The 122,089-nt window shown below is 32.9% G+C and overlaps 6 protein-coding genes and 1 long non-coding RNA gene across 9 annotated transcripts; 2 read left to right on the top strand and 5 right to left on the bottom strand.

Moving 5' to 3' along the window:
- Positions 1–13,236: 13,236 nt before the first annotated feature.
- LOC132726736 (guanine nucleotide exchange factor DBS-like) lies at positions 13,237–21,647 on the bottom strand. The gene is made up of 9 exons (XM_060712094.1): positions 21,596–21,647; positions 20,946–21,154; positions 19,191–19,433; positions 17,015–17,166; positions 16,187–16,433; positions 15,512–15,634; positions 14,651–14,842; positions 13,772–14,133; positions 13,237–13,390 (listed from the first exon to the last, which is right to left on the bottom strand). Exons 1-9 carry the CDS (start codon positions 21,645–21,647, stop codon positions 13,258–13,260), a joined length of 1,713 nt encoding a protein of 570 aa, XP_060568077.1. The 3' UTR covers positions 13,237–13,257.
- A 1,053-nt stretch (positions 21,648–22,700) lies between these two features.
- Positions 22,701–37,423, top strand: LOC132726739 (CD151 antigen-like). Its single transcript, XM_060712096.1, has 7 exons — positions 22,701–22,737; positions 26,484–26,627; positions 27,506–27,697; positions 28,399–28,473; positions 29,007–29,105; positions 30,237–30,392; positions 31,471–37,423. Exons 2-7 carry the CDS (start codon positions 26,505–26,507, stop codon positions 31,618–31,620), a joined length of 795 nt encoding a protein of 264 aa, XP_060568079.1. The 5' UTR covers positions 22,701–22,737; positions 26,484–26,504; the 3' UTR covers positions 31,621–37,423.
- Positions 37,424–44,103: 6,680 nt separating this feature from the next.
- Positions 44,104–64,347, top strand: LOC132726735 (uncharacterized). The gene is made up of 4 exons (XM_060712093.1): positions 44,104–44,198; positions 62,612–62,782; positions 63,590–63,718; positions 64,082–64,347. Exons 1-4 carry the CDS (start codon positions 44,111–44,113, stop codon positions 64,345–64,347), a joined length of 654 nt encoding a protein of 217 aa, XP_060568076.1. The 5' UTR covers positions 44,104–44,110.
- A 13,510-nt stretch (positions 64,348–77,857) lies between these two features.
- LOC132726733 (uncharacterized) lies at positions 77,858–103,807 on the bottom strand. The gene is made up of 4 exons (XM_060712088.1): positions 103,556–103,807; positions 90,251–90,469; positions 87,992–88,241; positions 77,858–82,686 (listed from the first exon to the last, which is right to left on the bottom strand). The coding sequence occupies exons 1-4, from the start codon at positions 103,739–103,741 to the stop codon at positions 82,001–82,003; spliced, it is 1,341 nt and encodes a 446-aa protein (XP_060568071.1). The 5' UTR covers positions 103,742–103,807; the 3' UTR covers positions 77,858–82,000.
- Positions 103,808–112,276: 8,469 nt separating this feature from the next.
- Positions 112,277–114,677, bottom strand: LOC132726738 (uncharacterized). The gene is made up of 3 exons (XR_009625244.1): positions 114,085–114,677; positions 112,954–113,056; positions 112,277–112,693 (listed from the first exon to the last, which is right to left on the bottom strand). It is a non-coding gene; the product is annotated as an uncharacterized LOC132726738 (long non-coding RNA).
- Positions 114,678–115,159: 482 nt separating this feature from the next.
- On the bottom strand, positions 115,160–119,903 carry LOC132726734 (2-amino-1-hydroxyethylphosphonate dioxygenase (glycine-forming)-like). 3 transcript variants are annotated; one of them, XM_060712091.1, is made up of 4 exons: positions 119,752–119,903; positions 117,346–117,506; positions 115,755–115,980; positions 115,160–115,462 (listed from the first exon to the last, which is right to left on the bottom strand). In XM_060712091.1, exons 2-4 carry the CDS (start codon positions 117,487–117,489, stop codon positions 115,251–115,253), a joined length of 582 nt encoding a protein of 193 aa, XP_060568074.1. In that variant the 5' UTR covers positions 117,490–117,506; positions 119,752–119,903; the 3' UTR covers positions 115,160–115,250. The 3 variants fall into 3 exon arrangements, with proteins under 3 accessions (XP_060568074.1, XP_060568075.1, XP_060568073.1); XM_060712092.1 differs by lacking the exon at positions 119,752–119,903 and adding an exon at positions 119,448–119,535; XM_060712090.1 differs by lacking the exon at positions 119,752–119,903 and adding an exon at positions 118,234–118,613.
- Positions 119,904–120,780: 877 nt separating this feature from the next.
- On the bottom strand, positions 120,781–122,081 carry LOC132726742 (tigger transposable element-derived protein 4-like). The gene is made up of 2 exons (XM_060712097.1): positions 121,938–122,081; positions 120,781–121,346 (listed from the first exon to the last, which is right to left on the bottom strand). Exons 1-2 carry the CDS (start codon positions 122,047–122,049, stop codon positions 121,018–121,020), a joined length of 441 nt encoding a protein of 146 aa, XP_060568080.1. The 5' UTR covers positions 122,050–122,081; the 3' UTR covers positions 120,781–121,017.
- Positions 122,082–122,089: the final 8 nt, after the last annotated feature.

Below are 122,089 nucleotides of genomic sequence, written 5' to 3'. Positions count from 1 at the left end.
TATCCGAAGACTGACGGAAAAGGCCGAGTAGTTGCGATTGTTCATAAGTCTAGCATCTTTATTTCAAGAGTTATCTCCTCTTTAGTTTAAGAATTTTGCTTTTTTTTTTTTTTGAAAATGTTTTATACTCAATCTGGTTACAAACAGGGATGTTATAAGATTTACTCTCAGTGTCTTTCAGTCTGTCTTTCTTAAAAGCCTGTTTCCTGAGATCGCTTTTAAAGAACAACTTAAATAAAGTTTCCTTTTAAAAGGAAAGGCTTGCACAGTTGTGCCTTCATCCCAACATATTTACAAATGTAGTTGTTTTTATTTTTGTAAAAACGAATATTTTGTCAAAACGATTTGAAATCTATTCACTAATAAAGAAAATAATCAATCGTAAAAATACTAACGTGGAGATCTATCTATCATACTGAAAGGAAACAAGTGTGCACATTTCATTTCCACTTTTTTCGCAGAGAAATCATTCGTTTTGGCAGTATATAGCTTTATAGACAAGTAAATGCGCTAAAATACTTCGTTACGTGGTACCAATTAATAAGCATGTTCACAGATACGATGCGCTATCTATAAATCATCACGTGGTAAGGTTAATGATATGCATGGGCTATTTTTAGATTACCTCACCAAGTTCAGTAGATCTAAATATAACTCGATCATGCGCTAATATTCTGTGTGATTTGGACCACCCTTAGAAGACGGAATACTACTACATGTACAGTCAACAACTCTATTGTATAAAACTAATACAGACAAAAAACAATTATAAAAGAAACTAACTTTTGCGTCTTGAAAAAGAATTGAAACGAAACAATTTCGTTTATAATTTATTACGGTTTAAATCAATAAATCATCCTATTTATATAAACAAACTGGGATTACCGAAGTAACTAAAATAGCTTAGATTTCCGTAATATTACTTCGTCTGATTCCGCAGTATGACGGAATCGCCCGAATTGTCACGATTGCAATCGGAAGTACATCGGCTATTATCATTAATCCGAAGAGTGATGGAAAAGGCCGAAAAGTTGCGATTGGCACGATTTCAGCTGGTTTCCCGTTCAATCATGCACTTACAAATGTAAGCAGAAAACCACCTCACCGGAACAAGTTTTCCAAATGAAATGGCTTGCAGCCGTGGCTGCAAGCCAAAAAGAGAAAAAGTTGAAACATTAGTTATACATATTCTGAGAAAATCAATTCTTTTCATTATCTTATTGTATTAACATAATTTCCTTACTAGACAGTGAAACTTAACATATTACTTTAATACAGACAAATAAGAACTCAAAAGATTTAAGTTCATTAATTAATTCATTCATTCATTCAATGGCCCTTAAGAATGTTGCTAGGGTTCTAACTGGTTGGGGACTTATGAATTGCTTGCAATACTATGATAATTGCTTGTTAACTTTTGTACTATTTCAGGTGCACATATCAATGTTATTAGTTGGGTTTATTGCATTTTATATGCCTTTCATTCATTGCTAACAATATAAATTAAGAGCCTAAATAATCAGGTAAGCGACATAAGGGCCATCATGGCTCTCTTGTTTGAAAAATTGTTAGTAATGAATCTGGGCTGGGGGCATTTGTGTTTACTAAACATGTTCTTGTTTATTTCTAATATGTTATTGACTATTTCATTGTTTATAGATCATTCTGAACTGATAAAAAGAGAAGAGAAGGAAAGTGAAGCTGTCATTGCCATAGGGCGCGTTGATTGGTCACTACTCCCGCACCCCCCCCCCCCCCTCACCCCCACACCCACTCTAACAGCCCTCCTACCTCTCAAAACCATTTAAAATACAGTATTTTCCATTTGAAACATGTTTTAATATTTGGTTTATGCTTTTAATTCAATAACCTTCATTTCCTACAAAAAATAAAAAATTGATACATATATATTTAGTAAAGGTATGCAACTCGCCGCTCAATTTTCAGCACTCATCTTAATATGAACTCCATAACTTCAACATTTTTTCACCAATTTTCAATATTTTGGTACCAAATAGTAGGGAATTGATTACTCTTAAAGGAATTAAAGTTGTCATTACAATCATTTCAAGTTATAAGAAGATATGTAATCTCGAAGTCACCGCAAGTGTAACTCGACAGTGATCTGACCGCTGGGTTTTCTTCAAAATTACCCGACTAAACGGCAGTTTATTCGAAATGAATGCATATTTCATTGTATTGCGCATATAAGTATGATCAAATTATATTATTATTTGTAATAACTGTTCAATCAAAACATCTTATAAAACTATAACAAACCTTTTTTCCTATATGTTAAATTCCAAATTATAATGCAAGTAATAGTTCTACAGAGTGCTCTCCTCTTCATTTTTTGTACCGAGTATTTTCATTGGTCTTGTTAACACTAGTGGCTGCAGTTTTGATCCAAATATCCTGAATATTGGTCAGTAAGGTTGTTTTGATGATTTTTAGGTCAAGTTTGAAAATTGGTCATCTCCGGGTCAAAAACTAGGTCACAGCAGCTAAAAATAGAAAAATCATGTTAACACTCTAGTGGCTGCAGTTTTGATCTAAATATTCTTGAAATTTGTCAGGTAGGTTGTTTTGATGATTTCTAGGTAAAGTTTCAAGTTGGGTCAACTCGGGTCAAAAACTAGGTCACAGGGGCTAAAAATAGAAAAAGCTTGTAAATTAACACTCTAGTGGCTGCAGTTTTGATCCAAATATCCTGAAAATTGGTCAGGAAGGTTGTTTTGATGATTTGTAGGTCAAGTTCGAATATGGGTCATCTCCGGTCAAAAACTAAGTCACAGGAGCTCAAAATATTGAAATCTTGTTAACACTCTATTGGCTGCAGTTTTGTTCTAAACATTCTGGATATTTTTCAGGAAGGTTGTTTTGATGATTTTTAGGTCAAGGGTGAATATGGGTCATCTCCAGTCACAAACTAGGTCACAGGAGCTAGAAATAGATAAAAGCTTGTTAACACTCTAGTGGCTGCATTTTTGATCCAAATTTCCTTGGAATCGGTCAGGAAGTTTGTTTTGATGTTTTTAGGTCACGTTCATATATGGGTCATCTCTGGTCAAAAACTAGGTCACAGGAGCTAAAAATAGAAAAATCTTGTTCACACTCTAGTGGCTGCAGTTTTGATCCAAATTTTCTGGAAATTCGTTGTTTTGATGTTTTCAAGTCTGAATATGGGTCACCTTGGGTCAAAAGCTAGGTCACACTGCCCTTATAAGGAAAAAACCTTGTTAACACACTAGAGTTCACATTTTTGACTCCATTGTCATCAAACTTGGTCACCGTCAGGATGCAGACATTGCTCAGATATGGTTGATGGGTAAGGAGAGCGATCTAGGGCCATTGCTTAAGGAATTGAGTGTGGTCACTGAGGAAGGATTTACATGTACGTCAATCTCATAAAAGTTGATGAACTAAGAATGTAGGTTAGCCTATGCAAACATTTTATGATAAGTTGTTTTGATACAGAAACATACACCTAAAATCAGAGTGTAATACATGAAACCCTTACTAAGTTTGTTCGAATAAGTAGTTAATTCCTATTCTTAATTTTCCTGTTTAGGTGTACAGGATGGATGGCATGGAAAAGTTGACATACTTATCAGGAGTAAGGATGAGGAAGAAATTCCTGTATTTATCGGAGAGTCAACTGAAGACGATATTTCAGTGTCCTCAATTGAAGTAAAGTCAGATGAACAAATTGTGGGTGATCCATGTTCACAGATGGTTGCAGAAACAATTGTTTTTTTCTTTTTTACAGCATTTAAGCAGAACTTTGGAAAATTACGAAATTATTTGATTCCTGGTATAGGAATCAAAAACAGGAAGTTAGTTGTCTTTATGTATGATTGTGAATATGATGTTCTTCTTGGAAGTCAAGCACTGGCCCTGTATGAAAAGAATATTATTGTCCAGCACATAATGTTTCTCTGGTTAGTTTTGAATTACAAGTTGTTAAGCACTGGATTGATTGATGATTTTAAAAATTATCGAGCAAATTTTCACAGATTACTTGGTAATGATAATCTTGAGCGATACAAATCTGAAGTTACTATGCCTTTTCACAAAAAACACAGCCATAACAGAACTTTTGACCCAGAAACATATAAAACTTCTCAATTGCTCAGAAGGAAAGTAGATACTAGTAGCTACCCCTTTAAAACGAAGAAATTGTACCAAAAGTGACTTCAGTATTTAGAAATAACAGTTATAACTACATCTTATGAATAAATGATTATTACATTCTTGTTTTAAAAAGTTAAGATTTTATGATGACATTGTGTACGTCATCCGTCATTATTCATAATTTCTTTAACATCTCCTCCTAAACATGATTGTGGATTTTGAATAAACTTTCAAAGGAATGATTCTTAGATGACCCTGATATCTAATGTTAATGCATAATTAGGTCACAAGAGCCAAAAATAGACTTAATAAATCAAATCTTTAAAAATCTATGAAACTACAATGGATGCATCTCAGATATTTGGCATGTAGCATCACAGAATAGACTTATATGGGAAAAAAATTTAAAAAATTTATTGTGAAGCTACTATGCCCTGAGCTATTTTGCATGAATAATTACCTTGTAGATGTCTATGAAGACATAGATTATGGCTACTGGGTTGAAAATGACCAGGGTACACTAATTTTTATACAAGACTTATATAGTAAATATGTCTTAAAAATCTTTTCACCTAAAAATACAATGCCTGGAGCATAGGTTTTATGCATGAAGCTTGATCAAGTGGTCCTTTAAGAAAATTTTGTAAATCATATCCCTGAGGTCCCAGGATCATATAGTTATATTGACTTATATAGGAAAAAACTTCAGTCTTTTCCTAAACCATAATGCCCGGGGCTTAGATTATGCATGTAGAATTGCCTTGTGCATTGTAACTCAATGGTCATGGTTCATTTACTTGGCCCAGCTTCAGAGGGTGTTTTTCTGTTTTAAATTCTTTTGTATATAAACAAAATTTTTACACCAATATTACAGCCTCAATTGTATATAAAATGTACGCTGTATTTATATGTTAATCTAAAGGGAATGAATTGTTCAATTGTCTATAAAATTTACATTGTGTTTATATGTTCATCTAAATGAATTTACATTTTTAACCAGGTTTTTCTAAAAGACAATTGGCGTATGCCCAGGGAGTTGCCGATATAAACAATTTCTTTTGAGTTGAGCACAGCTGCACAACCCCTACATTTCTCAAAAGTTTGCAACTGAACTATCACAGAATAAGTGTCTTGAAATGCCTTGGCACATGTTGTTGTTGTTTTTGTTGAGCTTTTAAATATAATTAACTTAGAAAGACTTGAACTGCATGATAGTCTGTAAGGTGAAACATACCATCATATCATTGGACATTTTCCACATGGATTCACAATTACTCTGATAAATAAAAGTGTTAATAATACCTTGTAACATAGTTGTTACAGGAATAATTATTTGTCAGTTATTAACGAAATTTCTGTGTACGTTGAAAACCTTGTTTATACGTTAAATCTATAAAAAAAAATCTTTTCTATACGATATTTAATAAGCAGGATATGAAAAATATAAAAATATTAAGTTGAAAATATCACATATTTCATTGTTCCTTTCATAAAATATGCAATGCATTAAATTGGCAGTGAAGTATAATTTTATGACAGTGCCTTTTTTTATCTCTTCTCAATTAATTCGCTGTGTGACACAATATATTTTTTGCAAGACTAAGACTTTTTTTATTGGCAAAAACATTTTAAAGTGTCCATCGCCATTATTTATAAAAAGAAATTCAAAAATAAAAACATTTTTTTTAAAATCGTGAAGTTCTTCCGGTGTATATAATCCTTAATAAACAACATGATTGTCCATGACAATTGTTAATTAGCAGATATAACTCAGCAATTTGACATAGTATTTTTCATACCTTTTAACTTAAATAAGCTTGTATTTTTTGTTTAACAATAATGTACACCATTATGGTCACGATAAACTTTGATTTTCCTACTTAGATATAAGCTGAGATCCCGGTAAATCGCATTAAGAAAAGCCGGGATCGTATCAGATATTTAGAGATCCCGGGAAATTGACCACCTGTCATACAAAGTAAGTAAATTGTTTATTAAAGTGACATGTGTTATTTACAATATAATCATATACAAATATTTTAATAAAGGTATTTAAAACACCCGGCCTCATGGGCCTATTAGTCACTGTTGACATTTAATACAGTATCTATGTATAGTTCTCAAATATTAAACATAATAGTACAAGTTCAATTTCAAATATATGGACGATGTACATAGAATAGTATATTTTCACTTTCATTATTATCAAGTAAATTAAGAAATTAGATATATGAGTAATTGATGGAATGAAATATAAGTGATACACATATACATGTCAGAAGGCTTTTTATGTAATCAATTATGTTAAGTATATCTTATGATCTTTTCTATGATATTATAATGATATTTAAATACATGTACCTAAACTAAAGCATAATTTTGTATTAACAAAAACTTTGATTTTTCCAATTAGGCATATATATAGATATTGTGATTTCCGCATTTCAAGTTTGTTAATAAATAGCTCTAAATATCTTTAAATCTTAAGTTAAATCGGTCATTACATACAATATAAAATAAAAAGTTAACGTTATATCGCCCTTCAGTACGACAATAATCAACACAAATATAGTTTATTAGTTTTCCCTATCCGGGATCCCCCCCCCCCCCCCGAGAGTGCTTTTTCTTACGGGACTGGAAACCGTCGCTTGGGGGTCAGATCCTGCCCCAACATGATACGCCCCTATAAACACTATCAAAAATATTTTAATATATAAACACGAATGGGACATCTGTTACAAAGATTAAAGTGGTTTTCAAACAATTTTTACAATGAAAAATTACCGTATACCATCAAGTCTCGGTATTTTTTTCATTTATGTAAAAATTGTTTGAAAACCAGTTTTATCGTTGTAACAGATTTCCCATTCGTGTTTAAATATTAAAATATTTTTGATTAGAGTGTTTACAGGGGCAAGATCTGGCCCCCAAACATCTGTGATTTTGATCATTTGAATCGGGTAATTTAGACGGGATGTCCCCGCGGTATAGGTGTACGTATTTGGCAAGAGATTCCTGACCTCATTTATTATTTGACTCACTAGGATAATGTCGGAATAGATGATTTGCTGCATGGCGACACTAAACTTCACTTTCAACAAACAGACAATTTTCATTCATAGATTTTGAGTACTTCATTAGTCGGTGCCATGGGGGCGTGGACGGTAGCTTGCACTTAATACCATCGTCTAAGATCAGGCCCAATCAAACCGAGCCTGCAACATCTACAGTTCATCAGCATCAGTGGCAAACAACATCCTGCTGCTGATTTAAGATGTCCTATTTTTGATCGTTATATACATAGTCATTACAATGCAATGTGTTAGGGAAAATTCTCTGAGAGGGTGATATCCAAGTGTCCCAAAGTGACACAAAATGTATCAGAAATATCTCCCAGGGAAAGTTCTCTATAAGGGTTGATCATAACACATTAGTTATAAGTCTTTTGAAATTTTACGCTGGGTACGAGAATGTATTTTACTACACATGTCTGCAAAGTGCTTTGAATCCTGTCTTTGTGAACTGTAATATTCTGTTCCGTCGGTATAAAGATCTATATATATATATATAACAACATCGAAGATGTGACTACAAGAAAGTATGTGATGCCTTTTACTCGACTGAAATATATCTGAACTAATCTGAAGGAACATGGACGAATGTATCAGTTCTTATCATAACTGGTAGTTTCAAAAGTTAGGAGGACTTTTTTTTAAAAGATGTGTTTATCTGCACAATCAAAATTATGCGGGAACTATGGGGTTGTTTATAAACTGAGATTTCCGTGATTAACTATTACTCATTTCAGGCTGTAATACTTCAACATACAGGATCTTTAAGAAATCTTGATTGCTATTCAAGACATGCCTACCAGCTGATTTATGCTCACATTCGAAAATATTTGTGTCTGCCTAGTATCCACGTTGTGATCTTCAGGTTTTATGCATGTATACATACATTTTCCATGCTTAATTTGGGCATTGGTGTTTGTTTAAAAGATGCACAGTGTTATAACATTGAATTTAATATAGGTGACGCCTTGGAGATTGTAAGTTGTAACATATGTTTAAGAGATCAAGTTAATATCGGAGAATAAATAATTGGTGCAAGTTTACTTCTTGAAGTTATTCTCAGTACTTTTACCTATACATGTCTGGGCAGAACTCGCTAATTCAGTCGTTCAATTTAACAACAGGTTAAGCAAATCCGAACCTTCAACATATTCAATTTTACCGCCAATATCGTTCTAAGAGTTATCATCACCACCAACACAAACACCACCACCACCATCATCATCATCATCATTTCTATTGTAATGAAATTTTGAATTTAGATTCATTCGGCGGTGATCACTGTAACTTCAATGTGACAGTCACACTATCGTGCATTATCCATGAAAAGCGACGTATGTTTGCCAAGTAGAAACATACATGTGCACTAAACAAAGGAATCAATAGTTTGAACTTATTAAATGTAATTTTAAATGCTACATATCACAAGCAGTTGTTGAAGAAGACCTTAGATTCATTTTATTTACACTGTCTCGTTTATAGGAACAGGGTGGGGCTAAGAGCGAGGTTTGGTGCATATTAACCGGTTTAAACTCCCCAGCAGTCATTATTATGCTGCTGACCGTTCCAAGGCGGCGCCCCACTGTGTTCCTCAGATGTATGTCTATGTTGTTTCATACTGTTTTGGTGACACTTTTGCTTGTGTCCCTTGTTGTTGTTTTCTCGTCTACGGTAAGTATCTTCCCCATTGCCTCTAGTTTTTGTTTCTTTGATTAACCCCCGCCCCCCTTCCCCCGGTCTCCTGTCCCCTTCCCCTTTGTGGGCCTATTATTCTTTTCTTTGAATTCCTAATCAGTTACAAATTATTTATCATTTAATGATTAACCTGTCCGTGCTCTGTCTTTGCCCTGTCCTGTTTTTGTTTGGGGTCCGCCTGGACTCCTTGCCTTTGGTTCTTGTTGCTGGGTCATATGGGGGCTGCGTTCATTGAACGCCGCCTTTCCTTGTTGATCTTGTTTATCATATTTTCTAAAAACAGGTAACATATCCTCAGAGTGATTAAAAACTAGTTAAACTTCCTATAAAGATAAAGAGCTATATCATTAAACCTACATGTATAAATTTGTCTTGTAATTTTGTACAAAATTATTTATATTGGTATAACCTATGTCATATATAGAAATTAAGATATTTTCTCACGATATATATATATATAAGTATTATTACAACCAGAATAAATCGGAAATTCTTCACTCGTGAAATGACCAAAAAGATAAGGATTGATGGTCAGCTAATCGTTATATTTCGGACGGACAGCAACAGTGTTACAATGATACAACTGTATATCCTAACATTCTTTCTAACATCACGATTAATTGCAGGTATGTTCTGTTTGTTTGTTTGTTTGATTGGGTTTTACGTCATACCGAAACGGTATAGGTCATTTGGCGACGTTCCAGCTTTGCCGGTGGAGGAAGACCTCAGGTGCCCTTCCGTGCATTATTTCAGGCACGAACGGGCACCTGAGTAGATCAACGACGTTCCGTTATCTAGCTGGATAGCTTCCTCACATGAAAGAATTCAAAGTTCTTGTCGAGATTCGAAACCACAGTGATGAGGGTCAAGTGGTTTGAAGTCAACGACCTTAACCACTCGGCCACGGACGCCCCACAATTGCAGGTATGTTCTGAAAAAATCAGTCAGTATAACTACATTGTATTTTATTGATGAAATAAAATTAATTCCAGTATTGTACTAATATTGACATATATTTTTATTGCACGTACATTGCAAATCAATATATATTTAAAAAGGATATGGGAATAGTCCCTGTTAAGTAGATTTATACCCGATGGAGGAAGGAGACAGTAAAGATTAATAGTCTACTGTTTCTTTTTATCTATGATAATACTTGCTGTGACGCTTAGGTCGTTGATAGAGGCGTGAGAAATGTGGCTCATTTCATTATTTCTAATAGACAGACTCATTCAAACCTAGTCTACAATTTTTAGCTTTTTTAAAAGCTCACCAGTCACAAAAAGTGACATGTTGAGCTTTTGTAATCGCTTTTCGCTAGGCCAATTTCATCCAACATTCACATGAATGTTCCGTTGGTAGTCAACTTTAAAAATTGTTCAAATAATTTAATATCATGCAGAACGTACACTGGTTGCCAAGCAAACGAAAGAAAACACTTAAAAAATCTTCTATTAAAAACCAAAAAGAGCTAGAGCTTAAATATTTGGCTTGAATATCGTCTAGTCAGTGTCTACCAAGTTTGTTCAAATAAAATCCCTGGGGTCAAAATTGGCCACATCTTTTGGAACTGTTGGTTTCCCTTAGCTATATGCAACCAATAATGTTTTTACACATACACTATTTTAGATACAAGTATGAACTTTGTGATTTAGGTTTTATATCTACTTTTGTTTATATTTTACAATATTACTTGTTCCTTGTCATGGAGAGCTTTTATATACAGCGAATTCAGGGCCATCATGGCCCTCTTGTTTGTTTTATTACTCCCCGGGCCTATTTTCCGGATATTTTGCTGAGACAGGCCCCTATAAGACCTCTACATGTATTCAACGCCGTGATTTAACATTAAATTGCCTTGATTTATCTCAACGTTATTGAGATATCATTTTTAAAATGTAGAATTTTTTATTACAATATTTTTCATGTAAAAGTTTTTCAGAGACGAATAGATCTACATGAACAAGTATTATAATAAAATCTAGTTACATGTATTTTACGTTCAAACTAAAAGATCAGTTTTTGATCTTATATAGGTAGTGCAATACCAACGAGTACCAGATGCAAAGATGTTTATATTTGGGCTTTTGATGGTTCTGTAGACTGCGATAAATTGGTTAAAGAATCAGTCTGGGGAATGCACAAGAATCCCGAGTACTGGTGTAATAAGTATGTGCTTACAGATTGTTGTGCCACGTGCTCAGCACTAAGAGAGGTAAATGTTATATATTATTTGTTTGTTAGTGTTGCAGGTTCTTAAGTCAAGCCGACACTGTAATGGTCATATGGCGACTCTCCAGCTTTACTGGTGGAGGAAGGCTTTACTCACATTTCCGTGCATTATTACAAGCACGAGTTAAACCACCGACGTTCTGTAAAGTTGCTTCTTTACATAAAGAATTCAAAGTCCATAACGGAAACCACAGTATTGAGGGGCAAGTGCTTTAAATCCATGACTAAATGTGTTCTATATGAAATCAAACTTCATGTACTAGGATTAATTGGAAATTACACGGACAGCATGCTGTTCATGAGCGTGCCGGACTTTGATGTCATATTTAAATTACAAATTTATTTGTATCCTTCTTGCATGGAATGGTTCGTTCACGAATGAGTCCAAAATTATCGCAAAAGTCGGAACCAAGAGAGACGGCAACATAAGTTTATTGTATGTTTTATAATTATATTCAAATATTTTACAAGTGACACTAATAATAGCACGTTTCTTAACTTGGTTGAATATTAAACAATATTTTACAATGATAAAAGGGCGTCCGTGGCCGAGTGGTTAAGGTCGTTGACTTCTAACCACTTGCCCCTCACCGCTGTGGGTTCGAATCCCGTCAGGGACTTTTGATTCTTACCTGTGAGGAAGCTATCCAGCTAGCTTAGGGAACGTCGGTGGTTCTACTCAGATGCTCGTTAGTGCCTGAAATAATTCACAGAAGGGCACCTGAGGTCTTCCTCCACCAGTAAAGCTGGAACGTCGCAAGAGCCGGAACGTTATCATGTGTCGGTGTGACGTAAAATCCAATCAAACAAAAACCAAACAAACACTGATAACATACTCGTTTAAACATCTGCTAACTTTATCATAATGCAAGTTTTATGCAACAGCTATATCCTCAAGCAAACCTAATTTACATAAATGCAGTTCCAGGAGACTTTCTATTACAAATTTACTCTAGTATACTGTCTTATTTCTATTTCAGGCAAATGTCATCACCGGATGAAGCTGTAAATATCATATAATTAAATTAGAAATAAAATTAGTTGAATATTCACTTGATAATGTTTTCATTCTTTAACATAATACTCGTATCTTGATTGTAGGACATTTTACCCATGTACAAGTACATTCTTTTTATCATTTTCTTAAAGCAGCAAGCCTCCAGATTCATGTTGATTTTCATGAAAATTTTGGAAATGTATTTAAAAGTTAAATATTGTGAGGTGTACAAATAAAGTAATTTATATATTGCAATCGGCACTTACAATCCACAAAAATTACCAAAAAGTGGTCAACATATGCAAAAACAGCCCTTACTGCGTTAGTAACGCAGTATAGAAATATGGTGATAAATACTAAAAAATCAGTCTTAAACCGCACGTGCATTCTAAATATAACTTGAATCTTAATTGAATGTTTTTTTTAACTTTCATAAAAATTTTAGTACTTTTTTCTCAATATTTACTTTCTTGAAATAGTTTGCCTCATCTGGAGGCGTGCAGCTTTAAAGCACCGACTTAATTGACACAACATGAGCCAACATTTCTGCTGAATTTATTTGGTTATGGATTTGTCGAGATTTGTAATGGTACAGTCCAATGCGAAGTTAAAGGAATTAAAATATGAGTATCAACGGTAGAGAGCCTTGTAATGTAATAAATATCGCATAGTACTCACCAATGTATCTATATGTTAAAAGACACAATTTCGGTGATACATTACATGTACATATACTCTTGTTATATAAATCTAGTATCAAATATATCAAAGGTCCATTATGTCTCAGAAATGCTTTTATTTCTTAAAAGCTTTTTTTTTTAAATTTTGGTTTACTTTTTTATAACATCAAAAAGTTATTCACTGACCAATTACCTGAACCATTTTTCATCTGTTGCTTTTTGGCAAAGTTAAGGAATGGTCAGCATGTCAGTCTGTTGAGTGAACTATGTATAAATTGTGTTTACTGTTTTGAATGTGTGTAAGGGATTTTGCCATTTTTTTATTTTAAGTTACAAGCATCTCTAGAACATTTATTTTAAACCATCATTTGGCATAAAATACATTTAAAAAGAATATGATTAAAAACACCAACAAAACAACTGTAATGTTATCATGTATTCATTAAAATCACACAAGTGTCACCATATATCTAGAACTGTCGAGATGACTTGTTTTGCTTTTATAAGACCAAGTTTGTATCAGTTGAATATCTTCCGGTTTGAATTCATTCCTATTTAACATCTGAAGTATGAACAAAACTCTGAAACGATACAAATATATAGTGCCTTGTGATCTCAACAATATAAATTTCTGCTCTATAATTACAAATCTTCGATTTTAACTGTCCAAATTCAGTTAACAATTCATTTCCAAGGAGCTTTCATTGTCAGACTTTGTTACTTCCTAAATTCTATGTTTAATAATGGTTTACCTGCTTGTATACATATATAAGATTATGCTGTGGACACATAGAATTTATTCTTAACTGATGATATTAACAACATCAGTGTTCCTTTCTAAAATGTCATGAAACCTATTATATAAAGACCTTTTGATTGCTCTAGTGTAGATCCATTTGTGTGAAAACTTGTATATATAGTTACATAATCGTTTCTATGAATAAAACCTAAACGTACGCTACCTTTCAGCCAGAACTTCAGCTTCCAGCTTTTGCCTCTCTTGGATATATTTTGGTACAAATTTATTCAGCAGTCTCACGTGTTTCTTCTCCGGTGGTGGATGTTTTTTGTAAAACGTTGTTAGTAAAATTTGCCAGTTCTTGGGAGCGGCTATTCTATTACACTTATTTGGTGTATCATTTTTATCAGGTAATAACAGTTTGTCTAAATCTAAATGCAAGTCACTACTTCTCTTCAACTTGTTTTCATTTTCATCGAGTACTTCTATATTCTCATTTGTACTTGAATTATTTGATCTGTCCTTTTGTTCCTGTAGGGTAAGTTTTGTCAAAAAGAGTGTTGCCTTTTGCTTCCACCGCTCAATCTGTTGAAATATTAAAAAAGTATTGAAATATCCACCATTGTTAATATGAATAACAATAAGGGAGCAGCTATTTTTGAAGTAACTTAAAAACGAAATCGTCGACAATTTTTTATTTCGCCGAAAACGTTTCCGTGAACATACTCCAATTCCATGTAAAATTTTAATAAAACATTAGCAATACTTTTCTTTATGTCTATATAAAAACAGTGTAGCGACATTGACTATAATTAATACAGAAGTAGGTAAAATGGAGTATCAAATGTCGCTAAACACTGCAAAATTAAAATGTCGTGGAGCATGTTCATGGTGGGCATTCATTTGTTAATGGAAGATAACATCTTCCTCTGTCACAATCTTAACCATTATTTAACACGTAAACATGAAAATGTTTAAGTCAATAATTTAAGAGGTCTGACATGGCCCATATGTATAGTAAACCCCCTAATATATTGTATGTTGTGGTTGTACAAGTCACCTGTATATCACCGTTTCTTTATACATTTTTTTGTACTTATACCTTATCTGAAATGACGTGAAATAAATGAATCCGAATGTATGCTTCATTTATTTCATTTAAATGTTTTGTAAATGGTTGAAGACCCTCTGTTAGTCTCTTTGCAATATTGATAGACATTGCATAGGTCGTCTGTGTGGTGTTTTTCCCGCATTCGAGATCTTGTAGAATAGATGATGCACATGAAACAATATCCTGGGAAAGATAAAAATGAAGACTAAAGCATATACATGTATATAAAGCATATACAAGGATGATCGAAGAGTACGGGAAAATGTAAGTTCAAAATTAAGTGCAGCTTGCCTTAGAAACAACTGCTGATATGTGATAAGAACACATTTATTAATTGTTCAAGTGTTCTTTGAGACGCAGGTCATTTCTATTTGTCGTAGAGTCAATTTTCATTCATTTTCACATATTTATTTTTGTGTACCTTTCATTTAAGAAAAACAGCATTCACTACTGTTACAACTGACGAGATTTAAAAAAAACCCCCAAGCATTCGCTAGAGTTTTCGAAACCTCTCACCAAATACTGAACCTTTCACATTTTGATTCTTCTTTGTCAGCAAATCATTTAATTAGATTAAAAAATCAGTTAGATCGAGTTTTATATTATAATTACTATTGCATGTAGTCAGGTCTCTTATAAATCGTATAATGTGCAGCATGGCGCTAAACAAAAGAAAATTTAAATGCCCTCTTTGTGTGAACTTTGTTCTCCTTTGAACTAATAGTTATCAGGGGCCTGCAATAAACAATACCCAGTCTTGCACTGACAGTCTAACTTTATCTTTTAAATTATCATTGCCCTTAGCGCTCTAAAAGATATTACATTTGTACATGTACTGGAAGTATGACTTACCTTAGATGGTGTCAGAACAGATTCTACGAATTTATCTCTGTAGCTCTTTGCTTCTTCAACATTTGTACCAACCCACGGTAAACCTTGAACACGTTGTAACATTAACTCAATAGTTTCTTCTACCTGAACATAATATTCATGAAACCATAAACTACGTACATGTCGTTCATTTTCACCAGGATGGAAATGTTAAGTTTAGTTTTTCTCTAAAAACGAAAAGTAATCCTAAATATTCAACATGAATACTTAATAATATAATTTCATTTTGACCCAATCATTTAAATTAACAGTAGTGATGCAATATATGTCCACGCCGGTTTAATCAGAGTATAACATTCATTATGCACAATGGTTGATCGAGTGATTAACGCGCCGGACTATTAGGATTGCTGACCGCGTGGGTTCAAACCCTGTTAGGGGCAAGCCTTTGAATTGTTTCCTTTCGCAAGAAACTTTACATTCATTGCTTAGTAATGGTTGGTTCCAGGAACGAATTCAAAAGGGTTTCAATAGGCTTATTTAGCTTCCAACACAATCGAACAGAAATAAATTTGTATAAACTAATGAAATGATTGTTTATTTCAAGGAGGACAGAATTCTATTTCCATCAACTTCATACACCGTAATAGAACATCTTTGAAAACTATGAAGTATGTGCTGCTAGTATACCGGTACCTCAGTTGTATGGTCTTCACATTCTTCTAGTTTCACGATCAAGGCGTGTTCAGCGTCCGACCTCATCATGACAGCGTCCATTGTCGCCAATTCCGTCGTTATTTTAAAATGAATTTCTTTCAACTTGTTTGTTGTATCAAGTAGTACTGCTGCATGAGTCTGCATCAGGTTAGGGTCGCATTCTGGGTGCTCTAATCTCTCTATAGCGTCTTCACAACTTTTGATAGTTTCTCGAACTTTGTATTGGCTGTTATAAATGAATAAAAAATATTCCGTGAAAATACATGTATAGTTGCGGACTTTGAACCTGAGGCTTTCTCCTTAATCGGATCACCTCGACTTTAGTTAGCATTCAGAGTTACAAGCACATCCGAGATCTAGCAAATCGTTTTTACATAAACATAACTTGCAAACTCGTTTATGTTATTCAAAAGAAAGGACGCTTTAAATAGGAACAGAGAGCATAAGATTAGCGTATTGTTCAGTGTAATCATATTTTAATGTTTGACCCAAAATAGCCATGGAATATATTTTAACATGAGTGAATTAATTGTTATCCGTAAATGGTAAGTATATTTAACAAAATTGAATTAAAGATCCGAAATACAGTCATGAACCAAGTAAGAATATAAATCACATAAACAAAACAATGATAAAAAGTGACAAAGAAAATGCAATGAAAGGAATATAAACGGAATAAGGCCACATTCGTACCCAACAACGTGTATAGTGTACTTTAGAAGAAAATACGAGATTGAACATCCACAAAAGAGAACAATGTTCACCGAACGCAACCAAAATTTATGTATTATCAATTTCATTACTTACTTGATAAGATTTTGGTACTTGTAACCTTCCTTGCCTTGAGATATCTGAGAAGATTTTGTCAGTGGTTGATATTTCAGTCTATTAATTTCATTTCTAATATAAGCCAGTGCAACCAGAGCTTCTCTTCCAGCTGTTATGATAGGTATGTATGTCTAAAGTTTGTAAAACAATGTATTATGTTTAAATTCTCATTTGTTTATGTCATTATCACTTATTGCTTAGGTTGAAGCATATGAAAGATGCAAGTGATGAATGTGTACAGTTACACAAAAAGACATATAGAAGTAACATTTTCAAGATCATTGCAATAACTTTGCATTAATTATCGAGCATATTAGAATATACGTGTTGGTCCGGTGATGCTGAAAATTTCAATACATGCGATTCAGATACATGATATGATGTTCCATTTATTTGATTTCATATCAAATGCAAATTAAATACACGTGTCCAATTAAAGTGACGGTCCGTTAAAAGTCATTGTAGCAAAATAATTACAATGTGTTTGCATTTGAGTTTATTTATACTCGCCACCGGTTGCCCATATGGGCGAGGCCTCCAGAAGAGTATTAGTCATTTTAGATTTTGGAGGATAGTGTAAGATACAGAAACAGAAAGATGTTCCAATTCCAGAAGCTTCCCCTGGTTCTTTAACGTAACAAGTGTTTAAGCAATCATACTCGGAACCTCGATTTAAGGTCTCATCCAAAAGACTAAAAGTAATTTTAGTTGGCCGGCCCGGAATCGAACCCACAATGGCGAGATTACAAGTCTCGCGCTCTAACTGATTGAGCTATGCGGGCCGGCAAAATACAATGTAATGTATATGTAATAATAAAATCGATAATTATTCTTATATCTATTTCTACTATGACTGTTGATCACAATCTGGCAGCGTCGACGTATACACGTAGATGTTCAACGTTATATCTAATCCATATCACGAAGCTACTAGGTGGACATATTGTTTTATTAGAATAAATATCATAGATGTCATCATTTTGTGACATTTTCTTTTCACGCCCCATAACATGTGTATTCAATGTAATGAAGTAAATGGAATATCATTTCATGTCCTTCAACTACACTCAGAGGCACTTATAACCCGACACTTACATTTTCCGGTATAACTTGGTTATTTGTGAACAGATTTTGTTCAGTCTTTGAACATACAAAACTCAACATATCATACTTATTTGCTATAATTTTACTTTCAATTCATTAACAAGAATATAGAGAAAATAACAAAATAAATATGTTACTGCAAAATGAAAAAATCACAAAATGACTGTAAATATCGTAACACAATGAAAAGTCTCTAAATCCAACTGATTATGTATAATAACCAGTTCTTATACTTTCTGTGTCATCCCATGGCTTTAACATAGTGTAAACACCTTTCTCATGGTTATGACGTAGTGAAGGCTTTGGGAATATTTCTCCATTCCGGAATAAGGGCTTCCTCGAGTTCCAGCAACTTCTGCATTCAAAGTCATAGATCTAAACATCACACTTGTCGGCTGAATTGAACAGGTGTGTGAGAAAGCGGCCAAAAGCTCGTCGCAATTTGCTGGAACAAGAGCAAGCCCTTATTTTTCATTTAGAACTATGATGCAGAGGTGTTTACTTCGTTATAGCCAATTGGGAGGACATACAAATTGTAAGAACTGGTAAACATACAGATTTAATGGGATTCAGAGACTGTTCATTTTGTTACGATTTTTACAGTGATTTTGCGATTTTTCATTTTAAAGTAGCCTATTTGTTTTGCTATTTTATCTATTTTCTTATTAATGAATTGTAAATATAATTCCAAGTACTAAGTATGATATGTTGAATTTTGTAAAGTCAAAATTTGATCAAAATCTGTTCACAAATAATCTATTTATACAGAAAAATGTCAGTGTTGGGTTATAAGTGCCTCTGAGTGTATATATTTATTGTCAATTCCAGCATTTTAGGGTTTGTATATTGACCCACATATATATTATAAAATATTTATATATGCACACATACAGGATTTCTTACGGTTTTTGTATAAAATATTAAATAATTTACCGTAATTAAATATTAGTGTGCTATAAACTAGAATGGAGTTCACACTTAATTGATCGGAACTAAAAAAAAGAACACTTTCATAGAGCAGAATTGATAAATATTAGTATCTTGTACGAACCCGTTGAAAATCAACCCAGGCTATGTGGTTGTATTGCATCGTCCCACCATAGTCCGTGGACAGCTGAGATTTGTCTATAAATTCGTAAAGATCTCTGACATGGTTAAGATATTCTGTATCATACAAAGGTATGATCTTTCTATTCTCCCTTGTATTTGAGTTATTCCTGATTAGGAGTCTTTTCGTTGTTTTCACAAACGGTTTCACGAAATATGCTTTCTTTATACAACGTTTTCTTGTATCCTGTTTAATGATAAAGAACACTGCATGGCCATTTGCATGGTATAGCAAAAGAAAGTCTTTTGAATATCTTTTTATAGAACTCTGCTAAAACTATCCAGGCATTACAATTAAATGACATATGTGACTCTGCAATAAACTTTATCTCGATTTTAGTTTTATATATTCTAAAAAGTTATATATGGTACTATAAAAGGCATTATTATGTATGTAATAACCCTAACCAATCGACAATCTGCATTTGTACCTCGTGACCGTCCAATATATTCCCGTATTGGATCCAAAAATTATATTATTTTCATATTGGACGCACTAAACGACCGTGCATATATTTTGACATGACGTCTTTTGCGTTCAGACGCGGTAAATGTTATACTATTGTCAATGTGATAATAGAGATAAGGGGTGTCAATGTAATATTTTTCTTATTTACTGTTATATAATTATGATGTTTATTAAAATGTAAGTTGTTCCAATATATAATTTGTTCAGGCAATTTTCTTGAACTCAAGTAAATGATATATTAATAAAATTTACTGTAACGTCTAAAAAGTATTCAATAAATTGTACTAGTCAAATCCTGAAACTTATATGTATGTATACAACAAAACCATTCATGAATTATTACCTATTTTAATAACATTTTGACAGGGGTCACAGTGATATTTATCATATTATTGATGTTAATGGTAGTGGTTGTGGTTTTGGTTGTTATATTGATGGTGTTGTTGATAGTGGTTTTGTTGTTGATAATGGTGGTGGTGTGGATGATGATATTGGTGGTGTTTTAGTTGGGTGTGATGATCGATGATGATGATATTTCAAATTAAAAGAAAGATATATAATAAAAAGGCTCGTCCAATATGACTTTTCAAGCTGTGTACGAGTCCAAATACATTCCCATATTGTACAGTAAAATGTTTTATAACCTATATTTATGCTCATAGAAATTACTCATTTTCGTTACTTTCTCTATATATAGATAACTACAACATATACGGAAAGCAAAGAATTCAGACGACGACCTAATCCACGGTAAGAGTTTATGATATCAGCATATTGCTCATTTGCAAATACCCTTGTATAAATGCCCTAGTAAACATGAAATTTAAATCAAGTTATTCCCGAAAATTAAAGTAATTTGCCAGTGACCACGCTTATTTAATTTTGAAAATTAAAGATGTTATAATAAATTATATTGATATATTATTTAGTTCTGTAACAGTTTGATACAAGTCAACTAAACATTACCTGGATATGTCATCCGTGCACACACTATAGTTACTATGAGCGCACGCGATAGTTACTACGTGCGCACGTAGTAGTTACCACGTACGCGTGTGGAGCTATAGCGTGCGCACATAGTAGCTATCGCGTTCGCACGTGGTAGATAAAATATTTCTGATGGCCCCTAAATGCCGGCGTAACCATAACTGTAAAACATAACACTAGCCATATGAAGACTTAAAATGACAATTGTTTCGCATGCATGTAGCTATAAGAATAGAAACATACCTGTAATTCATTCAGTAGGTATGTTAATTTGTCAGTAATAGCCTCTGTCCATCCTTCCTGTAGGTCAGCAACAACGGTCACTTGTCCGCCAGACAAATCAACGAAAGCTTGCATCAGACGTAAAATATCTTTACACGAATATATATCTAGAAGGTCTGCCGAGTCAACCGGAAATGTAACGATCGGCGTTCCATCTTTATCAACTCCGCCTTCAAAAAAAATAATTCACGTCTGAATTATAACTCGCATTATGATTTATTCAACTTGTATTATTTGTTCATTACTTTTTCATCGATTTTAAAATGACAACATCAATTCAAAGTGGACTTCAAAGGTGTTTACTGTGTGATATCTGATGAATGGCGGCAAAATATTTTTTCATCTACCGCTAATATATTCTAATATATTCTAATACAATAAATATTGATTTCATAAAATGATCTCTTGTAAAACTTCTGTAGGCACACTCATGTAATTAAATTAAAAGTTTTAAAAAATGTTGAATCTATGATAAAAGCATGTTTCGTTGAATGAATGATTAAATTAATAAAAACAATAAATAAAAAAATAAATGAAATGAAAAATAAAGAAACTTAAATTAAAATTAGAAATCAGGAAAAAGAAAGAAGAAATATTAATAAATCAATTACCACCAAGGATAACAACAGCCGACTCCAATACAATTTCATTAACTTTATCCATTTCTGATTGTCTCCATATCACATAAAAATTATCACAAAATTATCGCTTTTTTATTAACGGCAATACAATAAATGGGACACATAGTATTATTGTAACTCTAAGATCTAATTCGTAATTTCTTTCGTTTTTATTTAGCAATCAACATATATTAACATTCAAAATTTATAACCATACTTCCCATTTTTAATCCGGATTAATCGAAATTTTAATTCTCTTATCAGCCTTTCCATAATTTCCTTAATTCAAAAGGTCATAAATCAAACGGGGATTAATTTAATGCTTCGGTGATTTGAAGATTTATAAGTACTTTCTGTACTGTACTGTATATTTATCACAAACGTGCTTGCATTATACACATATAATCACATTATCCCAATTTGTAGTCTTGTGGCAGACAAGAAGAAAATGTTCACTTTTAATATCCTATCTCGTTAGATTGATCTTAGTAATTCACGGACCATCATTTAGTTATGTGATCGGCTCCTGTGGCCAGACAATTTCGATTTTAAAATTGGTTGAAAATACAAAATAATGAATATCTAACCCTGGTTCAAATGATTTCTTGGGCAGCGTCCACGATAATTTTGCACAAAAAAAAAAAAAAAAATAAAAAAAAATTGCCCAACCTTTTAGCATGTACATTTGATTATGTCAGAAACCTACCTTGATAATGTATATAAAATGTACACAAAACAGTATAAATAAAGTGTATTTTCCACACTAGAATATTATAAAAATTAAAGTGATTTACATTTTAGAAGTTTTTTAATGTTAGTGCATTTATTTGTTTTGGAGGGGTGTGAATATACTGCAGAGCTGGTGAGTGGTAGAATTACAGTTTTCCTGATGATTTTGGAGGAAAAAATGTTAAAAAAAAAACAACAGCAAAAGTTAAGTCTGCGGAGACCACCACCAACAAGCATTCTAGTTTAGCAGTCTAAGGAAGATAGATTATTCTTACCGGAAATTATACGTACTTCACCGTACACCAACTTGTCAAAAACTTGACCTGACCGTACCTTCCACATGTACCAGTATACCATATTGTTATTTAATTTCCTGACACCTGTGAATTTTTATTGTTTTTATTGTAAGTGTTCGTGCATATATATATGCTTTATAAACATATAAATTGTGCTATGTATAAGTGATTATTATTGTACATGTATTTGAGAATCAAATTTAATAATTGTGAAATCTGTTATCATAATTTAATTAGTTTACTCCTTGACACCGTCATTATTTACCAAATTATTAGGGGGCAGGGGACCTAAAAATGAAAAATTTTGTATTTCAGTGTGACCAGAAACACAATTCCAAATATTTCAAAATCTGTTTCACATGCAGATAACCAGTTGCACAGCATTATTCAATGATATATGACATACATTGAAGAAAATAATAGTTTGCATGCATTGCTCCTTCAAAAAATGACTGACAGCAATTTATATTTACCCCCACCCAGCCAAAAATCACACCTAAAATATACCAATATGGGCAATCTTCATGGAAGTGCAGCATACTCAAGAATCCGCCCGATTCCTTTAAAAATATCTGTAACACGCAGTGCAAGCTATGGCATTTTCAGAAATGACAAATAAAGTGTCTGTCATACGTTTAGATTTTTCACAAAATTTATCTGAAATTTCTTACTTGTTTGGCGCCAACTGTCAAAGCTTGATTTTTAACTTTTTCACCTCCATTCGGAGAGTCAGAAATACATACAAAGCTACCAAAATGCTTAGTTTCGGGTAAAAACCCAAAAATACTTCTCATTTCCTACACACAAACAAGAAAGAATTACAATGACAGAGAAATATCAGAAGTTATCAGTACCTTCAAAACACCATGTCTGAGTTATTAAAAAATTTGACCGGGGCCATCATTCGAATATGTCCCCTGCCCCCTTAAGATTTTTTATGTGATCTGCATTAAAGCGTTTCCTTTTATTTTCTTAAAATATGGATTATTTCGCATTAAACGTTAACTTCGAAAAGTGTGTTCTGCGGTTACTTTGTATTTAATCAAAGATTTAAAAAAGACCCTATTTCAGGGGAAGTAACTAGTACAATGACCATGCCTGTTATATGATTTACTTAATATCAAGTGCCAGGAACCTGTGAGATGGTTACTTTTCTGTATTCCACCTTCATTTTAATACCATAAAGTATTTTCAAAGTATTTAAAGTCTTTTGGAAGGAGATAATAGCATGAAAAACAATATTACAGCCACATTTAATGTCCCAAAATGAATTTTACAGCAAACTAGACCCCATTTACACCTAAAAGTGCAGTAAAGATACCACTGTTGACTTATATGACATTATATACATTTGTAACAATTGAAAGTGCTCAATTATGCATTATTATGTCAATTTGCACAATATAAAACTGTTTAATCTGGATAAATGTGCATATTCTGTGAAGTACAGTGTTTGCCAAAATTCCAAATTTTTATTACCTCCCTTGACTTGACAGTCTACTTACTCTACATAACTTGATAAATCCTACCAGTCACTTCAAATTTTGACTAACAAATGTAGAAGGAATGTTTATGGGCACATTTGGGTCAATTCCAACACATTTTATAAATTTGAAAATTTCCTTAAGGGGGCAGGGGACCTAAAAATGAAAAATTTTGTATTTCAGTGTGACCAGAAACACAATTCCAAATATTTCAAAATCTGTTTCACATGCAGATAACCAGTTGCACAGCATTATTCAATGATATATGACATACATTGAAGAAAATAATAGTTTGCATGCATTGCTCCTTCAAAAAATGACTGACAGCAATTTATATTTACCCCCACCCAGCCAAAATCACACCTAAAATATACCAATATGGGCAATCTTCATGGAAGTGCAGCATACTCAAGAATCCGCCCGATTCCTTTAAAAATATCTGTAACACGCAGTGCAAGCTATGGCATTTTCAGAAATGACAAATAAAGTGTCTGTCATACGTTTAGATTTTTCACAAAATTTATCTGAAATTTCTTACTTGTTTGGCGCCAACTGTCAAAGCTTGATTTTTAACTTTTTCACCTCCATTCGGAGAGTCAGAAATACATACAAAGCTACCAAAATGCTTAGTTTCGGGTAAAAACCCAAAAATACTTCTCATTTCCTACACACAAACAAGAAAGAATTACAATGACAGAGAAATATCAGAAGTTATCAGTACCTTCAAAACACCATGTCTGAGTTATTAAAAAATTTGACCGGGGCCATCATTCGAATATGTCCCCTGCCCCCTTATTAATTAGCTTTACTAAGGCTGCAGGTGTCCTAAAACAGTGATTTTTTTGCAATTTTCATAACAACCTGTGGCTTTCTGAAGGGGAAAATATAGCGCGATAAATCAGTAAGGGGAATTCAAATACCAACAACTGAGTATGTAATTTACCCAACATTTGATAAAATTTTCAATTTCATTTCACTTTTACATGCATGGTACATAGCAGAGGATATCTATAGGAACAGCTTTATCTTCTAGCTGATATTAGTCAGATGCTTTTAAGTCATGGTTCTGGTAAAGAATGTGCACAGGGCATTTTCGGGGAAAATATAAGCATTTTTATGGGAAAATATACCTATTTTTGGCTAGGGGAAACAGCCTTTATTGGGCTGTAAAATACACGAAAAAAAATCACTGTAAAAATGCATACATGTGAACTTTTTTTTGATGATCAAGTGGGAGATTCTACTTCAAAAAGAGGGAGATTTCAGAATTTGCAATAAACAAAGAAGGAAGTTCTGACATCAAAAATAGGAAGATATTTTTAATTTGTGAAAAAAATTATAACGCTTATTCAGTGTTATTTTAAGAAAAATCTTTGAAAGTTAGAAGTGGCTAGCCGTATGGCTAGCCAAAAGTTCTAGTCGTACCTGAGTCACGTATGACTAGCAAGGACACTCTGTCATTGGCTAGCCGTACTGCATTTTCAAAATTATATGGAAGTTGAAAATGCATATGTTAGGATGGTCCCCTATGGTACCACTGTTCTTATTATTTCCAGCAAATTGTATAAATAAAAAGAACTTGAATTTACTATTTTATCAAATTGTGTTTAAATGTCGCATCTTGACTTTAAAATACACATGTCATTCATAGAATAACTCAATGATTTAAATTAGAATCATCTACGCTTAGTCCGCCATGTTTTGAATGGGAGCTTAAATGGAGAGCACTATGGTACCGTGGTATGTAAATTGATGGCCCTTTTTGGCTTTAGTATAATTTCTTTCAACAGAATATGACCTCACTACAGTTTCAGCAGACGACCTTTACTTGTCGGAACATGAAATTATCAGTTTAACTGATAAATATGGGGTAAAATAAAGAAGTATTTTCAACACATGCGGGCAGCTTTGGATTTTTCTATCAATGACAGAATTTATTTGAAATGAAAATATTTTTAACAATTTCTATCCAAATTAAAAAAGGAACACTTCCAGTTTCACTTTCATGGTGGAAAGAGTATTTGGTGGCGTTCAGTGGGTAAAGAAACTAATTTTCTGCTTACACCGGAATAGGAAAAGACGCGGTAACCGCGGGGAGTACTATATTGACTTTAAACGAGGATTTTAACCAAGAAACAGTAATTGTCTTCGTACATGTATGTTTACTTTTTGGAGATTAATCGTCTTGTTGGCTACAGTAAAAAAAAGTACGAATATGGATCTTTGTAAAAAAAATTGATAAATAAATTGGTTGTGGAATGGGCATGGACCCTACAAATGAGAAAGAGAGCAAGTAAAATGGTTTAACCTTGTTACAATTTAGCTTACTGTGAGCTGATGAAACATTTACAGAGACATTATATCTTTCAGGGATTTAGAGAGGTTACAACCATGCAGCAACACAATGGAAGTCAACCTCCAAGCAGTCCAGCTAAGAATAGGAGGAAAAATCCTGATTATTGTGGAAAGACATTCCTTAGGAATGTTCTCTATGTGTTTAATCTGGTCTTCTTTGTAAGTAACGTTTTATTCTGTCTAATGTCTGGTATTTTATTAATCATAATGTTACATTTACAATAAAAAGCAAGTGTATCTATTTCCTTGTTATTAGGTCTTTCTGAGCTCTTATAAGTTAAATTTAAATTCAGGTTTCAAGCTAGCCATGACACAACAGTGAAAGAATATCAAACAACTTCTCTCTTCAGACAAAATAGATTATTTGAACATTACATAGAAATGGATTTTAACTTGTATCAGTATTATCAAATGTGAATTGACTTCTTAACAATATATCAATATCGCAACATTCAATGACATCCCTAAACATTTTACTGTGATATTCAAGAACGTTTACGCTCATTTGACATTATGCTACTAGGTTTACATACTGATTGAGCTATTTTTCAGCCCCTTATATTTTATATGTGCACCTTTAATATTTATATTTTTATTATTCTTTTAATGTGGTCTAGATTTTGTTTTGATTATTACAAATTCATGAGAATATGCAGGCACTTGTACATCATCCTGTGTAAACATGATAGAAAAAAATTTACAAAGCATTTCTATGAGTTTTGGTAAGATTTACTGAAAGAATTACTGTTTATCTAAGTGTTCTGAATTGCAACAATACCTAAAAATGATTTTTTTTTATTAAAACATGTATGCAAACATGTTAAGCATTGTTGTGTAATTATAAAGAAGTGCAATGTTAAAGAAGTTTTACTTACTTTACAATAACAAGAAAAAGATGTCCGATGATAACTTTTGTGAGGCTGAATGTTAGGAAATTTTCTTGAAACATATATAGAAATAATAAAATTATAGGTAAATGTTCATAAAAGTCAATAAAAAAATGTTATTATCTTTATATACATTTGTCATGTTTTCAGTTTTCTGGCGCTGCCTTTTTAGCAGTGGGTCTGTACATTTTGTTAAGTAGACACTCTTTTGTAAGTCTGCTTGGTGGAGCAATGTTTCCTGTGACAACCTACCTTATTGTGGCAACAGGTGTCCTTATTATTGTCATTGGCTGTGTAGGATGTTTCGGAGCTTGCCAGGAGAACAGATGTCTCCTCTTTACTGTAAGTGAATCACTTTTTAATTTGAGCCGCGCCATGACAAAACGTTTGCGACCAGCATGGATCCAGACCAGCCTACACATCCGCACAGTCTGATCAGGATCCATGCTGTTTGCTTACAACACCCTATTACAAGTAGAGAAACTGATAGCAAACAGCATGGATCCTGATCAGACTGCACGGATGCACAGGCTGGTCTGGATTCATGCTGGTCCCAAATGCATTATGTTGGTTTTGTCATGACGTGGCTCATTTGTCTGGCATTAACATAGGTCTTCTTCTCTGAAACTACTGGTCAGGTTAACTTCGAATTTGGTGTAACATCTGTGTCACAGTGTGATATTCAAACTTCAGTTTGCTTGTGATTTACCAAATTGGACCTTATTATGGGCCAACAGAAAATTATTAAATAAACCTTTTAAACATCTCCAACTGAATCAATGGCTGGTTGATCACCAAAGTTTGCCTGTAGGATCCTTCAAATTTGGTGTGCAGCGAGTCTTTGGTTTAGACATGTTTTGTTTGTGACATACATTGTAAGAACATATTTACATACATGACATTTACAATTAATACAATAAAGGATGTGACTGGAAGCAACCTAATGCTTACTGAAATATTTGCTCAATCTTTATGATAGTCACACTACAATTTTAAATTTTCTTTAACTAAAAAGTATTATATGACATTCTTTTATTTTTCAGTATGCATCTTTTCTATTGGTTATATTTCTACTTGAGGCAGTAGCCGGAGTACTGGCATACATGTATAATGGTGTGGTAAGTTTATTTGTTGTTGTTTTATCAACTTTATTCTGGTTTTGTCAGCAGAAACTTATCTTAATTATTCAATGTTAAAGTATTTGGTCATGAAATATTTTTTTCTATAGGTTTAGATTATTCATCTCACACTTGTGAGAATATATTTTTTTTTTCATTTTGTTAAGTGAGATATGATAATAAATAAATATATATAAAAAACAAAAAACAACAAATTCCATGTTGCATATAATTGTATGTATTATTGTTTGTAAAAACAGGTTTCTTATTATGTACATGTAAATATGTTCATGAGAATGCAATATAAAAAATTCTTTACATAAATCAATTATAATTTTATATTTTGGTAATTTAGTTTGTAGAATATATGATTGGTAATTTTTCATAAATGCAAAATTGCACCACTTCTAAGCTATAATAATTATTAATTTTGCTTGGTACAATTGTTTTATAAAGCCTTAAATTATATGATATAAAATCTTTTATATATAATACATGATACAAAACCTTTTATTATATGATAATTCTTATAGATAAGTGAAGAGTTAACAAGAAATTTGAATGAAACAATGATGGAGAAATACAACTTTGATGTCAAAGTTACAAAAGCAATAGATGATATGCAGCAAGAGGTAAATTTTTCACAATATATAAATTGTAAATCTTGGATTGTTAGTGACAAGAATGGCAGATTTTTGCCAGCAGTATAGATAAAGTTATAAGACCCAATTTCATTTCACAATTTCTTATCCTGCTAAATTTGTGACAGACTTACTTGGTTGGTTTTCTTTGGAATTGTTTTCTTTTGATATTTCTCACAGTTTGCTCTTTTACTATACAGATAAAAGTCAAATTGCTCAAAATAACCAGCTTTAGATGTAGGAATGTCAGTTTTGCAAGCTTCCACTGAATTTAGCAATAATTATACTATAAAGAAACATGTCATGACTTTTGGAAAATTGAAGGTATTTAATTCTGAGAACTCAGTGATGATGTTGAAAGTGGTAGGCATTGTAGTAGCATGACTGTATTAACTTCAGACTTATTTTAGCAGTATAACCTCAATTTAACCCTGTAAAAAGTTGTATTTATCATTGATTCATGGCCTTGTTGTGTTATGTCATCCTATGCTGCATTCTTTCTGAAGTGGGACAACCCTGGTTTAAAGTTCTAGCTTTTTACTAAAGGATTTTAGATTATATAGAATTATAAAACAGAGAATTACATGATGATGAGGTGTAACAAGGTTTGCTTTCAGGGCGTAATTTACCTTCTCAAAATGTATAATGGGCTTAGCCCAGCATTAATTTTGGATTGTAAGTTTCAAATATAAACTTAAGGATTTAAATACTGACATACAATGAACAAGAATTGAATTGCCACCAGTGTAGAGCTGACTGACCTGGCAAAGGCTAATCACTTTTGATTCCAGCAATAAAAGGGTGTCCGTGATTTTTATGTCTTTTACATAAAGCCAATAGAGTAATATGATCTGTATATAGGGGTGTCCATGGTCAACATAATTCTCACAGAGCTCTGTATTTTACATTTATGTGTTTATCATATGTTAGTGTACATACTATTAAAATTTTTACTTTTAATATTGTTTGAAAATAAAACTTATCTTAATATGTCTTTTTAAAGGGAGTTGTTCAAAACAGTTTTAGTACGAATGAAAATAATTGTTGATATGTTTAATTCTAGTTTTAAGAATGGATTTTCTTCCCTCTTGTATTGTAAAACCTTTCTTTTTTTGTCTCCAGTTTTTCTGCTGTGGATCAAATTCATTTGAAGACTGGAAATATTCTAAATGGTTGAAGGAAAACAAAGATGAACAGCACAAGACACCTGACAGTTGTTGTAAGTCTGAAGATCAACTATGTGCTATCAGGGACCATCCATCCAATATAAACTATTTGGTAAGTCATCTTGTTTAGTAATTGTTTTAGTACAAGAAGACTACAGAATTTAGTATTTGTTTTAGTAGAAGTCTAAAGAATACTGGAAAGATAAAGAATTAATGAAGCCATCTAGTCAGGATATATCTTTAGCAATGATTGTTTAAATCTTTTCTTTTGTAAGTTATATCATCTAGCTATGAAATGGTTAGTAAGTGTTTCTAATAATGCCCTTTCTATTGTGTACAAGAATGCAGGTAGGGAAATCATTGGGCCTATAAAGGGTTGATTCTCTCCATATGATTGTTTATGTGGTTTAGTCTACACAATATCAAAAATAATAATGTTTAGAATTAGATTTCTCAAGGTTTACTAAGTTTCTGTAATTTTCATTCTCACAACAGCAGCTGTGAAAAGCTAGTTATTGCTTTATCCCAGTTTTGTTATATTTTTCTGGTCCTTTGGGATCATTGACTTTTACTGGTGCGAGACAGATGTTATGTTTATGATTGAATAACCCCTCAATCTATGCTAGGGTTGCAAGAAAAATATTGTGTTTGTTGTCAGGGGTGCGAGAATGATGTTGTGTTTATGATTGAATAATGCTTCGGTCTATGCCATGGGTGTTAGAGAGATCATGTTATATGTACTTTATATTATCTCTCTAAAGAGACTCATTAAAATCAGAGAGTGCCTATATGTATGTTTAATATATTTGGCTTCTTCCCTTATCAGAATTCTGATAGTTTTGATGATATCATTTATATATATTAACAAATCAGCGCTGAGTGAGACTAAAAAAAGGATTGGAGCACCACACTAAATACTGTATTCCGGTATATACCGGACAAGGCGCTTGAATGATAATATGCTAAAACCTTGCCTTTTTACCCAACGGAATGAACTTTAAAAGGTCTAATTCATCTTTTCACACTGATTTATGTATGATAATGAATGAAAAATGTAAAAATCGGCTAAAAAAAAAGATATTTGTCTATTTTGTGATCATGATTTCTGCAAGCGTCTAGAGGTACTGCTCCAATCCTGTATTGAGTCCATCAGTGCTATATTGATGTATAAACAATATTGTATATTTCAGGGTTGCAGTAGAAGGTTAGAACAGGTTACGAAGGAATCTCTCATTCTTATTGGTGGAATTGCTCTCGGATTTTGTTTTATACAAGTATTTGGTATCATCTTCTCTTGTTGTCTCATCCGAAAGATCAAAGAAGCCAAGTATCGTTACTGACAACGAGACAGAGTCAAGCTTAGAGTACAGTTCAGACCTAGATCTGCTTTCAATAACTGATGACTAATAAAAGCTGCTTTTAGTAGCAATTAATACAGTTCATGTTCCCTTTAGGAATAACAAAATAAAGTATTAGGAAATGAGAGCATCAAAAAATGGCTTTTAACTATATTTTATTATTATTTTTATGCAAAGAAAAAAAATTCTGACATTACAGAAGATTTCAATCTGAAGGTAATATGCATGTTTTGTGTACATTATGTCAACACAGTGTAGTCAGATATTTAACATATTTTTCTGTTGGTGATTATCTGATACACAAATTTATAGGTAATGAATTACTTTTGTAGCATAATTAAATGATAAAGATATGATTTGGTAAAAAATCTGCAGAATATATAGGTGTCAAGATAAGTTGCCAAATTATTGCCAATAAATTGTTTGCCAATGAATTAATGTACTTTCAGATATATTATAATGATATTAATGAATATAGAATTATTTAATGTGATTTTAATCACTGTGTAGACAAGTTTCAGATAAAGAATATTCATGTATTAAAAGACGTGGTGGCACATTGATTTAGATTAGTAAACATCATTTTCCTTGACTGAATTAGAATATTCTGGATATGGACTATAAATGTACTGTTGAGATTTGTGTTTAAGGTGACTCATTCATTATTAGATATTGAACTTTAGTCATACTGCTATTGTTTTAAAGGGGTGTCCGTGTCCGTGGCTGAGTGGTTAAGGTCATTGGCTAAAAACCAATTGTCCCTCACTGCTGTGTGTTCAAATTCCGACATGTGAGGAAGCTATTGAGCCAGCTAATGGATCGTCAGTGGTTCTACTCAGGTGCCTGTTAGTGCCGGAAATAATGCACGGAAGGGCACCTTAGGTCTTCCTCCACCAGTAAAGCTTGAACATTGCCATATGACCTATACTGTGTTGGTGTGTTGTAAAACCCAAACAAACAATCTTTTCGAAGTCAAACACAGGGTCAAGAGTCAAGTGATATCTCGTCAACACTCTACCTTATGACATGATAAATTTGACAAATCTTAGATGACTAAATTGGTATTAAGAATTGTACAATGATGTATGTGTCACCCTAAACTGTTTATTTTTGCATAATCAGACAAAAAAATGGATGATGTATGTGTCACCTTAAATTGTTGCTTTTTACATAAACAGACAAAAAAATGCATAGTAGCTAGATAAGTTGTTAGCAAAAATTATTCATGGATTTTGTTATTTCCAGATTTTATGTTTTTTGTATTGCTGTAGCTAGGTTAAGATGTGTTGTTTTGGTTACAATTGCGGAGAAAGATTGAATTCTAGATTGATGCCAACGTCAAATTTTACCCCACTACTTTGTCTACATTGAAGACAAAATTATTGATTTTTGCTGACAAATATTTGATTATGATAATATTATTGCACATTTGTTTTTCAAATATCTGTAAAAGGTTGAATTCTGAGCTGTATTCTAGTTTGACTTTGATGATAATTATACATATAGTTATAAGGTTTATGCAAACCTTTTGAAGTTCAACATTCTACAATACTTAGTTATCTAAGTTTTAGGATTTTTTTCATGAATTTGATACAATTATGGACAAAGTACTTATTTCGTTCAAGGTATATTGTATATTGTTCTTTTAGTCCACACAAAACTTACAGAGCGAGCATTTCCTGGTTTAAATTAGCAAGAATAGAATGTTATGGGCTTTATAATAATATGAAATTGAACAACCAATAGTATGGAGTTAAATCAACATTGACTGGTCCAGCTGTGAAGATGTGCTGTCTTGTTGCCATATTTATAATACATAGAGGATATTCAAGTTTTTTCTATTTAAGCGGTATGAAAATAAATATTTCATGAGTGGAGGTAGCCACAAATGAAATATGATAATTTGCATATCACAAGATGAAAGTAAGTCGTGTATTTATAAAAAAAACTTGAATTTTCTTTTTGTTATATACATTTTTCACTTTTTAGACATTACAATTTGAAAAACTTCCACTTGATTTTTGTGTATTTGCTGAATTTAGAAAAAAGAAGTCCGGCAAGACACCTGTGAAAATTTGAAAAATATGTTTCACTGCAGTGACAACTGAATTTTTACTGTGAAAGACAGAAAATGAAAATACGCATTTTATTTCATCAATATTTCTCAATATTTCATTTGAAAGTTTATAATAAAGTGAAAAATTTGAAAGATTCATTTGAAAAAAAGAATTTATGTTCCATTTGGTAAAAATTTGTAAGATGTGGCTTAATAAAACCGTCAGTAAATATAGTGGATTAAACTTTAACCTATAATTAAAAAACGTACAGTCTTATATATGCAAGTCACGAGTTGTTTTTTACTCTTAATAATTCAGAAACTATTTTTATGGAAATCAGAAACTATTTTTATAGAATTACCTTGATAACAGTACTTATTTCTTAGTAACATATGAACTATAAAACAGACAATTGAGAGAGATTATGTTGAAATTTTGTGTTCATTATTTGTTCTGTAGATTTACGCAATACTTTTTAGGAAAATGACCAGTTAGAGTTTAAACCTTAACTAGTCTTTTTCTCTTTGTAATAATCCTTGTTTATATAAAAAACGAACTTGAAAAGACTTGAAGCTTATTAAATTATTTGCCACTTTAGCATTGAAAGTTAAAATGAAAAAAGTATGAGATGTATAATGATAATATATTAATTGTAGACATTCAAATATATAAGTATTCGGTTGATAGTTCAACAAATAATTGCCAGTAATTTAATATGTGTTATACTGATTATTATTTTTTACCTTTCTTTTTTCTTTTTGGTTGAAATTATGTTTATTTTTATATGTGTACATGTATGTCACAGTAAATTAATAAATATATTATTATCATCATTATTATTATAAGCTTTAAGCCGTAATCTCATACAGTTTGACAAAATTTTGATAAGTTTCAAATATGGATATTCATACGAATGATATGATTATATTTCAATTAACCTGTCAAAATTCAAAAATCATTATAAAATATGCTTTCAAAACCAATATTTTGTCAATTATTCATGTTTAGAGTTAATATTTATTTTATAAACCAATAAAATAAGCAAATAACTGTTATTAAAAACCAATTAACAAACTTGATAGTGCCAAAGCTTTTTATAGTAAGCAATATTAACCTTATATTGTGTATATAGTGTATCATACAATAATAAATTTGTTTGTATAACATATAATGTATATATTTAAATCTGCCGTTAACTACTTTTTTCTCTATGCAAATGAGTATTAGTATATTTTATACAATTCTTCGGGTTATTTTTGTAGACTATGAATATATCCTTCCTTACTTTCTAACAAATCTGTTGAATAATAATAACTCACTCCTGATTAAACAGTCTACCATATGTTTAACACGTATAATATTTCAATTAATTATTTTTAATTATTTTTTTTTTCAAATATTCATAACTGAGAAAAAATGTCAGTCGATTCATTTATTGTGCACAAACTAATGTATGTAGTGTATGTCTTTGTTAAGAACCTTGTGTAGTGCGTTCTTAAAAAATTTACAGACTCATAGACTTATAGTTACTCTGTTTATTGTTAATTGAACACGTCAGAATTGCATTGTTTATTGTAAATTGAACTGCACTTATTGAATTATTTTTTTAATAAGGAAAGGAAAATTATGTTGTTAATTGGGCTTAAATGGCTGCGGGTTTATCACAATAGATGTAAGAATAATTTTCTCTTTTCTTGCCATATTCCCATTTGTTTATGTCAGTCTTACATCTCATAGATAAGATTTGATAATGTTACCATAAGTGTATGACATTAGTTTTTGTATTATCGCATAACCCTGATCAAAGTTTAAAGCAGCACGCCTTCAGATTCATGCTAATTTCATGATTTTTTTATTTTTTTGAAGTAAAATATTGTGAAGTGAAAACAGAAAAGTCATTTTCACATTGCAAACAGCACTCAATCCATTTAAATTATCAATAAGAGGTCAATATATGCAAAAAAACTTTTACTGCATTAGTCATGCATTAGCAATATGGTGGTCAATACTGCAAAATCAGTCATTAGTCACATGTAAATTATGTAATGTAAATTATTTATTGAATCTTGATTCTTTATACTTTTCTTAAAATGTTAGAACATTTTCCTTAAGTTTGACATATCTTGAAATATTTTGGCTCATCTGGAGGCATGTAGCTTTAAATAGCTTCAAACATTCCAATATGCTAAAACAGTTCCAGCCTCCTGCTTTAGCGTGATTCATACAAAATGTACCTGATGTTAATATGTAAATCAAATGTGATAATGATATATGATTTATTCATTACATCTGTTAGCTTTTAGGATTTTGTTGGAGTTTTTTGTGTGTAAATTAGTTTGTAATTTGTTTTCAAAGGTGTCATGGATTATTTTTTGCCCTCTTGAACAATGTTTTATTTGATATTATTTAGAATTTTGTTAATAAACGGTTGTGAAATGATGTGATAGATACAAAATAAAAGGAAAAAAAGTATCAAGTAGATGTACTAAACAAAATTGCTAGTGCTCTGATTTCAAACTTGCAAGGAATAACTATATACCCAAATGTTTTCCAAATCATTACTTTATATTTTCTTACCAGGTTTCTCATGGCACTTTCATTTCTTGACCATTGTCTAAGATATTTAGATGCATTGCATAGATGTCTACTCTTGAAAAGGGTTTGAGGTTGATATAGACTAGGTCACTGGGGCTAGACAATTCATAATATTGCATAAAAGTTTGTTCAACATAGAAACCAGGTCTCTGGGTATTGAGAGTATACCTCAGGTCTCCCTCCACTAGTTAATCTTAGGTTTCTTAACACTTAATCATTTAGAAAAGATGCCATATGTTTGTCATCCACAGTGAACATTTGACTTTTACACTGAAAAGTCAGCCTTCCACAACCAGTCAGATACTGACGAAAGAGCAACTGTGTACAAGTATTGTAAGCTGGTGGACGGTGTTCTTTGTCAGTATTAATAGAATCTCAAGTTTGTTTTCAGAAGCTTTTAAAGTTTGTTTTCAGAAGCTTTTATTAAAAGAAAATGCATATGTTTGTATTTGAGCAAAAATGTTTTTTTTTATGACATTTAATTTTGCTTCCTATAACTATTAGTGCACACTAAAGAATACATTTGAGTAAACAATACAAAAATAAATATTAGATTATAGGAAAAAAAACTGGTAAATTTTTTAAGGAGTCCACCTCTGAATGCTAGCTTTTCAGTGGAAATTAGATAAAATACATTTTCTATGAAATATTAAGTGTAATTTCTTTTGTTTTATGTTCTTAGATTAAATTTAAATTTGTTTACATTCAAGGAAAGATGATATGATGTAGATATAGTTATTTCTAAATCTTAATTGAATACTCTGTGAATATATGTCCTCAATGTTTACTTCTATCAATGTTTAATTTAAGACTTCAAATTCCCGAAAGTCTAATGTATTTCTCAAACATCTGTGCCTTTAAGATAAAATATGCATAAATATGTACAGAAGTAGCAAAAAATGTCAAGTTTTAAATACATTTTTTTCTTTGGGAAATGTTGTTATCGTTTCCAACATTACCTGAAATTACAAATTGGATCATTAATTGAAATGTAAATGAGGACGACTGATCACAACATGGCTAGCAAGGATTTTATTTATTTAGCAGTTAATATCGAGATATATGCATGTTATTTTGTATAACTTGTATTAAATTTGTATCATTTTTTTTGTTTAATAAATTTATAAGAATAACATGATTTCAGTTTTGTTTATGTGAAATGTATGTATAATGTACTAAGCACATGATCTGACCTGAGCACAAATAGTCAAACATGTCTTTGTGAGGTCCTGAGTCATTACTTATACATTTGGTAGATTTTGACCAAACTTCACAATAATGATCCTACTCTGGCCTCTGAAAGTGTTATACAAAAGATACCAGTTTGATGCACAAGTAAGTCATAGGAGCTGAAAATAGACATAGTTACTCAGCTACACATGCTGATCTTGAACATGAAGTTATTCTAGCATGTCGGAATCTACATCATGATCATGTAGTCTATGAACAAATTTTGATCCGGCTCCGGGACTTGTTAGTAAACATTATCCAGACAAAGCGAGGTCGCGGGCGAAAACACGAATGGCACAAAGCAGCCACCATAAGTTACAGATGTTCTAATGAAATTAAACAGTTGATTATACTAATTTATCAGTGAACAAAAAACCTAGTTTGAAAAAAAGATGCTTCGCCTGTGGATGTCTCGATGTGCATGTCGGACTCTGACCACATAGACCCATCTGTTGGAAATCATTGTCTTAAACTTTAATACAACAGCTATCTTTCAGATTACAGAATGATTATCTTGACTTTCTCGGCAAAGTAGTTTGCATGCGCCCAGGCTCGGCCATGTTATGTTTGTGAAATAATTTTTATGACGCCTGTGAGATATTCTAATTTTTCTAAGCGATTCTCTCCTAATAATAGATGTAAAGTAAAAATACATTAACCGTTACTGTAAATTACACTATTTACCTATTTTTGTTAAGATTTTTATGCAGTCTTCGATCGAGATATTCTTTCTGCCGTGGGTTCAGCAATTCCTTTATTTTGAGACCAATCTCAGGAAATGTTTCAATGAGGATTGTTTGAATGTTAAGCATCGTTCGGTGGTAAGATTTAGTGAAAACTGTATTTGGAGTCCGTTTAGCGACATTTTCTTCATACTCATTGCATATTTTGGGCACACCAGAACCCAAATCTGAACTCTCCGCATTTAGATATTAAAGTTTGCAGTAAAAGAGTTCCTTCCCGGCATTTGAAATCGTCTGTGTAAATAAACATGTTTGTTTAAAACCCAAACTGTATCGTCAATAATACAAACAAAGTAAACAAAGTCGTGGTAAAAACGCATGGCGTCATTGCATGTATGAACGGTAGACCTAATGTACTTCGCGCTTAGATCATGTAATCAACAGTTTGTGACAATAAAAATCCCGTTGACCTATAGTGCACACAGAAATCATATGTCATTGAAATTTTGTTAATTGTATGTAAAAAAGCAGTTTTTTCTTAGACTGAATGTTCTTGATAGAATTGACGATGAATTTGAGTGATTTGGGATCCTTAGATATAAGTTAAAGTTTAGTTAAAATTAAGATTGCCTATATCGGAGGAATTGTCAGTTTGAGCCTATGGAATTGATTGATATTTTAAGTTCATTCATTTCTAAGAAGTTGTGAGAGATGTTTCTCTTTCAAAAATTGAGGATATCTATCTTCAAATTTGAAATTTACCGATCCTTATAAAATGACCCCATTTTGATCATGTTGAATTACTATGATAAATGTTGTTACATATGCGTGTGTTGATACTTATTATAAAGAAAAGTCGATGTATAGATTTACTTTAAGGCTTTTATTTATCTTTATAAATAACATGTACTATCTAACAATTTTATATGAATGTATACAGAGTTCAATAATATTTTCAGAATGATTTATAATATATGTTAGAACATACGTATTTAGTAACATGCATCGTTTACAGATAGTTGGGAAGCTGCCATGTATCAAATACTCATTGAAAAGTCCATTTTGGGCAGTTATCGTTTAGAGACTTAGACCGCAGAGTTATACTGTTTATGTAAAAATAAAGATGTAAAAAGTTAGTTTCTCCGTTTATTGTACGCACAACACCACAACACCACAATCAAAATTTAACGATTGTTTAGATCAATTACAACGACTTTTTGATCAAAATTCAATGTTGAAATGTTGGTCAGGGAATATTCTCAATGTTAAAAATTAAATTGATCCTGGTGCAATTTTCAACGTTGACAATTCACTCGTCGGGTCAAAATTAAATGTTACAGCGGCTTTCACGTCTAGTGCTTAGGTCGGTGGTTCTACTCAGGTGCCCGTTTGCCTGAAATAATGCACGGAAGAGCAAGTGGGATCTTCGTTTGGACACAGCCTCGAGCTAGATATTTCGGTCTGTACCGGCAGCTGGTGTAAGCTTCTTATAATCTTAGGCCGAACATTGTACAAATACCAAGAAATATCGGTTTCAATTTTTAAATATGTTGGGTTCAGCATGGGTTAGTGTTTATTTTTCAACAATAGAAAATATTAATTTAGTAAACTGACGTCTTTGGGTATGTTCTGCCATTCAAGGAGGGTATGTCTCAGGTCATTGACAAATTGTTTATTTGGTGATCTTTCCGTACCGGACGCCCAAGCTCGCCCCCGTTTTGTTCAATGGTGTTTTGGTCGGGGGGAAACCGCCGGCCACAGCAAGACATTGACGTCTTTCTGAGCCAAAAACTGTGTAGTAACACAAGCTGTGTAAGGCCTCGCCTTGTCCTGCTTCAGAATCACTCCCGGACCCCAATTTTGCATAAATTAGAGATTTCCCCCGAGGATATTCACATAATATAACCTTTTGCATTAAGATTGTCAGGAATTATGACCAAGTATGTACTTTGATTGTGCATTATTACGCGTCCAAAATAAGCGGTCCCGCTCCTGCATGTAACATTGGGCAATTGTTTCGTTCCGTCACCTGTAAACTTTGACCCTACCGGCAGCAAAGCTCTTCGGTAAAAACCACTTTTCGCCATTGGGATCGGGTCCAGTGCCTGTGACATTGAGCCCAAGCTAAGCGGGCAGCTCTGTGACGAACAGTTAGAATTTTATCTGTATAACGATAGGTTTTTTGTTTGTTTGTTTTGGGGTTTACGTCACATCGACACAGTATAGGTCATATCGCGACGTTCCAGCTTTACTGGTGGAGGAAGACCTCAGGTGCCCTTCCGTCGGGGAATCGAACCCACAGCGGTGAGGGGCAAGTGATTTGAAGTCAACGACCTTAACCACTCGGCCACGGACGCCCCATAACGATAGGTAAGTCAACACACACGAATAACGTATCGTCTGAGCAAATGAAATGAAGTCGGGATAGATTAACATGAGATAGTGGGCAAAAGCGGAATTGAAAATTGTGCAAACCGTCTACAGTACAACTGCACAAAAATCTAACGTCGTTGTACTTTATACTCAACTACCCGCCTATATGACTGAAATACTGTTGGGAAAAGGCGTAAAATGAACCAAACAAACAAAACAAAATCAGGCCAGTAAGTAAATATAAATATCGTTCACATATAGACTAACTATGTAAAGTTTCTTTTTTGTTAAGTATAAACACAGTGGTCATCTATGTTATATATCAGTTTGTAAAATCGGTCGTGTTGCAGTCAAAATATTGAAACTACTTTTGTGTGTGTAACGTGGATAAGCTAGAGGATTTATCAACATTCCGAAATAAAAAAAAGAAGAAATACTAGTAATTAGAATTAACAAGTTTATAAGAAGCAAGTGATTTATGTACAATAAACTTGACTTCAGTTTTTTAAGTATTGCCGGAAAGACACTCGCAATACCCCTCCACGTTCCGCGGTCATTAAAGCCTGAAATAAACGCTGATACAACCATGAGTTGCATAAATTAGAGATTTCCCCCCGAGGATATTCATATAATATAACCTTTTGCATTAAGATTGTCAGGAATTATGACCAAGTACATTTTGTATGTAGACTTGCTGTATCTGCTCGAATGGAAATAAGAAATTGAGAGATATAAGACGGCTTTTAAAGTTTAGCTATTTTTTATTGTTAAAAGATAGTATTTACTACATCTTTAGACTTCACCAAAGATGCCATCATGTCACTCCCCTGTTCAGTTCGGTTCCCCGTTGGTTGCCTTTCCGGTAGTTCTGCGTGTCTGTTCTAAATCGTTCTTGCCATTTGCTGATCTATTAAAAATCTGTTTTGATCTTATTTTGCCTGACATTTATGCATATTGATCCACTTAAAACAACGTCATACTCGTCATCTCTGAAAAAGCTTCTTTTATTTCGGAATGGTATAATTGTTTAATTGAGTTGAGGTTGATTTCTTTTTTTGCTCGGTTGTTCCACTGAAAGGGTATTCAGGCAATTGTCAGTAAAAAGAACTGAAAAGAATGAAATTGTTCAATGATATATATTTCATTGTCTTTTTCAAAAATCAATTCAAACTCATCTAGATTTATTTTCACCACGACGACCATTGTGTAGTTTTTATACCCAATAGGGTTAAGCTAGCCAATTGGTATGTCGAGATTGGACTTTTATATTTTGTATTTGGCGGAAAGGAAAACTCACTATTGTGATATCTGACATTATTTAAAAATATTCAGTTACTTGTGATAACAGTTCAGCATGTTTTAGAGGAAGATAGGAATAAAAAAGTACGCATGAACGTAACTCATTTTTGTTTTTAAATGCTCCACGTACTGAGGTTTCTTTTTCGTTTTTGTTTTTGACGTGACGGAACATGAAATAATTTTCAAAGATTTGTGTACCACCTGGTGACAATTTGGACCAATAATTTTTTGTGCACATTTTCTGATTATTAACACACTTAAAATTAAATAATTAACACATATTTCAATACACAGGTTTTGTGTTGCATGTATTTTCATGTAAAACTTGTAATAAAAATATATATATATTCTCGAATCACAAGTCTCCGGATTGAAGGTCCGGTATGGTAACAACTACACCTTTGCAATGTTTTCGTGCTAATTGACGGTTGTTGTCGTGTTGCGGTTAGCATACCGGATCAGCAATCCAGAGACCAATGGTTCAAGTCCCGATTATGGCGTGCCAATTTTTTTCGTGTGAATTTTTTGTTTCAGAAAATATAACAGTAAATATTTTTAAGTTCCTTACCACGTTCTCTGACTTAAACAGTGCAAGGTATTATAAACTTTATTTTCCATTTGTGTAGCGTCATTGGTTTAGAAAGACGACGTTCCAGTCTTAGTTTAACCAGCCAGTTTCTGGTTTAGATAAGTGTGACGGTTCATAATGTCATCAAGTCTTTCTTACTGCTAAAAGAGAAATGGAATGACTACAAACATGGCGCTGATTAAACCGCTCTTTTTATGGAGTGTCCTTCTTTTATGCACGAAGGTTACTTGTTTACAATCGTGCCAGCCTTTTCAGTCAAAGGTTGTAAATCTAAACAAACAACTACTTGGTTATAAGCTGTTTGACATGAAAGTGTCGTCACATCACGAATGTGCCGAAGAATGCATGTTTATAGGAGCTTGTGTTTCTATTAATTTTGATGCAAGAACAAAAACATGTGAAATAAACTCATCTGGAAGTGGAACAGTTAATCCATCAGATTTCTACGAAGTGAAAGGAACTATTTTCTCTGATATATCCGAATGGCCTCAGGTAATTTCTTTTCTAAAAGTTTAAAATACAGCACCACTGGGTAATAAAACCTGATGATGTTGCAACAAACATATCTCATAGTATCGTTTTCTACTATAATTACGGTATACTGTGATATGAAAGGATTTGGCGCAAAGTGAGTTTCTGAACTACTATAGCACCTATATAACCCATTAACCGGACATAGATTTGCTTAGAACTACCTTGTAAGAAAACAGGAAAGAGTGGGTAAACATTGGTCATATTCCTGAGCCATCTAAAGATTCTTTTGGGTAGTTGCAATTAATTCATTTATGTAGTTTTTGTATGGAATTCAGAATACCATTGTATAACTTTCATTTATATATTAAATTACACAGTTATGATATTTATTTGTTGTTTATAATGATTAAAGTATGTAATTTCTGATACTTTCTACTTTGTGACATGTTTTCTTAAAAAATCTAAAATTGTTGTTCGACAAATATTACAATATAGAATTAAGAATAAAAGGCAATACAACAACCAAAGCACATAAGATAATAAAACCAACAACAAAAACAGACTATTAACCATATATAAAAGATTATCAAATGAATATGATGTGTTTGCCTTTCTCATTTCTTTTATTTGATTTCTGTTTTTACGTCCGCAAATCAGTTTTTAAACTATACTGTCTAAGCATTGTACACTATGCATTTGTCAATGAAATATTTAACCCATGATCCATTCTTTAATAATTGGTTCCTACACCAGCCCCCGGGTCTTCTTCCCCTGTGCCCCTTCCCCTGTGCCCTTTTGGGCCTATTGATCAATCATTTCTTGTTTCTTTGTGTGTATCATTTTAGTGATTAGCCTGTCCGTGCTCTGCCTTGCGCTCTGTCCTGTTTTTGTTTGGGGTCCTTTTGGGCTCTTTGCCACTGGTTTTTGTTGCTGGGTCGTGTGGGTGTTACGTTCATTGAACGCCACCTTTCTTTGTTGATCTTGTTTACCATATTTTAAAAGCAATCTTGTCTAGCATAATAGGTTTCATTGTTTTTCTTGGTCATGTCATACTATTTTTAAAGACAAGTGCCTTTTTCAAGAACAAAAACATATTTACGTGTTACTAATACAGATTTAATTTTTCTAATTTGATACGTTTAATGCGTTTTTCTTAATCTTTGCTTCAGTCTATGGTGAGCGAATGTAAACACCACCAGTGTGACAAAAGACAGCGATGCTCACCTCTCGGTAATGGCGCGTATAAATGCGTCAATATCAGTAAGTTATTTGTCAATACAAGCAAATATACTTAGATTTAGATTACTGATTACTGATTTGAGATATAAAGTAAATTATCCCACACATCGTCTTAAAATTACTCATACATAATAGATTTTTATGAATGAAATTATTTATTATTAATTGTTTATTACACAAGTTTTTGATCAATAATACTTACACCATTATTATACATACATGCATTTAGTAATACGTTTACTTCTCTTTGATAAAAAAATGTTTGAATGCCCAATATTATTAACGTTTCATATTAATTTTCTCGCCGTATTAGAATTTCGGATCAGTTACTCCGGATTACATGTGCCGTTGTTCATGGTTTCGTTCACGAAACACTTCGAAACATTAATCCCTAACGAAAGTTATATACTCCTTTGTCTTCCATTAAAAAGCATTGAAGAGAGTAATGTCAACTTTAATCAAATTGAAAACTATTTATAGCTAGAGTGTGTTATTCACATGTTTTTTACCAATAATGTTTTTCGGATTATTTGTAAGGACGTTATTTTATTCTATAAAAAAATGTTTCTATATATTGAAATTTTCTACATGTTTCATTATAAAACATTCAAACATATGCAAATTTAATTTGTTTGTTCTTTCTTTAGCATGTGAACACACACGGTATGCAAGCGGAGATGATCAATCTGGCACGAGCATTGCCGGAACTAACAATTTATACGTGTTAACGTGCCCAGAGAACATGTTCCACAGTGGTGACACGAGCATAACGTGCCTCCTAAATGGGGAGTGGTCGGTACCAGAAGCTTCTTGTAAAGGTTTGTCCATTTTGTCAAGTAAAGTGACATTAAATGATCAGACAACAGTAAAATAAGCGAACACCAATATTATTAACTCGATATTTACTCAATTTCATAAAATTGTCAAACTTCTTCATTCCCTCATCAAAGTCATTGAAAAGCTTAAATTTTATTTTAACGTTTATTATAAGAAATATTTGAAGGTCATCATTCAATGTTTTCCAAAATATACTCCACTGTGGTAAACGGTTAATTCTCTACAATCTAACATGTTGTATATGTAACAAATTATCGTTATATTTGTTCATACAATTGTAGTCACGACAAGTAAAAATATTACACTGTTTATCATAATTCTAATCTGCCCTATAAATTATTAAAGGAATAGGAATGGATGGATTGATGTCTGTCTAATATAAATATTCATCATTTAAAAAGAGGAACCATGACAGTTTTACTATTGACATCAACCCTATAAGAGAGAAATTCGTGTTTTAAGACACTATTTTTTACTTGAGAAATAAGTTCATGGGCGCCGCCATTTTGGCGTTCTGTCATTCTCGCGAGACAGACGAGACCGAGATTGTGACGTGTTATACCCACTTCCGGTATAGGTGTACACGCTGGTACAACTGAAATATATCTTGGTGAAGAACTTATTAATTTTGCGTACATTATATATTATTTATGAAAACATCATATGGAACTGAATTGCTTTAATTAATTAATTGAAGACGCCGCGACATTAATTATTATTTCTCCAATATTCAAGCTTGCTGATGATCCCACCACATGATTTAAGCAATGACTGCTTAATTTTCAAAGATAAACCATAAATTTAATTTGGGTACTATGAGAAACTTCTTCAAATATACGATATATCCTTTTATTTTGTACTTAATTTTCGCTAGACAAGCTGTCCAAATAGGTATACATCGCCGGCCATGTATCTTTTTTTCAGGTAAAATATCAACTAAATCCAATAAATATCTACTTACCAAATTCCTTTCCCCGACATATACGCATTTCTACTACCGTAAATTTAATCCAATAAAACAAAAAAATCATAAGTCGATCTACTTAATATTTAAAATGATTATTGGTAACTGAAAAAAAATGTGTTGCTATTTTATGACGTGCTGTAATTTACTACAGTATAATTTGACAGGTGTGGAACCTAATTCCCCCTAAGGTCATTCAGTTCACTGATGAAGCGTAAAAAAAATAGATGTCTATTTCGTCATTAGAATATTTGACAAGGGTGATTAACCAATCAGGGCAACATTGTGCATGATCAAAAGGTCTGTCGGCACAGAGGCATACAAGGAGCAATAAAAATCGTCAGTACACAGTGTGACAGGAGCATTTGGTGCAAATTAGGAACAATTAAAATGGACAATGCGCAGTATTAGACATAAGTAGTAAGAACCAGCAATTGTGTGAATAAATTATGCAAATTAGACTTTTGAGCAGCCAATAAAAATGATTTGCCTGCAGTTAATATTAGGCTACGATTACGATGCGCAGCATCATACGTTGACAGACATGTTAACAATTTACTTTTGCTTATATTTTTGAAATGTGTACATCAATTATAACATATGTTCACACCTTTAAATTTGAAAGTCAGAATCAAACTGCAAAAATTTAACTATATGTACTATTAAGAACACGTTCGTTTTAGTAGGGTTTTTATAATGGAAGTGGCTAGCGTACGGGCCCGTACGGCTAGCCAAAAGTTTTAGCCGTACGTGAGTCACGTACGACTAGCAAGGACACGCTGTATTGGCTAGCCGTACGGCATTTTTCAAAATTTTATGGAAGTCGAAAATGCATATGTTATTTTATGACTTTAAGCGAGGATTTTAACCAAGAAACAGCATTAATTGTCTTTGGATGTTAACTTTTTAGAGATTAATCGCCTTGATCGCTATATATATATATCGATCTTTGTCATCGCATGATGTCGAGAAAAAAAAAATAGCCTTTGCTTGCATTTACACCAATTGAAATAGTTTACAAAATCTTGATAATAATCCTTTTTTGTTTCATTAAGTTTAATTTTCGACACCTTTTATATGAAAAAAAAAAAAAACAACAAACACTGAAAATGATTGTTGTTAGGCTCTTGATAATTGCGACAATTACCGACGGTACTGTATAGACGTTTGTCCATCAAGGAAAATTTGCATGTTCCGTGAAAGGCATTCTAAAATTCTATTGTCAGTCCCTGGATAGGTTTTAATTAAGGCTAATTAATTGATTGACTGTGCTTTTATGTTCGATATTTATCTACTGTTTTGAAAATTATATAATTATTTTTGCATTTCACCGTTTTTTTTTTTTTCATTCAATGTTCTTTCTATTTATTTATTCCACTCCGATCATTTTTTATTTGATCCATGTGCTTAAAATTAACAAAAATGATTTAATAATTCATAAAAATAAAACAACAAATGATAAGCATGAAAATCAACAATTTTATAACGTTCGACTTCCATATAATTTTGAAAAGTGCCGTACGGCTAGACAATACGTACATACAGTGCGTCCTGGCTAGTCGTTCGTGACTCACGTACGGCTAGAACTTTTGGCTAGCCGTACGTTTCTTTATTTTTTATCTATTTTTTTTTGATATTGTTACGTATTTTGAACCATAAAAAATCTCCTCTACGCCTCCTGTGAAAATTAAATTGTCTGGTCATTAATATTTCCTTACGATTCAACTAGATTTATCATGAATCTAAAGATGTGGGGAAATGACATCACGCGCACCTGTTTTTATACGGCCAATACACAAACATGGCCGCGCTTACTGATTTGTAGAAATCGGTGATTTAGCGATTTAAATTTTGTTATCATTCGTTTAATATTATTATTTGGCGGCAGAAAATTTGCAGACTTATTATTTATAGTATTCTTTTTCTGAAATCAAGTTTTTATTCTAACCTTGTCTTTCCCTTTAAGAACTGTTTTGACACCTTGATATGATTTTATTTCAATATATTTCCAAAGTCAACCGACAAATACATGGTATTTTTGCATTTGCAAATGTGTCTTTTAACATATGGATGAAAGAATTTTGTAAATTTTGGATACCTTTGACAAGTTCGTATACATGTACAATATATTAATTGTAGCGACAACAATTGGAACAATGTGTACAAGTAACTCTGACTGCAATGAGACCGAGGCAATATGTAACGAAGGTTACTGTTTTTGTAACCGATTCTTCCGATATGACCAAGATTCCAAAGACTGTATGAAAGGTATTTAACTCTTTTTTTTTGAAAAAAAAATGTAGCCACCCTTTGAGAAATATTTAGGCATTTTTTAACAGAAAGACCGATTTTATATGTATATTATATAAACCAAATAGAGTAAACCAAATCTTAGTTGACGGTTTAAACAGAAGACGACATCGATTTACAATGGTCTTAGACACGTTACACAGTACATATATAAAATATTTTATTCTTATAGGTTTAAGTAAACACTGACCAACTCTTTCTCGTTCACTGAGGGAATGCGTGTGGCAGGCTTCAATGACCGCGGTAGTTCACCACAAACTTTCACTGAATGCCAAACACTATGTATAGAAGATACAGACTGTGCGTCGTTTGAATATGAACGGATCCAGGAAGATGCAAGAGAAGTTCTGTTTCAAAACAAATGGTGCAAGATGCTTTGCCTGATTTCATTGTATTCGACAATGGACAAATTGATTTTGTATGACAGAGATTGTTTATGAAATATGATGATGATTGTTCTAATTATGTAGTAAAATTGAAAATGATTTTTTTAGATGGACATGGTAAACAAATTATATATTGTATTTGATTGTATTTGACTACAACCTGTGCTCTTACTTTAGTATATAGTACATTACAATTTTAATATCATCAAAGTATTAATACTTTCCTTGAAACTTCTCAGTAACACATTTCTTTATTTTTTACTTACTTGTATATTTAGTAGCATTCATTGTTGCTGAATTAACTAAAACAAAATATATGATATAGTATTGTTATGCTTGCTTTGGGTTTAGGTAAGACAGTAGCAAGAACAAAACAAAGTCTACTTGTCTGCCTTTTTATTTCTTTATCAGTACTTTATAAAACATACGGTATATTATATTTCACTACATTATTTTACTCAATAAACAACCGGTTTATCATTTAATAACCCCATTTAATGTTATTTCTATAGTGTTTTATTCTTTTATACATATAGACATTTTTATTTATTTATCTAATGAGAATTGATGCACACATTTATTTATCATTCTTGCAAAAAATGACATGACATATTTAGTATATAAATACTGTACATGTCCATTGTCAGTTTCTAAAGTTAAATATGTGGATTGTAGATAAAGTTCTGACCAAAATTATTTTAATGAAATTTTATCTTATTTTATTCAACTGAGATTATTGATATACCCCTTTTATGAAACTCCCATTTTGTCATAATTTAATCAAATACGAAATAGAACGTAACATGTACAAAACATATTACAAATCTATTTATTTTTTGTAAAAGAAAATGAAATTTTACAACTATCTATCCATCCATTCAATGCTGCAAATATCTTTTAAAAGAAAATTGATTAGTTAAGAGAATTATAATAATTGATAAATATTTATCTTCAAGGATTCGAGCAAATTCGTAAAAAAATATATTGCTGAACATAATACCACTTGATCATGAAAGACTATTTGCTTCAATAGACAGCTGTAATATTGGAGTAACTACAGCAATATTGATCTTAGATTGACTAATGTTTCTAAGGTGAAATAATGAAATTCTCCTAAGGTGAAATAATGAAATTCTCCCGTCACGCTGTGTATGCTTTCATTCATTGTTTGATTTATGAAGTTCGTTTAATTACCATATTGACAGTAGATGTCATATTATAATAACATTTAAAGATGTTTAATTATTGTAAGAATTGCTTGGTATTGATGTTTTGTTAAATATTCTTTGGTTTTAAAAAGGAGTTTCAGAGAATTGATTGATTGAATGTGACAAATAAGAATACATTTTAAAGCCTTAACTTTTACACTTCTTCTCTTCGGTTGATTAATAGAGAAATTGTTTTGTTGATAGATTGAAAGAAATTTAATTAAATGATAGACTATGCACGTCATGTAATAAAATAGGCGACGAATTTCATTTCTTATTCTAATGCAAAATCTTTGAAAATGAGCGCATGCGCTTCTTAAAATCTTATTTTTATAGAAGACTAAGTATAATCAAAACATCTGAATTAATGAACACTAATAATAAACAAGAATGTCTAAAGTTAGGTAAATTTGTTAAGTGTATACTAAGTAGAATTTAAATTATTGACCAATATGTAATTATTAAAATAGAACTTTCTTTTCCAAATATCAGAAGTGTAGCTATAAAGTTTTGGGAGACCTAGTGACACATATTTATAGTATTCCGCATTTTAACTAGACCACAATTTTTTATTTTTCTAAAGGAAAGGTCAGATGACGCTAGTTAGGTCTAAAAGTACTAATCAACTACACCTCCGTATCTTTAAATCTAAAGCCATTATTCACTATACAAAATATGTCATTTCTATCCACAGTATACAAAAGAAATAGTTTTCTTCTTCTGGCCTACGATACCACCATTCGCTAATTGAATTAAATAAGATCGTGAAAACTGTGACCTCCGACACCTTTATATAGGGCCCATCGTGAAGTCGGTTAGTACTCCGGACTCCTGACCGCCACTGGGAAGTCGAGGGTCAGGAGTGCACCTGGCACAGCCTGGGGCGCGTGTCATCGCAGGAAGATCTTATAGGACCTTACATGCCCTAGGTCCTGCTCTGGTTGAATTCAGGTTCAAGATAGAGTAGGCGGAGACCACCAGTTTCCGCCGATCTGAAAACTTCTAAAATACATTATAAATTATATTTAAACCACTTTGCATAAAAAAACGCACTTGAATATTAGGTAACTTTAACTAAAGGGAAGTAAATCTACTATGTAAAGCTATTTTTGTTATCTCCCCTCATCTGTCATTCGCACTTCATAAAATTGAGATTATTTAAGTAACCATGAAATTTCTATACCCCATCTTTTTGTTATTGTTAAACATTAGACTTCTCCATTTATACCTTGAAAATGATTCGCATGTATACTGAAATACATGTAGTATATTCATTCTGTTTGATACTTTTTTGCACCATGATATTGTGATATGAATTTGTTAAAAATGTTGATTGTTATTATGACTATTGATAAGTAATCGTCAATCTTATACTACACATGTATTATTTTTTCCCCATTTCTCCTTTTCTGTTTTTCTTTTTCTTTTCTCTCCAAACCTACCAATTTAACAATGTTTTCACTGTAAATTTTCTAGGTCAATCCAGTGACAACTTTTTGTTACAATCGAATCACATATATATATGTATATATATTTATTCATGTGTGTCACCTCATTATGTCATACTTGTACATGGAATGAGAGAAATAAATCTTTTTGACTTGACTTGACTTGAAAGTAAATTGTTGAACATATGTGTATATTTTTCTTAAAGGGGTAATAATGTTTGCATTAAAAAAGTTACAATAAAGCACTATAGAAGTTATCAAGCAAAATGAATCGTAAAGAAAAATTGCATGTTATATAAAAACTACATGAATGTTCAACAGCGGAATTTATAAAATATACCACCACTTGACTTTGTTATATACATGTATATCTATTTCCAAAACATATCATTATCTTATGTATTTCACAAATTTCAAATGGATATATACTAACGTACTTTTTCTAAATCTATAATTCATAGTAATTGGAGTACTGTGACAATTCATTGACAATCAAGTAAAATATTTCATCAATATTGTTTGTTTAAAAGGAAATCTGAGACTGTTAAATAACTATCTGTCTTTAAATAAAAAAGGTATTATCATACTGAGGTAAAGAAAAACTTAATTTGGAATATACACACTTAATAATTATTGTATCATAGTTCGGGGGACTTTTCTGTTGAAAATGTGTCAGAGTTATATCGTAAACACATACATGCACAGTGCAATAACTGGAATACAGGTATTAGTTACCCGCACTCCAGAGCATGCCTATTGAATGGCTAATTTTTTCTGGGGTTTACTTTTTTTGACGACAGAGAAAGGAATAACGATAGAAATGCCACATTCAGAAGCTGGTTCATTTATTACCTTTTTTTGGGTTTCATATTGTTACAAAAGGGAACGTGTATATAATTTTGCCTATGATACAGATGAAAAAGAATATCAAAACACTCGGCAATCTGATTTATACTCGGGGTCTACGTACACGCCCCCCTCGTACAAATCAGATAGCCTCGTGTTTCGATGCTCTTTCTATTACTTAATCACCAAAGCATGTATACGAGGTATGATCAAAATGTGCTCGGCCCGATACACTTCTAGCCACTACACTGACATTTACAGACGATACGTCGATACTGATATCATATTGAAGAGTTACACGCGGTTTTACACAGATTAAGTAACAAAAACACACATTAATCAATAGAGTGGTGTGATACCAAATGGTGAAAATTAAAATCAGAGCCGTCATTAAATACATCTGTAAGAAAGGGATGTCCCCAAGGAAATCTATGAAGAGTTCATGGATACACTTGGGAAGGAGTCCCCTTCCTATAGCACCGTGAGAAAACTGCCGAAGCTGTGCACGATCTGGTCATGTGCGACAGAAAGCTAGACCTGCAAAGCATTGATAGGGAAGTGGGTATAAGCTTTGGTTCTGTTCAGGCAATTCTGACTGATGTCTATGGCATGTCAAAGGTTTCCGCTAGATGGGTACCCATACAGTTGACTGACGACCAGAAACGGACCAGGCTTGACATTTCAAGATTTCTCGCCTCGCTACGAAGATGAACCTGAAAGTTTCTACCGGATCGTAAATCGGGATAAAACATGGGTCCATCACTTCGATCCAGAATCAAAAAAGCAGAACATGCAGTGGAAGCACCCTGGCTCGTCCCCTCCGAGGAAATTCAAAAGGGTGCCATCAGCAGGGAAGATGATGGCTTCAATTTTTTGGAAAAGTGCGGAGATAATCATGTGTATTAATACTATCAATACTATCTTGTGTAAGGTCATACCATAAAGGGTACGTACTATGCAGACGAATTGAGACGTCTGCGTCAATAAAGCGCGCGTAAAAGGAGAGGCAAACCGTTTGGATGCAATGAATGTGTCATGGAGGCGGTCAATGAGTTAGTTCTTTGAGGACCAAAATAGAGAATTCTATTTTGAAGGGTTAAACAGGTTGGAGCAGATGTGGGAAAAATGCATTGATGTAGAGAGCAATTATATTCAAAAGAAAGACCATAAGGTGGGAGTTTTGATCAATCCTCGTAAATAGTTTTCATTATCTTAATTTTTGTTTGTAAGCTCTATTTGAATCAAACAATTTTTTCATGTTTGTGAACAATGTCAATAAATCAAGAAATAAACAATAAAGATAATTCTTTCTGATTGTTATCAAAGGTATTTAATTATTTAACCATTAGCTCATTTAACACCCGAATCGCCTCATAAAACATGTGAAAATATTATATTCGTGCTCAGTAAAATCAACTGAGGGTTTTTTTACCATTGCAAATGAGAGAAAAACTAAATAAAAAACCCACAACAATATTCCATGAGGAAATTTGTTTTTTCTCTTACTAATCAAATTAGCAGCTGAGCACATAACGATTCTTCACCGTTATTTGAAAATGTTTTAAAAAGCTCGTTAAATAGTTAATGCATTTACCACTCTACAGATTGCTTCATATACGTTATTTGCAGACAAAATAAGGTAACACACTTGATACCTGTGGTTATTTTGTCTAAATAAACGATTCCTGAAAGTACACTACATACAACCAGCAAAACAGGAACCAACATTTGAAGATCTCTATTTTTTCCTTGTACAGAATTGTCATTCCTGTCCTTTATCGATACGTAGACTGTAAATGATTGGGGAAGGATGAACGTTTGCACCATTTTGTAAAAAATTGTCAAAAATATGTCAAACATAACAAAAAAAAATGAGAACAAAAATTCACAAGGCAATCACAGAACGCAGCACCCGATTCAACCCAGCAATAATTGCAGGGCACACAGAAGGCTCCGAACCACAATTGGAGAGGACACGTCTCGCAAATAGGAGGAAACATTCCCTTTCAGGATAAAAAAAAAGAATGCACTGTAGACCAAAATTTACTATATGGATACAGAGGAAGTTCAAACAACAGCACGAGTTTACTGTTTCCTGTTGACAACATACTCTGTAAACTGGAGTATATGTCAAAGATATCACTATAAGTGAGAAAGTTATAGCATGACTAAAAGAAATCGAAGAAATAACCGTTGCTGATGTTGCAAGAACTCTTTTGTTCAAAACCTTTGCAACATAAGTGATAATGATATGATGATAATAAACTGTAATCCACGTGTACAAAAAGCAATGAAATATGCTTAAATAAAACACACTATTTATTTAAATGATTTGGTAAACTTTCTGATTAATAGAATAATTACACAGAGACGATTTTCAAAGACAAATATGGTTCAACAAAATTCAAACTAACATTACCATTTTTTTTGTATTTAAGTTCTTATGAGTACTACCATACATATACAAAACGTATTAATGAGTGGATCACGACAATATTAGATTGGTATTCAACTGAGTCTGTCATCCGTTGTATTTTAGTTCATCAACCAATCTTATTAAAGATATTTTTAGTTTCTGTTTAAAACGATTTTATAGGCTTAGCGAGTTATTATGGTTTTGATTCGTCCGCTTATCAAACTCAAGATTAAAATGTTTACCTTTACTTCAGACTTTAATTATTGCAATTTATGCCTTATTAGTAAAAGAATTTATTTCAATTTCATACAAATTAACATGACTTTCTGTGTCATGCCTCCAATGTCAGGGACCACAATGGAAATAAGAGGAATCCTTTCCTCTTTTTTGTGTTATCCCTGGTATTGGTGGGCACTACATGGCTCATATATTTATATTTTGTCGTATACTTATGTCATGTGATATTTCTAGTCTCTTTAATATTTTGATTATTGTTATATGTATTGTATTATTATGCATCATTATGTCATTGCCATGTCATGTACACTTTTACCGAATAAAATTATAATTATTATTATAGACCAACCTATTTTCTTTTTACTGAATTATCGATTCAGAAAAGAAAAGGTTTTATGATACGAGTAAAGAGTGAATGCGACATAATTCCGTTTAACACGTAAAATGGCAATGAATACTTAGGACCATTAGCGATCCTCTTTTCTCTTAAATGGATGGTCAGAACTTAATAGCATGGTGTATATTGCTAAATCTTAAGAAAACTTAGAATGCCAAATAAAACGTCTATCAAAGAGATGAATTTTATTACAAGCACACATTAACCCCGCCCCCCAAAAAAGAAATCTGAGATTCAAACATTTAGTTTCTTAGAACTGAATCTCTTTACACTATAGATTAGGCTGGTTATATTGAATGGTCAAAAATCAAAATTAAAGAAGACCTAAAAATACAAAATTGGAAATGTTCCAGGTTCTGTTTCACTGAGCCTGTTTATTGACAGGAGTATCGTCCACGCCCACAAGCATCGGCTTAAACAGAAGTCCGTCTCAAACGACAGTCTAAAGTATAGTTTGGTATTTTACATTATATTAAAAGACAAATATGGTACATATTATACAAGATAAAAGGCAGCAAAAATGGCAAGCCATTAACGCATTAAAATGTTTTGTTTTCCTTAACAAAATACCTATAACTGTGATTAGCTGTTAATTAGAATCTTAATAGAACTAGCAAAATTCTTATGAGAATAAATACAATTTTTCACATTCACAGTCGTAAGAAACTGCCTCAGCTGTTTGACTGAACATGGCATCATGCACATTTTAAAACAGTTGTGTAAATTCTTTACTTTATACATAATTTTTGAAAAACAAAATTAACAAGGAAGGGCGGCATTTAATGAACTTAACCTCCACACGACATAGGGACACAGGAAAACCGGCAAGGAGTCCGACAGCATACCAAACAGAAACAGAACAGGGAACAAGGCATTTATTTAAGCACGGACGCGATGAAAATATTATTCATGTTGTTTATTTTTATTGAGCAATTTGGTTGTTGAATAAGCTTAAGGTTAATGAAATAATTACCAAATTACAATTGAATACGAAACATTTTGACGATTTTGATTTATTGACTACATTTGCCTACCTCGCTGATATTGTTAAAATATTTTGTACACCATAATCTAAAACGATATAGTATGTTATAATCTTGTCATTTTATTCATATGCTATTGTTACGAAGGCATGATGTCTTTATTGATTTAATATTGATGTCAAGTACAATAAGTGTTCTACAAAATAATTGTTGCCAACAATCATTTTTTTTAAATAGTTTAAGAATGTTTTTAAAATTGCAATGTTCTTCTTTATTAAACCTTAATATTAATTGATAAGTTTATTAAATAATCACTTAACTAAGCAGATACGGTCAGCAGTGTATTAGAAATATTGTAACATGTAAGTAGTTTGACTGTATCACATCGGTATTACAAACACAAAATAATTAAAATAACTATTTTAAGAGTTTTATGTTTAATAAATCCATTTGTACCGATTTCAGCTCTTAACAAGTATGTTTATTGAATAGTATGATAGTTTTCATATTTCAACAATATAAAATATCATCAATGTCCATAAACAGAAAACGGTGAAAGTGGTTCGATATTCATGGTGTGTCTTGTAAACATTCATTGAAAAATTAATTAGTTTTTCTCGTTTTATTGATGATAACACAACAGAAAACGGAGTGGTTTCATAAAAAGTAGTTAAACAATAGCAGAAATGAGCGAAAACAGATCCTCTCGTTTTATTGAATACTGTAAAATGAAAGGTTTGTCTATATGTGTGTGTTATTATGCGCTGCGTTTCCAATGACACCTGCATCTCAACATATTTACACTGTGGATTATTTATTGTGAGTAAAGTTTAAATGAGTTAAGTGTACAATCATGAGAATTGAATTCACTGGTGCGTCATTTTAAAAATGAAATGACCGCTGATAACACCAAGTTTCATAGACTGTTTTAAGTGTTTAATCACGTCTGCCCGAATAGAACATCATCATTGGTCGGCTGTTAAGGTTTTGCTATTTCTGATTGGTAGAAGATATAAGTTACTAAGCCCTGTTTAGCCTCTTCTAAAGATGCATTAATTCTCTCATCTGTTTCTTAACCCGTTCCTGTTCGTCGGATCCTCTCTAGTTGCCTTTCTATGTGGTTTCCAGTACGTCATCGTAATTGTCATTTGTTGATCTCATATTTCACTTCATACGTGCTATTTATCTTTTGAAAAATCTGTCTTTGAATTTAGTTTGCCACCTGAAATTTATACATACTTACCCACTTAATATCAGTATTATACTCGAATCTTTTGTCAACACGAAAAAACCCTTTTTAGTAAAGATTGATAAATTTTTAGTCGGTAGCTCCATTGATTTACTATTATTCAGGACATTGCCATTAAAATAATAATGCAACGCAATATCATTCATTGTCTCTTTTTTCAATATCCTATAAACACATCCACATGTCATTCCATCACGAGAACCATTGTTTAGTATTAAATTAGTGTTTTCATATGAATAGGGTTTAGTTGACATAGTGCTCTCACAACTGGAATATCGAAATAGTACCTGAACTGTATTTTTGTAATTGGTGGATTAAAGAAGAGAATGTAAGATAACTCAATTTCTTGATTATTTATTAGTATTTCAAAAATATTAAATTTCTTGTACAGCATGTCTAAGCGGAAGATGGGATTAAGCACGAATGAAGGTAAAAAAAAATTTCCTAGTGAAAAGATTGTTATAGGGAATTAATTGTACAGCATGTCTAAGCGGAAGATGGGATTAAGCACGAATGAAGGTAAAAAAAAATTTCCTAGTGAAAAGATTGTTATAGGGAATTAATTGTACAGCATGTCTAAGCGTAAGATGGGATTAAGCACGAATGAAGGTAAAAAAAATATTTCCTTATGAAAAGATTGTTATAGGGAATTAATTGTACAGCATGTCTAAGCGTAAGATGGGATTAAGCACGAATGAAGGTAAAAAAAATATTTCCTAGTGAAAAGATTGTTATAGGGACTTCAGTGAGGTTTTTTGACATGACGGGACAGAAAAATGTCCCGAGATTTGTATACCAGTTCATGAAGGTCTGGACCAATAACTTTCGAGCAAATTTTCTGATCATTCTTTCATCCTTCCCCCCCCCAAGAAAAATCATTTTATAATGCAAAATAATCGAAAAACTAAAAGCGTTGTAACCCCCTGTTAGGGGACGCTAGAGCTAAAATTAGAAATGATCTGTACACATCTTCTTCTAATGAACTGATAAATGGATTATTGCTAAAGTTTGTAGCTTTCTTATATTTTTTTTAAGATTACTCAGTTTATACAAAAATTAATGTGATTGGTCTCTTTTTGGGGCCTGTTAAAAATAGAAAAAAATAATAAGCTTCTACTAAGTAATTGATAGATGAACAGCAAGCTTTGTCTATAGCATTATTAGATGGTTGGTTATCAAGTATGCAGATTTAATTTGGTTGGCCCCTTTTAGTAGTAATGATTAAAACGTGACCTTGACTTAGCCACAACATTTGTTTGCCTAACATAAAGCATGACAGTATTGAAACCCAAACTTTTAAGTAGTAAATTGTCTGAAGTCTACGGTCTTTACCAAGGAACTACAAAATTCGTTTTTCAAATGCCCAAAACAAACTTTATTTATGACCATAATTTTCCTTTATTGGATTTTCCCACCAAAAAACTTTCTTAAAAGAAAACTGTACTTGCTTACCTCATACAGTACGCCAATACACTTTACAAATAAATACGTAGATGATTGTACTTTACAATATGCAATTGCCCACTAGACCGGGAAAGTTGAAAATTAGCTGGGCGAGTCAAGTTCAGGCAAACAAGTTTTGTTATCGCGAAAAGATTAGTAGCCAAATTGTTATTCTGAAATTGATAATACGAAAAAAAGAATAAAGAATGTTCCAGTATGAAAAGTAAATTAGAATACGTGGGTTAACACGCGTGAAACTATATAACTAGACGGGCAAGTTAAAGTTGAGCTGGACTTGTCTTTCGGTAAGTTCATTTTAAAAAATATTTCTTACACTGAAAAAACAGTTGTAGAATTTATTTTAGTTTAACCCGCCTGTTTTAAAATTTAATTCCTTTGCATTGTCTGTTGTCGTGTAATTGTGACCATTGACTTAATAAAATGGCTTTGTTGTTGTTGTTGTTACTGCTGCTAAGAATCATCCAAAAAAATCGATACAAAAATCACTTTTATCATGAGTAAATTACTTATATCATTTGCAGATTTTATATTTTAAAGGCCAAATATGCACCTGAAATGCTGTAATTTTCATTTATCAAAAGCTTTATTTTGTGTCCTGTTATATTATTCCAAAACGTTGCTCATTTGCCAAACATATTGACCATTTTTCGCATCTGCTGCATTATGGCAAAACATGGAAGTCAAAATACTTCTTTGTTTACATTTTGCTACTTTTATAACCGATAATTTCACATCCAGTGCCACATTCTGCAGAAAATATACATCTAAAATGTTTTAAAACTTTTATTTTAATGTTAAAAAACTCATGTTTGCCTTTACTAAAGGATGGCAAAATTTATTTATTTTTTAAGTGATTCACTTGATTTGCGTAAGAATTTCAAATTAAATGTTTAAGCCTTTTTGACCTAGTGGGTGTTCTTTAAGTTTAAAATGACTTATTAGATTTTGTCTAAATATAAATAAAAGAACCATTTACCAATCATATATTTTCATTCAACATTTTAGCATTGGTATATGAAGGCACGATAAACATTTTTTTTTTGATACACAGCTTTTCTCTTGCAAATACTCTAATGTAAAAATTGTGTATTTATGCTAAATTGTTGAAAAGAAATCAGAAAATACAAAAACACTATTTATTTCCTAAACATTTTAATATAAAAAACTTTATTTTCCAGTCGAATGAAGCGTCATCGGTTTAGAGAGACGACAATCTACCAACAAAGACCTATGTTCAAACCCTAGTTTAACCGACCTGTGTATACTTTGACGGTTTATGTCGTCATCCGATCTTTATTTTAGACTGCTCAAAGAGAAATGACATAGTTACAAATATGGCGCTGATTATACCGCTCTTTTTATGGAGTGTCGTTCTTTTATTCACGGAGGTAACTTGTTTACAATCATGCCAGCCTTTTCAGATAAAGGCTGCAAACATGAACAAGCAACTGCTTGGTTATAAGTTGTTTGACATAAAAGTGTTGTCACATCACGAATGTGCCAAAGAATGCATGTTTATAGGAGCTTGTGTGTCTATTAATTTTGATATAAGTACCAAAACTTGTGAAATAAACTCAGCTGGAAGTGGAACAGTTAGTCCATCAGATTTCTACGAAGTAAAAGGAACAATTTTCTCTGATATATCCGAATGGCCTCAGGTAATTCCTTTTCTAACTGTTTAAAATATAGCACCACTGCGTTTTAAAACCTGATAATGTTGCAACAAACCTTTCTCATAGCATCGTTTTCTACTATAATTACGGTATACAGTGATATGAATTTGACACAAAGTGTTTAACATTATTAAAATAAGTTTCGTGAGTAATTTATTATACTTTTTACTTTGTAATTCTCTGTGTAACAAAATTAACAATAAAGAATTCCTTTTAAAAAAAATGGGGGGTTTTTAATTGGGTGTTTTTAAAAAAATTTTTTAAAAAAATTTAAAAAAATTTCCCTTTAAAAAATTTTTTTTAAAAGAAAAAAAATTTTTTTTTACCCAACCCCCTTAAAAATTTTTTTTTAAAAAATTTTTAAAAAATTTTTAAAAAAAAAAAAAAACCCCCAAAAAATTTTAAATTTTTTTTTTTAAAAAAAACTTTTTTTTAAAAATTTTTTTTAAAAAAGGGGTTTTTTTAAAAAATTTTTTAAACCTTTTTTTCCCCCAAAAAAAAAAAAAAAAAATTTTTTTGGAAAAAAAAAAATTTTTTTAAAAAAAAAAAAAACCCAAATTTTTTTGGGGGAAAAATTTTTTTTTTAGTTTTTCCTTTTTTTTTAATTTTTCCCCCCCCTTTTTTTTTTTTTTCCCCCCAAAAAATTTTTGGGTTTTGTTTTTAAATTTTTTTTAAAAACCCCGGGCCCAAAAAAAAAAAAAAAAAAAAAATTTTTTAAAAAAAAAAAAAAAAAAAAAAAAAAAAAAAAAACCCCCCCCCAAAAAAACCCCCCAAAAAAAAAAAAAACCCCAAAAAAAAAAAACCCCAAAAAAAAAAAAAAAAAAACCCCCCCCCCCCCCAAAAAAAAATTTCCCCCCCCAAAAAAAGGAAAAAAAAAAAACAAAAAAAAAAAACCCCCCCCCCAAAAAAAAAAAAAAAAGGGGAAAAAAAAAAAAAAAACAAAAAAAAAAAAAAAAAAAACCCCCCCCCAAAAAAAAAAAAATTTTTGGTTTTAAAAAAAAAAAACCCCCGGGGAAACCCCCAAAAAAAAGAAAAAAAATTTCCTTAAAAAAAAAGAAAAAAAAGCCCCCAAAAAAAGGAAAAAAGGGAAATTTTCCCCCCAAAAAGGGGAAAAAAATAATTTTTTCCCCTTTTTTTTTTAAAAAATTTTTTTCCCCCAAAAGTTTTTTTTTGGTCTTTTTTCCCTTTTTTTTTTTTTTAACCAAGAAAAAAAATTTTTTTTAAAAAATTTTTTTAAATTTAAAAAATTTTTTTTTTTTTTTTTTTTTTTGGGGGGGGGGGAAAAAACCCCCAAAGGGGGAAAAAAAAAAACCTTTTAGGTAAAGGGGGGCCCTTAAATGCCGTCAATATCAGTAAGTTATTTGTCAATACAAGCAAACTTAATTAGGTTAACTATAACGTTTAAAAATTAAATGTAACGAATCCCACACATAATCGTTTATAATTACTCATACAATATTGATATTTTTATAACGGAATCTAATTATATGTTTATACACAAGTTGTTTTGAAGTACTGGATCAATAAAAAGACTTATTACATTTTATAAATACATGTTTTCAGTAATACATGTACCTCACATGATAAAATTGTTTGAATGCTCCATATTTTATTTTTATTTATAAATTCATTTCTCAACGTATTCTTATTTCGGATCAGTTACTGTGGATTACATGTACCGTTGTGCATGGTATTCATACACGAACCATTTCGAAACATATATCACTGTCCTGAGTTTTGTATTATTTTGTCTTCCAATATATCGGTATTTAAGACAGTAATAACGTCAATTTATGACGTCAATTTTACCTCGGTAAACTTCATTTGATTAAAATATTTTTGGTTAGAGGGTGTTATACACTTATTGTTATCATTAACTTGCTTCGTATTGATTATTTTGTAAAGACGTTGTATTTATTATAAAAAAAATTGTTGCTATACATATTGCATTTGTCCAAGTTTCATGATGACACATTGAAACATATACAAATTTAATTTGTTTTGTTCTTTCTTCAGCATGCGATCACACACGACATGTTAACGGAGATGATCAATCTGGCACGAGCATTGCTGGGACTAACAGTTCATACGTGTTAACGTGCCCAGATAACATGTTCCTCAGTGGTGACACGAGCATAACGTGTCTCCTAAATGGGGAGTGGTCGGTACCAGAAGCTACTTGCATGGGTTTGTTTACAATATACATACAGCAGACAATAAGCGAACACCAATCTTACTTATTCGATATAAACTCATTTACATTAAATATTCAAAGTTCTTCGTTTTCTCATCAAAGTCATTGCAATGCTCAATTCTATTTTAAAGATATTCTATGCACAAAATTGATGTTAGAAATTCACAGTCGTTTAGTAAATATAAAATAAACATGTTTTGACTTCACACAAAGCAGATATGTTATGTTTAATACTCTACACACTTAAGGTGGTTACAATATGAATATATAGTGTCATTTAAAACTGGCAGTATTTTTAAGAAAATACCAAATTTACTTAGCTTATAATAAGACAGCAGTTTCCCATACATAGTTAACTCATTCTTTTATTCAAATTAGACATATCCACTAAGAATTTCATAGGTTTCAGCAAAACATTTTACTTAAGGATGAGCAAAGAATATCTTTAACGTTTATTATCAGAGATATTTCAAGGATAGCATTCAATACTATACCGTATTTGGTAAACGGTTTATTCCTTATGTAAAATCTTACATGTTGATGATAATGCAACAAATTGACGAAGTAAAAATATTGCAATGTTATAGTTCTTATCTGTCCGATAAATAATAAAGAAATATTATGGCACCTTGATATGATTTTTTTAAATGCCAACCTGTCAACCGACAAAAACATCGTATACTTGCGTTTGTTGTAACAAAAATGTCTCTTATCAAATGCTAGAAAGAATTTTGTTATTTTTGACACATATTGACACATACAATGATATTTCGTGAACATGTTCAATATATAAATTGTAGCGACAACAATTGGAACAGCGTGTACAAGTAACTCTGACTGTAATGAGTCCGAGGCAATATGTAACCAAGGTTACTGTTTTTGTAACCGATTCTACCGATATGACCCTGATTCCAAAGAATGTATGAAAGGTATTTAACTCCTTTTTCTTTTAAAAAATGTAATCACCCTATGAGAAATGTATAGATCTTGCCTTTTAAGTCACCTAGACAGATTTTGGATATCATTTTCTTAAAGTTCTTACTATGCGATTGACATTTGAAAGTATTGTCAATGATAAATAAACAAAATATTATTGTTTCCTAAACTGCTTAGATATCAATAGTTCTATGATACTCAAAACAAGATAGTTTCTATTAAAGTATTTTATTGTATGCGCACATTTCAGAAATGAATACGAAGAAGAAACTAGTTTATTTTTGTAAATGATACATTTACAACAGTAATTACAATTACAATATCATTACACAATATCATGTTTATTCTATCTGCAGTTTGTACAGTATTGACCAACTCTTTTTCGTTCACCAAGGGAATGCGTGTGGCAGGCTTTAATGACCGCGGGTTTTCACCACAAACTTTCACTGATTGCCAAACACTATGTATAGATGATACAGACTGTGTGTCGTTTGAATATAATACGGAATCAGGCAGATGTAGGAGAAGTTCTCTTTCAAAACAAATGGTGCAAGATGCTTTGCCTGATTTCATTTTATATGACAATGAAAAAGTTGATTTCTATGACAGAGAGTGTTTATAAAATATGATGATAATAGATGAAAATTGATAAAACTGTAAATGACTTTTTCACTCAAACATGTTAAACACAAATAAACACCTGACAACGACCAGTTTGTGCTCCTCAGATTTATCGGTCGACAATTTGGACTCTGAATTTGAATTCGAATATATTTCTGACCATAGATATTTTTATTGAAATTTTATCTTATTCCATTTAACTGAAATTAATAACTAAGAAAACCGTTCTATGCAATTCACATATTTCAAAATTTTATCAAGTTGAACATTAATATGAAAGATTAACTTAATACGTGACTCCGAAATAGAACGTGACATGAAAAGAACATATAACAAAATATATTTAGATTTGTTAAAAAAAAAGTATTAAACCATTGATATGGCCACTCATTTAATGCTGCAATTATCTAAAAGAAAATTGATAAGTTAAGAGAACATTAATAGATATTTGTCTTCAAAAGGATTCGAGAAAATTCGTAAATATTAGAACGCTGAACACTCCACTTGATCATGACAAAGACATAGATAACAGAGATAAGCAGCTCCTATATATATACTCCATTGAAATATGCCTATCAAAAAGTGAAAAATTAGGCATTTTGGAGCAAATAAAACTTATTGAATGTACATTTGATCCTTTAATATTATATACCATTTGAAAGGTAAATCTTTTATTTTTATATTGGTAACTTTCCAAACCTTTCACTTAGAAAAACATAGCAGAACATACCCACTGAGCCTGCTTTTTGTCATATGAAGTATTGTAACAAAAATTATTAAGTAGTTCTCTTTAAAAAAAATTGATGTATCATTTACTTATATGGGAACTGTACATATTTTCACCTGCAGCCATATACAAATGCATAAGCTTTCAGAAAATGTATTATTTTACTGATTTTGATATCTGGTAAATAAGTTGTTACTTGCTACAAGTTTTAAGTTAAGCAGGCACGCGTAATATTTTAACTGGCTAGGAAGTTGCCAATCTCTGTTATCTATGAGAGACAATTCGCTCCAATAGGACGTTGTAATATTGATGTATGAATTGATTTTTATCAGCTATGCATTTGTTTCAATATTGATCTTACAATATGTGTAAGGCCTACTTATTAAATGGTCCTCTTGTTTGCTTTCATTCATTGTTGATTTGTGATGTTCTTTTAAATACCATATTTACAGAAGATGTTATATCATGATAACATTAAACGCTGTTGAATCAATGCAACAATGCAAAAATTAATTATTGTTGACGTTTTCTAGAATATTCTAAGTGTTTTAATATCTTAAAAATAGCCTTAAAATTTAACTTAAAATTCAGACTTTTTATGTTCGTTACGAAATTTTAGTTTATAAAATACGTTTCTATAGACAATAACAATCATCTAAACTCTTAATCTCCTAAATTTGTATATTTGCCATATTTCAAAAGACTGTCACATATTGCTTGATTTCATTATTAAAAACTATAAATTACCATTTAGAGAATGCCCTGGCTTTCAAAAAATACTTATATATGTGATAAAAAACAAGAGTATGTTTGCAAGTAATATTTTTATTTCAAGATGAAGTAAAAACGAAAATCATTTTGGTATTTTTTATGCTTATAAACATCTGTTTGTTGGTGTACTCAATGAATAAGCAATTGAACATAAAAAACAATATGACTGAAAGTATAAATCAAACTGCTATGTTTTACACCTCAGGAAAATTAGTATAAAGTATAATAGAGTATAAAGTCATTTAGTAAGAGTCATTTGTGAGAACGTTTCCATAAAGAGTTTCAGATACATGTTTTCGTAGACGAAGGATTGACGTTGAATGCGACAAATAAGAATACATAAAGCTATAACTGTAAATCTTGTAAGATAAAATTATTTTTTATTTCAATCATTTAACCACTAGCTTAATTATGTTACATCTGAATCGCCTCATAATACACAATTCTTGCTCAGTAAAATCAAATGAGGAAGTTTCTTAAATTGCAAATGAAAGGGAAATTACCAAAATAACACAAAAATATCCCTGAAGGAAATTAGTTTTTCTCTTACGTACTAATCTTACGTGCTAGATCATAATTTTTTCCACATTGAAAATGATATATATATTTGCGATGTATATATATGGTGTGAGGATTCACCTGCATATAATGTTTTTAATACTGATTTATTTGAACTTTTAGAAAATGATATTTCCGTCTTCAGTCAGTAAGGTTCGATATATATTGTGGGCGATTATAATAGCAGAGTTGGTAATAAGCATGATTTTATTACACACGATTGTTTAAATTCATATACAGACGATTATGACTATATTCCTGATGAACACCTTTTCCGGGCCTCTGTAGACAAAATTAGTAACAGTCAAGGTATGAAACTCCTTGATCTATGCAAATCTTCATGTCTACGAATAGTTAACGGTAGAATTGGCGAGACATGTAAATATACGTACGTCTCACCCAGAGGCGCATCGGTGATTGATTATTTATTAACCAGTGAGCGTAACTTTTCATCCATACAAAATTTTACCATTCAGTCTACAAATGAATGGAGTGACCATACACCTTTATGTTTTTCAATATCTTGTAAAAAGTATTCAAAAAAGTGCGAAAAAAGTCAAGAAATTATGTTTAAATGGAATAGTGACCGTAGAAATGAATTTCGCAGTGGTCTTATTGCAAAATTGCCTGAGTTTAACAGAATTATTGATAATATTGATTTGTCCAACCGTGACTGTGTAAATAGTGTTTTAAATAGTTTTACATCTGTGTTACGCAATGTAGCAGATCCATTATTTGGTAAATGTCGTACTTTTAACAATGACGTCTATTTTAGTGATAGCTCGTGTATAGATAACTCTGACTGGTTTGATAGAGAATGTATCAATGCTAGAACTTTGTATTTAGATGCTTTAAGGGTTTTTAATAGAAATAATAATGATATCAATAGAATAAATCTGTGTAAATATAAAACGGAATATAAAAGTATTATTCGTAAAAAGAAAAGAATATATTATTGTAAAAAGATGTCCGATATAGAAAATTTAAAAAAAAGTAAACCGAAGCAGTTTTGGAAATATTTTAAAAATAAGTCGTCTGCAGACAATAGCAATATTCCAATAGATGTATTTAAAGAATATTTTGCTAAGTTAAGTAATGATATATCAAATTGTAACAATATTGAGGCTGAAAATTTTTGTGAAGATTATTCTTTTAATGAGATAAATACTGAGTATGATGAGTTAGATAAACCAATTACTTTAAATGAAGTTCAAAATGCCGTAAAAATGTTAAAACGTGGAAAGTCATTAGGTAGCGATTGTTTAATGAATGAATACTTCATAGAAAGCATCGATATTTTAGGTGCCCATATATGTGATATATTTAATGTTGTGTTAAACTCTGGTTTTTATCCAGAACAATGGACAGAGGGAATTATTATCCCTCTTCATAAGAAGGGGCGTACTGATGACGTCAATAACTATAGAGGCATAACATTAGTTAGTTGTTTGTCAAAATTATTTACCACTGTACTTAATGTTAGAATAGAATCCTTTTGTGAAAGTAACAATATCATATCAGATGCACAATTTGGTTTCCGTAAAGGGCGTTCTACTACCGATGCAATTTTTGTTCTTATGTCATTAATTCAAAAATTTGTTAATGAAAATAAACGTTTATATGTTGTTTTTGTCGATATGATGAAATGTTTTGACAGTATATATAGAAATGCATTATGGCTGAAAATGTATAAATTAGGAATAAAAGGTAAATTGCTGCGTATTATAAGAGACATGTATCAAAAAGTTAAATCCTGTGTCAAATCTTGTTCGAATTATTCTGATTATTTCTATTATGCTATTTGATTACGTCAAGGGGAGGTAATTTCACCAATTTTATTCTCTCTCTTTGTAGAGGATTTAGAGCTATATTTGCAAACTGGTCAAGAGTCAGGACTGTCATTTGATGATGTTATTTTGATTTTATTGTTATTTGCTGACGATATGGCCATCTTAGGCAAGTCACCATTGGAACTGCAAAACCATTTGGATCTTTTACATTCATATTGCTCTACATGGGGATTAAAAGTAAATACAAGCAAAACAAAAGTAATGTTTTTTCGAAAACGAGGGGGTTATTACAAAATGAGAACTGGACCTATGATGGCCAAATTTTAGAAGTTGTGAATGATTTTAATTATTTAGGTACTGTTTTTAATTATACAGGTAATTTTTCGCTTAACCAAGAACACTTGGTAGGAAAAGCTTTAAAAGCTCTTAATGTTTTGTTTTACAATTGTAAAAAGTTTGATCTCAAACCTAAAATATTATGTCAATTATTTGATGCTTTCATTGGGTCTATTTTAGGATACGGGTCTGAAATTTGGGGATACACGAAATCTAAAGAATTGGAAAGAATCCACTTAAAATTTTGTAAACGTTTGCTTAATGTTAGAGCGAATACTTGTTCTGCTGCAGTTTATGGTGAGTTGGGGCGTTATCCGCTGTATGTGACTCGTTACGTTAGAATTGTCAAGTTTTGGTGTAAGTTGAAAAACACTGATAATATTGTTTTAAAAACTATGTATGAAGATGGTTTATTGGATTGTAATAAAGGACACCGCAATTTGGTTTCAAATGTTAAAAAACTACCCTGTAATTATGGTTTTGCTGAAATTTTTAATGAAAATTGCGTTGATGCAAAAGTGTTCCCTATTATTTTTAAACGCAGAGTTATAGACACTTTTATTCAAGAATGGACAGCTACGTTAGAATGTAGCCCAGTTTTGTTTAATTACAAGAATTTTCAGCTTAATTTTGGTTATGAAAGTTATCTTGATATTCTGCCTCGTAAATATAGATATTATTTTTGTAGATTAAGATTATCTGTACATCCTTTAAGAATACAGACTGGGAGATACAATAGGAATAATACACCTCGTGATCAACGATATTGTTTATGTTGTAATACATTTGACATAGAAGATGAATACCATTTTATATGTGTATGCCCTTGTTTTAATAGTCTTCGAATGCAGTATCTTAAAAAATGTTATTATGTTAGACCATCTGTGTTTAAATTTATAGATCTACTTTCAACGCAAAATAAAAGTATTTTAATTAAGTTATCTAAATATATCCATGAATCTTTATCGTTGAGAAACGCAATCATTAACTCTTAACAAAACTGATTTGTAATTATCATCTTGCATAAAGTTTGTCCTCTTTAATCATTGTTTATTTATTTAAGAATGTTTATAATTTGTATGTTTTCGTATGCCATGTGACTATGTTTAATCAAATCTTTTGTTAAACAAGACGATGTACCTATGTATAAGTCTGTAAATAAAATTCTGTTCTGTTCTGTTCTGTACTAATCAAGAAAAGGGCAATTACTTGTAAGTTATCAAGGAACGCCGGTTAGGTTGACCGACCGCCAAGATATAACTAAAATGTTTGGTAAATCGGTGTAAAACGTAAAAGGTATAATATCACGATGCCTGTCTCAGGTCAATAGCATATATTGTCACCTTTATTGAAGAAATCGATTACACTTGGTTTAACCTACATAAATTGTTTGCCTATGTGATTCATTACTGCAAAAATAGAATGGCCTTACTTAAATTAAAACAATTAAATCTTCAACGATTACGTGAAAGAATATATGTAACATAATAATTCGCCATTAATCTTTACAAATTAACAATTTAAAAAGTAATCAAAACAAAAAGCAATAAAAAGATTATATCATGAAAATAAATTTGCAATAAATATATGGTTATAAAATGTAAATTAATATGAATTAATCGGAAAATATTATAAAAGCTGTCTACATTATTCTCTCAACATAATCCAATAAAACATAACGAGATCTTGTGGAGTTGAAATTGACAAATAAATTAAGATAAATGTAACTTTTGTATGCTTAGTAACGTGCGTATGAATGTGTATTTACCTATATCTGAACTAATTTAGATAGTTTAGAAATATTTTATTGTATAAATATACACACAATATACAATTTCAGATTTTACAGACATAATGAAGTGAACATACAAAAGGGTTGGGCAAAAGTTCTAACAATATTATCGTGGGCCCTTCCCTGAGGTTAGTCAGAAACAAGTTTATACTATTTGAATGAAGTTGTGTGATATCAAATACTTATCAATTTCAGTTTAAAGTGATTTTTAACAAATGTTTTATATGTTAATATAAATAAGGTATAAATAATAGAATGAAATAATAAAATTAAAAAAAAAACGAATATATCTGAACTAATGCAATTTTCCTCGCTTGCTTTTATCGAATTAAGCATAGATAAGTTATAGTGACATTATTTTTGATGTTGAGTTGGTCATAATTTGCTACATATTGAAAGATATGGACCAATAAAATAGTCTTTGCCAATTATTGTAAATGAAAAAATATTGAGAGTATAATATAACAACTGCTAAAATATCAAAAGAGAGCTCATCCTACATAAATGGTTCATTCCGAAAGATATTCATAGAATTTTCTGCGAGTCACGTGGGTTATTGATTAAACTATACCTTTTAAAAAATATTATGACAATATCTTAATTATTTTGACTCTGCCCTGTGCACCCACCATCTACACTTTGATAGATATAATTTCACTTTTAACTCACTACCTTTCCCGTCAAATGTGAAAAACCACAGATACGTCGCAATGGCAAAAAGCAGCAGTGAAATGGTCTGGTAACCTAGGACTACAGCAGTAGTTATTCTAATAACCATTATGTCACACAGATGATAAAATGGTTGATGTACTGACTAAATTAGATTACACTACTAGCCAGACTTCCTTTATTGTAAAATCTTCTAAGGAACTATTTCTAATTTTATAAGGCGTTTGAAAAACGGGTCATAGACACATTTAAGATGTACACAGGGTTTCTTTATCAATCTTGTCATATTCTTTCTACCCAGGTCTGATACTCGTGCCTGTGATAGTAACTGTCCAAGTTGTACACGTGGTTTTATCTCTCCATACAGTGGCAAGGAGTTGTCCGTCTTGACTGCCTTGCCATTGATTCATCACGCTTCAGGCTTCGCATCTTGTCATCCTTCTGTTTCTTTTGTTTTGACACTTTCAGGTCTGTTCCTTTTTGTGACAGGATAATGCCAGTGGTACGGATGTATAAAGCTTATCGATGAATACTATATGGTGTCTGCCTTTTACCAGTGTCTCAACGACAGTTCTTGTAAGCCCTGTCTTCTTTTGTATCCTAAGATATACCATGAAGTCAGAGGTATACCCTGTCACACCATCTGCCTGGACAAATTAATATTTTAAAACCCCTGTTTGCCGGTTTGTTTGGTGTCCCGACAATTCCCCAGTGCTGCCCATGACATTTAAACTTGGCCTCATTCACACTCAGTTGTTGATGGAGATTGTATAGGCGTTAAATATTCTTAACAGAAATTTGTTCATCTCATATGTGCAAAATCAAAAGCAATAATTAATAATTTAGCAAAATATATATACTATGCAAACTTGCGAAATAACTAGTCATCTTTAATGCAGAAACATATATTATACACGCATTGTGCTCTTCTGTAAACTATGTATTTGTATTGAAAATAAATTGAATTGCTGTGGAACATGTTGTTTTAATGCAATAAAATAGTTGTAGTTATAGTTGTTGTTATTCTGTCTCACGCCTTCTAAAGTGGAGACACCTTGTACAGTGGATTCCTTTTCATGGCTACTTCTGCCTTCCCTCCAGACATTCAGCTGGGATCTTCTGTTGGGTCTTTTATAGGAAACTTTCGCTGCAAATACGAAAAGCGATCTCTGGACATAGTCAATGCTATTCTTTCATTTCTCAGGGATGGATTTGTCGACCAGTAGTCTGGGAGGCTAGGTTTTGGGTATAACACCATTAACATTCTGATACCTATGTATGTATTGATGATGTTAACGGTGATATGTTTGTAAAACTTGTCTGTCAAGTTGGGTATTTTCTTTGTATGCCTGGTCAATTAGGACATATGCATGCGTTGATGTTGTCATTATGTCGAAAAGGTGTTCTGGAAATACTGAAAAAATATTCCAATGGTTTACATCTCATTGAAAGTTGTCTAATAGGTCCTGGTTTTGGACCACAAAACATGTTTTCCCTCAATTGTTTGTAGCTTTGAAGTCCATTGTATGTTAAATGGGTCATGTGTATCGTCGATATCAATATCTGTGGTGTCACTTTCGTCCCCTGAACTGGATGACGAGCTTGAGATATCAGCAACAGCATAGCAGATGTTGTCGCTTTCATATTCAAAACTGTCCGAAAGTTAACTGGTACTTTCACACAATGAATCATATAATTTCGACGCTATTGATATGGAGACTATTGTCTTCTTTCCAGCACAGAAATTTCTTTTTCCGCAAGCTTTAACAACGGGGTATCGTCATCTGTGTCTGTCTTGCTTGCGCCGTAGGTTTTCGAAGTAGTCACATTTGGTCGGCGTAATGATTTTACTTCAGCTAATGTTAGTTCGTCTTCTGTTGAATATATTGCAGTGTCTGTTATTTCATGAGTTACTTTCGATTGCTTATCTTTATCTTCAGCCGCTGAGTTGATGTACATTTCTTCATGTTCCAAGTTATGACGTGTTGCTTTGTCACGTTCGAATATAGGCTGTTCTTGGTCGGTGAGAAGATTAGAAGATATAATTACCTCCTTTTCTTTCTCAACAGCTAAATCATTGTCAACAGATGTATGTTTGTGAATCGTATCGTTTATATCCATTTGAGAACGCGTTTAACTTCCGTCAAAAGCTTTCATATTTTCTGTCAAATCGTTATGCTTTTGCAGTCTCTGATCAATCTACATCATTTTTGATGTCATCTTTCTGACAGTCTGATGATGTCTCACCGTTTAAGTGGACAGTAAGTTGCTCAACCAAACACTGTCTTGACTGTGCACTACTATAACTGCTGTGAACTACATCTGTTTGATTTTCAATTTCCGAATTCGACTCCTTCTTTACATCATCTTCGCCAACTGTTTCGCAAGGTCCACCGACAGTGTTCGTACCACTAGGACTGCGTGCTACTGAACTTCTTGATGGTTTCTGTAAATTTTACATGCACTTCCAATTTTTGTCTCTCGTCATTTTTACTTTCATGGGTGATTCTTTATCGTCAATTGGCGTAATCGGCGTGTTTTCTATTCCATTTTCACAAATTAAACTGCCGTGCGTGGACACCTGTTTCTTTGATAATGTGTTCTCATCTCTATCCACATTTTTCAAGATATTTGACAATTTCATGTACTAAATTGGTACTCTTTTCAACTTCATCTTTTTCCGACAATTTGTCGATAACAGGAGTGTCGACACTGCCTGATTCTTTTTGAATGTCGAGAGCTTGTGATAGTATTTAATCGTCTTTATCGTCAAAGTCTGAGTAGAGGAACGAAATGGTTTGGCTGAAACCATGTCTATTATCAAGATCGCCGTCTCGTGACCACATGATGTATATTGTGTTTGGCACTCCAGCATCAATCATACTATGAAAAAGTGGACGAATGCCTTTATTAATCACTGGGTAGACCGACCAAACGTTTCGTTTCAGCGAAGATGACAGAGAAAGTATGTGAATAAAGGACGACCAACTTCCCTTTGTGCATGTTTCGTTGGCCACACCAAATACAGTTTCTTTCATATTGCCTGTCTCCTCAAATGATTTGCTTTCTTTTGCCGTTAGCAATAGAGCGTGCACATTTTCAGCAGATATTACAAATTCAGGATTTGAAGTAGCTAAGCTTATATGTGGATGTCTAGTGTAGTACTCTGCATTAATGTAGAGCTCTGCAGCTGTGAGTGCTCGGAGACCATCTGCCAACGTTTCATCATCTGCAGCAATAACGATGCTTAACATTTTTCTGATAAACATATAAAAAGTAGCCCATGGTGTAGCATTTCCGTCAGGGTCTCGAGAGTTATAAAGGAGAAAAAAAGTTGACTATGATCAAACCCACAATTTTCGCATTAAAAAGAAAAAGCCCTGCCTACTGAGACTGTTATAACTGCCAATACATTAAAAAAAGTAGATACTTTACCTTTTGTAACCGATAAAAGCATAAAATTCTTATGATTTAAATGTCTTTTTAAGGTCATAGGTATGTCATGGATTTAGGTATGATACGTGCTAAGAGAGTTAAACAAAATTCAAAACTTACATTTATTTTATTTTTTTTGCAATTCTGTCATCTTGGGTGCAGTAGCTTTACTTTATACGTAAAAATAAGCATTATATTTGATATATAACAACATACTTAATTTAAGCTAATCATTTTGAATAAGCATAGCCATTTTTAAAGAGCAACAGGAATGAAAAATTAACATCTTAGACTTATTGGAGACAATCACCATTCCCCTGTGTGTGTCTTGGCTGGATAGAGATGACGTTTGGTAATTGCAGACATTGGGGCGCTATCAGGTAGAAGTACATATTGGTACAAAATTTGATAATCTTAATGTGATTTCGTGAGATAAATTCTTAAAGATAATACATACATGTATAAATAAATTAGGATGAGTAGTCTTTGCCATAACATGTTTGAATATATGTTCATACAGTGCAAAATTCGTTGTATCTTTTTTGATATCTAATTTGTCGTTTCTTAGTCGTAAGGATTCAAGAACCTTTAAATGCTATTTACATGTATAAACAATAAAGTAATTTTCAAGCAGTGAGCTCTATTGGAATCAGAAAAAAAATGCATATTCGGCTGGAAACCTTTTGTTTTAATAATTTACTATCATTAGTGATATTTGACCCGCATAAATATATGTCTATTGAAGATTGGTGATTTTAAACATGAAGGTATCACTGTTATTCTTTAAGAAATGTTCAGTAGCTTCAGAATATATCATATATGTATATATACGTTCCTGGTAACAGTGAGATCTGTTTATGAAAATCATGAAGTTATCACTTATTTATCACTTATATTAAAACATAATTTTCAAACAGAACACAATTTAGATGCATAAAAGAGAACAAGTATAGGTGTTCACTTTCAAGATTAAGAACATCTTCGCAAAGTTTATTTATAGAAACTGGACGTTACGAGAATAGCGCGCGAGAAGAACTTCTATGTAAATCATGTAAAATTAGAAAAGTAGAAACCGAATTTCACTTTATTTTAGTGTGTCCTAAATATCGCGAATTGAGAACAAAAAATTCGCCAGCATCATGAGCATTTTGTCATTGGCCATCGATAAATAAATTCGATCACTTATGAATCCCGCGTCTAAAAAATCACTTTGTAATTTATCGAAATATATATATTTCGCAAATAGAATAAGAATTTCATAATTTGTGCATTTACCTCCATATAATACTCTATGCTATTAATTTGAAATGATAAAATAAAGACAAAGTGTGCAAAATACTATGTATGGTTTAAGTCAATTTAACTTGTTTTTCTCTCTTCTGAAAACACGTTTTCATGCACTTGCTACTTAATTATATATGTTTTTGCTATAAAATTTGTAAAAAATTCATGAACAATATACTTATGTTATGTTATTTCAACAAATTTCAAATAAAAACGGCAGAATAGCATATCTCCCGGGAATCTTTTTAGTTATATATATACCGCGCAAAAACTGCATCATTACCTTGTTTATTCATGGTTCATGATGGATTCATTTCCATGCATTAAATGTGCCAATGAGTGTGAAAATGATACGTGTATAGAATGTTCTAATTGTAAAAATTGGATTCATCAAAAATGTGCCGAATTGTTTAAGGACTCTTGGCAAGCAAAAGTTTAAGTTACATTTGTTCCGTAAGTTCGGAATACAACGCCACCACAGACGCTTGGGGTTTGGAGCTCAAAACGCCTTTAAAATCCAAATAAAATGCATATTTGTCAATCCCAGGACATGTACTGATCATATATATCAAAAAATCTTAATATATGCCGTTTTGAAAAAAAATCATATTTCAACATCTATAATAATACACAAGATAAAAATGTTCGCCGGAAAAAATCCGCACCCCTACCGTCATAATCACCATGTATTTTAATCCATTTCCAATATTTTCACATAATCCTTTGGTCCATCGACACAGAAGATATAATTCTTCACGATGATGGTCAATTTTAAACTTCAACGGTAATATAAACAACGCAACAGCCGAAATAAACATCAATATCCTCGCCGTTTTTTTTCAACGACAAAAACTTTCGATAAATTCAATGGACCAGACGGCTATGAACGAAGCTATCCGATTATGTGGTTCCCAAACTTAAAAGCGCTGCGCATTTTGCACACGGCAAAGCTGGGGCCACATAATCGGATAGCTTCGTTCATAGCCGTCTGGTCCATTGAATTTATCGAAAGTTTTTGTCGTTGAAAAAAAACGGCGAGGATATTGATGTTTATTTCGGCTGTTGCGTTGTTTATATTACCGTTGAAGTTTAAAATTGACCATCATCGTGAAGAATTATATCTTCTGTGTCGATGGACCAAAGGATTATGTGAAAATATTGGAAATGGATTAAAATACATGGTGATTATGACGGTAGGGGTGCGGATTTTTTCCGGCGAACATTTTTATCTTGTGTATTATTATAGATATTGAAATATGATTTTTTTTCAAAACGGCATATATTAAGATTTTTTGATATATATGATCAGTACATGTCCTGGGATTGACAAATATGCATTTTATTTGGATTTTAAAGGCGTTTTGAGCTCCAAACCCCAAGCGTCTGTGAACGCCACAGCTGCTCTGGGAAGTTGAGTACATAGTTCTTATTTTTGTTATATGCCTGTCATTGCTTTACTGTTTTACCTTTACAATTACACTTCCTTACACTATTCTTGATCTTTAATTATTTATCATTCGATTTACTTTGATATATTTATATATCGTTTCATTGCATATAAACGAAATCCAAATACTTTACATCAATTCATATTTTGCTCTGAGAAACATTAATCATGATTTTCAGTGGTTGGTTTCGATAGGACTAAAAGTGATAAGTGTGAGATAAATGTTTATCATTTTAACTGACGGTCATTTATTGATACATCGATCTTTTTCGAATTTCACAATATTTTGGACCGTGTTTAAAATATGTGCGTGTCATAGTTAATCCATCAAATTTACTACTGACAGTACAATTCAGACATCTCGGAATGGAAACACTATTTTATGACATGCATTTTGATTTTGAAATTACTCATTACCGGTATATATGAAATAATTTTCTTAAATGTTTTTATATGTACGTCATCATTCATAATTTAAACTTATAAACTATTAATACAAGAAGGATTGATCATTTAGATATGAAATGAATAAGACATAATATCCAGCTACATAAAAAATACATCCCATGCATACTAGTAAAATGTGACTCCCGTGAAGTGGAAGGGCTTTTTGTGAAACGTTTCTAAAACAAAGTATATACACTTATAAATCTTGTGTAGTATGCGGGACTCAGAAGAACAACTATCATAGTTTTAGTTTATTTATTTAATGGACTTTTGCAAAGAAAGCAAAAATACAGGCTCTTTAACATCAAGCAAAATATAAATAAAATAAAAATATTCATAACTAGAACTATCACTAAATGTGATTAATACCCCCGCAAGACAGCTTCGGATATGAGGATGTTATTAGTAACAGAATACCTTGTAAAAGAATTAAAATAGAGTTATGGTTGTGGGCAATTAAAGATAGATGTGGTTCTTGTATGTTGCATTTCCCTTCAATGTGGTTGGCCATTGATGAAGTTTTATTGAATTACTCTGTAATAAGTCCAGAAAGACAAGGAAAAGGAACAAAGTGCAATAACTCTATAAATACTGAAGATGGAATTATAGTTCTTGTGCACTGCACTTACTCTCATTGTGCTTGACCATTGCATGAAGTTGTACTGAATTCCAACTACCAGTTTTCAAGTTATGTACTGAACAAAAAAGTAACAATGGGCAATAACTGTAAATAGTCCAAATAGAGTTATGGTTCTTGTGCACTGCATTTCATCTCAATGCCCTTGATCATTGTATAAAGTTTCATTGAATTCCAACCATTAATTTTCAAGTTATGCACTGGACAATTAAAAGTAACAAAGGGCAAAATCTTTTAAATAAGTCAAGAAAAAAGTTATAGTTTCTGTGCACTGCACTTCCTCTCCATATACTTGACCATTGTATGAAATAGTATTGAATTCCAACAAGCAGTTTTCAGGTTATGCTCTGGACAAGAAAAAAGCAATGGAAAAGTAACAAAGGGCAATAACTCTATAATTACTCTTGACAGAGTTACAGTTCTTGTGCCCTGCATTTCCTCCTATTGTGCTTGACCATTGTATGAAGTTGTTTTGAATTCCAACAAGTATGTTTTAAGTAATGCTCCGGACAAGGATAAGTATGAAAGGGCAATAACTCTGTAATTTGTCAAAATGGAGTTATGGATCTTGTGCACTGCACTTCCTCTTAATGCCCTTGACAACTGTATAGTTATATTGAATTCCAACAAGTAGTTTTAAAGTTATGCTCTGGACAAGGAAAAATAACAAAGGGCAATCACTCTGTAATTAGTCAAGATGGAGTTATGGTTCGTGTGCACTGCACTTCCTCGCAAAGTGCTTAACCATTGTATGAATTTATATTGAATTCCAACCATTAGTCTTCAAGTAATGCTCCGGACAAAAAAGCAATGGAAAAGTATCAAAAGGCAATAACTCTATAATTAGTCAAGATAGAGTTATGGTTCTTGTGCACTGCACTTCCCCTTATTATGCTTGACCATTGTATGAAATTGTTCTGAATTCCAACAAGTAGTTTTAAAGTTATGCTCCAGACAAGGAAAAGTAACAAAGGGCAATTACTCTGTAATTAGTCAAGATGGAATTATGGTTCTTGTGCACTGCACTTTCTCTCAATGTGCTTAACCATTGCATGAAGTTATATGAATTCCACCTTTTAGTCTTCAAGATATGGTCCAGACAAAAGAAAGCAATGGAAAAGTAACAAAAGGCAATAACTCTGTAATTACTTTAGATAGAGTTATGGTTCTTATGCACTGCACTTCCCCTTATTGTGCTTGACAATTGTATGAATTTGTTTTGAATTCCAACCAGTAGTTTTCAAGTTATGCTCCGGACAAGGAAAAGTAATAAAGGGCAATAACTCTGTAATTAGTCAAGATGAAGTTATGGTTCTTTTACACTGCATTCCTCTCAATGTGCTTGACCATTGTATAAAGTTATATCTAATTCCAACCATTAGTCTTCAAGTTATGCTCCGGACAAGGAAAATGCAACGGACCGCTGGACAGACCAACCACCAGGTGACTCCTATATAGCCACCCCCCCACCCAACTTCGTTTTGGGGGTATTATGACAAATCATTTCTTCTACATGTAAATGAAGATGTCAAATTTATTAATGCATGCAAACACATGAGTTATACAACCCAACATACCTACATTAATACGAAAAGTGTTGTAAGTAAATTTCAAACTAAATATATCATTTTATATTCCAGATATTTGTGAAAATGAAAAGAAAATTTCAAACATGTATGTAAATGCACATTTCTCAAACACTATATTATAACTTTTTCATTAAATAAACCTTTTCTAGCATATATAGATAGTTAAAAGAAATATTGTAAAATGTTTTTCTAATATAACTGAACCCCTTAAAAAGAAGTGTTGTAAATCATGTAAGATACATATAAAAAGTAACTTATGTAACATGGTTGGGAACATACATTACAGCATCTCATTTGCATTATATATATTTAAAACCTATATGATTTCCTAACTTAGTCATACATATGGTATTATCAATCAGCAATATCTACATCTAATTAGGCAGTTCTACACATTTTGAACATATCATTTTTTACATTAAGAATAGGAAAAATATTTTTGATGACATTTTCACATGTATGAAATGTTTCACAATGTATATCTTAATAGTTTTTTTTAGTAGATACAGGGTAATCTATATTACAAACAAGAGGGCCATGATTGCCCTGAAAACGCTCACCTGTATATAGGCCCCTGGGCCTGAATGCCAATTTTAAACCAGGAGCTTTGATTGAAACAAACTTGGTAGACAGCCATTAGATGTTTCATGATAAATATCTAAGCCCTGACTCTTTGGGGTTTTTATAAGAAGATTTTTAAGTTTTTACTTTTACATATAGGAAAAAACAATGACCCCCCCCCCCCCCAAGGAGGGGCCAATTTTGACCCCAGGCCTTTTATTTGAATGAACTTGGTAGACACTAACTAGAATATATTTCGTGCTTAGTATCTAAACCGGTTTTTTATAAGGAGATTTTTCACACATATACACATATAAGGAAAATCAATGACTCCTGGGGTGGGGCCAATTTAAACCCAAGGGCCCTTTATATTTGAACAATCTTGGTGTGTAACCCATTATAAGATGTTTCATGCTAAATATCTTAGCTTAAGCTCTTTGGGGTTTTTAAAAGAAGATTTTTTAGTTTTTACTATATACATTGTACATATAGGGAAAAACAATGACCCCCTTGGGCGGGGCCAATTTTGACCCCAGGGCATTTATTTGAACAAACTTCCTAGACACGCATTAGAAGTTGTTTCATGCTTAATAACTAAGCTCTAGCTATTTGGGGTTTTTAAAAGAAGATTTTTTAAGTTTTTACTATATACAAATTAGGAAAATCAATGACCCCCCGGGGTGGGGCCAATTTTGACCCAAGGGCATCTTTTTTACAAACTTGGTAGACACTGACTAGGTGATGTATCATGCCAAATATTTAAGCTCTAGCTCTTGCTGTTTTCTCAAAGAAGATATTTTAAGTTTTTTCTTTTGGTTGCCATGGCAACCAGAGTTCTGCTTGGAATTAAATTCTTTGAACAATTTTTAAAGTTGACAACCAAAGAAACATTCCTGTGAAGTTTGGATGAAATTGGCTAAGTGGTTTATGAGGAGATGTCGTTTAAAGTAAAAGTTAATGGACAGACGGACGCCGGACGAAAAGCGATCACAAAAGCTCTCCATGTCACCAAGAGCTCGCCCTGTTGTAACATATTCATACGTCAAATTACAAATAGAGAGATCAAAGTTACTAATCATATAGTTTCATCCTATTTGAGATATATTGTGTGACAGAATTCATGGTATCAGATTTGAAGTGAATGTTCATTATGACATCAATTACCATGTAAAGTATGACCCCCTTAAAAAATATACTAAAACTTAAGAGAAGGCCGGAAACTCCAGATTCAAGCCTACCAGCAAGGGATTCATTTCCCGGGCCGTTGTGAAACCAATTGTCATGTTAACATTCGAGATGCGGAATTTTCTAACGTTTATACCTAAAACCTGTCACGAAATCATAGTTAAGAATAGCAATACCACTCATATGCTATTTTAAGATGATTTTTCAGCATTTAAATATTTATTGATTTTAACTCTCAACTATTAACAATAAATGGTCAAAAAATTATTTAAGAAGTTCATAGTCAATTGACTGTATACTGTACATTCAAACATTGTAGTTTTATTTTCATTTTTGTCTTTTATTTAGTTTCAGTTCATTACAAATATTAATCATTGTATATATTAAGAAAACAAAAAGTTTCAGGGTTCCTATGCTGAATCAAGGTCAGTCACATTTGTCAAGAAACCACTCCATTGCTGGTGGGCGAATTGTATTTGGAGTATCATTTTCAAAACTATAATTTCTTTCTACAGACAAAACATTTGAATATTGAGTCAAATTTTGGTATGCTTCCAAATTCTGAATCTTCTGATGGAACCCACTTTTGGTGAAACGCTTTCTGAAATCTGGACATTTTCTAAAGAACAACCTGTGGTTAAGGATTATCCATAAGACTATAAATGGCCTATAACCTGTTTCTTTATCGAAGTCTTTTGGATAGGTGTACACCATATGATTTGAAACAAGAAGAACATCTTCAACAGGACTGTATATCACATACTGAAAAGTGCTTCTATCAATGTAGATTGAAGGAATACAATGTCCCATTGTTTTATGCCTGTTGAATTCAGTAAAAGCAAACACAACTGCCTGAGTAGAAACTTGATTAAGTGCCTGAATTAATCCACTAAATTCCATCTCCATGTTTGTTTGATCTCCAGGACTTTCACCCTTTTCTTCAGTGGATTCCTTGTATTGGTTTTCTTCCTCATCGTCACTATCTTTATAAGCTTTCTGTGTTTCTATTTCCTGATTCCCATCATAATTTTTTACAGTCACTGATACAGAATCTCCTTTGGCTGGGTTCCCTGCTAAAATATCAAGTTCTCCATACCAAGTATCTTTTGTACCTGAAAAAGAAAACAGTCAAGCAATATCATCAAAGCAGAGATGGGAGGGTATGATACCTTGCATTGACCCTATGCTAAAATACTGAGCAATATGTTATTGGTGTTTCAAAATATAAGGCATGGAAAAAGTTGTGACAAAAACTGTAACATTCTCTAAATGTACAAACTTCATTTAGGGCCATACTTCCTACAAAATGCTTGATTGAATGTCCCCCCATGACTAGGTTCATGTTGATAAAGAAATATTGTAAGTATTAAAGCAATATTTCAATGGAGTTTGACAATACAAGCTTTGAAACAAGAGCAACATTGTGACAACAACTGCCCCTAACAAAAGCTTTTGGTGGGGATTTGGGCATTAATTTAATGCACAACACCCAGAATCACACTGATGAACATTTGGGCCAAGTTATATTATCTCAGGACAAGAGTTTTCGAAAGAGAAAAAGACCTTATGGCTGAGAGCAATTCTAAAACGTAACATTAAAATTCCTCCATGCATGTAGAAGATATGCTCTGGACAATATTTGAATATTTTATTATTTCTAATGACCTTGACCTTGCAAATATTGACCTAAATGTGCCAGTTCTAAAGTCATAAAAGTTACCATTTGTGTTACAATCCATCAATAAATGATGACTAAATGGTCCCTACACTAATCATGAACTATGACCTCTATGTGTGACCTTGACATTGGTTGCATTGGCCTGACTTTTGCGCATAACACTCAGCCTCACAATGGTAAACATTTGTGCCCAGTTATACTAAAATCCCCTTAAGTTATGAATGTAGAAGTTTTTCCCCGAATAAGGTTTTTTTAAATTAGCTCTAAAAGTGGCCTTGACCTTTGATCTAGAGACCTGAATCATGCATGGAGCAATACATCTGATGGTGGTGAACATTTCTAAAAAAGAATTATAAATATTCTTCCATAGATGTAGAAGATATACTCCAGACAAAATCTGGATATTTCATCAACTTTAGTGCCCTTAACCTTGCATATATTGACCGTCACAGCTGTAGTCATGATAATGACCATTTGTGTTACAATCCCTCAATAAATGATGACTAAATGGTCCCTATACACATCTTCATATATTTATCTGAACTTTGACCTCTATGTTTGACCTTCACCTTGGGCGCAGGGACCTGAATTTTATATGTGACACTTTGCATCACATTGGTGATTGTTTGTTTGTATCATTTTACGCCTTTTCCCAACAGTATTTCAGTCATATAGGCGGGTAGTTTCCTAACCATCATTCCTGGAGAGTTACACCAGTACTAGACTACCTTCTTCTGTGCTAAACTACCAAAGCATCTCCCGGGGATCGAACCCACGCCAGAGAGGTAAATGGATTAGAAGTCATCGCCTCTAACCCCTCGACCACGGAGGCGGTAACACATTGATGAACATTTGTGCCAAGTTATATTGAAATCCCTTTTTGCATGTAGAAGTTTTGCTACGGACAAGCGTTTTGCCATGGGCTCTAAGTATGACCTTGGAATTTGACCTAGAGACTTGGTTCACGAGCGTGACATGGCTTCTCATAGAGGTGAACATTTCAATAAAGTTTCATTAAAATCCCTCCATGAGTATAGGAGATCTGCTCTGGACAAAATTAGAACAAATTCTGAATATTTCATCATCTTTAGTGACCTTGACCTTGCATAATTATATTGACCTAAATTACATGTGTTACAGCTGCAGTCTATGATAATGACCATTTGTGTTACAATTCCTCCAAAAATGATGACTAAACCGTCCCTTTACACATTTTCATCTGAACTTTGACCTATATGTGCAATCTTCACCTTGGCCGCAAGGAGCTGAATATTTGACATAACACGCCAGGGCATTCCCATAATATGTTCCGTTTTTCAAACGGGCATATAAAAAAAGTCATAAAAACCTTAAACATTTATATGCACTGCCAATGCTGCTGCCAAGGTTAAGTAAGATAGCTCCCCTTTTCTTCAAACAGTGCTATTTAAACTAAAACTACCACTGAAGGTGATTAATACCCCTGAAACATACACTTGACATTGAATATGTGGTCATGTTTCCAACATCTTCATGCCAAAGCACACCATTTTGAGCTGAAATTGTCAATGTAGACAAAACTGAACCAATGAATAAGATATAATGTTGTTGGAAGCACTAAAACTTAAGGCAGCATACAAACATTACCATAATGATAAAGAAATCATGACATATTCCAACATTCAATCAAATTTCTTCAGAAATGTTAAAAGTAGTTCACTCTACAGTCACTAGATTTTAATGCCATTTTGCAATACAAGTCTATGTTCAAGGACAAACTAGAAGATGCTTTCTAAAAAGCGCTTGTCTCCCCCTCCACAGCTCCCTTTTGACCTGAAAAGTAGCAGGGATGATTTACATATCAAAACTTAAATTACAATATCAAGTTTCTAGGTTCTAACTGAAATAGATCTCAAAATCTTGATAGGAAACAATTTTTGGACTTCGGGTCTAGGACAAATTAAACTGTAGTTATTGAGCAGAAACAATTTCCGTATATAGGCCCCTGTGACCTTGACCTTTGATCGCAATATCAGTAGGTGTCTGGCTCTAAATGAGGACAATCATTAAATCAAGTTTAAAGACTCTAGGTCAAATGGACTCTAGTGCATGATACAGCATATCAACTACATACAACAAAAAAACAACATAATAATACAGGCTGGATGTTACAAAATGATATGATGATACAATAATCTCTATTTCAGTATGTTAAGCAACGCAACAGACCTGAACAAGAGCTGTCAAGCAAAGTGATGAATGCCCCTAAAGTTTTTCAGCAAGGTATAAAGAAATGTAAAGAGAGTAAAAGTAACTAATTGCTTAATATTCTTTTTGTGAAATGAAGTGTTATTAAACTTGAAGCTGATATAGTAGACATTTATGCCAAATTCTAAAATCCTTCCATGCATGACAAAGTAACAGTACGGACATAATTGTGTGAACCTATAAACTGTATTTGTGATTAATGTTAGTGTGACCATGACCTTTGAGGTTGGAACGTGATTCTTTTACGCAACATATCGTCTTAATGTGGTAGACATTTATGCCACATTATTTTAAAGGCCTTCCATGCATGATAAAGTTACAGCCCGGACACGATTGTGTGAACCTATTAATTCTAATTGTGATAATGTGAAACTTCAAAATGTTAGTGTGACTTTGGACGTAATTCTTGGAGGCGACACATCACCTTGATGTGGTAGACATTTATGCCTAGTTATTTAAAATTCCTTCAATGCATGACAAAGTTACAGCCCGGACACGAATGTGTGTACCTATAAACTCTAATTGTGATAAAGTGAACTTCAAAATGTTAGTGTGACTGACCTTGGACATAATTCTTTGACGCGACACATCATCTTGATGTGGTAGACATTTATGCCAAGTTATTTAAAATTCCTTCGATGCATGACAAAGTTACAGCCTGGCCATGAATGTGTGTACCTATAAACAAACTCTAATTGTGATAAAGTGAACCTCAAAATGGTAGTAAGCCCTTGACCTTTGAGGTAGGGACAAGATTATTGAAAGCGACACATCATGTTGATGTTGTAGACATTTTTGCCAAGGCTTTTTAAAATCCTTCTATGCATGACAAAGTTACAGCCCGGACACGATTGTGTGTACCTATTAATTCTAATTGTGATAATGGGAAACTTCAAAATGTTAATGTGACCTTGACCTTTGAGGTAGAGACGTAATTCTTGAACGCGACACATCGTCTTGATGTGGTAGACATTCATGCCTAGTTATTTGAAAATCCTTCAAAGCACGACAAAGTTACAGTCTGGACACGAATGTGTGTACTTATTTACTCTAACTGCGATAATGTGAAACTTCAAAATGATATTGTGACCTTGACTTTTGATGTAGGGACGTTGTTCTTAGATGCAACACATCGTGTTGATGTGGTTGACATTTGTGCCAAGTTATTTCCAAATCCCTCAATATATGACAAAGATACAGTCCGGACACAATGAAGTGGGGATGCACAGACAGACGGTGCGATTATATCATGCCTCCCTTCCAGGCATAAAAATATGTGACTGCACAAAAACTTTTATATAAAATCTGGACAAGGACGCCGACGTGAGTAGGAGAGCTCTCCATACACTTTGTATAGTCAAGTAAAAAATACATAAAAGACAAGACAGCAGCTTTCCTACATTCAATTGCAATTTGAAACAATCATAACTAGAACTGCCACTAACATGGCGTGAATACCTTTGATAACACTTTGTAAGAATCAACAGTGGCCATTTAGAGCTCAAGGACAACCTCCCTGCCAAATCTGAGGTCACTTAGCCAGTGCATTGCTAAGTTATGTATTCTACATGATTCAAATGTGAAAATGTCAAAATCAATACACTGTGGACAGGCATTCTTAAGCATTTGAGCAGACAAGCTTATTAAAGTAAAAATCCCTGTGACCTTGACCTTTGACACAGTCACCTAAAAATCAATAGGGGTCATCTACTATAGTCTCAATACCAAATATGAAGACTGTTGACCAAAGCATTCTTATGCAATTGAGCAGAAAATCGTTTTTTAAGTCAAGGCCACTGTGACCTTGACCTTTGAGCCAGTCCCTCAAAATCAAAAGGGGTCACCAAATTGTCATGATCAACCTCCATGCCAAATATGAAGACTGTGGGTCAAAGGTTTCTTAAGTTATTGGGCGGACAAACTTTTTTAAGTCAAAGTCCCTGTGACCTTGACCTTTGACCAAGTGACCTCTAGATAATATGACTAACCTCCATGCCAAATATGAAGACTGTTGGTCAAAGGAATCTTAAGTTATTGGGCAGACAAGCTTTTTTTTAAGTCAAGGCCCCTGTGACCTTGATCTTTGACCCAGTGACCTAAAAATTGATAGCCCCTGTGACCCCGACCTTTGACCTGGTGACCTCAAATCAATAGGGGTCATCTAATGGTCATGGCCAACCTCCATGGCAAATATGAAGACTGTGGGTCAAAGGAATCTTTAGTTATTGGGTGGAAAAGCTTTTTTTAGTCAAGGCCCCTGTGACCTTGATCGGGTGACCTCAACATCAGTAGGGATCATATACTAATCATGACCAATTAAGTACCAAATATGAAGACTGTGTGTCAAAGGAATCTTAGGTTTTTGGGCGGACAAGAAAAAACCAATGGACGGCCGCACAGGGAGACGTCCACACGGCTTGACGGATGAGCTGATTCCAGTTTACCCCCCCTTACAACTTCGTTGTGGGGGGTTATAATTATATACAACTTACCTATCCACATGGTTTCATTGTCTGGCAGTTTTTCTTTACATCCACATGGACAGCTTCGAAAGCTCTTTTGTTTACTAGTGTAAGCTTTTCCTGCCAACTTTGAAATAAGATGAATTCCAAGACCAACTTCAAGTTCCCCTTCATCTCTTGACTTCTTGATAACTTCTCTAAGTGCATTTAAATTTGTATCAGTCAGAAATCTATTTAGATGTTCTATTGCCTTCTTAATACCTGTGTTGCTGAAATCTATCTAAAAAAGAAATAAGAACGCCCCAAAATATTACAAAGTCAGTGGGTGTCTTTACAGTACTACTGTGAGTTTTAACAACAGAATCACGTTTTTTGATGAATGAAACTGTTATGCAGCACCTGCCATTCTTAAAATGTAAAAGAAACTAATAGAGATAATCCCTTACATTTTGAAAGGATGAAGCCAGCCAAACTATCAACCTTGTTATTTAAAGAATTGAGCATAATGTGTTTTCCCAGGTGTTTAAACACACATGGTTGATAAATCAATTACAGCTAAGTGAAAGATGCCAATTCTGAGTCAGGCCAGAAGGGATTAAACCAGAAAGTGTTAATTTGCTCTTTTATATATACTGAACAATGAATGTCAAAATGGCTTTTAAAAGATTATTTGTTATTACCAAAATACTGAACTTTTTATGCATGTAAATTTCTTACAATTAAAATTAAGAGTGAAATTGTACATGTAGTTTGTATATAAAATGCTTTACTTTATCAACAAGAGCAATCGCAAGCCGGGGCCACGCTCGACTGTCCTTTATTTCTGCCGAGGCTTTTTTTTGGTGATAGTCATTTGAAGATCAAAGCCAAATTTGAATTTCTTAATATGACAGTTAAGGGCTACATGCAGTTATGTCAAAGTATGAACCAAATCTATCCATAAATAACAAAGTTTGTGTTTAATGTCATAACTGTTGTTTTGTCCCAGTATTAATCAAGTTCATCCATTATTAAAAGTTACACAAATTCTAGCAAAATTCAATGTTATGACTGTCCAAGGTCATACATAAATTATGCAACATGTCAGTTTTGTCATAAGTGTTGTTTTGTCCAAGTATCAATCAAATCTGTCCATTAATAACAAAGTTACACCATTTTCAGCAAAATTCAATAACATGACCTTGACAGTCAAGGTCATTTCAACGTCAACATATTGCATTTATCATCAAGTGTTGTTAAGTGCAAGTATCAATCAAATTCAACAATTAATTACGAAGGTATGCCATTTTTGCAACATTCAAGGCCTAAAATAAAATTTAATTTGTTTCCCCTTCCCTAGCTACCCAACAAATTTGCCCCTACCCAAAAGATTTTTAGGGGATGAAAGTTTTTCTTTCTTTTAGAGTGAGTACAATAGGTACAATCTAATCTGATATTTTAGACAGCTAGCATAGTTAATAAATTGTTGCATATGTCAGTTGTGAATATGGTAATGCATTTACATACGTAATTATACTATTGCACTTAATAAATTAATTTCAATAGTTCATTATACATATATGCAGATTATTTATTATTATGCACATATAAAAAGTAATAATTTACTACCTACCTACCCAACCCTAATTTTAATGAGTCGGGAAGGGGAAACAAACAATTTTATTTTTGTCCCAATAATAAGACCTTGATTGTCAAGTCTTTTCAAGGTCAAGGTCACCATAAATTTTGCAACATGTCGGTTTTGTCATAAGTTTTGTTTAGTCTATGTATCAATTATTAATCTGTCCGTTAATAACAAAAATACACCAATTTTAGCAAACTTCAGTAACATGACCTCGACGGTCAACATTATTACAGACAGAAAAATAACACTTTAAAAAAGTTTTGTGAGAAACCTAGAGCTTAGATACTTGTTGTGTAGCATCCGCTAGTAGACCTCTAGCATGATTGTTCAAATTGTGGCAACAGGGTATATTGGCCAAGCCCTGGGGGGTCATTAATTTTGTTTTTACACTGGCAAATATTGGAAAAACTTTATAAATCTACTTGCGATCACATTGCATTTTCACAAATGCATTCTTGTTCATGATTTTGTTTGCACTCGAAATCTCAACCCAGGGTACATTTTCCAGGTGAGCGATTCAGGGACACTATGGCCCTCTTGTTGTATTATATTCACGTTCATCATACATGTTATCTAAAATGCTTCAATCCAAGGCTTAACTCCGGCTTTCCATGTATCAGTAACTCACATTTTAAAAGCAAATGTACAATTTGAAATATCCTGACCTTGTCGGTCTCATCCTCTGTTTTCTCTTCTTGAAAATTTTTCTGTTTGGCTGAATGATCACCCATACATGAAGCTCCTGCAGTCTCCTGTTCACTGTGCAAATCCTCAGTATCTGTTACTTCGGTCTCATGTACATCAGATTTCTTATTTTTCAATATTCTTTCTTGTGCTTCAGTATCACTGCAATTGCTCAATTTTCTTTTCAACATCTTTTTTTCCTGAAAAGTTGCAAAAAGTTTTCATTAAAAGCATTTTTAGTACAACAACAGGTAGAGTGAGTTTGGCTAATTTCGTACTGTTTTGCATGTAACTTCATGTGCATTACTTCTCCCTGGCTTGATACATAATTAATATTAATGCGGCAGCATGTCTATGAAACATCGAAGAACTATCTAAGGGTATTTGTAAACAGCTATGTGTTTGATTGGCTTATCATTGTATGACGTCTTAATTTCCGATTGGTAGAGGTTGTTTAATTTGTACAGTGGCTAATTTCGTACATTCCATACACTAAATGGTTTTTCCTCTCTGTCTTAAAAAATCTCCCATTTTTATATAATTTATATAACCATTTTGATAAAGAAGTATAATTTATCAATCACTTTGAGTACAATAATACATGAGCACAATGAGGAAAGAGAGACCATTCAGTGGTAATTTACTCCAGTAATTTCTTTTGATGTAAATCAAGCGGAAAGATTTTTACCTTGTCCATGAAACTCAGAGCTATCATTTGAGTGATTAGCTAGCTTCTATTAATAAGGGACATAATCTATGAAATATTAGCATTAGAGTACAGTGCTGAATGACATGTGTGATAATGATTAAGGAACCCTAGTATCTTATTTTGACAAAATTGCAAATTTCTGCTAGCCGTCACTGGCATCTTGCTTATACTGTGCATTACAACTACATTTGTATGTTCATGGCATTTGTACAGCATTTACATGGCAATCAAAGGGCTTGCTAATGGAGTTTATATACGATCATACAGCATCTTTAGTGCTTTCGGGGGGGGGGGGGGGGGTACTATAATGACGGCACTCTTGCCAGGTTCACATTGCATCCTGAGTCACCCTGGAAACGCCATAGTCGTATAAAGAACCATTTAGACATTCTACAAACACCCTAGGGTTGCCATACAGTCATCAATTACATGCAAAACAATTTTTGTGCATTTATACTGTGACTGCATGGCATCCATAGAAGGTTCATAGTACCTGCTTGGGGTGTTCACCTGGGTTCCTAACTCAACTTCTAGGTCCTTAAGCAGTCATTGAATTACACTAGCCCGACCTTATTTTCACTGGCCATGGGCCATCGGGCTAGTGCTAAATTCGATGACTGCCTAGGGCATTCGGTAATGAAAAAAGTATGGTCAATGTTAAAGTCTTCAGACAAGAACAGCAATAAAAAAAAATAAACATGAAAAATAACAAAAGGCTATAAGTAAATAATTATGAAGAGAAAACTTCTTGTTATTATGCTCTGCACAACTCCTCCATGAAATCTACCCATCTATGATGTTGCAAAATGGTATCTTAAATACTGTTAAGTGCTATTGCCTTGACAAATTATGAATGCAAAATAAAAAGGGCAATAACTACAAGATAATGAAACTGAGAGTTGTATACTCTTGAATACTGTAGTCTTCCTTACTAAGATGCATCCAAATTATTATCTTTAAAAGACAAAAATATGGAAGAAAAGTATCAAAGGGCAATATTATAAAAATAATGAAATGAAGAGTTATTATTCTTTAGCAATAAACTCCTCCACAATAAGATCTATCTGTCTATGAATTTTCAACTTGATATCTCAAATACTGTTTCAGTTGTGGTGTAGACAAATATCAAGCATGAAAAAAACAAAGGCCAAGAACTCAAAAATTATAGAGTATAGTTATCATTCTTGTGAAATGCTCTCCTAATGAATTAAAATCTGTGAAACTATAAAGTTTTAAGTTGTCAACTCAATACTTCTGAGTTAAGCCGGTCATGATGAAAATTAAGCATGAAACTAATAAAGGGCAATAACTCAAAATTAAAGAGGGTACAGTTATCATTCTTGTGCACTACACTCCACCTCAATAATAAAGATTTATCCACTATGAAGTTTCAGATTGCTATCTCAAAGACTTTTCGAGTTATGCTTCACTCAGGACAAAAATTAAAAATGAAAGATAACAAAGGGTAATAACTGAAAAAAATTTAAAGGGTAGAGTTAACGTTCTTGTGCAATGCATTTCCCCTGAATGAGATCTATCAGAGCTGATCATATCTCAAAGAGTTTATGATTTATAAATGCTCTGGATGGAAAAAAACAAAGGGCAATATCTCAAAAAGGTAGTAGTCAGACTTTATTCTCTCTCTTACCAGTTCCTCCCCTGACGTGTCCTCCCTGACGGTTCTCTCCTTATTTTGGAGGAGAACCGTCTGCATATTTCCAAATAATTATACAGTTCCTCCCCATTCTTATTTTTATTTAAACATTATTATTACAGTATTAAGATGATAAATAAATGGGTAAACTTAATATTAAATGATATAAATTAGAAGGAAAAATACTTTATTGAAGTATTTATATGTTTTATTCAAGTTTCAATTTTGTTATTATCAGCAACAATAAATGGGTCAGTTTATTATCATTGATATACATTAGAGAAAAAATATTTTATTGTTTGTTTGTTTGTTTTGATTGGGTTTTATGTCACACTGACACAGTATAGGTCATTTCGCGACGTTCCACAGTATACTTTTCAATGTGTTTAGTCATTGAAAATAATTAATGAATAATTTACTTGATTAGGATAATCATAAGATATAAATTATTGTGTTGTTGTTGTTTTTTGTTGTTGTTTTTTTAATAAATAAGAATAAAAATTGTAAGCAAGAAATGAATAATGAATTTAAATTGCCGAATTTTATACTTTTGTACAATGAACTAGAACTCCGAAAGTCAGATGTGTCACTTGTTAACAATATAGTTTAGGAGAAATGGCCAGGACAAAAATGAAATATGAAAACTAACAAAGTGCAATAACTCAAAAAATAATAAGTGCAGAGCAGCAGTTTCTGTGCACTGCACTTCTTATCAATAAGATCTATCATTCTATGAAGTTTCAAGTCCATATCATTTATAATTTATGAGAAATAGCCTGGATAAAAATAAAGTATGAAAATTAATAAAGGGTAATAACTCACAAATAAGAAGTGCAGAGTACCGGTGCTTGTACACTGGACTTTATCTTAATGAGATCTATCATCCTATGAAGTTTCATGTTCATAGCTTTCATACTTGAGGAGAAATACCAGGACAAAAATAAAGTAAGAAAATCAACAAAGGGCAATAACTCAAAAAATAAGAAATGCAGAGTATCAGTTCTTATGCACTTCACTTTTTCTTAATGAGATCTATCATCCTATGAAGTTTCATGTCCATAGCTTTTATACTTTCTGAGAAATGGACCGAACAAAAATTAAGTATGAAAATTAACAAAGGGCCAAAACTCAAAAAATAAGAAATGCAGAGTACCGATTCTTGTGCACTGCACTTCTTCTTAATGAGATCTATCATCCTATGAAGTTTCAAGTCCATAGCTTTTTAAGTTGAAGAGAAATGGCCCCGACAAAATTAAAGTATGAAAATTAACAAAGGGCAATAACTCAACAAGAGCACCGCTAGGCGGAGCATTATATGCCCGAAAGTGTTTGTTTTTTTTAGTAAAGATGAAGCATTTGTAAGACATGGGACTAAAATAAAGTATTACCTCCTTCAAATAACAATCCTCCATTGAAGTTTCAATATTGTGGTCCAAATGGAACTTTAAGTTATGTCCCAGAAACTGTTTTCAATTCTAAGGTAAAAGTGACCTTGACCTTTGACCTTGTGACCCCAAAATCATTAGGGGTCTTTTACCCAATATGGACAATCATCCTATGAAGTTTAAACACAGTAGGCCAAATGATACTTAAGTTATATTCCGAAAACTGTTTTCAGTTTTAAGGTAATAGTGACCTTGACCTTGTGACCCAAAAATCAATAGGGGTCTTCTACCCAATATGGACAATCAACCTATGAAGTTTGAATATTGTGGGCTAAATGGAACTAAAGTTATGCTCAAGAAACTGTTTTCAATTTCTAAGTAAAAGTGACCTTGACCTTGTGACCCCAAAATCAATAGGGGTCTTCTACCCAATATGGACAATCATCCTATGAAGTTTGAACACTGTGGGCCAAATAGAACTTAAGTTATGCTCCGGAAACTGTTTTCAGTTCTAAGGTAATAGTGACCTTGACCTTTGACCTTGTGACCCCAAAATCAAAAGGGGTCTTCTACCCAATATCGTCAATCATCCTATGAAGTTTGAACACTGTGTGCCAAATGGAACTTAAGTTATGCTCTGGAAACTGTTTTCAGTTTTAAGGTCATAGTGACCTTCACCTTTGACCTGTGACCCCCAAAATCTATAGGGGTCTTCTACCAAATATGGACAATCATCCTATGAGTTTGAACACTGTAGGACAAATGGAACTTAAGTTATGCTCTGGAAACTGTTTTCAGTTTTAAGGTCATAGTGACATTGACCTTTGACCTTATGACCCCAAAATCAATAGGGGTCTTCTACCAAATATAGACAATCATCCTATGAAGTTTGAACACTGTGGGCCAAATGGAACTTAAGTTATGCTCCGGAAACTGTTTTCAGTTTTAAGGTCATGGTGACCTTGACCTTTTACCTTATGACCCCAAAATCAATAGGGGTCTTCTACCCAATATGGACAATCATCCTATGAAGTTTGAATATTGTGGGCCAAATGGAACTTAAGTTATGCTCCGGAAACCAAATTGCTAACGTTTTCAGTTTTAAGGTCATAGTGACCTTGACCTTTGACCTTATGACCCCAAAATCAATAGGGGTCTTCTACCCAATATGGACAATCATCCTATGAAGTTTGAATATTGTGGGCCAAATGGAACTTAAGTTATGCTCCAGAAACCAACGGAAGGACGGACAGACGCCAGGGGGTATAACATAATATGTCCAAAATTCTTTCGGGCATATAAAAATAAAGAACTGCAGTGTACGGTCCTTGTGCACTGCACTTCCGGTTACTGAAAGAAGCATGCATACCAAGTTTGAAGTCAATCAGACTTATAGTGACTGAGTTATGCTCCGGACAAGCTTTAGGGGACACCGACAACGACGCCACCGACAAAAGTAACCCCTATAATTCGTCACCTTAGTGCAAAAACTCAATAACTGCATATAGATAAAGAAGCAGATATTGAGTTCTTGCATTAAGGTGACGATATTATGTCCTATATATCACTGTCCAATATAAAAATATATATAAATCTATAGGTGTTGATAGGATCACAGACACTGAGGGTGTTGAGCTCAAAACACATTTAAAATCCAAATAAAATGCATATTTGTCAATCCCTGCACATGTTACTTTGTACTGATCATATATATAAAAAATCTAAATATAAGCCGTTTTGTAACGGCTTGTATTAAGTTTTTTTTTATATATATGATCAGTACATGAGCTGGGATTGACAAAGATGCATTTTATTTGGATTTTAAAGGCGTTTTGAGCTCCACACGCTCAGTGTCTGTGGATAGGATTAAAATAAAGAAAAAAGGTGTTAATTTTACAAACACTTTTCAGCTGATAAACATAAAACAATTGCACTTAATATTAAACACATTCTTTTAATAATCTTCATTTAGAAATATTATTAGATTAAGTCAAAACTACAGTAAAAAGATAACAAATATAAACAAGAGGGCCATGATGGCCCTGAGGTCGCTCACCTGTATATAGCCCCCCCCCCCCCGCAAATTTTTATTTGAACAGACTTGGTAGACACCCATAAGAAGATGTTTCATGCTAAACATCTAAGGTCTAGCTTGTTGGGTTTTTTAAAAGAAGATTTTTAAGTTTTTACTATACACATATAGTTAAAAACAATGACACCCCTCGGGCAGAGCCAGTTTTGACCCCAGGGCTTTTATTTGAACAAACTTTGTAGATATTTACTTAAAGATGTTTCCTGCTTAATATCTAAACTCTAGTTATTTGGGTTTTTTCAAAGAAGATTTTTAAGTTTTTGCTATGTATATAAGGAAAATCAATGACCCCCGGGGCGGGGCCAGTTTTGACCCCAGGGCTTTTATTTGAACATACTTGGTAGACACCCATTAGAACATGTTTCATGCTAAATATCTTAGCTCTAGCTCTTTGGGTTCTTTAAAAGAAGATTTTATAAGTTTTTACTATATGCATATAAGGAAAATCAATGACCCCCTGGGGAGGGGCCAATTTGGACCCCAGGGCTTTTATTTGAACAAACTTGGTAGACATTCACTAGAAGATGTTTCATGCCAAATATCTAAGCTCTAGCTCTTACAGTTCTTTAAAAGAAGATTTTTTAAGTTTTTACTATATGCATATAGGGAAAATCAATGACCCCCTGGGGCGGGGCCAATTTTGACCCCAGGGCTTTTATTTGAACAAACTTGGTAGACATTTACTAGAAGATGTTTTATGCCAAATATCTAAGCTCTAGCTCTTACGGTTCTTTAAAAGAAGATTTTTTAAGTTTTTACTATATGCATATAGGGAAAATCAATGACCCCCCCAGGGCGGGGCCAATTTTGACCCCAGGGCTTTTATTTGAACAAACTTGGTAGACATTCACTAGAAGATGTTTCATGCCAAATATCTAAGCTCTAGCTCTTACAGTTCTTTAAAAGAAGATTTTTTAAGTGTTTACTATATGCATATAGGGAAAATCAATGACCCCCGGGGCGGGGGCCAATTTTGACCCCAGGGCTTTTATTTGAACAAACTTGGTAGACACTCACTAGAAGATGTTTCCATGCCAAATATCTTATTTCTAGCTCTTACAGTTCTTTAAAAGAAGATTTTTTAAGTTTTTACTATATGCATATAGGGAATATCAATGACCCCCCGGGGCGGGGCCAATTTTGACCCCAGGGCTTTTATTTGAACAAACTTGGTAGACACTCATTAGAAGATGTTTCATGCCAAATATCTAAGCTCTAGCTCTTAGGGTTGTTTAAAAGAAGATATTTAAAGATTTTTCTTTCGCTTGCCATGGCAACCAGAGTTCTGCATGGAATTAAATTCTTTGAACAATTTTTAAAGGTGACCACCAAAGGAACATTCCTGTGAAGTTTGGATGAAATTGGCTCAGTGGTTTATGAGGAGATGTCATTTAAAGCAAAAGTTTACGGACGGACGACGGACGGACGGACGCCGGACGAAAAGCGATCACAAAAGCTCACCCTGTCACTTTGTGACAGGTGAGCTAAAAATGCGGTACGTTACGATACCGAAATCAACTTGATTTCGGTAAAGTTACCGAAATCAACTTTTCATTACCGAAATCAACTTATAAAATCACAATTAAGCGTTTTATTATATTTTTTTTCATTATTATAAATTACAAAAGGTTAAGTTTGACTTTCATGCAAAAAATCAGTTTGAAATAATTATTAATAATGATATTAGAAACAAATAACTAAATATCAAGATTATTCCCTGATTTGTCACGAACCGAAATATATGTGACAATACCGAAATCGACTTGTTAAATCACAATTTAGCGTTCTATTATATTTTTTTCATTAAAATCTATTACAATAGGTTTAGTTTGACATTCATGAAAAAAAAATCAGTTCGAAATAATTAATAATTATGAAATTAGAAAACAAATACCTATATATCAAGATTACTTCGAACCGAAATATATGTTACCATACCGAAATCGGCTTGTAAAAGTTAAAATAAACATTTTCATAGATCTTGTTTAATTAATTAATATAAAAATCATTCAAACTGAACCATAAACATAGGAAAATAATATTTAATTATAAAAAATGATGATGTTATAGACGGATATGTATATTATATCATGATTACTTCCCTTGTTATTAATGTGTTGCATTACCGAAATCAAATCGGATTTCATTTCAAAGATGAGAACAACCCCTAAAATATTTGCATGAATTTCAGAAGTCTATGAAAAAGGTATTTGAGTGAGTTTTAAACTTTGAATTCATATCGCTTATTTTCAATGTTAAGTAAGACAACATTGCAGCGTATCATCTCTTTGATGTTTCTTAATGATTTCAAAATACAAGATTAAACAAAACTGTGTTTAAAGTTATCCGCCTAATTTAGATCACTATTAAAATAGTTGATTGGAAATTATCACAGAATTTAATTTAAATCCAATGATTATGATTTGATTAAAATAAAAAGACGTAGCGGTAGCCATTCATCATAACACCTTTACTAATAAGGAGCAAGCATACACATGCTCGGACAATGGAGGTGTTAGTTGACATAATTAACATACTCGTTAACCGCATTCCTTTAATATACGTCGGCGCATGGAAACTTTAAAGTATCCAAACAACATAATTAGACATAATTATTTTACATGAAATTAAATTAAGCTGCTTGACTCCATTAAGACAAAATATACATTACAGTTTATTATAAAATGACGTATAGCGACCATCCCTATATAATATGTATCAAAAGACTTTTTTTATTGTTCTATATTATGCATATTTCAGATCTAGTAAGCTGGTAAAAATATAATTTTATATTAAACAAGATATGTTTGTAAAACATGTATGCCCCCTATCAGCAGCCAATAAGTCATGTGAAAAGGTTATTATGCATGACTTCTGACCCAGTGATCAAACAATTAATAAGGGTTATCAAGTATCTACTGGTCATGACCTTTACCTTTGACCCCTTGACCCAAAACTCAATAGGGGTCATCTGCTGGTCACGACCAATCATCATACAAAGTTTGAAGTTCCTAGGCCTAAGCATTTTTAGTTAATTGATCGGAAACCGTTTTAACATACAAGGTCAATGTGACCTTGACCTTTGACCCCTTGACCCCAAAATCAATAGGTCATCTGCTGGTCATGAACAATCCCCATACCATGTTTGAAGTTCCTAGGCCAAAGGGTTCTTAAGTTATTGATTTGAAAGCATTTTTACCTACAAGGTCAATGTGACCTTGCCCTTTGACCCCTTAACCCCAATATCAATAGGGGTCATCTACTGGTCATGACCAATCACCATACCAAGTTTGAAGTTCCTAGGCCTTAGGGTTCTTTAGTTATTGATCGGAAACCGTTTTTACCTAAGAGGTCAATGTGACCTTGACCTTTGACCCCTTGACCCTAAAATCAATAGGGGTCATCTACTGATCATGACCAATTACCATATCAAGTTTGAAGTCCCTAGGCCTAAGGTTATTTTCGTTATTGATCGGAAACCGTTTTTACCTACAAAGTCAATGTGACCTTGACCTTTGACCCCTTAACCCCAAAATCAATAGGGGTCATCTGCTGGTCATGACCAATCACCATACCAAGTTTGAAGTTCCTAGGCCTAAGGGTTCTTTCGTTATTGATCAAAAATCGTTTTTACCTACAAGGTCAATGTGAGATGACCTTTCACCCCTTAACCCCAAAAATCAATAGGGGTCATCTGCTGGTCATGACCAATCACCATACCAAGTTTGAAGTTCCTAGGCCTAAGGGTTCTTTTGTTAATGATCAGAAACCGTTTTTACCCAAGAGGTCAATGTGACCTTGACCCCTTGACCCCAAAATCAATAGGGGTCATCTACTGATCATGACCAATCACCCTACTAAGTTTGAAGGTCCTAGGCCTTAAAGTTCTTTAGTTATTGATCAGAAACCGTTATTGCTTACAAGGTCAATGTGACCTTGACCTTTGACCCCTTGACCCCAAAATCAATAGGGATCATCTACTGATCATGACCAATCACCATACCAAGTTTGAAGTTCCTAGGCCTTAAGGTTCTTTAGTTATTGATCGGAAACCGTTTTTGCTTACAAGGTCAATGTGACCTTGACCTTTGACCCCTTAACCCCAAAATCAATAGGGATCATCTACTGATCATGACCAATCACCATACCAAGTTTGAAGTTCCGAGGCCTTAAGGTTCTTTAGTTATTGATCGGAAACCGTTTTTGCTTACAAGGTCAATGTGACCTTGACCTTTGACCCCTTGACCCCAAAATCAATAGGGATCATCTACTGATCATGACCAATCACCATACCAAGTTTGAAGTTCCTAGGCCTTAAGGTTCTTTAGTTATTGATCGGAAACCGTTTTTGCTTACAAGGTCAATGTGACCTTGACCTTTGACCCTTTGACCCCAAAATCAATAGGGGTCATCTACTGGTCATGACCAATCACCATACCAAGTTTGAAGTTCCTAGGCCTGAGGGTTCTTTAGTTATCACTCGGAAACCATTTGGTCTACGGACCGACGGACCGACAAGTGCAAAGCAATATACCCCCTTTTCTTCGAAATGGGGGCATAATAAATTGTCAAAAGACCGGTTTTAACTAATTTGTAGGGGTGGTCGCTAAACGTTTCCGTAGAAAACATTTCGGTATATGAGACAAGGTGGTTTGATATTATTATTATTACCAAATTGCACATCAGTTGTTCAAAAAATGTATGCAATTTTTTGATGTCCCGGATACTTAACTACATATTCTACCTATTGAAAAAGTGTTAAGTCATGATTTTATGTTGATCGATTTAAAATCATTTTAAATTTCATATCTGTAAACAGCATAAATTTATGGAATAACTGGTATATATTTATATGATGAAAAAAATGGAACACTTTTTACTGACAAATTTCAATTATGAAATGTTGTAACTTGTACGATATGACATGCTGTGTATTACTGTATTAAGTAAGGTGTGAAGTAATTAAGACAGGAGGTACAGTTGACATATATTGTATGTAGATTATAATGAACTATCTGTTTATTTCCTATTAAACATTTAAATAAATGACTAAAATATAAAAATATTATAATAAAGAGTCCCCATAACATATGCTAGTGATTTGTTAATATATAGTTAAACGTACTGTTCAATAAAAGAAAGACACAAACTTTCAAATTTCCAATTTTACTGCCTGATACATCATACAATTTTTATGGAACATTTTTAGAGCAGTCGAATTATGTATCTGTATTCAAATTTATAATAGAAAATCATAACCTTCCGGTTGAAGTTGGATATTTTTTCTTCATAAAACATAAACATGTACAAAATTTATAATTATCTTTAACTCATATTACAGAATATTTTATTTTTCCATCATAGTCCGATCATAGCTTTTTAAAAATACGATTTTATTTAGAAAATTGTTATGCACGACAATCACGTGCAGATATATAGCATGCTAATATGGCGGTATCAGACTTTTTCTTAAATCATTATATACATTGCATTCTAATATGAAATGGTATTAGTCTTCTAAGACATTACATGAAAAACATTTTCTATCATTTAAAGGTGTACTATTTGGTTTAGTCCATCTACCTGAGTCTCTGTGCAATCTATGAGATGATACTCTTAACCTAGTGAGATCTTTACAAAACCGTTCAACATTGATAATATTTAGATATGGTTGAAACTTAAAAACAGAAATATGTCTATAAAATAGAGCTCTACAAGAGTTATCTAATCTACTATCTACTAATTATATACATAATTTAAACTTCACCGCTGATTTCGGTAATGCTAAACACATAACTCAATAATTACATTTTTGTCAATAACATCATTAAAATAAAATATTTTCAATAGATTTTTTAACTGAAAGTCTATTTCACTATTTTTCATCAAATAATGAAGAAATAATAGCAATATTTTAACTAGGTTGGTTTTTACGAGTTGATTTCGGTAATGCTAAACACATATATAACGGGTTGTTTAGAACAAAGGGAAGTAACTCAATAATAACATTTTGTTAATAACATCATTAAAATAAAATATTTTCAATAGATTTTTTAACTGAAAGTCCATTTTACTATTTTTCATCAAATAATGAAGAAATAATAGCACTATTTTAACTAGGTTGGTTTTTACGAGTTGATTTCGGTAATGAAAAGTTGATTTCGGTAACTTTACCGAAATCAAGTTGATTTCGGTATCGTAACGTACCCTAAAAAATGGGGGAGAACTGTCTGCATATTTCAAATTTGGGATAGAAGTTAGAACCGTCAGACGAGGAAAAGATTTGCGCCAAAACAGTCAGGGGGAGGAACTGGTAAGGGAGATAATAGTCTATCATTCTGTCAAAAACTAACCATCGCTCCTGGAGAGTTACACCAGTACTAGACTACCTTCCTCCGCGCAAGACAGTAACTACCAAAGCATCTCCCGGGGAACGGGGATCAAACCCACGCCAGAGAGGTAACTGGATAATTGATTAATTAGAAGAATAGTCTTGTACACTTGTGGCTGCACATCTCCTTAATATATCTATCCACCTATGAAGTTTCAAGTTGATATCTCAAATTCTTTTTACTTATGATCCAGACAAAAATATAAGATGGACGGACCTTCAACGGAAAAGAGTCAACTCGGCCCTATACCAACTCGGCACGGGTCAACTCGGCCCACTTTACAAAAATATATAGGCCTATAACCTATTTACTTTGCATTGCATGTTGTTTAGGTAAATGAATAATAAGAAATATCTTATTATTATTATATAATTATACATTGTACCTCTGCTGAAATAAAGTATATTTAGAAAAAAAAGTTATTTATTTGTCTTGCAGATTCGATAAAATTAATATAGACACAGGCACGATTATCGAACCTGGGAAGAAAAAATATGAACAGATTGATAAAATAACTTCATATTTTTTCTTCCCAGGTCCGATACTTGTGCCTGTGAATATAGATATAATAAAAATGTGTTTCCTGAGATGCATTTTGTTTGTAAAGTAATTTAAAAAAAAAATGAAACAAAAAGGTGTTTACTTAATAGCATAAGCTTCATATTAATTGCAGGTGGTCACTAATCAAATTTGAATGAATGAGTCAATCATAATTATCACCTAATTAATCGGTATCTTTAACATACACATTGATTGATAATAATAGCCCATGACAATAGGAGTCCTTTGATGTCCTTTACCCATTTTTAAAAGTGGGCCGAGTTGACCCGTGCCGAGTTGGAATAGGGCCGAGCTGACTCGGGGGCCGAGTATGTTTTAGGGCCGAGCTGACCCGGATTCCCTTCAACTTGACGTTCAAGACGTTTCACCCCATTTGGCCTTTTGGGAGTGAAACGTCTTGGTATAAACCATCCCAATAGTGAAACGAAATAGTAAAACGGAAGATGCAAAGCCGAAGTCTCCAACATCCTATTGGCATTGAAAATATATCTACCTTAAATGGTTTGAGAAAATCCACTAAAAGTTTTCCATAACCGATACAAGGAGCTGTGTCACTAATTGTGTTAATTTCACCTAGGGCACTGAAAGACCCTGGGTTTGCGACTAGGGTATCAAAACTGTAAACACATAGTTTAAGACTTAAATTCTTTATGAATATTTCAATGTCCTCTTCATCCATTTTCAGCACGCACAGATTACAAAAAAATAATTCAAACTCATGGCGGTAAACGGAAAAAGGGGGATAACTTGCGCCGCCAGTTTTGGAGACTTCGTACCATTGAGACCTCGTACCATTGAGACCTCGTACCATGATTTTTCGTACCACTTACATGGAGACTTCGTACCACATATTTTAATAAAGCACATATGCACATATAATTCCATAGTATCTAATGGGAGTTTTTATTAAAAAACATCAGTTTGAACACACATTTTTTGTATGTTACTGCTAAAAATAGGAAAGAAATGTTGGAAAGCTACTTTGGCAATGGCACAGATATATTGTATATTTAGCATATGGTAATGGGCATGTATATGTTTTTGCAGAATAAATATTGAATTGATTAAACAAAGATAACAGAAGTTTAATCGATTTTTTCAAAGAGATACTCTGGCAAATTATTGACAAAAATATCAAAATGATGTTATATACTAAAATAATGCTAAATGACATTTTTGTTAAAGTCCCAACATGAATTTCTGTATAAATTCTATATACAATGTTATTTGGATTTGAAGCATAAATACATCTATATATGTTGAACGAAATGTAGATGTAGACAGAATCACCGAGTAGTTTTAAAACAATTAAGTCATGTGACCTGAACAAATTAACTCTTAAAGTTACTTGTCTTGTGGATATTGTTTGGTTGAAACAAGTCAAAGTCATTCATTTGACATGCTCTTAACGTTTCCAGAGTTCACTGTTACAACTATTTTGAAATCTTAACGCTCTAACCTGACCCGCGTGGGTCAAGATAGGAAACCTCCATTTTATTCTTTATAAGGAGACAATTTAAGTTTGTTCCTGTGACTTCGTACGTAGTGTATTTATTTTGTTGACATTTACAGAATAACATTTGAATGAAAAAATCAAAATGAAGAAACGAAAATTTTGCCTGTGTCTCCCTTTAACCAATTCAAATACTAGTAGTTCAGACTAAATGACCTCGTCAAGGAACGGTAACCAGTTAAGAGCTTCGAATAGCTTCATTGACGGATATCTTTGTGGTTGCTGTAAAATGATTTTAGCAATTCGTTTTTGTAATTTACAAACATTATTTTTGCAGTTTGTGTTTCCGTTACCCCATATAATACAATAATATAGTCTATAATGGGCAATATAAATGCATTGTAAAACAATATTTTTATATCAAAGTGCAAAAAACACGATATTTTTTTCAATAAAGCAATTTTTCCGTTAAGTTTTTTTTAAAAACATAGTCAATTTGCAAGTGCCATTTTAAGTTGTTATCTATGCAAATACCCAGGACTTTTTGATCAGTTACATTTTCAAGAACTATTTCATTTATCTTAAGATACAATTTTCTCATAATATCTACTTTTTGTCTTGTTCCTATTACCATACATTTTGAGTTTTCAGGATTTAAGGCCATATTATTGATTTTGCACCATGTCTCAATGTTATTTAAATGATCTTGAAGTTTTAATTCTAAATTTGATAACCTTTCTCCGGACTCATAAAAAAGAGTAGACTCGTCTGCGTATAATTCAAATTTTATAATTATCATTACCAATGAAAGCTATGTCATTTATGTATATTAGAAATAATAAATGTCCTAATATTGAACCTTGTGGAACACCGGAAATTATTTTCATTGTCTGAGATTGAAGATTACCTATCTTTACCAGTTGTATTATGTTAGAAAGATATGACTTAAAAACCTTTACGGCATTTTCAGAAAAATGATAAAGCTTAAGTTTGTGCAGAAGTATTTCGATTATGATCAACCAAATCAAAGGCTTTCTTTAAATGTAAGAATACAGTCCCGATATTTTTTCCACTGTCAACATCTTTTATCCAAGTATATATAAAACTAATGAGTGCAGTATCAATTACAAGAATGGTTTTTGCAAAATTCCGAATGTTCATTATGAATTATGTTTTTTTTTTCTTCAAAGAACGAGTGTATTTGTTTGGCAATATGGCGCTCAAATATTTTGGATATACTTGACAGTATTTAAAATGGAGTAAAATAAGCTAAGAGATTCATTCGGATTAATTATGTTCTCGACTAATTCAAGATCATATAAAGCAAGGTCTACTTGAAAATCAATTTCATTGAAGTTTTTAAAACATCTATATTTAATTGAGTTATGTTCATTAATCAATTGGGTGCATGCTTTTAATAATAAAAACACCAACGCCCTGATATGTGAAATCTTATTTATTTAATATATATATATATATATTTTTTTTTAAACATACTTTTATAGATATATTTAACCGCGTTTATGCCATATAGACCGCAGGCTATAATTTCTTTTGTTAAGTACTACACAATGACCATTCAATAACGGTCTATTCATAATCGATGTAATGTTTCACCTTTCTAGCGACTGTGTTTCAGTTCAATTTTTGATACTATACAGTACACACGTATTGAGATTTTGTGCTCGATTGTGTGCACATTATACATGTAATACACCCCTGATGATGGCATAATACGCCGAAAGTACTTGGGTATTTATACTTCTGTTATATGTTAAGGAAAGCAAACCAATATGCTGTAAGAAAGAAAAAAAATCTTATTATGAATGTAGGTATAAAATCGGCTGTAAGTCGGTAAACCGATATTGGCATCCGATAACGGCCCGACTTTGAGCATGATTGCACATCCGATGTCCAGCCGACTTCGGATGCCGATATCGGGCCGACATTGAAAATGATATCGGGCCGACATCGGTCCTATATGTAATGTTTGCTGGGTAATTGACGTTGAAATGTGATTTTTTTACAAAACGGCTTATATTAATTTTTTGATATCTATGATTAGAACATGTGCTGGGATTGACAAATATACATTTTATTTGGATTTTAAAGGCGCTTTAAGCTCAACATCCTAAGTGTCTGTGGATACAAAGAGTAGATATTTTAGTCACTTTTACCATCGAATCTGTATAAATTTACGGTATCCGTCGATGTATTTATATTTCCAAGTGTTTATTTACTACTCACAATAGTTTGTACGTATAGCAGTGCAAATATTTTAACATTTAATCATTTTTTTAAAAATATTTATACTTTTGATCAAGCTGTGTCTTTAATGATTACATATCATCGTTGGTCTTTAATACTAGTGAGAACTTCTCACACAGTCCAAGATACTGTACATGTTAATCTATTTATAAACTGAGTATAATGTATCAAAAAAGTTTTTTGTTGTTATTAAATGATTTGTATGAATGATATAATAAAGACTGAAATGTTTTGCGATGAAAAATGAGACGTTTGTGCGGGCGGTTAATATGGTAAATATCCCAAATAGTATTCCAAAAAGAACGCATGCGAAAATAACCCAAGTTGCCGACTACAAAAATAAGATTTACATGGTTCATAGTGTGGATAAGTGCCTGGTTTCTTGCACAGACTGCATGTTGGGTCTGTGATTAGTCCCCATCGGCATAGGTTAGCTGGAGATGGCAGGAGGTCATGAACTGACCTGAGGAGGAAGGATAGACGAAGTGGTTCATACTTCCAGATGTCTTCCCAGGTCAGCTTCCTTTCCATGGTTTCCCACGTTGTCCATGCACCCTGCGCACCCATCTCTACCGCTCTGGCCTGTCTCTTGTTCTCCTCTTCCTTCCGTACTTCTGACTGTATCAGGGCTCGCCTCTCAGTCTGGTTGGCTTGGCTCCATAGGAGTGTTTTGGTTGCACCAATACCTTGTCGTCCGACAGCCGTTACACCGACGATGTCCTTGTGCATGAGAGAGCTCTCCGCCTGGCTGACAGTCTCTGTCGCTGACCACTTTCTTCCAGTACGGGTAACGGTCCCTGCTTCCCGGATCTGCTCATCTGGGGAGTTTCTTAGGGTAAGCACCAGTCTTGTCTTCGCCGTCTTGAATTCTTCAACCAGTAAAGATAGTGGGAGTTGCAGTTTGTTGGTTTTCCCATACAGTCCAACACTGGAGAAACTGGGTGGGATTCCAAGCCACTTGCGAAGATGTCGGCTGGTGATTCTCTCTAAGGCTTCTATTGTTGAGCTAGGTACCTCATACAGCATCATTGCCCAGATCAGCCTTGGTAGTAAGGCATGCTGGTACAACCAGGCCTTGAACTTCCCAGGTAGGTTGCTCCGGTCTATCTTCTTCAGCCCGTCTTCTACCTGGTTCTCTAGCTTCTTGACGTTGTCCTTGTCTACTAGGCTGGCATCAAACCACTTCCCAAGGCACTTAATTGGGTTCTTCGTGATGGATGGGATCTCCTCGTTCTGTACTCGGAGCACGAATCTGTCTGTCGTCTTGCCTTTCTTGATAATGAGGGACCTGGACTTTACGGCCTTGAATTTCATTCGGGCCCATGACGCGACGTCTGTCAGTGCTGTCAACATCCATCTAGCCTGGACGTGTGTTGGTGTCGTCAACGTGAGGTCATCCATAAAACCTCGGCTTGATGGGAGGTAGATACCTGACTCTGTCTTTGGTCCGCGGGTCTCTCTAATGGCAGCATTGATGAGCAGATTCATCCCCATGACGAAGAGTACCACAGAAACAGTACATCCGGTGACTATACCTTTCTCCAACTTCTGCCACTTCGTCAGCTGGTCACCAACAGAAAACCGAAGCTTGATGCCGTCAAGGTAGCTGGTGATGATTTTCTGGACATGGTTGTCGACGTGGTAGTGCTGGAGGGCTGTGTAGATCAGCTGATGGGGAATAGATCCGTATGCGTTGGCAAGATCGAGCCAAACTACTGTCAAGTCTTTCTTCCCCGTCTTCGCCTCTTGAATTAGTTGGGTGATAGCGCTGGTGTGCTCTACACAACCGGAGAAACCAGGTACTCCACCCTTCTGGACTGAAGTGTCGATGTACGCGTTGGTCGTCAGGAAAGAGGTAAGTCTTCTGGCCAGGATAGCGAAGAATATCTTCCCCTCGACATTTAGTAGCGAGATGGTCCGGAACTGATTGACTGTCTTGGAGTTCCTTTCCTTGGGCGTGAATATTCCCTCTGCTTCCTTCCAGGCTTCTGGTACTTCCCCTTTCCTCCAAACCACCTTGAGGAGTTTCCATAGCCTCTTCAGTAGGAGTGGGCACATCTTGTACACTTTGTACGGGATGGCGTTAGGACCAGGAGTAGAGCCCCATCGAGCCTTCTTGACGACGTCCTTCACCTCTCCCAAAGTGGGTTCAGTGGTTACCAGTGGCGTCTCTGGAGGTAAGGCAGGATCTATCCGGTCACAGTCCCCTAGGGCGTCTTCTCTGTTGACATCTGAATGCGTATCATGCAGGTACTTCTCAACCTCTTCAAGTGGGGTCTCTAATGTTCCTGAACGCTCTTTGTCAAGCAGAGTCTTTGCAAATTTGTATGGGTTGGCTGTGAACGCAGCTCTCTTTCTTGTTCGCTCCCTCGCTTTTCTCCTCGTGTTCTCAGCTCGCCGCAGAGACTTCAACTGTGTGCGCAGTGTGTCACGTAGTTCGGACAGACCAAGGCGCTGCACTGGAGAGCTGTCTCGGTACTGCTTCTTCAGCTGCCTGATTTTTTTCCTCAGGTTCTCTATGCGGTGTTGCCTCCGGTTCGGCTTTGGAGCCTCCTTACGTTTCTTTGTTTCTTCAGTCCCAACCCTCTCCCTTGCAACAGAGTATACAAGGGTGGAAAGGGTGTGTAACTTCCGGTGTACTGGACCTTGCATGGATGATTCGAGGATGATTTCTAGGTCCTCGTCAAACTGTTTCCATGGTGCCTTCTCAGATGCCTTGGGCCACTTGATCTTGGGTGTTCTTGTGGTAGGCATTGGGCGTGGTCGGTCAGGGACGGCCTCTTGCTCCTGTGGTTGGCTGCTAGTGTCCTGCGAGTAATTCAGTAGCTCTAGAAGGGGGTCGTCTTCATCCATCATTGGATCCCGGGTGGCATCGTGCGCTGTCTCTTGAGCGGAGAGTTCATCAGTACTGTGGGTAGTCTCCTGACTGGAGTACTCCCGCGTCTCACTAGCCATACTGGCTATATATAACTTATATTGAAATGTTATTAATTTTATTTTTTTAGTTATTTTGCAAATAAGATTGTAGATCTACGTACAGTAGATTCTAAGAATTAAATGTTTGTGGCGAAAAAGTATCAAAATAAAAGAAAGAACTAATTAACTAGTGCGAAAATAACCAGAAACAACAACTGCGAAAATAAGATCTATATAAGAATATGTACAAAAATAAAATATATGTCTAGTACACTACGAAAATAAGATCTGTAACGAAATAAAAGCTAAATGAAAATTATGTAGATCTACATACGAAAATAAGGTATACTGCTTTATACGAAAATAAGACATGTTAGTAAATAAAACATATGAAAATATTATATATATGGAAATACTACATGTACGAAAATAAGATCCAATTGAAAATAATTATGATCTATACGAAAATAAGATCTGTAAACAATTAAAACCTGTATGAATTGATATTTGCACGAAAATAAGATCTGATTGAAAATATGATTTATACCAAAATAAGATATATAAGAAAATAAGATTTGTACGAGGATAAGAACTTTATGAAAATAGTGTCTGTTTTCGACCAAGATTTATAAGAAAATTGAAAGCTGTATAAAAATAATATCTTACGAAAATAAGACATGTTAAAAAATTAAACCTGTATGAAAATACTTTATGTACGAAAATAATATCCTATTGAAAATGTGATCTGCACGAAAATTAGATCTCTGCGAAAATAAGATCTATATGAAAATTATGTCCTTATAAAATAAGATATCTAACGAAAATAAGATTCTTAAAGATATGAATTCAAACAGGTATTATTTTTTTGCAGATCTTATTTTCGTACATATAGTATTTTCATACAGGTACACCTTTTGAACATATCTTAATTTGTATGTATCTGTATGTATATGTGAGTTACTTTATTCTTCATTTTTTTTCTCCTTTTGACTGTTTGCTCTTACATATGTTACATTGCTAAATACTTAACTCTTAACTATTATGTGAATGTCTTTGAATACTTCAACAAACCGTTGTGTATGATAATGCCATGAACTTTGTTATTGTAAATTATTATAACTGGGAGAGGACATTTTTCAGCTTTATAGCTTTCTGCCCAATCCCAAAATGTACTTTGTAAATATTGTTCACTTGTTAAATGCTTTGTTGAATAAATATGTTTAAACCAATTTGTATGTATCTGATTTTCGTAAGGGTATGTTTTTCATGCAGCTTTCATTTTCATATATGTTATAAGATCTTGGCCGAAAACTGACATTATTTTCATAAGCATATTGTACTTTACTTTTAGGTTGTGTATAATATTTGTATTCTTAAACTGAATTGCAACTGTACTCTCATATCCAATCTCTTTTTCCGCGTTAGCAATATTAATTCTTTTTAACGTGTGCGTGCGTGCGTGTGTGTGTGTGTGTTAGTTGCGTTTCCAATGGCACCTGCATATTCACACTGTGGACAACACATTGTGAATAAAGTTATAGTGTGTTAGGTGTATAATCAGGATAATTCACCAATGCTTCTTTTAAAAAAGAAATGAGCGCTGATACGACCAAGATTAATAGACTTTGTTATAACATTAAGCTACGACATTATCGTGTGTTTGTGGTACTTTTTATTCTTACAATTCGGCATTTTTCTAGTTGAAGGATCCAACGTTCCTACTTGAATAAAGTTGATCCCCTTTATAAAATATATATTTGGTCCCGCCAATCGTTTTTTCGTTTAGGACACACACTTACAAGAATTTGGTGATCATACGCCGCTTTTCATGAAATGGCACGGAAGTGTCACATTGAAGGTTCCATTGTAACCGCCGTATGAACTAGCAGCGGATGCTACAAAATTAAAAGTTTCACCATTTTCATGTTTAAATGTTGGATTTTACTAAAGTCGGACAGTAGTTTGCATTTGATAGTACAATCAAACCGACCCAGCAACATTTTTAATTTTGCCGTTTCGGACTCTCTTTAGGAATTCTTATTTCCCCTATTTTTTCCCTGCAGGTTGCCTTGGAAAGAGGGCAGAGTAACCCAGCAAACAAAAGACGTTGTACCAACGTTGTACTGACGTTAGACCCTGACGTTGGGTAAACGTTGGCAGAAGGTTGGATTTGAAAGTTTTTTAGACGTCAGAAACCGACGTCTATACAACGTCATAAAATGACCTTTATCCAACCTTTTCTGACCATAATCCAACCTTTTCTGACTATTATCTGACCATAATCCAACCTTTTCTGACCATTATTTGGACATAATCCAACCTTTTTCTGACCATAATCCAACCTTTTCTGACCATTATCTGACCATATGCCAACCTTATCTGACCAAATTTTCTGACCATGATTTAACCTCATTCAAAACTTTTGGAATATGATTTTTTTTGTCATTTTGAAGCTCTTAAATAGGGTTAATAAATAAGCATTCTTATGATTTTAGCAATTTATTTTATACTCGGAATCACAAGTACAAAACAAGAAATGTGGTACTATAACAAATGTAAGATTTACATAATATTTTTTGAAACTATTAAACTTGACGGTATGTACTTTAATAACGCTTCATGTATTAATTAAGCATGTTTTAGAAATAAGATAAACAAAATCCTTCTTGAATATTAACACTGACATTTTATATAGCAAACATCCATGCATGTGTTTTTTCTTATATCACCACTGAACTGATCACTCTGAGTTTGGGATTTTTCAATCATCTATCCAACTCACTGATTGTATATTTGTCTTTGTATTTTATAACTGAATCTAGATCTGAATGTTAAATGGAACAATATTCTGAATATTTTGTTATAACTATAAATAGCAATGTTCATGTATCTTCATTAGTATTCTAGCTTCTTTCGTCCTCCTACACTATGTCGATCTGGGGCATACTATAAGCGTATCATTACCGTCTCCAACCTGAGATCTCATCACACTTTCTGAAATTAAAAAAAAATAAAATAATCAGTTACAAGTGCAAGAAATAAATCACTTATACATATTATAATTAAACGAAATTCTAAAAAAACTCTCCAACTACTTAAAAAGATACTTATTATTTTTAATTTAGTTTAAACCATGTAGTTTCGTGTACCTACTGTTTATATCTATTAATTTTGATAAAAATGGCTTCGTGACTTTCATTATAAAATCAAGGGTAATAAGATCACTGTATTTTCTATAATATTTTGAAATATACCTGTCACAAAATCTTGGTAGATTTTCATGTTTCTTTTCCTCTAAATATTTTCATCTTCCTCCTGAACTTTTGACACATGTTGAATTATCATAATTTTCACAATCTGAAAGACGAAATATAATCGTTTTAGAATTTAAGCATGTGGTGGAAGGATGTTTGTCTAATACAATAGGCAAAATCCAATTACTATTAATCTTAGTTAACTCATAAGCGCATGAAAAACTGATATAACAAATACCAAAATGAAATTAATTCTACTCCCGCAAAAATTGATATTATTTTTTTATATTCAATGTACTTTGTACAAATGCTCATACAACATCAAAGAAATTCACATGTTACTGTCATTTTTATAGATACCATCTCTGCCCAGCATGATCTGGTCTGCTAAGTGTATATAGGACAGACTGGCTAAGTGTAAAAAGTTACGTTTTATGATACGAGCATACAACTTGTTGATAAGCAGGCTAATAAACAAACTATTACTTTTATTGATTTATAACTATGATAATGTGTTTTCTGATTGATAATATGTTGTTTGATTACATTAATAAAAAGATAGCTAGTCAAATACAATGTGCTTTCAGATATATCTTACCAAAGTCGTATCATTTACATGTATCAAATGCCATGAATCATTTTCATAATATAAGAAACACATGGTATGCTAACAGTATGGGTAAAGTACTTCAATTAACAACGAGTAGTTTAACAACTACACAGATATCAAATCAAACTGCATCTGATACATGTGTAAATGACTGGCCCCTCATATAAGGTTAATTCATGTTGATAAGAAATAAGAGGAAATTTTATTTACCAGCATTTAAATAATAAGAGTATTACGTACTGCATTTAACTTTTTATTGATTTCAATTGCTAGGATATTTCCTACCGTTTATTGTGCATTTATTTGGCATGGCGATATAGTGTGGGAAAAATGATCCCATTATACAGACTGTTCTATAGCAAATGATAAAGTGTTCTTACGTGGAAACAAAAATATTTATCTCGCGAAATCACGTTACATTAAGTTTTACCAGTCAAACATTTCAATGATCAAATAACCATCGAATCCAATCAAACATGCGGTAAATAAGCATTGAAAAACAATATATAATGTTTGCCTACCTTTTTCTTTTGTTTGGAATATACAACCTTGTCTGTCAACCCGTCGTTTTTTTGTCCGCCAATACAATTGAATTTCAAATCCGATAAGTCGCAAATTCGAATTTACTAAATTATTTACCACTATAAAATGAAGCCCTCAAAAATGATAACAGCTTCATTGTAAATTATATAAACACTTCTTAGACTAATTCGAGGAGATAAGATATTATTTAAACGAAAATAGAGCAAATATATTTCATACTGATCTGCGACTATCCGTTTACAGAGCGCCACCTATCGAATATCGTACGTTAGCCACCCACGTGATACTGTTGTTTTGATGGAGAAAATAAATATATAATGTTCCCTTTCTAAACTTAAACTTAAAATTCTCGCTGTTTATGCTTTCATTTATATATATATTGGTTTCATAAATTAAATTCACCTATTGTCAGATTACCGACCAAAACCCGACGTCGAGCCGACGTCAAAATGAAACGTCTGTTAGACGTCGGGGATTCAACGTCGATTTGACGTTGTATGAAGGTCACCGACGTCGCGACCAAAATTCAACGTTGATCCAACGTTGCGTCAACGTCGGGTGTTTGCTGGGAAACGGCATGATTTCAGAAATCGGTTGTTAATTATGGTCTGCTCCCCGACGTGCTACTGTCCAAATATTGATTATTCTTGAAAAATAAGCTGAAAGTTTGAACACAAGCTTTGTTCCAGAATTACATCACAGGGTACACAAATGTCGAAAAATGTAGTTCCCTTATGTCATACACTCGTTAGAAGACTCCCTTTAGTACAGTTTAATCGTCCAGGCGCATGGTTAAGGTATATATTGGTCAGAGATGGGGTAATCGGTCACAGTACTTGAAAGCAGCTGTAATTGATTATTCAGAAACAAGTTATCAGGTGCATTCAATTACTGATCTGAATTTGAAAACCTGTAACTATTTATTTTCATTATGGATGAAACAGCATGCAGTGTTGATATTTGTGATTATAATCTTCTTTTTCTTATTTTTTAAATAATAATTAAAAAAATAAGTATAAAGTATCAAAATCAAGTTTTTATTTTTATATAGCCTTTACATTGTTAAAATGCGATGTCATTACTACAGTTTATATACTAGTACATGTAATTCTTTTACGACGATTATTGTCACAAAGTTTCATTTTTAAACCTTATTTTGCAATAACAGTTCTATACACATTTCCCGATATTTCTTCAAAGGTTCCATTTTTGCTGTTGGGTCTTTGGCCAGCTCGTCATATTTTCTCATTCTAAGGATAGGTTGAAATGCTTCTGACTGTTCAAACATGATGGCCTCTTCTTTTGTCATCGGTCCACCTTGATGAACCAGTGTCTTCTTACTAGCATCAGACAGTTCTAGAAAAAGAAAACTTTTAATTATTTATCCTATGGCTACAATTAAAGGTTAAATTGCGAAGTAAAAGCATAATTCAAAGTTTTTCAAATAAAACATTTCCTCTGTGTGAGAATTTAGAAAGCCTTTCAATACTTTCTGATATATAAACTTGTTGTTTCAAATGCTAACTCCTTGGAAAAGGTACTTTATTTTTTTTTGCAACATTTCATAATTCAATAGTATCATGCTTTTATAAGAATTTTACCGATTCGTAACGGGATCAGACATAAAAGTTTTTATGGTTATTCTTACTTTCATAGTAATCTTTATATTTATAAACAAGATATCTTTTGGCTTGCACATGACCTGCCACGATGTCACAAACAAGTTTTGGGAACCCTTTATCAATAAGATATTTCCCTCCAACGACGTCATGATCTTTTGTCCCAACATTTTCCCCATCAGTCACCATTTCTGGTAGGTTTTCATCTATACCCAACAAGTGACCAACATCATGAAGGAATGCAGCCACTATTTCCTAAATAAAAATGGTATACATGTACTCATAAAAATACCAATGTTTAACCGGAATGCTTAAAAACATTTGACATAATTTTGAAGATGCGTTGTATGTTCGCGATTTACTGGCAATCATCTGTTTCGTTTAATGATTGAAAAAAGACATTCGAAAACGATAAGCAGATACACGGCCGAAGTTATAGTGGCTAACTTGCATATGTTAGTTCTTAGTTTTCCAATGCAAAACCATATAGAAATGTTTGTCTAACTTGCATAACAATGAAATAACTATTTCTTGTATTATAGTTTGGGGTCTTTTCTTTTGAAAATGTGTCAAAGTTAAATCGTATAATACATGCACAGTGCGTTAACTGGAGTGCAGGTATTAGTTACCCGCACCCCAGAACATGTTCGTTGATTGGCTTATTTTTGCTGGGGTTAACTTATTGTGACGGCAGGGAAAGGGAAAGCGAAAGAAATATCATATTCAGATGCTCGTTCATTGGATACTTTTTCAGGGATTTCATATTGTAACAACAGGGAACGTGTTTTTTTTTATGTTTGACTTTGATACAAAAGAGAGAGAACATCAAAACACTCGGGAATCTGATTTATACTCGGGGACTACGCCCCCTGGTACTAATCAGATAGCCTCGTGTTTTGATGCTCTTTCTATTACTAATTTCATTGACAATGTTTAAGTTAGGATTAATGCCGGCGCACGATATATCATTTACATTTTATTTTAGAATGACCAATGGTATTTCGACATATCATTTTGTAAGTTTAAAATAACCAATGAAAACTCGTGTTATATATTCAGTTCTTCTCTGTATATTTTACAGGATGCCAATTTAATTTCATTCCGGTCTTCGACCGGGCGATTGATAAAATAAATATATAAATGACCAATGAACCAAACATTTCCATGAACTTGTTTCCATTATTAATTTGCGCAACTATTGATGAATAATTCATATTTGAATGGTTTAGCCAATTTAATTAAAACTTTGCCAGGTTCAATTTGCAAAATATATTTTCATTATGAAAAAAATTCATTCATTTTCTAAAACAATATAAAAACATTAGTGGCTTGATGGGGGCGTCATCGGTACCCGCAATTACCACTACCGTCTATGAACATGCTCGATCAAATTGAGCCTGCAACATTTTCAATTCGTTTTGTACCCTATTTAGGGATTTCGTTTCTTTCTATTTTAGTGGCTATATATGACCTCTAAAATCGGAATCAAATGTACATTTCTAGGCAAATTCGATTCTTTTATGCAGGAATGATTCAGCAGGACAATTAATGGAAACTGTGTAGCTATGCAAGTTGAAAATAGGTTTATAACTAATAATAAGGACCATAAGTAACTCTTACTTCCCGCACAGCACCATCTTTCTCGGCACACATGGCACATTGTATCGAGTGTTGTGTTTTTGTAACATTTTCTCCAAGATACTGTGATTGCCCCGCGTCCTCATACAACCGAAATATTTCATTTACAATTGACACAACCTCCATGATAGAAATATATAGTCCTGAAATAAATAAATGTTGGTCACCTTTATATAAAGATAAGAGATCTAATCTGCCAATCCAACAATTATGGCTAGGTCATCGTCCTTAAAGAGCCTCTATTTACTTTGGTATTGTATACTATTATCATCGCTTTTATTATATTTACAACACAGGCAGTCGGTATGTGGCTTGGTTAGTATAAATGTACATGCATGACCACCCCAACTTTTTTGATAAATTAAATATCTTTTTTTGATTCAAAATATCAATGTTTAAATCATCATATTTACAGTAAAACAACAATAGAAAGTTAATGTTTTAATGTTATCCTTATGATAGTATACTATATTAAGAAATAAATAAAAGATAGAAAGGTTCACCGGCCTTATTTTAAGTTCCAGATCTTTGTTAATTTTCAACCAATTTTCACCAGATGAAGTGCAATCTACTTAGAAATAATGTCTGTTTCAAAAATGTACAGTTTGTAGGAAAAGATCGGATTTTAAAACGAAACTGTACCCTTTGTCTGGTTGGACATCGCTCGACCAGCCGAAAATAATGTACTTTTCGGCAGTCAGTCACACTGCCTAACACAATAGTGTCTAACCTTCGCTAAGAAACTAAACATGTAAACAAATACATGTAGTTATTCAATGCTGGGAGTTGTTGCCCAAGTTTCAAAAGCTATAAGTTTAAAGTTAATCTTTAGTACTGATTTGCGAACAGAACTTGATCGGTAAGTCATACCTTGAAGACAGACTGTATTGTGATAGTGACCCCAGAGACCAAGCCTGCTTTGGATACTTGCAAGAAGAAAATTATAAACGAGGACAATGATACAATGCATAGTGACATAATAACATACATTGGAAAAAAGGTTAAGGTTGTTAAGAAAAATTCTGTAGTGCTCCGGTGAGCGCCAATAAAATTATGAGCCAATCGGACATTCAGACGGACAGGCTTGACTTCGGAAATAATTAGTTATATTAGGATATTATCAGATTGGAAATATTACCTTAAATAAACCACCAATGTGAAATGGTAACTAAAATCTCGTTCAATTTATAACAAAAGAAGTCATTTTAATAAATTTCCTTTAACAATAAATAATGCCAGGATTGCAACTTTGAAATATCAAATAATGCAATAAAGTAGTGGCACAAAATATTGTAAAAGAGTTTAAAGTCTGTCAGTGCATTTAAAAAAATATGACAGAGACTACAAGGTTTCCCACTGTTAGTTAGTTATAAAATAATAAAATGCAATTTCTCACAAATAATTACTTAATTTCTCATCTAATATTCTTTTTCAGAAAACAAATTCATTTAGAGAAAGAAAATACAAAAATCAATGTTTAACAAAAGCCAAAGAAAATCGAAGTCGTGGTAAATCTGAGTGGGAACTCTTTTATACTCACCAAAAATCTGGCAGACCAGCACAAAAGGTGTCGGAAATCCGTCTTGAATGAATCTACAGGATTCCCATATAAATAAGGGAAGTCCGTCATAAAATATTGCGGGCTTAAGAAAAACCGTCATAAAATCATGGCGGACAAAACTTAAATTTAGCGACTATTTTTAGACAAAGTAATAGCTTAAATCAATAACGTGTATAAATATAAAGGTGACTTTCTGATGAAAACATATTACTCTTTAATTAATACTCTTAATGACACAAAATAGCTCTATAATAGAACTGGGACATACGATTATCGTATGATCCAGAATAGACCTGTCAAATTACGTGAGTTACAGATAGGTCAACACAAAAACACACACATTAAAACTTGAATTTATTTACTCTAAGTCATCTGAAATAATAATGATATCAACATGGTGTAGACCTTAAATATATAAACACGGAGTAGCACCTTAAAATGAATATTTAAACATATTTTAACAATAAAATCTAATTTTAACTGCATATATAAACAAGCACGTTTGTAAACAAAGAAACCGTACGAAAAGATCATAATCCTTCTTTATTTAACTAGTTAGCAGTTTCCTATATATTCTATATCGTCAGCAAACGCGTCAGCATTTTAGTGCGACCCCCATTATTCCCCTTATCTTATTTTTACAGCGTGTTGTTTGCACGACATAGCGGAAGTCAAAATATGATATAATAAAAACAGTTTGTAAAATTGTTTCAGTATTTGTATGAAGTACATGATAGTACAAGATAAGATATGAGTTTTAAAGACCATCCTTTGGCATTAAGTATGTTAGTTTCATCGTAAATGCTATAATGATTATTTTAATTTACCTCTTGTCGTATTTCGATTCAGCACCGGTATATGGTGGGTGGGGTATGGTGAAAGGTCATGTCTAAAGTTTGAACAGTGGCATGCACAGACACTTGGGGTGTGGAGCTTAAAACGCCTTTAAAATCCAAATAAAATGTATATTTGTCAATCCCAGCACATGTACTGATCATATATATCAAATGAACTTAATAATATGAAATTAGGTGCTACCTATGGTGCGGAAAGCTCTTGTGAATAATGATGTTTAGTGTACACGTAAACCAGATCTTTAATTCTTGCAGTACAGGCATTTTGTAACGTAAACAAAACGAATAAATAAAATCTCCGAACGTAAAAGGGATCACTGCGCATGCGTCAGCGTTTGGAAAATCCTGTCAGCCATTTTTGTAATCTCTAATCACAGTTGTTGTTTTAACGTTATTTTTTCATGTGCTTATTTATCAAAAAAAGATATGTTAAAGTAACTTTTTATATTTATAATCGTTACTATATAGTTCTTATCAATGAAATGCATGTTTATAATTTTATTTTCTGATTTTGTACATCATTCTTTCACCAGAAGTGTTATTTAGCATGCATCTGCTAGCAATAGTCTGAATTATGTAGATGCTCATTAAAAGCGCTCTGATATCTATATTTAGCTCAAAAGGATTTCAAAATGGCGGCGCCCAGTAAACACAGCTTATTAGGTATAGGATATATATTTTTTGATATTTTCATTTACTTTTAATTTTATTTCATTTGAATTGATACGCGTCATTCATGTTATCTAAAAGCGCTACAGCCCTCGCGGCTCGGACTTTCCACGTATAAGACGTGTTGAAAAAATTTCATATTTCTTAATTTTCAACGTCTATAATAATACACATGATAAAAATGTTCGCTGGAAAAAATCCGCACACCTACCGTCAACATCACCGTATTGGTGATGTTGACGGTAGGTGTGCGTATTTTTCCGGCGAACATTTTTATCTTGTGTATTATTATAGACGTTGAAATATGATTTTTTTTCAAAACGGCTTATACAGTAAAACTTGTCATATGTGACTTTCCATGGGACCATATCAAAAAGGTCACATATGACAGGGAGTCTTTTAATCCAGGTTCCCAAAAAAATCATCAGTTGTTTCAAAATGCTATTTTTACTTGTTTGTCTTTTCTTTGATTGTGTTTTCTTTGTGTTACATATATGTAATATTTAAATATGGTTTTTTGAAGATAAAAGGTAATTTTTATTTAAATACTTTATTATGGTTAAAATGTTTTTAGAAATAAAAATGTTTACATGCATAATTATACAAATACAATGTATTATAGATATAAAATTTTAGAAGAAGAGTTTTTAATTTTGATTTCCAATCTTCCACAGTTTTAACATTCACATCTCCTCTTTCGCCACTCATGGTCCTATATGATATACTGTTTCTTAATTTGAAAGAGTCAAGCCAACCATTTGAGGCATTAAATTCAGTCTTTCCCAGCTGTTGGGCAAATTCAATTGCTTTTGTCTGTATCATTGGACCTGTAAGGTTGATGTTTCTTCCTGTTACATCACGACACCATGCCAGTGTAAGGTCGTTGACTTCTTCATTCCCTGGAAAAAGAAGGAGGAATGAATTTTCTTCTCATACATGCAAAGTTCAGAGAGTTAAAAGTTTAAGTTTGGGGGTGTAGTGTATAAACAGGCATTGTTGTCTTGTAAATCTTTGCTTTATTTTTCCTATCAATTTAGTGAAAAAATATAGAGCTGTCATTGATTCAGTGCAAAGCATATCAACGATATATCGATATCAAGTGACTAAAATCAATGATACACCGATATATCGATAATATCCTATACTCACTTGTCTGTCATTCACTTTCATACCTGTTTCAATGATTTCAGTCAAAAACATGTTCTGTACAGTGTCTTGTCCACTGCATGATTTTTACTAGACAATATTTTTGTCACCATTGCTATGAAATAATTCCACTTTATAACAAAAGCATAACATTAGATATAAATAACTGTTTCTGCATAGTTTTGGGTGAATTGTATAATTTCTAGACATTTAATGTAATTAAGTCAAAAGTATCGATTTTTTAAAATTTGTATCGATTATCGATCGACAAAAAAATATCAACGATACATCGATATTGTCGATATCGATGACAGCTCTAAAAAAATATATATCGAAAAAAATACCTGTGAGATAACGACGACGTTTTGAAGAATTGGGCATGTTGTTTTCAAAGTCACTCAAAATGTCGGCCTTTCGCTTCCGGAGCGTCTGTATCTGGGTTTTGCCGACGCCCATTTCCTCAGCTTTTTTGATTGCCTGCTGAATTTTTTCTTTA

This window comes from Ruditapes philippinarum, unplaced genomic scaffold (assembly GCF_026571515.1).
Source record: "Ruditapes philippinarum isolate M1 unplaced genomic scaffold, ASM2657151v2 ctg886_1_1_1_1, whole genome shotgun sequence".
Taxonomy (NCBI): Eukaryota; Metazoa; Mollusca; class Bivalvia; order Venerida; family Veneridae; genus Ruditapes; species Ruditapes philippinarum.
Note: the sequence above shows the minus strand (reverse complement) of the source record. Positions and strands in the feature narration are given on the sequence as shown.

Coding starts and splice junctions, on each gene's coding strand:
- LOC132726736 (XM_060712094.1), bottom strand. CDS start 21,647: ATGGATAAAGTTAATGAAATTGTATTGGAGTCGGCTGTTGTTATCCTT. Junction 21,155..21,595: donor GGCTGTTGTTATCCTTGGTG/GTAATTGATTTA, acceptor TTTTTTTTGAAG/GCGGAGTTGATAAAGATGGA. Junction 13,391..13,771: donor GCTGAAGTTCTGGCTGAAAG/GTAGCGTACGTT, acceptor GTATCGTTTCAG/AGTTTTGTTCATACTTCAGA.
- LOC132726739 (XM_060712096.1), top strand. CDS start 26,505: ATGCAGCAACACAATGGAAGTCAACCTCCAAGCAGTCCAGCTAAGAAT. Junction 27,698..28,398: donor ACAGATGTCTCCTCTTTACT/GTAAGTGAATCA, acceptor TTTATTTTTCAG/TATGCATCTTTTCTATTGGT. Junction 30,393..31,470: donor CATCCAATATAAACTATTTG/GTAAGTCATCTT, acceptor TGTATATTTCAG/GGTTGCAGTAGAAGGTTAGA.
- LOC132726735 (XM_060712093.1), top strand. CDS start 44,111: ATGGTGAGCGAATGTAAACACCACCAGTGTGACAAAAGACAGCGATGC. Junction 44,199..62,611: donor GTATAAATGCGTCAATATCA/GTAAGTTATTTG, acceptor TTCTTTCTTCAG/CATGCGATCACACACGACAT. Junction 62,783..63,589: donor ACCAGAAGCTACTTGCATGG/GTTTGTTTACAA, acceptor TATAAATTGTAG/CGACAACAATTGGAACAGCG.
- LOC132726733 (XM_060712088.1), bottom strand. CDS start 103,741: ATGGATGAAGAGGACATTGAAATATTCATAAAGAATTTAAGTCTTAAA. Junction 90,470..103,555: donor ATTTTCTCAAACCATTTAAG/GTAGATATATTT, acceptor GCAACTTTTCAG/GAAAAAAAGATGTTGAAAAG. Junction 82,687..87,991: donor CAATGAAACCATGTGGATAG/GTAAGTTGTATA, acceptor TTTCTTTTTCAG/GTACAAAAGATACTTGGTAT.
- LOC132726734 (XM_060712090.1), bottom strand. CDS start 118,333: ATGCATTGTATCATTGTCCTCGTTTATAATTTTCTTCTTGCAAGTATC. Junction 117,507..118,233: donor CAATACAGTCTGTCTTCAAG/GTATGACTTACC, acceptor TATTTATTTCAG/GACTATATATTTCTATCATG. Junction 115,463..115,754: donor ATATAAAGATTACTATGAAA/GTAAGAATAACC, acceptor TTCTTTTTCTAG/AACTGTCTGATGCTAGTAAG.
- LOC132726742 (XM_060712097.1), bottom strand. CDS start 122,049: ATGGGCGTCGGCAAAACCCAGATACAGACGCTCCGGAAGCGAAAGGCC. Junction 121,347..121,937: donor ACGTCGTCGTTATCTCACAG/GTATTTTTTTCG, acceptor TTCTTTTTCCAG/GGAATGAAGAAGTCAACGAC.